The following is a 143482-nucleotide window of genomic DNA, read 5'->3' as shown; positions in this document are numbered from 1 at the left end:
TTCATGTGGCTCAGCTCTACTTTTATCCCTGGCCCTAGCACTTGCTTTCCTTCTGAGCCATAGATGTTTTAGCCATAGTTCTTGCCATTACCAAGGTGATAAGGGCCCAACTATTCCTGCTTGTCCCACCAATGCAAACAAAAAAGGACCTGTGCAAGGTATTGACTGACAAGAAGAGACCACTGCAATAAGCCTATTAATAGGCAAAAAGTCTACTGGTGCAATGAAGTTGAGACTGTTTTAGCTTCCCAACTGGATGCCTTGAGAGCCAAAAGGGGAAAAATAAAGCCCAAAAGTGCAGGGGTGTTGACCCTCCAGGGGGCAGAACGAAGATATACAAGATGAGATGGAGACAGGAGAAAATCTCCTTGCCCTTCTGATTCATGGTGGACTGTTGTAAGGTACCGTGATTCCCTGCTGTCAGCCCAGATTTATCCTGCATGACTCAGCAGTCAAACACATTTTTGGGTGATATGATAGCCAGCACAGAAACACATCACTCTGTATTTGGTTTCCCTCTTTCATGCCTTACTTTTCTTTTTCATCTTGTGCTTCCTTGTACTGCAGAGGAGGCAAAATTGAAGCTCTAACTCTTTTTTAGGGCTTTTGACTGGGACTCAGAATTGGACTGACATATTCACGTTAACTAGGAAAAAGCATAAAGATGTATTTAATTAAAGTTTTGTATGACAGAGAGCCCTCATAAGTAAATGAAGACCCCAAGAAGCAGTTAGATTTGAATGTATGTCTACACTGAATTGAACAGAGTAATAAGTTGTGAAAATGTGACAATGCATATGGGCTTGGGCTAGGATAGTTAATTGGGTAAAGAAGTGACTAAAGAGATAGGTTTTAGTGTAATAAGATTTATTTTTATAGATTTATTTCAGTGGTAAGAATGTCAGTTTTCTCCTGATGCCGGAAGGATACTTCCTATCTGGGGTTTAATCTCCTGCTTTCAAGTAGGAAGAGTCGCAGCACCTGCCTTGCACCTGCTGATTTTCAAGGGTCTTGAACTCTAAATAATCCTTATGTCAAAGTGGCACATTTTGAGGTGGTGTATTCTGCCATCCTGTAGTACCCTCCAGTAAAGCATCAGATATAATTTTGTCTCAGGGTTTCTTTTTTGGAAAAACTTGCGCTAAAACACACTGTATTCGAAGTATGGAGGGCAGGGGCACCTGGGTGGCTCAGTGGGTTAAAGCCTCTGCCTTAGGCTTGGGTCGTGATCCCAGGGTCTTGGGATCAAGCCCCGCATCGGGCTGTCTGCTCAGCAGGGAGCCTGCTTCCTCCTCTCTTTCTGCCTGCCTCTCTGATACTTGTGATCTGTCAAATAAATAAATAAAATCTTAAAAAAAAAAAAAGAAGTATGGAGGGCATATGGAGCCATGGTCAGCAGGGAGACTGTAGAGGGAGGTTGAGGCCAGTGCATGCAGCACCTTCAAAGTCAAACTAAGGATTCAAAAGAAGATCAGGTTTCAAGAATCTATGATTGTGTATTCACACAGAGTGGTCAGAACAGAATTCTGCATCAATAAAGTGACTTAGTGCCTCTCTAGGCATTCATTAGCTAATTAAACTGGGCAGCAGAGATTGCTGATTCTTTCTTGTCACGTAATTCCTAGGAATCTCTTTTTTGCTTAATTATGTGGGGTGTACTCTGCTTCCTGTCAGCAGCCCATCTCTCATGTGCTGAGGAGTAAAGGCCTGCCAGAAGTGAACTGGAGCTTCTTCAGGGAATTAGTTAGTAGGGAATCTGCAGCAACCGTAAGCATGAAAATGTCTCCTCCTGACCAGAAGAGACGTTTTAGTGCTCAAACACCCTAAGGACCCCCAAGCATGTCTTCCGTGTTATTATCTGTTTCTCTACGGGACTTTGGACAATTTCCGAAGCTATCGTGGAAACTTGTTGCTGTTTACGTTTCTGATGTAAGTGTCTTGGGGGTAAAGCAAGAACAGTTATAAACTAACAAAATACATGACAAACAGACTGTTTGCAGAATGTGATAAAGTTCAAACATTATTATGTTTAATTTACAGACAACGAAATCAGTGAACAGGTTGATTTTATCTCTAAAGTTAACTTGCACTCCTTATGTTTTACACAATGTAGTCTATCTTATGTGGTAATGAGGGCAAACATAAATGATATAAATATATTTTATGTTTGGTGAGTTTCCTTATCAAGGTTAAAATGAAATATGAATATTATATTCACATTGTGTTAGTGGTTTCTTGATTTGATTTCTGCAGAAGTATAACTTGAGACAAGGATTCAAATGAAAGCAGTGTATTTGGGAGGAAATGTCAGAAAAGATCTGATAGGGAGAGGAGAAGTGAGACTGGGAAAGAAAGAAAACCCAAACAGTATGTCATCAAGTAAGCTACCACAGTGTGCAACCAGAGTGTAATCCACTGGGGAACTTGGGGTGACAGTGAAGCACAACTTCACAGTTGTCCCAGGAAAGGTCAAGGAAGCTAGCATATTTATTTTCTACATCCCCGTCTTTCACTGGATGAAGTCTGTTTCAGGGAGCTCTACTAGATTTCCTTTTAAAACCATCAACCATTTCTCTCTTTTGCAATTTTCCAGTGAAGGATCTGGTACCAACTTGCATCTAAACAAGTATGCTCAGCTTAGTCTTATGTCTTGCTAGAGTGAAAACTTAACTACAAATGGCTTGGATGTGGGTCAGGGTCATGCACACAATTCTCCATTGACAACTGCTCACTGAACCATCAACTTGAAATATTAGAAAGAACACTGGATGTGGATGAAGAAAAAGAAATCAGGAATCATCAGTCGTCATGACACTCATGGGTAGTGTATCAGAGATTGAATTTTAGGTCTTATGAATCTTCTTGATGGGTCTTTTCTATTATGGAGCACAGCTTCTTGAATGATTGTGTTCCTCATATCACTTACCTCACTGATGGTCATAATATTGGGGATAAATAGGCACTTGTTAATAAACTGTGAGGGTTTTTTGGAAGGGAATGTATTCTTAGATACTCCTATCCAAATCTTGTCTTAAATTCTTCCGTCTTAGAGGGAATGGGCATCTGTTCAAGGGATGTAACTTGTACCTGATGGGGGTATCTTGTACCAAAACTATCTATGGGGCTGAATCTCAGCAGCCAACAAAACTGATTTTTTCTGTGTCCTCCAATTTTCAAGGATTCTTCTTCCTCTCAACTCACAACTCTTTGCAAAGCTCCAGGGACAATAAATCTGAGTTCATCCTGTTATAGCAGTTAATGGACTTAAGAACAACTGAGCTGAAAAGTCATACCCAGGCAGGAGTTACAAATTACCCAAGTCAGGATAAAAGCTTCATCAATATTGACTCCACCTAATGGTTTGTGTCAGTGGAAGAAATCTCATTATGATAATGGCATCTTCTCCCTAAAGCACTGCTCTTTGGACTGAAGTTCTATAAATGTATCAATATCAACAAGAATTTAGTTAATAAAACTGAATTGTTGAATATCTATCTTTATTCATTATCTAATGTATTGATAATATAAAAGGTTTCTCAGAGTGAAATCTTGAAAAATATTGTGGTGAGAAATGAAAGAAAATTTGTGGAGGGCGAGGTAGCATTGTGAATCATATAGGACCAAGCAAAATGGATTATGCAAAGCCAAGGATATGTGAATTTATGGTTTTTCATTCAAATCTTTAGGCCATCAGCTAGAATGAGACAAGTTCTCCTGCTGGTTTGACTAAGACTTATGTAAATTCATAAATATGTCTGGTCACCCAAAATGACTTGATGGAATTCACCTAAAAAAGAGGAGGTGGCTCAGTCAAGGAGAGGAAGCTGACGTATTATGGGTAACCAGGAAATCACTCTTATAAATGAAAGGAAAGGAAGTGATAAACTCAAGTACATACAAAAAATAGATTTACTGAGCAAAAAGAGCACTCATTCGGAGTTAAAGCAGTGACTTTTTCATGATTCATCAATGAATTTTTTGTGAGTTCCCTTATTGGGCAAGATATTATGTTGGTGTGCTAATGTATAGAAACAATCCTGAATTATATTTTTCTTTTTTTTAAAATATAGGTGATTATACACACTACAAATAGAGGAGCATAGGTTAAGAAAGTATTCAGCAGAATATTGCCATGGAATGTTCAAGGGGAAGAGATGTTGGATATAATTAACCTCAACATTTTACATGAGAGATTGAAGCCCAGAGCTTGGAAGTATCAATGTTACGTGGCAGAGGCAGAAGGTGTTAACTTTTTTTCTTAACTAGGTGACCAAAGAACATTTAGCCTGGCTAGATGACAATGTAAATTTTAAATGCATTATTATGATGAATAATGTTTTCTTAAAATTAATTTTCTTAGTAAATAGAGATTATTTAAATGAGAATAATCCATGGTGCAATTAATATTCACTTTAACTAGCATTTGTGATCACAACCTATGTCCCAGGAGCCATGCTAAATATTTTACATCTATTTTTTCATTTAATTCCTACCACAGGATGGAAGATGTATGTTATGATGAACAATAAGGAATTATTATCCTTATGCTTAAGCAATTCAGATTTAGAGAGAGACCCACACAGAGACCTAATTAGTAATAAACATAAAGCAACAAGTATAGTAACACAAGTATATTAAGTATATGGAAGAAGAAGCAATCAATTCTGCCCAAAAAAAAGATCAAGGAATTCTTAATTAGAAAATATAATCTTGGACCTCTGACTTTTTCCTTTTTAATGAGTTTCCTGGGTAGAATAATGAAGGATAAGGATCTTTCAAGCCAGGGGAACTATGTGAACAATAGAATGGTCTCTTGAAAATAATTTCATGTCTCCACTGCATAGTGAGGCAAGTTCTAAATCAGCTTTCAGAGTAAGAGAAAGGAAAAAACCTGAAATTAGGGTCAGGGAAGAGCTAACAGGACTCCTGGGATTAGTTCCTAAAATGACTCAAGTCAGGAAAGTGGTCAAACACAGATGTATTCTTCTATGAGTTAGACACTTCTAAGGGACAAACCCTTTAATCTGTAGTTCAAGTCCAAGAGTCACGTTCAAGGAGAAAAGGCACACAAGTTACAGGGAACCTCTTCATTTGAAGAGATTCTCATTAAAAAAAAAAATTCTGTTTGCTCCCAACCTCCTCTGGAAGAAGCCTTAATTCAGTCCTTCAGTGAATCTGCAGGATGCCTGCCAGTTTCCTTTTCTGACATCTCTTGCCTTCAACATTGTTCTTCCTCACAGATATCACACTCTCTCTCAAGCATAATGAGCATCATTACAGTATATTGTATGGCTTATGCACATTTTAGTTTACATAATTTAATTTAATTTTCCTATTACATCAGAGTCATGTTTGCTTCCCCTTTCCCTCACTTGCTCAACATCTCCTATTTCCTCTATTTGGGAGAAAAACAACAACAGAAATATGCCAGGCTTTGCCTTTTCTTGCCCTCTTCTCCTCTGAACATGAGACTCTGACTTTGTAAATCTCAGCTCTTCCTATCTCAGAAACATTTGTCTTGTCATCTTCCTTCAGAGGGCCTTATTCTGCATCTAGAAGAGTCAATAGCCTTCTTTCTTTTAGCAGGTGGATTTGAAATAGTCAAACTAATGGGAGGTACCCAAGCAAAAACAGCACCACAAATGGACTCTTACTCTACTTCTTTATTCATTTTGTTAATCATTAGATATTTTGCTAGGGTTTATTATGTACCAGGTCCTCTTGTGGTTGCTGACAATGTGGTTATAAACAGGGCTAACAGAAACCATAACATATTGAATCTGATAGTGAAATAAAGACAGATAATGCACAAAAAAACCAACATAGTAATTTTTCAGAGTTGAGACATGGGCCAATCAGGAAATGTATAGCACAGTGAGAGCTATGACAGGCAGACTAACCTAGTCTGGAAAAACCAGAGATTTTGCTAAAGAATTTTAATTGAGACTTAAAATGGAATGTGTGTGTGTGTGTGTGTGTGTGTGTGAAAGTAGGGAGAGGGAATTCCAGTCCTTGTGGGAGAAAGTAGCTTGACATTTTTGAAGAATTAAAGAATATTGTGGCTGAACTGTGGTAAGGGAAAGATGGATCTGGACAAACTGAAGATGTAGGTAGGGGCAGATAATGCAGGACCTTATAGACCGTGTTATTACATTTGATCTTTATCCCAAGTGTAACAAAAAGAAGTTGAAGGATTTTAAGTATGAATATTACAGATTGATATTTGCATTTCCAGAAGAGTACTCTATGAGCTTTGTGGGAATAGATTAAAGAGGAGCAATGGTGGGTATAAGGAAATTTGGTAATAATGGTAAGTCAGTAGTGTAGGTGTGAGACATTAGCTTCCTAGTCTAGGAAGGTGCCAAAAAGATAGACGTGGAAAGACTGAAAAATACCTAAGAGGTTTAATGTCAGAACTTTGCAGTTGGGTAGAAAAGTCTGGGGAGTAAGGGAGAGGAAGAGTAAGTGGCCATGCTGCTCACTCAGGTAGTAAACTTTGAAGAGAAGTGAAACATTAGAGTGAAAATGAAGGGTTCATTTTTCACTTTTGGATGTGGTTGAGAACCCCATAAAAAATCCAGGTATGGTATTCAAAAAAGGGGTACGAAGAGAGGAAAACATTTTGGAGTCACTGGCATGTAGGTAGTGATTAAAGTTATGCATTTCCTGGAAGAGATTGAAGCATGATAAGAAAAGAGAATCTAGAACAAAACTCTGACAAATCTCATTTTTCAAAGGTCAGAGGAGGAGGAAATGTTAAAAGAAACTGAAAAGAAATAGCTAGCAAACTAGGAGAAAACCGGAAGTTTTTCAATGAGAAGGCTATGGTGAACCAAGAAGACTCTGAAAAAGATAGCCAGGGAGAGGAGAACCAGAAAGGGTTCATTGAGTTTGGCAGCAATGAGATTTTTGGAGGGCTGTTTTGTTTTGTAGAGCTGGGAACAGAATGGTAAAACCAAAATTGTAATGGGTTGAAGAAAATATGTGGGAAAGAACTAGAGGAAGGAAATTATTTCTGGAAGTTTGGCCCTGAGGGAGAGAGAAAGCAGTGACAGTGGTTAGAAGACACTGTAAGAAACTCTTCAAAGTGTAGGGATAGAGGGCACATACCTCAATATCATCAAAGCCATCTATGAAAAACCCACCACAAATATCATTCTCAATGGACAAAAACTAAAAGCTTTTCCACTAAGGTCAGGAACACGGCAGGGATGTCCATTATCACCACTGCTATTCAACATAGTACCAAAAGTCCTAGCCTCAGCAATCAGACAGCAAAAGGAAATTAAAGGCATCCAAATTGGCAAAGAAGAAGTCAAACTATCACCTTCGCAGATGATATGATACTATATGTGGAAAACCCAAAAGACTCCACTCCAAAACTGCTAGAACTTGTACAGGAATTCAGTAAAGTGTCAGGATATAAAATCAATGCACAGAAATCATTTGCATTTCTCTACACCAACAACAAGACAGAAGAAAGAGAAATTAAAGAGTCTATCCCATTTACAATTGCACCCCAAACCATAAGATACCTAGGAATAAACCTAACCAAAGAGGCTAAGAATCTATACTCAGAAAACTATAAAGTACTCATGAAAGAAATTGAGGAAGACACAAAGAAATGGAAAAATGTTCCATGCTCCTGGATTGGAAGAATAAATATTGTGAAAATGTCTATGCTACCTAAAGCAATCTACACATTTAATGCAATTCCTATCAAAGTACCATCCATCTTTTTCAAAGAAATGGAACAAATAATTTTAAAATTTATATGGAATCAGAAAAGACCTCGAATAGCCAAAGGGATATTGACAAAGAAAGCCAAAGTTGGTGGCATCACAATTCCGGACTTCAAGCTCTATTACAAAGCTATCATCATCAAGACAGCATGGTACTGGCACAAAAACAGACACATAGATCAATGGAACAGAATAGAAAGCCCAGAAATAGACCCTCAACTCTATGGTCAACTAATCTTCGACAAAGCAGGAAAGAATGTCCAATGGAAAAAAGACAGCCTCTTCAATAAATGGTGTTGGGAAAATTGGACAGCCACATGCAGAAAAATGAAATTGGACCATTTCCTTACACCACACACAAAAATAGACTCAAAATGGATGAAGGACCTCAATGTGAGAAAGGAATCCATCAAAATCCTTGAGGAGAACACAAGCAGCAACCTCTTCGACCTCAGCCGTAGCAACATCTTCCTAGGAACATCGCCAAAAGCAAGGGAAGCAAGGGCAAAAATGAACTATTGGGATTTCATCAAGATCAAAAGCTTTTGCACAGCAAAGGAAACAGTTAACAAAATCAAAAGACAACTGACAGAATGGGAGAAGATATTTGCAAATGACATATCAGATAAAGGACTAGTGTCCAAAATCTATAAAGAACTTAGCAAAACTCAACACCCAAAGAACAAATAATCCAATCAAGAAATGGGCAGAGGACATGAACAGACATTTCTGCAAAGAAGACATCCAGATGGCCAACAGACACATGAAAAAGTGCTCCATATCACTCGGCATCAGGGAAATACAAATCAAAACCACAATGAGATATCACCTCACACCAGTCAGAATGGCTAAAATCAACAAGTCAGGAAATGACAGATGCCGGCGAGGATGCGGAGAAAGGGGAACCCTCCTACACTGTTGGTGGGAATGCAAGCTGGTGCAACCACTCTGGAAAACAGCATGGAGGTTCCTCAAAATGTTGAAAATAGAACTGCCCTATGACCCAGCAATTGCACTACTAGGTATTTACCCTAAAGATACAAACGTAGTGATCCGAAGGGGCACGTGCACCCGAATGTTTATAGCAGCAATGTCCACAATAGCCAAACTATGGAAAGAACCTAGATGTCCATCAACAGATGAATGGATCAAGAAGATGTGGTATATACACACAATGGAATACTATGCAGCCATCAAAAGAAACGAAATCTTGCCATTTGCGACAACATGGATGGAACTAGAGCGTATCATGCTTAGCGAAATAAGTCAAGCGGAGAAAGACAACTATCATATGATCTCCCTGATATGAGGAAGTGGTGATGCAACATGAGGGCTTAAGTGGGTAGGAGAAGAATCTGTGAAACAAGATGGGATCGGAAGGGAGACAAACCATAAGTGACTCTTAATCTCACAAAACAAACTGAGGGTTGCTGGGGGGAGGGGGGTCGGGAGAAGGGGGGTGGGGTTATGGACATTGGGGAGGGTATGTGCTTGGGTGAGTGCTGTGAAGTGTGTAAACCTGGCGATTCACAGACCTGTACCCCTGGGGATAAAAATATATGTTTATAAAAAATTAAAAATTAAGGTGGACAAGATGGCGGGGTACTAGGAAGAGGCGTCTTTTCAGCTGGTACCCCAAAGTGAGCTGATTACCTACCAAAGAACTCTGATCACCCATGAAATCAGCCTGAGATCAGAATTATACACGTCTGGATCTCTACAGGGGCAGAAGACGCCAGTGAGCAGGTAAAGCGGAATGGGAACAGCGGACTGATATCGGAAGATAAACAAAAGGGGGAGGGAGCCACCAGAGGCGACCGGTGCAAAAGTAATACCCCGATACGAGCGAGAGTGCCCTGCGTCTGGGGACCAGCATTAACTCGGAGACTGGTTGAAAGCACTCCAAAAGAGCAAAGGATCGCGGGGGCAAATTGTGGGAATCGGGGCGGCTAGGGACAGGGGCTTGAGTCCCCGGTCCCAGACGGCCTCCCCGGCGCGGAGGCAGAGAGAGTGTGGCGGGGAAACCGGATCCTGGTCCCTAAGCCGCCAGCGTGCCCCAGAGCGCGGGGTTCCGGCTCCTGTGAGGGGATGGGAGCCGGTCTGCAGAACGCGCGCTAGCCCTACCACAAAGCTTGAGATGCGCGTGCACGTCGCTCCAGCTCTCCTGGGTTTCTAAGGCCCGGGGGCGCTTCTTGACCCGCACCATTGTTTCAAAGTCTAAGCCGAGAGCACGCGAAACTCTTCCCCGGACAGAGGCGCGCAAAAGCCCAGCCTGCGGCTTACGGACCAGCGCCCCGTTCTCAGTGCCCCAGACGCGCGCCGGACCCACAGCCGCCTCTGAAAAGAGGTGCGCGCAAGCCGGGCACTCCCAGCCCCGGCCAGCGGCAAAATCTCAGTGTGCGATCGCTGCTTGGAACCTCTCTGGCGGTCAGGAGCTCCCAGACAGCCGCCACTGCCTTGGCTTTGGGGACGAGCAAAAGATCCTGCGCCCCCAGGGTCTTTAACTTGGAACCTGCACTGCCAGCGTCCAAGGGGGAATTTATTCAGCTTCTGCACCCAGACTGAGGCTTCTGAGACGGAGATCAGGAAGTGTTCCAGGGTGCACCTTGACTGCACCAGAGTTGATACATCCAGCTACATCTGTTCAGTCTTCTCCCACCAAAATGACTAGGAGGAGGAATGCCCAACAGAAGAAAAATACAGAGGATGGACCTTCCGCAACAGAGCTAACGGCTATCAACATAGACAATATGTCGGAAAGAGAATTCAGGCTAACAATTATCCAGGCAATAGCTAGGTTGGAGAAAGCCATGGATGACCAAACAGAATTGATTAGAGCCGAACTGAAAGCGACCAGACAGGATGTTCACAATGTTAGGGCGGAGCTTAAAGCTACCAGGGAGGAGGTCCACAATGCTCTCAATGAGTTCCAATCCAATCTAAACTCTCTCAAAGCTAGGGTAACTGAGACAGAAGATAGAATTAGTGATCTGGAAGACAAACAGATAGAGAGAAAGGATCAGGAGGAAGCCTGGAACAAACAGCTTAGATCCCACGAAAGCAGAATTAGGGAAATAAGTGATGCCATGAAGCGTTCCAACGTCAGAATTATTGGAATTCCTGAAGGGGAGGAGAAAGAAAGAAGTCTAGAAGATGTCGTGGAACAAGTCCTTCATGAAAACTTTCCGAATCTCGCGAATGAAACCAGCGTTCATGTACTAGAGGCTGAACGGTCTCCACCCAAGATTATACACTCCAAAAAAACATCACGACACCTGATAGTCAAATTGAGAAATTATAATTGTAGGTATAATCTCTTGAAAGCTGCCAGGGCAAAGAGGCTCCTTACTTACAGAGGGAAGCCCATCAGAATAACGTCAGACCTGTCCACAGAGACCTGGCAAGCCAGAAGAGGCTGGCAAGATATATTCAGGGCACTAAATGAGAAGAATATGCAGCCAAGAATACTTTATCCAGCAAGACTGACATTCAAAATGGATGGAGAGATAAAGAGTTTCCAAGACCGGCAAGACTTAAAAGACTATGCAACCACCAAGCCGATACTGCAGGAAATATTAAGGGGGGTTCTATAAAAGAGGAAAAATCCCAAGAATAGCATTGAACAGAAATATAGAGACAGTCTACAGAAAGAAAGACTTCAAAGGTAACTCGATGTCAATAAAAACGTATCTATCAATAATCACTCTCAATGTGAATGGCCTCAATGCACCCATAAAACGGCACAGGGTTGCAGATTGGATAAAACGACAGGACCCATCCATATGCTGTCTACAAGAGACCCATTTTGAACCTAAAGATACACGCAGACTGAAAGTGAAGGGGTGGAGAAGCATCTTTCATGCCAATGGGACTCAAAAGAAGGCTGGGGTAGCGATTCTCATATCAGATAAATTAGACTTCAAACTAAAGACTGTAGTCAGAGATACAGAAGGACACTACATAATCCTTAAAGGGACTATCCACCAAGATGATCTAACAATGGTAAATATCTATGCTCCCAATATGGGAGCAGCCAATTACTTAAGAAAACTGTTAATCAAGATAAAGAGTCATATTGATATGAATACACTAATCGTAGGTGATCTTAACACGCCTCTTTCAGAATTAGACAGATCATCGAAGCAGAAAATCAATAAAGAAACAAGAGCATTGAACGACACATTGGACCAGATGGACCTCATAGATATATACAGAACATTCCACCCTAAAACAGCAGAATACTCATTCTTCTCAAGTGCACACGGAACCTTCTCCAGAATAGACCACATACTGGGTCACAAATCAGGACTCAGCCGATACCAAAACACTGAGATTATTCCCTGCATATTCTCAGATCACAATGCTTTGAAACTGGAGCTCAATCACAAGGAAAAGTTCCGAAGGAACTCAAACACCTGGAAGCTAAAGACCACCTTGCTTAAGAATGCTTGGATCAACCAGGAGATCAAAGAAGAACTGAAACAATTCATGGAAACCAATGAGAATGAAGACACTTCGGTCCAAAACCTATGGGATACAGCAAAGGCGGTCCTAAGGGGAAAATATATAGCCATCCAAGCCTTGCTCAAAAAAATTGAAAAATCCAGAACACACCAGCTGTCTCTACACCTTAAAGAACTGGAGGATCAACAACAAATCAAACCAACTCCACACATAAGAAGGGAAATCATCAAGATTAGAGCTGAGATCAATGAGGGAGAAACCAGAGATACAGTAGAACGTATCAATGAAACTAGAAGCTGGTTTTTTGAAAGAATCAATAAGATCGATAAGCCACTGGCTACACTAATCCAAAAGAAAAGAGAGAAATCCCAAATTCATAAAATTATGAATGAAAGGGGAGAGATCACAACTAACACCAAGGAGGTAGAAACAATCATCAGAAGTTACTACGAACAGTTATATGCCAATAAGCTTAGCAACCTAGATGAAATGGATGCATTCCTGGAAAAATATAAACTACCAAAATTGAACCAGGAAGAAATCGACAACCTGAATAGACTGATATCTAATAACGAGATTGAAGCAGTGATCAAAAATCTCCCAAAAAACAAGAGCCCAGGACCTGACGGATTCCCTGGGGAATTCTACCAAACCTTCCAAGAAGAAATAACACCTATTCTCCTGAAGCTGTTTCAAAAAATTGAAGCAGAAGGAAAACTTCCAGACTCTTTCTATGAAGCCAGCATTACCCTGATCCCCAAACCAGGCAAGGACCATACCAAAAAGGAGAATTTCAGACCAATATCACTGATGAATATGGATGCTAAGATTCTCAACAAGATCCTAGCCAACAGGATCCAACAACACATTAAAAAGATTATCCACCATGATCAGGTGGGATTCATCCCTGGGCTACAAGGATGGTTCAACATTCGTAAATCAATCAATGTGATACAACAAATTAATAGGAGAAGAGAGAAGAACCACATGGTCCTCTCAATTGATGCAGAAAAAGCATTTGACAAAATCCAACATCCGTTCCTGATTAAAACGCTTCAAAGTATAGGGATAGAGGGAAGATTCCTGAACCTCATCAAATCTATCTATGAAAGACCCACAGCAAATATCATCCTCAATGGGAAAAAGCTTGCAGCCTTCCCGTTGAGATCAGGAACAAGACAAGGATGCCCACTTTCACCACTCTTGTTCAACATAGTATTAGAAGTCCTAGCAACAGCAATCAGACAACAGAGAGAAATAAAAGGTATCCAAATTGGTAATGAAGAAGTCAAACTCTCTCTCTTCGCAGATGACATGATTCTTTATATGGAAAACCCAAAAGACTCCACCCCCAAACTACTAGAACTCATACAGCAATTCAGCAGCGTGGCAGGATACAAAGTCAATGTGCAGAAATCAGTGGCTTTCTTATACACTAACAAGGAAAATACAGAAAGGGAAATTAGAGAATCGATTCCATTTACTATAGCACCAAGAACCATAAGATACCTGGGAATAAACCTAACTAAAGAGGTAAAGGATCTATACTTGAGGAACTATAGAACACTCATGAAAGAAATTGAAGAAGACACAAAAAGATGGAAGACCATTCCATGCTCTTGGATCGGAAGAATAAACATCGTTAAAATGTCTATACTGCCTAGAGCAATCTATACTTTTAATGCCATTCCGATCAAAATTCCACCGGCATTCTTCAAAGAGCTGGAGCAAATAATCCAAAAATTTGTATGGAATCAGAAGAGACCCCGAATCGCTAAGGAAACGTTGAAAAATAAAAATAAAGCTGGCGGCATCACCTTACCTGATTTCAAGCTTTATTACAAAGCTGTGATCACCAAGACAGCATGGTACTGGCATAAAAACAGACACATAGACCAGTGGAACAGAGTAGAGAGCCCTGATATGGACCCTCAACTCTATGGTCAATTAATCTTCGACAAAACAGGAAAAAATATACAGTGGAAAAAAGACAGTCTCTTCAATAAATGGTGCTGGGAAAGCTGGACAGCTATATGTAGAAGAATGAAACTCGACCATTCTCTTACACCGTACACAAAGATCAACTCAAAATGGATAAAAGACCTCAACGTGAGACAGGAATCTATCAGAATCTTAGAGGAGAACATAGGCAGTAATCTCTTCGATATCAGCCACAGCAACTTCTTTCAAGATACGTCTCCAAAGGCAAAGGAAACAAAAGCGAAAATAGACTTCTGGGACTTCATCAAAATCAAAAGCTTCTGCACAGCAAAGGAAACAGTCAAAAAAACAAAGAGGCAACCCACGGAATGGGAGAAGATATTTGCAAATGACAGTACAGACAAAAGGTTGATATCCAGGATCTATAATGAACTCCTGAAACTCAACCCACACGAAACAGACAAACACATCAAAAAATGGGCAGAAGATATGAACAGACACTTCTCCAATCAAGAAATACAAATGGCTATCAAACACATGAAAAAATGCTCATCATCATTAGCCCTCAGGGAGATTCAAATTAAAACCACATTGAGATATCACCTTACACCAGTTAGAATGGCCAAAATTAACAAAACAGGAAACAACATGTGTTGGAGAGGATGTGGAGAAAGGGGAACCCTCTTACACTGTTGGTGGGAATGCAAGTTGGTGCAGCCTCTTTGGAGAACAGTGTGGAGATTCCTCAAGAAATTAAAAATAGAGCTTCCCTATGACCCTGCAATTGCACTCCTGGGTATTTACCCCAAAGATACAGATGTCGTGAAAAGAAGGGCCATCTGTACCCCAATGTTTATAGCAGCAATGGCCACAGTCGCCAAACTATGGAAAGAACCAAGATGCCCTTCAACGGATGAATGGATAAGGAAGATGTGGTCCATATACACTATGGAGTATTATGCCTCCATCAGAAAGGACGAATATCCAACTTTTGTAGCAACATGGACGGGACTGGAAGAGATTATGCTGAGTGAAATCAGTCAAGCAGAGAGAGTCAATTATCATATGGTTTCACTCATTTGTGGAGCATAACCAATAGCATGGAGGACAAGGGGTGTTAGAGAGTAGTAGGGAATTTGGGTAAATTGGAAGGGGAGGTGAACCATGAGAGACTATGGACTCTGAAAAACAATCTGAGGTGTTTGAAGTGGCGGGGGGGTGGGAGGTTGGGGTACCAGGTGGTGGGTATTATAGAGGGCACAGCTTGCATGGAGCACTGGGTGTGGTGAAAAAATAATGAATACTGTTTTTCTGAAAATAAATAAATTGGGAAAAAAAAATAAAAAAAAATAAAAAAAAAAATAAAAAAAAAGTGCATAACAAATGACAAATAACAAATAACAAATGAAAAAAAAAATTAAAAATTAAAAAATAATAATAAAAAAAAGAAGACACTGTAAGTAGTGTAGTGAAGTTTACTTAAGATTAGAGAAATACCTTTGTTTAAATGATAGTGGCAAACAGAAGTTCTGATTCCTGATGTGAGGATAGATCATCTTTACAGCTACTATCACCATGGTAGCTGAACGAAGAGGGTGAGTTTAGAGCCATTTGCTGATGGCCAGCGAATCTATCCATTAAACTGAGACCTAAGTCCTTTTCTTGACAGTTTCTTCCTTTGAATGCAATTCTGAGAGTCTGGTTTCTTGCTGCTTAACATCTGTAGGCTTAGAGAATCTTTTTTTTTTTTTACACAGAATCTGCTAATAGATCCTGGATTTTTAATCTAGTTTTTCCTCTCTCTCTCTCTCTCTCTTTTACTTTTTCTTTTCTTTTCTTTTCTTTTATTTCTTTTCAGTGTTCCAAAATTCATTGTTTATGCACCACACCCAGTGTCCATGCAATATGTGTCCTCCATAATACTCACCACCATCCTCACTCTACTCTACCTCCTCCTACCTTCCAAAACCTTCAGTTTGTTTCTCAGAGTCCACACTCTCTTGTTTGCCTCCCCCTCCAATTTTCCCCAACTCACTTCTCCTCTTCATCTCCCAATGTCCTCTGTGTTATTCCTTATGCTCCACAAATAAGAGACCATATGATAATTGACTCTCTCTGTTTGACTTATTTCATCACCATAATCTCCTCCAGTCCCGTCCATGTTGATACAATAGTTAGGTATTCATCCTTTCTGATGGAGGCATAATACTCCATTGCATAAATGGACCATATCTTCTTTATCCATTCGTCCACTGAAGGGCATCTTGGCTCTTTCCAGAGTTTGGCGAGTGTGGCCATTGCTACTATGAACATTGGGGTACAGGTGGCCCTTCTTTTCACTACATCTGTATCTTTGGGGTAAATACCCAGTAGTACAATTGCAGGGTCATAGGGTAGCTCTATTTTTAATTTCTTAAGGAATCTCTACACTGTTTTCCAAAGTTGCTGCACCGAGTTGCATTCCCATCAATAGTGTAAGAGGGTTTCCTTTTCTCCACAACCTCTCCAACACTTGTCGTTTACTGTCTTGTTAATTTGGGTCATTCAAACTGGTGTAAGGTGGTATCTCTTGATTTGAATTCCCTCGTGGCTAATGATGATGAACATTTTTGCATGTGTCTGTTAGCCATTTGTATGTCTTCTTTGGAGAAGTGTCTGTTCATGACTTCTGCCCATTTTTTTGACATGATTTTCTGTTTCCTGTGTGTTGAGTTTGAGGAGTTCTTTATAGATCTTAGGTATCAGCCCTTCATCTGTAGTGTCATTTGCGAATATCTTCTCCCATTCCGTGGGTTGCCTCTTTGTTTTGTTGACTATTTCCTTTGCTGAACAGAAGCTTTTGATCTTGATGAAGTCCCAAAAGTTCATTTTTGCTTTTGTTTCCTTTGCCTTTGGAGACGTAACTTGAAAGAAATTGCTATGACTGATGTCAAAGAGGTTATTGCTTATGTTCTCCTCGAGGATTTTGATAGATGCCTGCCTCACATTGAGGTCTTTTATTCATTTCAAGTTTCTCTTTGTGTATGGTATAAGAGAATGGTCAAGTCTCATTCTTCTACACGTAGCTGCCTAATTTTCCCAGCACCATTTATTGGAGAGACTGTCTTTTTTCCACTGTATATTTTTTCCTGCTTTGGCGAAGATTATTTGGCCACAGAGTTGAGGGTCTGTATCTGGGCTTTCTACTCTGTTCCACTGGTGTCTGTATCTGTTTTTGTGCCAGTACCATGCAGTCTTGGTGATCACAGCTTTGTAGTAAAGCTTGAAATCAGGCAACATGATGCCCCCAGTTTTGTTTTGCTTTTTCATCATTTTCTTAGAAATTCTGCATCTCTTCTGGTTCCATACAAGTTTTAGGATTGTTTATTCTAGCTCTTTGAAAAATGCTGGTGAAATTTTGAGCAGGATGGCATTGAAAGCATAGAAAGCATCCATTCCTGGTTAAAACTATTCAAAGTATAGGGGTAGAGGGAACATTCCTCAACTTCATAAAATCTGTTTATGAAAAACCCACAGTAAATATCACCCTCAATGTGGAAAAGTTGACAGCCTTCCCTTTGAGATCAGGAACATGACAAGGATGCCCATGCTCACCACTGTTGTTCAACATAGTACTAGAAGTCCTAGTAACAGCAATCAGACAACAAAAAGAAGCAAAAAGTATTCCAATTGGCAAAGAAGAAATCAAACCCTCTCTCTTCACAGAAGACATGCTACTTAAAATGGAAAACCCAAAAGATTCCACATCAAACTACTAGAGCTCATACAGTAATTTAGTAATGTGGCAGGATACAAAACCAGTGCACAGAAATCAGTTGCTTTCTTATACACTAATGATGAAAATATAGAAAGAGAAATTAGAGAATCAATTCTGTTTACTATAGCACCAAGAACCATAAGATACCTGGGAATAAACCTAACCAAAGAGGTAAAGGATCTGTACTCGAGGAACTACAGAACACTCATGAAAGAAATTGAAGAAGACCCATAAAGATGGAAGACCATTCCATGCTCATGGATCAGAAAAATAAACATTGTTAAAATCTCTGTACAGTCTAGAGCAATCTATATTTTCCTTTCTTTCTGTTCCCATGGACTGTGGTTTCTTTCACTTCAGTTATATTTTTTAAAGATGTTCTGTTTTGCATCATGTGTTGCAAGGGAAGAACCTTATATTTAAACCTTGATTTTTAAGCCTCCATTCTGACCAGAATCTAAGCCTCTATTCACTTTTACTAAGAAATCTTCTATGCTTTCAACTATTATCAAAAGTGCTACTTGAAAACAGACTAAACTCCTATATTATAGTATTTCTATGCCTGGAAATTTCTGTTGCCTTGCCCATCTACTGGTGTAAAGCCCTTTCTGAATGTTAACTCTTACTGGTGTTCAATATTAGGCGTATATGTTATTAGGATTATTACTCTTCCCTGGATTCTGCCAGAGATGTCTCTATTTCTCATGGTCCTTAGTAAAGAAGTGACAAAATATCTCAATGTTTTACTTCTATATCAAATAATAAATAAACAAATTCCTTGGTTTGGCAATATTACTTGTTTACTAAAAATTATAAAACAGTTTTGTAAGAAATTAAACACCTAAACAGAAGGACTGTGTTCATGGATTGGAAGAGTTAATATTTTTAAGGTTGTAGTATTTCCCAAATTGATCTACAATTTAATGTAATCCCTGTCAAAATCCCAGTTGCCCTTTGTATAGAAATTGATAAGCTCATTCTAAAATTAATATGAAAATGAAAGAGATCCAGAAAAAGGACAAAGTTGGAAATCTCACATGTCCTGATTTCAAGGCTTACTACAGAGCTACATTAATCAAGATAATATGATTATTATCATATTAGGCACCTAGCTAGCTTAGTTAGTAGAACATACAACTCTTGATCTCAGGGTTGTAAGTTCAAGTCCCAAGTTGGGTATAGAGATTACTTAAAAATAAAATATTTTTTTTTCAATTTATTTATTTTCAGAAAAACAGTATTCATTATTTTTTCACCACACCCAGTGCTCCATGCAAGCCGTGCCCTCTATAATACCCACCACCAGGTACCCCAACCTCCCACCCCTCTGCCACTTCAAACCCCTCAGATTGTTTTTCAGAGTCCATAGTCTCTCATGGTTCACCTCCCCTTCCAATTTACCCAAATTCCCTACTCCTCTCTAACGCCCCTTGTCCTCCATGCTATTTGTTATGCTCCACAAATAAGTGAAACCATATGATAATTGACTCTCTCTGCTTGACTTATTTCACTCAGCATAATCTCTTCCAGTCCCGTCCATGTTGCTACAAAAGTTAGGTATTCATCCTTTCTGATGGAGGCATAATACTCCATAGTGTATATGGACCACATCTTCCTTATCCATTCATCCGTTGAAGGGCATCTTGGTTCTTTTCATAGTTTGGTGACTGTGGCCATTGCTGCTATAAACATTGGGGTACAGATGGCCCTTCTTTTCACGACATCTGTATCTTTGGGGTAAATACCCAGGAGTGCAATTGCAGGGTCATAGGGAAGCTCTATTTTTAATTTCTTGAGGAATCTCCACACTGTTCTCCAAAGAGGCTGCACCAACTTGCATTCCCACCAACAGTGTAAGAGGGTTCCCCTTTCTCCACATCCTCTCCAACACATGTTGTTTCCTGTTTTGTTAATTTTGGTCATTCTAACTGTGTAAGGTGATTTTTTTAAAAAAGGTAGCATGGTGGTGACATAAGGATAGACAGACTGATGAATGGAAAGGAATTGAGAGTCCAGAAATAAAACCACATATCAACGAAATGTGAGGGGACAATTAGATACCCACATTTAAAAGAATAAAGTAGGACCCATGTGGCACACCATATATAAAATTTAGTGCAAAATGTGTCAAAGTCCTATATTTTAAAGCTAAAAGCATAAAACTCTAAAAGAAAATGCAGTCGTGAGTCTTCATGACTTTGAATTAGGTAATGATTTTTAGATATACTAAAAATACACACACACAAAGAAAAAAAATAAACAAATTGCAGTTTATCCAAATAAAAACCGTGCTTCAAAGGCCATATCAAGAAAGGGAGAAGACAGCCTATAGAATGTGGAAATATATTTGTAAATTTTATACTTAATAAGGGACTGGTATCCAGAATATAAGGAACTCTTACAAGTAATAATAAAAAGAAAAATAATCCAATTTAAAAAGTTATAAAGCTATTGGAATAGACATCTCTACTTTATTTTGACAAATAAAGTCTTTCTGAACTCTTTAAAATGAAAAAATAATCCATGCACACACTTATCACAGCCTCTACTTTTGCCTTCTTCCTTCTGTCTGCTGTTTTCTTTCACTCATTTAACTGTATGTTAGGAATTCTACCAAGAAATAATGGGGTCAGAGGAGGGTCAAAATGAAATTGTTTATTTTTTTTTACTCACTGGAAAAAAAGCCCCCCAACTGTTTAATAGAGTCAGAAAGTAATTATTCAAATGTATTTGAGTCACCATATGGACTCTGATTATCTGTGCTTTTCCTGTCACTCATTATGAGAATAGTTAAGATGTAAATGGATCTTAGAGTTATCTATACATTGTAATATAATGACAGTGTCTTCATTGACAAAATAGGAATGTTATTTAGAAGTAATAACTGAGATACAGACTAAGTGATCAAGAGGATTGCTTTTGAAAATTTGAAGCAAATTATTTGTGGAGCATAACAAATAGCATGGAGGACATGGGGAGTTAGGAGAAGGGAGTTGAGGGAAATTGGAAGGGGAGGTGAACCATGAGAGACTGAAAAACAATCTGAGAGGTTTGAAATGGCCGGGGGGTGGGAGGTTGGGGTACCAGGTGGTGGGTATTATAGAGGGCACGGATTGCATGGAGCACTGTGTGTGGTGCAAAAATAATGAATATTGTTATGCTGAAAATAAATAAATTAAAAAAAAAGAAAAAGAAAATTTGAAGCAAAATGTTGTAAATTTCCTTTAAAATTTGGGATCTCTCTGATTGGAATGACCAATCACTTTCCATTTCTATGTTTTCTCAGTTGTGGACAACTGAGACATACTTTAAAAATAGTAGAGTTTAAAAACCTAATACAAATAACTTATTAAATAAGTAATGATGGTTTTGAGGTATGTTTGAATGATGGAAGGTTTTGAAACACTGTGGTATGATGAACTTTAAGGATCAACTTGCAAAGACACTGTTCTTGACTTTTTAGTCTCAGGAGAAAACAGACACTTAAGGAGGTGCAATTATTCTTTCCATTCACTTAGCTTGATATCCAAATATAAAGTCTAAAAGCATTACTGGGGAATGTGTCAGGGACACTCTGAAGTGAGGAAGTGCAAGGCATGTCGAGGAATTGAAAACCTACTGTAATTGGTGCAGAAGAACATGCGGTGGCAATGAGCCTGTGGAGGAAAAACAAGCCTGAATATCAAACTAAGTAGCTGAGACTTTATTCAGGGAATTTATTAAAGCAATGGGTTCGTGAAAAGTTGGATAATCGCATTTCTTTCACATTATCACATGCTGCCCTTTATGCATGGGGAACTGAGTCAGTTTTAGAGCTAATGCATGGAAAGTTCTCCTGATAGAGAAGTAAATGCCAAGGCCAGAGGTCATTAGCACATCTTCAGAGCCATAAAATTGGAATTGTGGATCTACTGAAAGTCTTTGACTTAAGAAGAAAGCAGTTACAATTAAAGCAAGTATTAAAGAGTGTAATTGACGGGACATTTGCCAACTTTGAATTAATTAGATTTAGCTTTAATCTCTAGAAGTGCTGGTTGCAGCAAAATGAAACCATCCTTCTTCAATGTTGTAAGACATTAATGTTCCCATTATGATTCATTTACAGATTGAGCTCTTCCCAACTCTAATCTGTCTGGTTGGTTAAAAATGAAGCGGTGGTTGCAAATAACCTGGGCTATTAGGAAGACCTCCATGGGATTCTAAATTAGTCAAGTGAAAGGCATTGCTCCCATTTCACTGTTATGAAAATGTAACCAACAAGTTCTGCATTGCCAGTTTTTGCTCTGTGCTTGCGCATGTGTCTGAGTGCGTGAACATGCATAGGAATGCGTGCTTTTAGTGAAATGGGCAGGTATGAGATGTATCGATTGGGTTCTTCCTGTAATTGACTGAGTAGCAAACCTGTCACTTCTCCAAGTAGTGAATCATGTTGACAGAATGCATTACATTTTATAAGTTTTTGTCTTTGTCCACATCATTTGTAGTTGAAGCACATTTGCCATCTTTTAAAAGTGATCTCTGTAGCATTCCAGAGCCACTGAAGTATTTATCTTGACCTGGATAGTCCAGTTTCTCTGCTAGCACGGAAGAACGTTTTTAACATGAACAAGGTCCTTTCAACCACTCTTTGCTTTGGACTCCTAACTTTGTTAACTGTAATGATTTTTTTGGAATTGGTGCATGGACAGCCATATCTTACCCAAGGTATGTACAGGTGAATCTAAAATCCTATAGATAGGTAAATAATCCCTATCTTCCTGTTTGCTTTGTCTTAATTTTTCTGACATTATTAAAATAATGCTGTAAGGCATTACTATGATGTAATCATTAAACATCCCTTCAAAAGCTGCTGTTTTAAATTAAATATAATCTGTGGTGTTGTTCTGCTCAAGTAAATTAATTTTAACCACCACTGTACTAAATTTATTTTGACCACATTGTATTATGTTTTTTTCTAATCATGGGGCACCTTTTTCTAACATCTACTCTATGACCAAAGGTAGTGAATGTATAAATAGTAACACAGTCAATTAACTAACATTTGCATATTTTTAAAGTACATTTGGGGAAAGAAAAATAATAGTTTTACCCAATAAGACTATAAATCAGTTACTTGTGAAAGAAGAACGGCTCACAGAAGAACTCATTAAGGTGGAAATTTGTGTTTGCAGAGATTTGGAAGTAATAATGCACGGGGAAATCTACACAGTATTTTCAGGAGGATGATGCTAACACCTACATTATGCATTGACTGTATTTATCATATTTCTAACATATTTATGGTACTTATGTTAAATGAAATAATGTAATCTATGACATCTACAAATATTTACCATGTAAAGTTGGAGAAAATAAGTTTCTACTTTTGTAGTATTGTAACTTGTACTGATCTTTCTTTAAAATTTTCAATGCATTTTGTAGTGGAAATAACTTCATCTGAGAATCAGTAGAGCTAAATTTAATGTTGATTCATTAGGCAAACAACCTCATTGAAACTTTTGCATAATTCTTTATGTTTGAAAAATAGTAACTTAAAATAGTGCTCTCTATTTTCCCTTCCAGCTTGAGATTTTGAGGTTACTGTCATCTAACTGACCTTCTTGATAGGCTGGAAAGAGCCTTTTGTCCTACTGGGTGGGGAACCAAATCAGAACATTATACATTTGGTTTATATAATATTGGACTGAGAAGAGGGCTCAAGTTTCTCTCCCTTTCAGAAGGAATTCAATTGTACTAGACCATGTTGCTTCAAATGCAGTTTTAAAAGCCAATGAAAAAGCAGTTCTTTTGGCAAAGAAACTAAAATTGCATAAATCCTTGTTATTTATTTACAGGGATTTTTCCATTGGAAAAAAAATTGTCCCAGAGACATAAATAGAAACTTGGGAATCAAAAAGACTAGATTTTATCCATGGCTCACATTTTGTCTTTGGCGGGTCAAAATCATTGCACTTGGTAGGCCTCTCTTGCTCTTCCTGTGAAATAATGAAAATTTCAATGTTCCTATCATAGCACAAACATGTGTGGAAAAATGAGACCGTTCGTTGAGGACTTTGCAAAATTAGAATGTTAGTGGTAAATGTACCTTCTGCACATGGGATACAGCAGAATCCAGCTCTAAAGCATTTTTTTAGATTAAAATTGCATAACACCTCTGACCCCAGAATACCACACATTGATGTCCTTCTATCACTGGCAGCGTATTGGAAAGGTTTCTCTCTGGAACTCCCTTGGATCTGTTGCCTTGTATGTAAATGGAAAAGATGAAATTACTAGTAAGGTTATTTTCTGAACTAAATTGTCTGTGATTAGAGTATGCCTCTCTCCACGCACACATTTGTCAAAGCAGCCAAACATTTGACTTATTGTGGTTTTTTGACACATTCTTCAAATAAACATTTGTCCACTGACAGAGAGTAAAGTTGGGATTACCATCTCTTACTCTGTGTTAGACAATATTCAAGACAAATGGCACGGTCTTCCAGCTTTAATTTGGTGGGGGTTACCGAAAAGCGTGGCTCCATGGGTAAACCTGACAATGAGCAAACTACCTACCACAAAAGATGGAAGAGTGACTACCATGACCCGGAAGACTATGGAAAATTTATGAATTTTTGATATCATCATTTTGGGGGGGGTTCCAGGTTTCTTTCTGGTAAAAATTTCTCATCTGTCTCCACTAAAATGCTTCAAATTTGAGCAAAAAGCAAGGAGACAACAAAATCTTTTAAGTCTATCTTAAGTAGTAATGAACCAATATTATCTGTGTATTTGCAAAAGCATTTACTCAGTCACGTCTGGGTAACTTTGCCATCCTTTGTGCTAAGGGTGCATCTACACTCAGGGAGTTTTTATTCAAACATTTCCTTTATCAAAATTAACCTTTATAATTCATTTTTTTTTAAATAACTGTAGTTTAAAGACAGAAACATAGTCAAAATATGTGTATTTTTTTCTTTTAAAACTGTAGCTGTTTTAAAACTAAAAATGAAAACTGCCGATTTCCTAACAGTGAACGGGAGAATAATGAGGCACAAAAAAGTCAGCAGTAAGAGAGAGGGGAGCAGAGGACCACAGCTTAAAGGACTGTCACGGGAACAACTTCTCAGTCCAGTATTTATTAGATACAAGATAGCAACAGAGGAGAAGAAAATAAGCAACAGAGGAGAAGAAAATAAGGCTATACAATAGCCATACGTCTAGTAGGTAAACAAGAAGGAATGTTGAGTCACAAGTTGGTCCCAAGTCTTTGAGGTAAATGAGGTAGACAAGAAGAGGAGTAAGGTATGTGGGGTCCAGGAGCACAGATTTGTAGTTGAGCAAGTGCACTTAAAGGGATTGCCTTAACAGCGGGCTTTCTCTGAGGCAGGCGAGACAAAGAAACAGGGAAGCAGGCAGTCGTTGCACCCTGAGTGGGTCTGGCATTCCCAGCTGCCCGGCTTCCATGAAGCAGGCGATGTCCCACCCTGGGTGAGCCAGGCATCCCCAGCTGCTCGGCTTCAAGGACATTTATCATCCCCTCCACCAGAGGCCTGCTGCTAGTACATGTTTTTCTCAAGGTCATCTTAGGCATGCTTGTGTGACCAGTATAACTCCTCATTAGTTGTTATATTTTAAGCAGTATATTATTCTGAGGGATGGTTACAGAAAACAAGAATAAAAAAGGTTTATTTCCTATTATATATCTTAGACAATACTTTCTTAACTTTAAGAATAAAAAATAATAATTTTTTTTTTAAGATTTTATTTATTTACTTGAGAGAGATCACAAGTAGGCAGAGAGGCCGGCAGAGAGAGAGAGGAGGAAGCAGGCTCCCCACAGAGCAGAGAGCCCGATGTGGGGCTCGATCCCAGGACCCTGGGATCATGACCTGAGCCTAAGGCAGAAGCTTTTAACCCACTGAGTCACCCAGGCGCCCCTATTTTAAAAAATTTTGAGAAAACTTTTTTCTTCAGAGAGTCCTGTAAACAGTGGTTGCCTTAAAAGGTAGTGACAAGACTTTTTGAGGACACTTATGCAAGTGTAGTTACCGCAAGCAAAAGTGGTAAAGAAAGACAAATAGGTTAATTTTCTTTTGTGAAAAATGTTCCACTTAAATATGCAGAAGTGGATTGTGAATTAAGCATATAAAATCTTCAGCTCTACTTTTCCTCCTTACTTCCTTCTTGTCTTATACTTTCTCTAGTTAAGGCAATGAAACAGTTGCTCTTATCACAGTTCTCTGACACAAGTAACCATTATCATCTGGCTATAAAATGTACCTTATGTCTTTTTCAAACAGAAACATTTTAAAGTTTATTATTTAACATTTTCATAAACAATGTAGTAACAATTATTATATTGCATGGCCACGTCTTAAACTAAACTCTCTCTGAGGGTCTTCATTTAATTAATAGTAAGCAAAATTTCCATTGGTATTTTATTAGTGTTTTAATTAATCAATAGAAAAAACCCACAATGTCACAGATAATTTCTATGTTTATGATGTAAAGAAAATTGAAGAGCTGAGCACCAATGAACTATGTTTGGTCAGTGTGGAAACAATGCTGTCACTTGCCCCAAGTCATCCATTTGCTTCCTCACCAATGCTTTTTGATTTCCTTCATTAGCCTCTCAGTTCTTTGAGTTCATCAATAAACATTTTCTAGACACAGAAAAGGCAGATGGTTTTATGGAATAATATAGTCAAGTCATGAGCCATTTCTGTAGCTAAAACCACAATACTCTCACTTCTAAACTTCAAACTTACAAATCTAGCTTCTGCTCACACTGTCAGCTTATCTGAGGAAATAGGAAGTAGAGAAAAATTATCCAAAGAAGTTCTATGATAAAGGTTTGATTTTTTAGGCCACCTCACAAAAGTTTATTTTATTTGTAATACACTAGTTATTATTTCAATTGTGCTATTTGTTCATAGCTATCTTATTGGGTCTACATGTTTTATAACTTGAGTAAAGGTAATGTCCTGATTAAAAATATTTAATAAAATAAAAATATTTACAAAAAAATGGGTGATATTTCTGTTTTTAAGGTGCTGAAAGAGTTGGGCATCTAGTCAGTGAATGGAATGGGAGGGAAACTGACAAAGATGGAAGGATGTCAATAGTAAGAAAATAGACATCATGCAACCTCTTCCACAGGGTTCCTTAGATAATTTAAATGCAATCTCCAGAGCACAAAATGGCTCATATTTTAATGTGTGTAGCTCATAAAAATCTTAAAATTAAAAAAAATATATAAAAAATATATAGATTTTTTTCTTTAAAAACATAACTTTTATGTTTTTCATATTAAATACAAGAGTAGAAAATTTCAATAATGCAGGTAAAAAATAAGAAATTTACCTGTAATTCTACTACCTAGGAATGAAGGCAGGTAAATTTTAGGATTTCACCTTTCAGACATACTCTCTGTCTCTCCTTCTCCCTCTCTCACAGTCTGTCTTTGAGTGCTCCAATTCATTCAGTGATTTTTTTTAACAGCCTGTTTTTTTTTATTACACACCTTTCTCCACATGCCTTTTAGTGATGACTATATGCATTGATAGTTACCAGTAAAATGTATTTAATTAGAAATACTTCCAGTGACACAGATAGAAAATGGGAGTTTTATTACATTGAGGTGATTATTACAGGAAATGAACTATTTCCAGATAAGGAAGACACAAATCATGAGGAACTACTGCTGGCTCTACTGAATAAACATTTTGATTTCCAAAGATCTTCCAACATTGGTGAGTCAAGAATTTATTCTGTCTACTAGAACTAGAGGGTATCATGCTTAGTGAAATAAGTCAGTTGGAGAAAGGCAACTATCATAGGATCTCCCTGATATGAGGAAGTGGAGAAGCAACATGGGGGGTTAAGGGGGTAGGAGAAGAATAAATGAAACAAGATGGGATTGGGAGGGAGACAAACCATAAGTGACTCTTAATCTCACAAAACAAATTGAGGGTTGCTGGGGGGAGGGGTGTTGGGAGAACCTGGGTGGGGTTATGGACACTGGGGAGGGTATGTGCTATGGTGAGTTCTGTGAAATGCGTAAACCTTGCAATTCACAGACCTGTAGCCCTGGGGATAAAAATATATTATATATTTATAAAAAATAAAAAAATCAAAAAATCATAAAAAAAAGAATTTATTCTGTCTTCTGATCTGTTCTTTCTAAATATTTATTTATATTAAATAAAATAATAACTACTCCCTTTTATGTTGCACTAATGGCTTAAGTGTTTTTATTATTTCATATTCATGTAAAAGCAATGGCATTATTAACAAATATTAAAATCCTATTTTCTTCAATTAGAAGGTCCTAGTGGGATCGGTAACCATGTAGTTACACCATAGTGATCTTTACTCATATTTTCATATCTATGCAACTTCTCATTGGTATAGTTTATACACACACACACACACACACACACATATATATATTCACACACACATACACAGATATATATATATATATATATATTTTTTTTTTTTACTAAATGCTTCACATCCATTCATAGGTTTCCATTAGAGATTTCACAAATTAACTGAAGTCTCATACCAGTTAAGTTAGCATATTTTGCAATCAAATTCTCCCAGTGTGAGAAATGGTTAGAGTAGAAACCATTGGGAAATTTAGTCTACACCAACTGAGATTTTTTTTTTCTTTAAAGAACAGAAGAATCTAATTTATGTATCAGAATGCTCTCCATGAAATGACAAATACTGTCAGAAACTTGGTAAGTCTAGCCTGAGAGAAAATGTGATAATATGTCAATGTGGTATACTCTCAGAAAACATCTGGTCTTCTAAAGAAAATGTCTATTCATGGGACAATGTGCTGACTACAACAATATCTTAATAAATATTTTTAAAATACAAGGTTTTAAAATTAGAAGTAAGATATTCTCTTTGAAAAAATGAAGGAAATTATACAAACGAAAAACTTATACTCAAATTGTAATGGGGGGAGTTATTATTCATATTTTAGGTGTTTATCAGTTGAATTACATAGATGCTTGTGTCCTGCTCTTTTTGCTTAAAATTGCTTTGTAGGATTTCCTCATATCAGTAAAATAGTTTATTTCTAAATAATAGCACGTGTTAGAACTATGGTCTATTTTAGAAAGCTTTGTGTTTATTACTAGAAATCAGATATTTTCTCATTACATAACTGGTTACAAGTCAATGTTATAGACATTGAGAAAGTATTTGGGTTTTATATTAGGAATGATGGGTGGTCTTAAATCATATGAAAAAAGGCTTCGCCTTCCAGATAAGATCCTAATGAGTGTCCTGAAGTGAATCAAATATTACTTGCAATGAAATTTTTCATATGAAAAATGTATCTTGCAGATAGACAACTGGCTAGCAAATTGGAAGAACTTAAGCAGGTGAGAATGTGCAATACTTACATTTCAATTTTAGTAATAATTATAAGGCATTTTCTTTGGGTACAGTTTTGAAAAATTATTAGTGCTATGCTGTTAAATTTTTTTATTCCTGCTAGAGAAAAAGTAAAGTAATTCACTAGGGGAAAAAAATAGTCAAATTACACTTAAATTAAAAAAAAAAAAGAAAAGAAAAGAAAACCAAAATGAAACTATAGCTGAAGAGATCTTGAGACGAAATGTATAGAAAATCTGGATTCTCATCCCAGCTCTTCAATTACCTAACTATAAGACATGGATAAATTAAAATTCTCTGGATTTAAATCTCATCTGTAAAATGGGAGGCTATACTTAGATTGGTGATTTTTAATAACATAGTTATTATTTTAAAAAGTGGAAATACTTTTTCCCAAATAAACTGGATGTGGTCCTAGTAAGTGAAGCACATGAAGGTGGAGCTCTTCTGCTTAAATCACCTGGTTGCAGGCCTGAAGTGTCACCTTCCTGACCTGCTCTCAGCCCTCCTGATTGGGAGCCCCTTAGCAGCCTTATTTCTCCACTGCTTGACAGGTTGGGAAGAAAATTTGAAAATCACCAGATTAAATGATTTCAAAACTTGTCTGCATACATGCATGCAAATTCATTATTATAAAAACCGTGTGGCTGTTTGGGAGAGAGAATCGTACCCCATCATTTTGAGCAGGCCGGACATGGACACCTTCAGTAGCCAGGCTGAACTCTATTTTGGTAGAGTTAGGTCTTCAGGGCATGGGCAATCAGAGAGCTTGCTAAAAATTAACATGGGTTGAATACCAGGTAAAAATCCTAAGGCCTCAAAATACCTTTCCTTTCCTTCTGGAAAGGAGAAATATTTCAGGAAATTCAAACATTTACATAACTCTTTGAAATTCCTTGAAAAGGAATGCTCATTATGGGTGACATAAAATTCAGTCCAGCAACACAGACTGTGTTTATAAGCTCCCCATTAATTAACACCTGGAGTTGACTTCCTTCACCATAAACCTGTTTTTTCCTATCTCCTGTTAAGTCATGTACCTTTCCAAGCCAGGCTCTAACTACAAGTTTCCTTGGATTTTTCTATTTAATTCTTTTTGTTTATTTTCTTAATTATTTTTCTCCTTTTCCATTCCTTTTTTCCCTCCTTTCTTACTCTCTTCTTCCATTTTTTCCATGCTTTTTCCTTTCTTTTTCTAATTATTCCTCTTTTTCAATAGAAAGCAGCATCGTTCTTATTAAATATTTATATTTTTTATATTTGATTTTTAACAGTTGGAAAAGCTAAAAGAGCAGTTCATGGAGGCAAAAGATGTTGAGATATCCTATGCTATAAATGGTCCATCTTCTTCCCATCCAAGCAAGCGAGGTAAATTTTAATTTCAAAGTTCTAAAATTGGCATCTGAAAGATTACTTTCACAATTATTACTAAGAGGGAAAAGATTAACTTGACATTTCTTAATCCTATGGTGATTATTAAGATCGAGGTTCATATTTTCTAAAAAGATGCCAATGAATATGTTCCTTTGTGAATATATCTGAGCTCTGTCATGTTTACAGAAGTGGATAGTAAGGTCACATGTAAAATAGGCCCTTATTGCTAAAAATTGTGACCTACCCTTGTTATTTTGGTTAAAGACTGGATTTGGGAGAATCATAAATAGAAGCAATCAAGTTTTAAGTCAATTCAAATTTTACAAGATCTTTATTGAAGTAAGGTGAACCTTCATTGCTCTAACACTTGGTTCAAGATTTGAATCATAACATTTAATTTTAGAAAGATTTGTCTTTTATATCCTTCTTGTTTTTTCATAACATTTCTTGGGAAATTCTTGTTTCTTGCTGAATTAGTTATATTTGAAAAAACTTTGTACATATTTCTCCATTCATATAGTGATGTGAGCCTTCCTAAGACTCCTTTTATTTATCTACATTTCTCCCCTCCTTCCAGATTTGTCTTTAACTTGTGCAGAAACCTATTTCACAATGCTAGTAAGTGGGAAGAGGATGCACTGGTATTATTTAAACACTTAGCATATACAAGACATTTTGTACTTTAATATGTCAAAATATTGTGGTTAAATACACAGGCTCTAGAGATAAACTGCCTGGGTTCAAATCAACATTGACATTTCCTACCTGTTTGAACTTGAGCAATTATAAAACATCTTGTGCCTCATTTTCTTTCCCCCCAATTGCAAATTACAATAATAATTATCTTTATGAGATTGTCGGAAAGCTTTGATAGGTAAATATAGGAAAGACATTTAGAATAACGCCTGGTATATAGTAAGTACTAAGTAAGCCTAACTTGTTTTTCATGGTTTTGATCAATACTATAATTATTATTTTATTTTCATCATAAATACCATAGGATAGCTATTACTATGCTTATTTTATAGATGAGGAAATTATATCTCAGAGAGGTGAAATTACATGCCACTACAAAGTGACTTAACCACTGCTAAGTGACTCAAAGTAAAGTGTAGTAGAAGATGAATTGAAGATGTAAAGGAGAGAAACTTCAGGATTTTTAAGGACTTTAGCTTTTATTGGGTATCATATGGAATATCATTGGAAACTTGTAGCAAAATAGAAATATGAGCTAAGTTTTAACGGAGCCACTCTGATGCTTCGTGGAGAATACACTGCAAAAGATGGGCAAAGGTAGAAGCAGAGAAACCATTAATGAGGAAAATTTAGTCATTCAGATGGTAAGTGGTAGTAGCTTGGATTAGGGTGGCAGTAGTGAATTGGTAAGAAGGGGTCTGATTCTGAATATAAGTTGAACAAAAAAATCAACAAAATTTGTTGTAGAATTGCATGTTTGTTTGTTTTTTTTTTTAAAGGAAGACATCAAAAGTGATTTCAAAGTTTTTTTTTTAACCAACTAGGAAAAGAGGGTAATTTCTATTTATTGAGTCAGAGATCGCTGGAAGAGGAGAGCGTTTGGTGTTATAGAAGCACTGGGATAGACATTTATTAGGCCTTCCCACAATTAGCATAGTTTAGGTTATCTTGTGGTATCAGTTTTAATCCAAATCTCAGAGGCTTATTTTATAATAAAGTCCAATGCATGTTGCACAGCTCACTTCTATTTTCTGGCTATATCATCTAGAAGGTTGTTATATCTTGACTGCCCCTAATATTTCCAAGACACAGGAAAGGGATAGAGGATACATCCCAGCTCTAAATTCCCTGAGTTCAGAACTCAGTTCAGTGACAGGTATCAGTTCTCCTGAAGTCTGTTGGCTAGAATTAGTCATGTGGACTGCCACCAAAATATTGGCAAGATAGGCTGAGACATTTTGGGAAGTATGTATAATACTTGGAAAGCTCTACCTGTACCACACACGGTCAATCCTTTGATCTCTCCTTAACCACATAGACTATACTCAATGCCTTCCCTTTAGAGACAATCCCAGATCTCTTTCAGTGACTGAACCCAGAAGTCAGTGAACAGGCTCTCCAGGAGGAGATACGTACCTGTCTTCATCAGCTACAGTGTGGCTTTTTCTTCTTCATTCACAGACCTATTGGCTGAAAAGACAAATCCAAAAACTGGCAGAACCAGGACAGGATAATGAGAACTGATAATCCCTTTCATAAAGGAAACCAAGAGACACACAGAATGCTATCCTCCAGCAATTCTGAAATCCCACTGGGCAAATATTATAAAGGTCTCCTACCCTGGGTTTGGAAAAAGGTGTCTTGACTGGAACCTGTATTATCTAAGAGGAGTCATTTGCTCATTGTGATGTTTCCACTGGCTGCACTGTTTGAAATTTTTGCTTTTTCATTTTTATCTCTGGACCCATCTTATGTGCTACTCGGGGATTATTCCTTTCTCCAGATGGCACAGTTTTCTCAGATCTCGTCCTACTTTTGCAAAGTTGGAGGCACAAGGTTTATTTTGTCTTTACGTGTTGAAGATATTTTTATTTTAGGATCTATGGTTTCTTTGACATTGATGTTCCTTCAAAAATTAGAAAGCTTCTCATGTACTTGCTCCATGCACACACTTTTTAAAAAAGCAATTTTAATTATTCTGCGTTCTTACCCCCAATTTAGTTGCCTTCAAAGTATCTGGAACATACCTTAAAGACTACATTATCAGTCTGATTTTTGTCCTGAGTTCTTTATTCCAACTGCTATTTATAGAGGCTCTATCACTTAGAGTGTTTTTAAATCTCATAGTGTTTGGGATCTAGAAGAAGTTAGTTCTTTCAACATTTTGAGATCTTATTTTCTGGACTCTCTTTATTCCCATTGTATTTGTTGTCAAATTGTATTTGGGGATAAATTAGGCAAACTCCATTAGCAAACTAACCTTACAATTTCAGTAATGAAGCTACTTTAAGATTTATGTTTTGATTACATGAAGCCTCGCATATGTTGGTCATTTTCCTTTACTCTGTATCTACTCTATGTGTTCCCGAGGTAGAACGGGAGAGAGATGGAGGTAAACACACTCTTAACTGGTAAAATTAGGCACATGATCTTAATTTAACTGAACAGGGTCAGGGAAGCACCTGGAAAATGTAAAAAAAAAAAAAAAAAGAAGCACAAGGATTATTTGGAGAATCATATTTCTACCACAGACATCTTGAGCTTGTCATTACCATGCATAACAGTATCTCGACAGTATAGTGGCCTCCTCACGCTTGTTTTGTAGTTTCAGTTACCTGTGCTCAGCCATGGTTCAGAAGCAAACAATCCTCTGATATGTCAGCAGCATTTTGGTCAGTAGTAGCCTGATATTATGTCATAGAGCCCGTGTTATTCACCTCACTTCATGTCATCATGTAGGCATTGTATTATCTACATCATCACCAGAAGAAGGACGATTAGAGTATAATAAGATATTTTGAGAGAAAGAGGCCACATTCACATAACTTTTATTGCAGTGTATTGTTATAATTGTTCTAGTTGATTATTAGTTATTAGTTATTGTTATTAATCTCATTGTGCCCAGTTTATAAACTGAACTTTATTGTAGTATATATGCTTAGCAAAAAACATAGTATTTATAGCATTCTGCAGTATAGAAACTGCAATACTATCTGCAGTTTCAGACATCCACTGGGGGTCTTGAAACATGTCTCCCACAGATAAGGGGGGACTTCTTTAGTGATCTGAGTAGACCATTGAATATATAAATTTGAAGTTTAAGGAAGCAGCTCATATTGGAGATAAAAATTTGACAGTTATAAGCATATCAATATTGCTTGTGATTGTGATCAAACCATCTAAGAAATAACTCTAGGTATAAAAGAGAAGACAGCCAAGGTTGAAGCCCAGGTGATTCCAAGGTTAGAGGTTGGGCAGAAGAGAGAATCAGCAAAGGAGGCTTAATAGAGTGGCTACCAAGGAAGGAAGTGACCAATAAAGAAGACTTCACAGTTTCTAGGAAGTAGTGTAAGTGTATTTAAAGCTATAATAGGCCCATTAGTTGATGACTTCAACTTTCCTTCTGAACAGCAATAAAAGATAATTAATGGCTTTGACAAGAATTGTTTGGTGGACTTTGGCTAAAGAGAACATGATAAAGCAATATTTTTATCATTTCTCTGGTACCACTGACAGTAGACACCACTTTTGAGAAATTTTGTTCTAAAGGGTATAAAAAATTAGAATATTAGCTAGAGCACTTTGAAGTCTGATCAAAGAATCTTCTTTGTTTTTAAGCAAGGAGATATTAAAATATATTTGTATGTAGTAGGAATAAAATAAATATTTGTGGTGATAAACATGAAGTAGATGCCCAGGTTAAGTCACAGAAACAACCCACCTTATATTTAAAGTGTTGTTCTATTGTGTAACTAGAAGTTGTTCTACTATGAATTCCGTTGTGTGAAGGTAAAATGGACACAGAGATCCAGCTAATGCAAAAGTAAATTATATTTACTGGGAATATTATAATTTGCTTTAATCATTTAATATATAATTGATAGACACCTGCCAAATTCACTAAGAATGGTGCTGTCTAATGTGATAAAATACAACATCTTTTCATGATAAAAACCCTTAACAATATTGGGTATTGAAGGAACATGCCTGAACTTAGTAAAAGCCATATATAACCAACCCACAGCTAATATCATATTCAATGAAGAAAAATAGAAAGGGATTTCTCTGAGTTCGGGAACATGACAAGGTTACCCACTCTCACTACTTTTATTAAGTATAGTACTGGAAGTCCCAGCTAGAGCAATTAGAAAAGACAAAGAAATAAAAGGCATCCAAATCAGGAAGGAAGAAGTAAAACTATCACTAATTGCTGATGGTATATAAAATCTGAAAAAGTCAATCAAAAACTTGTTGAAATTAATTAATGATTTCAGTGAAGTGGCAGATTAAAGAATCAGCTTACAGAAATCAGTGGCATCCCCTTATGCTAATGATGAAGCATTGGGAAAAAAAAATCCCAGTCACAATAGCATCAAAAATAATAAAATACTTAGGTAATAAAATGTTATTGAATTAGAGTTGATATACAATATTATTTTAATTTCATGTATGCAGCATTATAATACAACATTAGGAAGTGGTCACCAAAATAAATCTACCTACCATCTGTTAACATATAAAGTGTTTAAATATTTTTAACTACATTCCCTATTTTGTACATTGTATCCCCATGTCTTATTTATTTTATAACTGGAAGTTTGTACATTTTAACTCCCTTCCTCTATTTCACTCCCTCCCCTCTAACTACGCCAGATTATTCTCTGCATCTAAGGGTCTGTTTTTGTTTTCTTTTATTTATTCATTTGTTTTATTTTTTAGAGTCTACATATAAGTAAAATCATATGGTCTTTGTCTAACATTTTATTTGGCATAATCCATGTTGTCATGAATGGCAAAATTTAACTTTTAATAGATATTCCATTGTGTGTGTGTATAATAAATCTTCTTTATTTATTCATCTATTGATGGACACAGGTTGCTTCTATATCTTTGCTATTGTAAATAAGGCTACAGTCAACATAGGAATGCATGTACCTTTTCAAATTACTGCTTCCATTTTCTTCAGTTAAATACTCAGAAGTAGAATTGTTGTACCATATAGTAGTTCTATTTTTAATTTTTGAGGAACATCCATACTTTTTCAGTAGTGGCTACACCATTTTGCATTCCCACCAATAGTGTACAAAGATTCCTTTTTCTCCACACCTTTGCCAACAGTTGTTATTTATTTATTTATTTTGATAACAGCCATTCTGACAGGTATGAGGTGATATCTCATTGTGGTTTTGATTTGCATTTTTTGGATTATTAGTGATGTTGAACATCTCTTCATATGTCTGTTGGCCATTTGTATTACTTCTTTGGAGAAATGTTTACTCAGGTCCTCTGCCCATTTACTTGGGAAAAAATTTAATCAAGGAAGTGAAAGATCTGCACAAAGACAACTATAAAACTGTGCTGAAAGAAATTGAAGAAGACACAAACAAATGGGAAGAAATCTGTGCTCATGGACTGGAATAATAAATATTGTTAAAATGGCCATATTCCCCTTAGCCATCTACAGGCTCAATGCAATCCTCACCAAAATATCAAAGGCATTCTTCGCAGAAATAGAAGAAAGAATCTAAAGTTTATGTGGAATTATAAAAGATACCAAATAGCCAAAAAATATTCTGAGGATAAAAGAACAAAACCTGATTTCAAACTACACTGTAAAGTCATAGTAATAAAAACTATATGGTACTGACACAAAAATATACATATAGACCAATGAAACAGAACAGAAAGTCCAGAATTAAATCTTGGCATGTACAGTCAACTAATATTCAACAAGGGAGCCATGAACACCTCTGGGGGGAAGGATAGTTCTTTAACAAATAATGCCGGGAAAAACATGCAGTACAATGAAATTGGACCCTTATCACATCACTCACAAAAATTCACTTGAAATGGATAAAAGACTTCAACATAGACCGGATAACATAAAACTCCTAGAAGAAAATATAGATTAGTGGCTTATAAATATTGGTCTCAGTAATGATTTTTTGCACATGACACCAAAAACACAAGCAACAAAAGGAAAAATTAACAAATGGGACCACATCAAACTCAAAAGTCTCTGCACAACAAAAGAAACAATGCAATGAAATGGCAAGTTATAGAATGGAAGAAAATTTTATTTTCTTGCAAATATGGAAGAAATGGAAGAAAATTTTGTCAAATTGTATATTGGATAAGAGGTTAATATCCAAAAAATATAAAGAATACAGCTTAATAAAGAATACACCTTAATAACAACAGAAAACCCCTAAAAGCATCTAATTGAAAAATGGGCAGAACTAGATTGTTTTTTCTAAAAAGGATATCAAAATATCCAAAAAAAGAACATGAAAGATGTTCAACATCACTAATCAGCAGGGAAATGCAAATCAGTACCACAATGAAATGTCATCTCACACCTGTTAGTATGGCTATCGTCAAGAAGACAAGAGACACTGAGTGAAGTTGAGAACATGGTAAAAGGGAGCTCTTATACACTGTTGATAAGAATGTAAATTTATCCAGCTGCTATGGAAAACAATATGAGAGTTCCTCAAAAAAGTAAAAATATATGTACCATATGATCCAGCAATTTCACTTCCAGGTGGAGGTATCAATGGAAGAATGGATAAAATTTATATATATCTATTTTTTTTTCAGCCATGAGAAAGGAGGATATCCTGTCTTCTGCAACAACACGGATGACATCTGAGCCCATTATGGTAAGCAAGATAAGTCAGACTGAGAAAGACAAGAACCGTATGATATCATGTATACGTGGAATCTAAAAAGGTGAAACCCATGAAAAAATGGAGTAAAATGGTGGTAATCAGTAGATCATGGAGGCAAGGGGCTTGGATAAGATTGATGGAGTTGAAGTATACAAACTTGTAATATACAGTAAATAAGTTACAGAAATCTAATGCACAATGTAATGAAAGGGGACAATAATATTGTACTCTAATGATGTAATCTGACAGACTACTTCAATGGCAATCATATTACAGAACATAAATTTATCAAAGTAACACACTGTATACCTTAAATTTATGAAATATAATGTCAAATTTATTAAATTTTTTAAAAAGGAAGAAAAAAAGGTCTCCTTAGCTCTCACTCTGGTCTACTTACTTAGTTGTACTCCTAAGGACTTTAGTTTTTTGGATTCATAAGCTGATGTGGGATAGAAGCAGCACATTTGAAGAAACCTGGGGATGGGAGGTGAAAAATAAATGTATAGCTGTCTAACACATAGCATCCTGCTGAAAACAGGGTTACAAGAGTGAACCGGAGAGACGTCAAATGACACCAGAATGCTAGCAAGAAGTTTCCTTCACACAGACTAAATATAGAATAGATAAGCATTGAAGAATTAAGCTCTACTGGGGATATCATTCATGACACCTCCTTTCATCCAGTTCCAGAAAGTTTCCCAAACTAGATTCCATTGCATACTTAATCGAGCCGCTCATGAGTAATTTTTGGATACGTGTGCATTTCTATTTTCCTGACAGATACTCAATGATATCTGAAGGGCCAGAAAAGGTAGTGATGGTAACTTTCCAAAGCACACTATAAAAAGAAGATTGGATTAATGGGCCAGGCTCCTCAGTTTAATGTCTGAAAATAAACTCCTTTCATAGGATTTGAATATGGTGTCATTTAAAGGAAGCTGTGGCTCTTGTAGAAATGAAAAGTAGACTCTGAGTGCTGTCACAACACTGGATGTGTAGGTGGTGATGAGCTTGAGTTACAGTTTACAAAGTGAATAGAGAGGGAGGGAAACCTGGCCAGCAGACAGACTTTTACCATTTATTTCAAAGAGGATTTCAATGAGTATCTTTTTTTTTTTAAGTCTTTTTCATCAATAGTAAATCAAAAACCTGTCTCCCTGAGGTCTTAATTTTATAAACCACTTAGACTGAAGGAAATTAAAGAAATTTATAATGAGTCTATGAAGTTACTTTAAGTCAGGCAATTGGGAATAACCTACAGAAGATTTAAAATGACTCAGTCCTGCATTTGAAGATTAAAATAATGTTAGAATTGGTTCGATTTTTCTGAAGCATCATTTTTATGATCAGAATGTGAAGACTGAATGTGACAATTAAATTGCTTAAATAACAAATGACCTGCAAAGTGAACTTTAAACTCTCTCCTTATTCCTCCTCCAGTAAGTTGAAACATATTTATCACAGTTTTTACTCATGTGACTTCCTTTTTGGGATTTCAGTTACCCCAGATATAAAACAGAGGGTTGTATCTAAAAGGACAACTGTATTACGTGCATTATCTGAACTGTATTACATGCATTATCATGTAGAACAGTACTATCCAATAGAACTTTCTGTGATGAAGTGACTACTCTGTAATGCAGGGCTCATTATGGTAGTCACTGGCTACAAATTACTAATGAGTAATCTAAATGTGGCTAGTGTGATGGAGAAGGTGAATTTTCAGGTTTTATTTATAGATTCCCATGAGGCTGATAACAACTGTATTGAATGTTCCTTTTACAAAACTCTCTCATGCTGAGGCACACATAACCTATTTTATTCAAATGTAATGTTTCATCAAATATCCTCCTAATAAAGAATGTATTTTGCTTTCTTTTTTAGTGTGCTTTTGGAAATACTGTGTCTGAAGTTTTTTCCTCTGAATACAAAAAAAGAACACTAGGAAAAAAAGAGATACAACCATTCCCTACTGCTTAAGGATTATAGTTATTTTAAGCATAAAGAAACAGTGGCATTTATTCTGCCTGTTGTATACTTGAGGTTTAAGGTGTGAATAATGACAAATCAGTTCCACTTTTGCCTGGCATGGGCTATCAAATGGCCTTGTAGCGCTCAAGTTGACAGTGTTATATCTATTATTGTATGCTGTCTATAGATTCATCGTCTACATCTGATTTTGTCTGGTGATAACTATGCTATTTAATGAACAAAGTATTTTAAAAAGCATCTTGGAAAATTAAAATAAATTATATTGTCTCAATTTATGGAAAAATATGCATCATTGTCCTTTCTCTTTCTTATGATTTTGCTAGCTATTATCTCTTTTCTGTTCATTTGGACAACTGTCACTGAAACTACTACAACCAAATGAATATATTACTAGCAGGCAGTAATATATGGTTTATTGGACTCTGAGAGAAAGTAATATTAGATGTCTCAGAGATAGATATTAAGAAAACTTTCTTACAAAGCAATTTGCCTTTTCATTTCTTAATTCTCATCTTTGCCTCCACAGCATCATGAACTATTTGAGACACAGCATGTCTGGAAGAGATGACACTCATTGTGGTAAAAAATAAAACAAAGCAAAAACTCATTGGCTTTCTCTTGATTCTTTTTTTTTTTCTTCTTCTTTTTCACATCTGTGCATCAAACTGCTCGTGCTTTCATCTGCACCAGCTTATTTAATCAACTCAAGGCTGGGAGTTCAACTTCAATCTTGTCTGTTAACTGTGATAGCACAGAAACATTGCCAAAGTAACTTGAAAGAATATTAAGGGCTAGAATAGATGGTCAGATGAGCCTATACACAGTTCCTTAATACACAGTATGGGGGAAATGCAGCTTGTCTACATAATACTAATTTTGTGGTGCTTAAAGAGAAAACTATCTCATAAGAGAGGATGACCGATATTAAGTTAAAAAAACATAAAACAAACCAAGTTGAGTCATATCTCTATAGTGCTATTTATATACTTGTTAAGAGCCACTCAAATGTGCATAAATACCAGTTGCTCAGTAATATCTAATTATTCCCATATATTTACATTTGTTATAAACACAAATATAATATTGTTATAAAGAAAGACAAAAACTCCTGCGTTCACCATCTCACGTTTATTAACTTTGGAACAGTTAAACGATATGCAGGCATTTTGAACCTTCAAGGGTAAGGTCACTCAAAAAAGCTTTTGCTACTTCTTCCTTTTAGAAGAATCCATTAAATCGTCTTTTAATAGTTTGCTTTGAGAAATTTAATTCCCTAAAACTATCTGTAGATTAAAGGAAGAATTTGCTAGAATTTTTGTAGTGGAGAAGATTTTAAGACGATGTAACCAGGAAAGAAATCCCTCATGAAAAATTAGTTATGTGATTGATGCCAGAACACGGAAATTCACAAATGAATGAGATGACTCATCATATCCTTAATCGAAATTATGTTTTAATTTCTTGCAGTGTTAAAAGAATGCCTTATTTCAAACAAGGGTACTGTTGACTTATTTTCTTGAGTGTGTCAGTACCATCAAGATGACGGCTTATTGTACTATGCCAAAAAGTACTATGCTAAAATTATATGTATTTAATTGCGTTCCAGACTATTCTAGTGGTGATTCTTTGCTTTTCCCCAATAATTTCATCTGTTACTCCTGTGTTCTTTACAATCTGCTGTTCTCATAATTAGCCGCTGCTGCTCTTAATTAACTACCAGTTGTAATTCAGAGAAAAGAAAAGTTGTTAGAGGACATGAGATCTCCAAACTTGACAAATGAATGATATCCTTCGCTTCCTAATTTGGTCAATATGCTCTGACCTTCAAGTATTTTCTCAATTGTTTGGAAGAATAACATTGATGGGTTTAATTACTAGCTGCTTTTTTTTCCCCCTGCTTATAAATCATTCTTCTTTTATTTCTAGAACTGGAGCTATGTTTTATGTGCCCGAACCTCACTGAAATGTGAATATGCTAAGACAAGCCTAATTTCATAATCATTACCCAAGAGGCTCACTGACAAAGTATACAAAAGAAATCAAATATTTAAGAGAACATATACAACATTGTCTTTCCTCATCTCTCAGTAATGAGCAAACAGACTGTACCTAAGTTGTACAGAAAAAAAATCAGTCTTCAGTTATTATTCTTCAACTGCATAAATGTAAATGGTAAATGCATATAGAAAGCATTTCATGTATAGTGTGTTTTGGCTGTTTCTTAGAAAAGCAAGGTTTGGAGCTAGGGAGCCATTCCTGCTTATTAAAATATATATTTAAAAAATATCCATGCATTGAAGTGGTCTGCATCATTTAATTGAAGTTATAACAGTACTGTGATGTGACTGACTGAAGTTCTGACTGTGGAAAGGATTTGCAGAAGGTCAGTTCCTTGAATGCTGAATCATTATTGAGTGTAAAGAACTTCACTGAAGCATCTTCCATGTTTCTATGACACTTCACCAGAGAAGCTGTGTCTGTAAAAAGGAAAGTTGAAATTGTTACAGCTACGGGAAACTCCATAGGTAAGGGGAATACCATCAACTTCAGTTGAGAAGAGCTGAAACTCTAAATGATGTTTCATTATAGATTTTTTTCCTGGGACATATTTTAATTGCAAAGACAATAATGCAAAGTGATCATTTCAGATCAAAGCACATTAAAAACACTATCTTCAATGTATAAGCCATTTCCTATTCTCAAGCCATGGTTCCTTTCTTTGGGTAACTGCTATATTCTATTTCTTTTCAGTTTTAAATCTTGGTTCAAGGATATTGCCATGACATAAAAAGGAAATAAAGAAAATCTAACTATTACTTTGTTTATTGCTATAACACATTGATAATTTTATATATTTTGCTCTCCTTAAAGGGACCAAGCATAATGCTGGCATTTAAACATAATTTTTTCTGCTCTTCAAGAGTTCTGTTAATATGTTTGAATAATAGTGCATCAATATTGGTCTAAAATATAAAAAATTATCAGTATAATACATCAACATGTGCCTTGTATTATTAAAAATCTTAGCGCATATGGTAGCAAGAGGTAGCATAATTAGTAGTCCTATTTCTACCCAATTTCATCAGGAGGGTATCCTGTTTTTAGTTGTAGAGACTTAGAACTTGTTAACTGCGTTTAGACAAGCTGCAAAATCTTAGACAAAATCCCTCTCTGAATTTGAGTTGCTTAGAGCTGACACCTATAAAAAAAACTCAAAATTGTGGTCAAATACATTAATTATTTGAGGAAGACATTGTTGTAAATACCAGGTTATCTTCTTTTCCAAAACACATATTGAGAAGAGGTTAACATTTGTTCTGAAAACTAGGTAACATACAGCAGCTGTATCTAGATCTAAACTCAAACCACACAAAACTTCCACGATTAGAACCAGTTTCACTTTTAGTGTGAAGACTTGTGAAACCCAGAAGGTGAAAACCCACAAATAAACCTTCTTTAAAAGAGTATACATTAACTCCCACAGAAGTGGAACAAAGATTTTCACGAAGTCTGACACACTGCTTCTGTTTGTTTTAGAAATGCATAAGCAGAGAAGTTGGCATCCAGCAATGACAACTTAACCTCCCGAAGACCTTCTAGGTCAGGACGAGAACGCTGGCTTAGAAGTCCAGAGACCTGGGCTCTGGATCTTGCCTGTCTGAGAGTGTAAAATTTTGAGCAAATCGTTTTCCTCTCACAGACCCAGTGTCCTCATTTATTTAAAAAAAAAAAAAAAAAAAGGGTAAGATTAGATGAGACTATGTTCTTGAATCTCTTAGTGATTTTATCAGTCATTAAGAATAAGAAAGTGTATCAGAAAATGATTTTGAAAAGTTAAATGGAAATTAGACATATTTATTTTTATTTTTTTATTATTCATAAACTGAAAACCTAAAACTTCATATGAGAAAGTAAGAAAGCATCTGAAAAACCTTGGTGACCGTGGCAGGAAATAATGTCTAGAAACCTAATGGTTGATGGGTACCCCTGCAATGATCGACAAAGGGAAAGAAAAAAACACATGGTGTTGGGTTTTATTCTAAATCTATTATGTTGTGGTATGACTATCTTGAAACTTCAGTAATAAGGACAGTGGTTGTCATCATACTTACCAAAGCCTATTAGATGAAGGATATAATATATGAATTTGGATTTCACCCATAGTGATTCAGGAGACATTATATTAATTCAAATACCTTGCCATAGTTCAGTGGCTATCAGGAGTTTACATGGTCTGAAACTTCATATGAAAATGTAAATGAAAAGGAGTTTCCTGCATGTATTTTTTTTTTTAATCATAACCTGTTTTGGCTTAATTCAGAAATACTAGAATGGTGATAATCCAGGGTATCCAAGGTGGTAGAGTTCCTATGGAAACTAATCAAACCTAATTGTTTTAATCTCAGTGTCAGAATGTTCTCAATACATCAAGAAACTGGAGGATTGTGATCCTGATTTCAAGGAATTACTCAGTTTTTAACAGCAATTAATTAGATCCTACTCAAATATAATGTGGTGATTTTTAACAATACTGAAGAGTAACCATACTTGATATATCTCTAGACAAAAAGAAAGTTCAATCCACATTTTGAAGATGGCACTACTCAAAATACATCTTTCTTCACATACTAAGTCAGTCCTCTTATCTGTGGACATTCAGTAACTTCATAATTTCATTGATCAAGAGATCCATGGTGAAAAAAAATTCTTTTAACTAAGTCTTTCTGAGAATAAGAAAGTTGAAGTAAAATATTCACTTCTCACTGTGGTTTAGGGCATTTGATGAAGAGAACAAACCAGCATGACTTAAACTGAGAGGTTCAGGGTTAATGTGATGTTTTGGGGGACTCTGCATCCTTGGTCAAAGGATCATCCTGAGAGAAATAAAAAGCATGAAAGTCATGCTTGAAACTGTCAAAACAGTTCCTGTTTGTCTCATCTGCCTGAGATGGAGGATACATCCTCTTATAAGCTTTACTGAGAAAAAATACATTGCCTAGATTTTATGTTTAACATTTCATGTTTAAAATATAAAATATGGAGGCACCTGGGTGGCTCAGTGTGTTAAGCCTCTGTCTTTGGCTCAGGTCATGATCCCAGGGTCCTGGGATGAAGCCTCGCATCCGGCTCTCTGCTCAGCGGGGAGCCTGCTTCCTCCCCCTCTCTCTCTACCTGACTCTCTGCCTACTTGTGATCTCTCTCTGTGACAAATAAAAAAAAAATCTAAAATATATAATATGTATGGCTAAATATACTTTTGAAAATATAAACTCAGAATTTGACCTTTCTGGATTTAAATTCTACTTATGTCACTAGCTATATGGCATTGTGAGTTAATATATCTATGCTTTCTATTATTGTATAATACTAATATTATATAATATAGTATAATAATGATGATTATTGAATATTTACATGTCAGACACTATTCTAAATGTTTAATATGTATCAATGCATTTAGTTCTCTGGACAATGTAGTGTGATGGAACTTCATTATTATCATCCGTTTATGGAGGGGAATTTTAGAATTTAACCGAGGTCCCATAGCTAACAGGTAGAACATCCGGGATTTGACCCACAACACTGGCCTCTCCTGCTGTCACTTTTACCCCTTACACTGTACTACTTCTCAAGATACTGGAGACAGCAACAGGACCTACTTTCAGGAAAAGGATGATTAAATGAAGCAGTATGTACACAGCACAAAGTATAGGGCCCAGCACAGAGTAAATTTTCAGAACTTACTGGCATGTCCTGTGTGCCCAATACACAACTAATTTAATTCTCACGATACTAGTATGTTACTATTTAAATAAACAAGATGTAGAGAAATAAGATATGGAAACAAGATAATGAACAAACGAGTGACAGAGCCAGGATTTGGAGTAGGTGTTATGATTCCATGACCAATACTCTTCTTGCTACACCATTCTCTCTCCTGTGTTCTGTGTTATCATAAATCTGGGAATGTAGTTATTGGCAACAAAATGGTGTGTGACACTGAAATGTGTCTTCCTTATAATAGAGGGGTTACTACACAGTTATGTGCATGTATGAAGGTGATTAATATGTCAGTTAGAATTTTAACCATTGTTCATATATTAGTATCCCCTAATTGTATAAGAATTTGTGGGGATAATTGAATCTTCTTTTTAATGGTGAAGTAGATCTAGGAAATTCCTTTGCTTTTTAAATTTCATTTACGTTACTTGCATCAATATACTAATTGAGTACAGAAAAGCTGAAACAGTGAATTTATAAGCTAGGAAATTAAAAGGGCAATTTATAAATCAAGATGGATCAATGAACTCATTGTGAAATGTTATTCAGAAGCTTGCATATACTGTTACATACCCAAATTTTACTCATGGTTAGAATCAATTAGCCTCTGGAATTTGAGAGACGGCTTCCACCAATCCGATCCACAGGAATACCGAATCGTCTTTTTGGATGATCTACTACTTTCCTGAAACAAACCAAGGAGATTATTTTTAAGCTAAACTCCAAGTTATCAGTTAATGAGTTTTGTTATTTTATTTCTTGCAGATCTAGATGTTTTCTTTTTGGGAGTTGGACTACACATTATAGTTATCATTCACTACCACCCACTATGTGCCAGACAGTATCTCTTATTCTTTGGATATCAGTCAAAGTGGGTCTAACTGCCTCCATTTTATATCTGAGGAATCTGAAGCTTTGAGAAATTAAGTTACTTATCCAAAATCAAACAGTGCAGATGAAAAGCGGGGTCTTATTAGCATACCAATCTGTTAAGTGTTTAGCTTGGGTAAGTCCCTTTCTCTCTTCAAATGTTAGAGTATTCCTCTGGTAATGGATGACAACTACACTAGCTCAGTGGTTTTCCCCAATCTCTGACTCAAAATGGTTCTTCTTGGCAAGAATGGTGAATGGTGGTGGGGGAGGAGAAAGTGCTGATGCCAAGACTGACTGTGGACTAAGTGTGCTTCTCATGTCTTCACTTGGATTTTACCCAGGGAAGCTTTGTACACAATGGTCTATGTCTGTCACACATTCTCTGTGTCAAATATTATTTGGAAAAAATAGTTTCATTATTAAGATGGGAGGATTTCTAGCTTTTATGTTTTGTAAAATCTCCCTTTAGAAAGAAGAAACATATTCTTTTGATTTGCTATTGTCATCCCTTTGTTCTACCAAGTCAAAATCCTAGTACTCTCAGATGAGTAATGATTTAATGTAAATAGGTAGAGGGGGAAAAAAATCTCTCATTTTTACTGACACCAAGTTTTTACCTTAACTACCAGGTCTAATCAGTGTTCCTCATGTCACTATTAGGTAAATAATTGATTTAAAAGCTTTGAGAAATATAGAGAATAACGGAAACATGGAATATTTTTATTACTGTATCTTACACATAGAACATTCCATAAACACAGTTTGACTGTAATCAAACTAATAAATTTGATGGTTATTAATATTTACTTAATGCTTTATATATGCCAGGCACTGTGCTTAGTACTGTGTATACAATGATGATAAAAATAGGCAAGAACCTGATTTGGAACTTATCCCTCAATGATACTGCAGGAACCAGGCACAGGGTCATGTTATGTTTTTTATTTGTTTGATTGTTTGTTTGTTTTTACCTAATTCAGCATTCTTTTCTGTCGATTCACATCCATCTGCCTTTACAGGCTGGCTCTTGGTTTTGCAAGTCAATGCAGATAGCATCATATATATGATTTTATAAGGCTGTCTGTTAAACAACAGTTTGATCAATAGAGGAAAATCCAGGAAAAAAATATTTAGTGTTTATCCTTAACTTAGTCATACCTCTGCTACTCTTCACATTTCTTTTTTTTTAATTTTTTTTAAATTTATTTATTTGACAGAGAGAGATCACAAGTAGGCAGAGAGAGAAGAGGAGGAAGCAGGCTCCCCGATGATCAGAGAGCTGGATGTGGGCCTCGATCCCAGGACCCCGAGATCATGACCTGAGCGGAAGGCAGAGGCTTAACCCAGTGAGCCACCCAGGTGCCCCTACTCTTCACATTTCTGAAAAACATACCTTCTTCAGTGAGGTCCATCATTCGTACTTCTGGATTTTTGGATACGATATGGACTACAAATTTTTCAACTTGATAATCAAAGGGGATTAGTAAAATTAGTATAAAATAAATGTTGAAGAGACATAGGAAATATGTATATCACCAGTGCTTAAGTATGCTGATGTAATTATAAATAATTATTACTGGAAGAAGAAAAAAACTCATATTTTTAATTTTTATTCATATAATTTATAGACTTTTATTTTAAACAGTTATTTTCTTTGTGGTAGTAAGAATAAGATCTCCTCAAGGATGTCCACACCATAATCCACAGAATCCATGAGTATGTCACCTTACACAGCAAAAGAGACTTTACTGATAGAATTAAAAAGGACTTTGAGATGAAAAGATTATGCTGGGTTGTCTAGGTAGGTCCAATCTAGTCTAGTCTCTGTAACAGTGGAAGATGACTGAAGAAGAGTGGGTTGGTCGGAGAGCTGCACTCTGAGAAGGACTTAACCCACCATCCCTGGCCTTGAGGATGAAGGAAAGAATCAAGAACCAAGGAGTGTAGGTAGGGGCACCAGGGTGGCTCAGTCAGTTGGGCCTCTGACTCTTGATTTCTGCTCAGGTCATGATCTCAGGGTCCCTGTGTCTGTTCTGCCCTCAGTGGGAAGTTGCTTGAGAATTCTCTCTCTCCCTTTCCTTCAGCCCCTTCCCCTCTTCTTGTATATGCTCTCTCTCTCAAATAAATAAATCTTAAAAAAAAAAAAAAAAAAAAAAGAATGCTGTGACTGCTAGAAGTTCTCAAAAGAGAACCAAAACAGATGGAATTCTGTCCTATAACCAGAACAGACTGAAGTCTTCCAACAACCTAAATGAGTAGGAAATGAATTCTCCTCTAGAACCTCCAAGGAGAGCAGCCCAGTGACCTCTTGACTTCTTCCATAGCTAGCTGGCAGATCAGGCAAAAGAAAGCACAGAGCAGCTAGCAGGGACAATTTTAGAGGCTACACAGTGCCTAACAATCAATCACATGGCGACTGCCATACACCATATTGGTATATGGACGTCCGGCCTATAGAATTGTGAGACAGTAAATTTGTGTTGTTCTAAGTCCAGAAGCTTAAGGTAATTTATTACCATAGCAAAAACTTACGAATATATCTGTGTAATTTAGAGCTTACATATGAGGGTAACATTGCTGATATATATTTTTAAAAAATCAGACTTGATAGGATTTTTTATTCCTTGAACCTTTCAATTCCTATACTGACTACCTCCATCGTAAGTCCAGGAAAAGGGTAAGATAGAAGCCGCCTCAGGGTGGAGGAGAGTGCTCAGGAGAAGTTCCAGACAAGTAAGAAGAGGAAGTGAGAAACCAACCCCTTTGGGTGTGTAAAGGACTGGTGAGAAGGGGAAGGAAATGGCAGCTGGGAAAAAGAGTAGTGCCACACATGTGAACCAACCTCCCAAAGCACCTGCGGGTTGGATGGTGGCAGGAAAAGTCACACTTCTGCTTCTTTAGGGGAAAGTATGATGGTCTCATGCATCATTATAAATTAGAACAGAACATTTACTGGTTAAGAGTACTAATGCAAACTAATGAGGTACTACATCTTGGCTAATTGAATGTAAATTAAAAAAAGAGTACCAATGCATTTTTTCAAAAATAAAGGTAAATAAAATAAATGAAAACAGCATTTTTTCTTTCTTTTCTACTATGGATCTTTTTTGCTCAAGCAACTAAGAGGCAGCTGTAGTGGTGGAAAGCAAAATAAATTCTTTTTTCCTTCCTTTTTCCCTCGTTCTATGTTCCTTCCTTCCATTCTTCCCACCAAATTTGATTAAGAAGCAGGATATGAAAGATAGATTCTACCTGATTCTTCTACTGTAAGCATTTGTAGGACCGTTGTCATTCTGATCTTCTCTTTCTTTTTTGATGAGATTTAGATAATACCTGCTCTGCCTATCTTTCAGGCCAGTTTGTTTATTTAACACTTATTCCCTAAGTAAATTTGATTGCTTATGCACAATCATTGATATTTTTTCTCTGTACTGGGGATACAGTGGTGAATAAGACATACATTACCTGATAAAAGCTAATGAGGTAACACACCTGAAATCATTCTACACATTTTAACGGATTCTACTATTATTTCCTATCAATCCTGTCCACTGGTGTTAAAACTATTTGTAGTTTACTATGTCTACAAATAAAAGCTTTGTAAAAGAGTTCAGTACCTAAAATGTTCAGTGAAGAGCCGTCCCTATAAAGAAGTGCCCCACCTTCTCCTATATTGTAGACTCTGTAAGAGCTTCCAGAAACACTTAAGAGTTCTTAGAGCAGAATTTGAAAACCACTGGTCACGTGGATATGAACGTTTTTGTCCTAACCATAGATCCATAATTACTTTGATTCATTTTCTAAAATTTGGGACTGGTTTCAAATGCTCACATGTATCTTGATATCAAATAAGAAAAGTAAATAAACAAATAAATGTGAAAAGCCATTCAGTATTTAAAATTTTTAGCACTAATACAAAATGAAAGCAATTATTCCTGTAAAGCAGTTAAAAAAAAAAAAAAAGACCATAGCTCTGTAAGTTAAATAATTTCTATGCAGTCACCATCCATTTAGAAGTAAAATGGCATACTAGTACTTATCTTAAGGTTTTTGCTGATATGAAATATATATCACAGTCCTATACTCTGTAACACATACCCTTATAGGAATAAACAGTGTGTAAAACATAAATTTTAAGATAGTGAAATATTCTTAAGACCAAAGGGGAAAACTACTTTCTGACTATCTAGTCCCTCTTGTGACAAAATAATGGTATGACATGGCTTATATTACATATCCATGTTACCTTTTACATTTTAAAAGATTCTGAAATAGGTTAAGGATACAAAATACCTGCCAAACTAATAAAGAGAATGGATCGGTTATTTCAAATACTACCTTAAACTTTCCACTTAAATATACTTCTTGAGTTAAATAGTATTTTTTAAGCATTTATATCCTTTGATAACCCAGATTCTGAAAAACTTCTTACATTCTAAAATAAGAGTTAGAAAATGTGTATTTAAATGTTTTTATTGAGAATCACATCACACATACAAAATAGCCTATAGATTTATCTATGATCAGTTAAAAGAAAAATGAAATGAACATTCCTTTGGCACCAGATGAAGAAATAGAATATTAGCGACACTATATAACTCCCCAGTGTTCTTGCTCCCAAATTGCATCCCTTTTATGCCTCAGTTCGAGGAGTAATCTGTAGACTGAATTCTGGTCTAATTATCCCCTTGCTTTTCCTTATAATCTCTATGTATTATTCAAAACTCTCTTGTTTTAGTGTAGATGGTTTTGTAATTATATTTTTTAAAAAACTATGTATGAATTCTTCTTGACTTCTTTCAGCAAATATTTTGTTTTGATATTTGTCCATGTTGACATATACAGTTGCATTTCTTTATTTTCTCCACTATATGATATTTTATTGTATTTATATACAACACCTTATTTAGACATTTTGCCATAGAGGGAAATTTGAGTTATTTTCTTTTATGGTGTTAAGTATTCTTCAGATGGAAATTTTCTTAGGGTTGCCTTTAGTGCACATTTAAGGATTTCTCTCAAGTGTGTTTTTAGAATTACAATCGTCAGCTATGCCTACACTTAATTATATTACATTGTGCCAGACTGTTCCAAAGTTGTACCAATTTACATATCCAAGAGCAGAGTATGGCAGTTCCTATTGTTTCAAATCTAGGCCAGCCCTTGCAATGTGCCGTTTTTGTTTTTCCTTCTCTTCCCCTATGTTCATCTGTTTTGTTTCTTAAATTCCACAATTGTGTGAGATCATATGAAATTTGCCTTCCTCTAATTTACTTCGATTAGTGTAATACCCTCTAGGGCCAACCACGTTGCTGCAAATGGCAAAATCTCAAGCATTTGTAATTTTGTCTCACTGTGGTTTTAATTTGCTGTTTCTGAATAAGTTTCTCCCCTTCTCCTTTGTTTACTGATTACTTGGATTTCTTCTTTTGGAAGTGTCTGTTCAAGTCTGTTGCCTGTTTCCTATTGCTTAGTTTTTGTTTTGTTTTGTTCTGTGCTTTGTTTTTTAGAAGTGAGAGAGGGAGAGACATGGTGGGGGAGGGGCAGCAGGCAAGGAAGAGTCTCTTAAACTGCTTCCAAGCCCAGGGCTCAATCTCAGGACCCTAAAATCATGACTTGAGGCAGAATCAAAATTGGGATACTTCACCAAATGAGCCACCCAGTTACCCTCGTTAGTTTATCTTTTAAATATTGATTTGTAGGAGAGTTACAAATACTCAGAATGTTAGATTTTGTCAGTTACATGCAAATATCCTTGTCCGTTTGTGGTTACTCTTTATTGTGTCTTTTATGAAAATCTTCACTATTTTTAAATTTATCAGTATTTTTACTTTTTGTTTATTAATGACTTCTCTAATGTTATGAAGATATTCTCCTATTTCATACTAAATTCTTTTTGTAGTTTTGCTTTTCACATTTATGTTCTTAATTCTTTTGAAATTACATTTTTATGTAATTATGGAATGAAACAAAGGTCTTTTTTATATTCATATTCAATTATTTATAAATGTTAGATTCAGCTTATTAAGTCTCATGGAATATCCTTTTGCAATTTTACTTTGAATTGTTTTGAATCTAAGGTATAAACAGGTCTGGAGAGATTTGAAATCTTAATGCTATCGAATCTTTCTATCTAAGATCTTTTCTTTAGGTTATCTGTCATGCCTTCTCAAGAATAATTGCAATTTTCTCCATAAAGACCTTCCATAGTTTATTGGATTTGTTGTTGTTGTGACACCATTTAAAAACATGTGCTGTCGATTTTTTAATAGGTGTCCTTTACTTGGTTAAAAAAAAAAAGTTTCCTTATATTTCTATTATTAGTTTATCAGTGATTTTGATTATGAATAGATGCTTAATTTTATTGAGTGCTTTTTCTGCATCTGTTGAGTGATGTGGCTTTAATTCTTCAATCTATTAACTTTGTTAATTGACTTTCCAAAGCAAATCAACCTTATATTGTATTTTTGTGATGAACTGGACAGGATAATGCTGTATTCTTCTTTTATTACATTACTTGAATTGTTTTGTTAATTTTTTTGTAGGAATTTGTATCTGCTCTCATTAATGCAATTGTCCTATAATTTTTTTTCTTGTTCTCTCCATATATGGTTTTGGTGATCAGATAATGCATTCTCATGAAGTGAGTTGAGGATTGCACCTTCTTTTTTTGGTTATCTTATTGTTATTTAATTAGATCATGATGTGAAAATATGTTCCATATGGTAACCAGAACTTTAAAAATTTTAAGGCTTATTTTGTGGATTGGAACTTCATTGATTTTAATAGTTATTTCATGTGAATGTAATTTTTTTTCCCCAATTGTTGGTTACAATAACAACTTTTACTGATCCTGCTTATGATTTTGAGTTCCAAGGAAACAAACCTAAGAATCAGAGTGTGAAGAATGTTCCTTAAAAACAACAGTCTGATTTGCCAGTACATCTTAAACGGGCAATAAAATGCTAGGCCCTGTCAACAAGGGCCTGCCCCTCCAGCAGCTTTGAGTAATATGCAGAAAGGGAAGATACAGTAATTGTTAATAGAGGATATTCTTTTAAGTAGTTCAGTAATTTATTTTATTTTATTTTTTTAAAGATTTCATTTATTTATCTGAGAGAGAGATAGAGGGAGGGCAAACTCAGGAGAAGGGCAGAGGGAGAGGGATTAGCAAGCTCCCTGCTGAGCAGGGAGCCCAACACAGGGCTTGATCCCAAGACCATGGGATCATGAGCTGAGCTGAATGCAGATGTTTAACTGACTGAGCCACCCAGGCGCCCCTTAAATAGTTCCATAATCGAGATTAGTAAAACATATTATTAAATTACTATACCATACAGCTTAGATGAGTAGAGTAGCCAGGCTCCAATATGAACCCCAATAATACCACTATAATACAGTTTCCCTCTGTACCGAGCAGGGCTGACCTCTGTAACCAGCAGTATATTGTGACTGATGTGTGACTCCAAAGCTAAGTCATGAAGATATTGTAGCTTGCCCTGCTATTTTGGATCACTTACATTAGCCAAGTCATCTGCCTTTTCCAGAAGACACTCTAAGAGCCCTATAGAGAGGTTTATGTAGCAATTAACTAAAAGCCTCCTGCCAACTGCCAGTGAAGAACTAAGACTTCCTGCCATCAGCCATGTTGAGTGGGTCATTTTGGAAATGATTAATCCAGCCCTGGTATAGCCTCCAGATGACTGCAGCCCTGGCCAGCTTCTTCACTGAAACCCTTAGAGAGACCTTTAGCCAAATGCATTCAGATAAAAGTTTTCTGGATTCTGATGCACAGAAATTATGTGAGAACATCAATGTTGATTAGTGTTTTAAGATATCTAATACTGTGAAATTCGAAATGCTCTGGAATTCCACAAGAGAAGAGATCACATCTAGTTTGGGGGTTCCTGGAAGAATTTACGGAAAATGTGGAAACAGTAAAACAAATGATGGTCCCAATCTTGGTTATTGCAATTTATAATTAAGGCATAGAATTAAGCAATGACTGAACGAGGGGGCACCTGGCTGGCTCAGTTAGAAGAACATATGACTCTAGATCTCAGCGTCTTGAGTTCAAGCCACACACTGGAGATAGAGATTACTTAAATAAATACATAAACTTAAAAAAAAAAAAAGAAGAAATCACTATAGGAGGACAGCTATAACTATATGAACTTGGAAAGAAGGACTGATTTATGAGGACAGGCTAAAATGAAGGACTCAGCAAAGCCCTGTAAAGAATGAAAAAGCATTATCCTCAGAGTCCAAAGAGTTGTGTTTAAAACAGAAAATTAGCCTTTTAAATTCAAATTCCAGAATATCAGGATGAAGGACCACAATAAGTCTGAATGATGATGTAGTTTTTAGGGGCCAATATACAATGTCCCCTCCACCACAGAGTCCACATTCAGAAAAAATAAAGAAATAAGCTATGATCAATGCATGAGAATCAAGATGTCATTTTTATTAGTGATCAGACTGAACACAGGATGTGGCTTCACACTTGCATTTGAAAGGGCTTCTTTCTATTTCCTGCGTGGATTAGACCAATTTATATCACTAGTCATAGTTATCATGTAGCAACAGGAAGAAAGGCAATCAATGAAATATGCTTGACTCTTCCACAATAACTTGCCGGTTAGATAAATGACTGCTTTCTCTTTCAGAAGGGAGTGAATCAAGGGTAGGACAAGAAGTTAGTCTTTCCCTACCTGGAGTTCCTGTACATGTAAATTGGAGGCTTAATAAATGGGATCTGTTTAGGAAGATGGAAGAACGTGCTACTCTTTGCTTAGCAGAAAGTTGATGTATGACTTGAAATTCTATTTCAAAGTAGTAATTCAATTTTAAATGGATTCTGTTAAATTTATGATGATGGTGCTGACTAAGCATAATGTCACCTTCTAAAGTATTATCCCAAGGAATGGGAGGAAACAAACCACGAGCACTGGAATAAATAACGGGATTGAGGTTTTTATAAGATAACATAGGCATGCTTAATTTGGAAATTGCTGTAAAGCACTAGGATAAGGCATAGGGGATCTTCATTTGCTTGGCTCATGAACCTCTGTGAAGGTCTAATGAAACTTTCAGAACTTCTACCCAGCAAATAGATTTACACAAAAATATCTTCTAGAATCTTCTTTTGGGGATGGGAGTAGATAATGTACACATCAAAGCCTATCCATGGAATCAATATTGCTGCTCTGGGGAGAAGGTTTTAAACTCATTCATATACTAGTTAGGGTAGGGAGCAAAGGTAAAGGGACAATCTCAGTCTGTGGTATTGAGCTGCAGTGATTAGAGACCAGCAACAGAGAACAGTTATGAAGAACAATGGATCATTATGCTTGAGAGCATCTCCTATTACATAGCCAGGCTTTTCAACTAGGAGGAAGGAAGTAGGGAAATGACACACCATACTTTGAATCATTTTCTTGAATTTCTTCTCTGAAATGGAGCCCATTTTGAACTATATCTTTTGGGAATCACCAAATAAGAGCTGGAAAGGAATAGCGAAAATCACGAGATTTCTAGGTTGGCTTAGGTCTGTAGCATTGCTTCTCAATTAATTAGGAAGGAATATGAAATGTTAGGATTTTTATCTTTAATCTTTGGGACTGTCATCAAGAAGGGCAATCATATCTGACATGAAACTGCAATTGCTATTCTCAACTGTACTCTGAATTTAATGTCTGGCTTAGGATAGAAACCCATTTATCATTGGTATAAATTTTCTAAAACTATTTATTTAATGCATACATTCTAAGTGAACCTTGCTGTTCCAGTTCTTGGATAGGTGCCTTTTTGATGCAGAACTTTAATTTCTTCATCAGAAGAACTATTTATCTGGAAAGTCAATGGACTTGGACTTAAACATCTAACATTCTAGCTGATAATCTCAGGAAAATCATTTTTTCTGCCTGAAAATATGCAAATAAAATGAGGATAATAATATCTTTTTAGGGAGTTATAGGGATTAGAAAAAAAATATATACCAGGATGTTAAAATGGGATTTTTTTTTCTATCTTAGTTTTGGCTGTGACCTCAAAAAGCTGAGGAAAAACAGAAGTAGGTGGCAAGCATTTCTTCTCGCATTCCAAAGAGAAACACTAGACTCTTGCAGTTGTTGAAAAGGGGTTTCCTAAATACTGATTTTCCCAACTTGAATCCAATAAGAGGATAGATGTAGATAGAGTAGGTGAAGAAGGAAAATTTCTGTGGAATGAATTATTGGAGAACAGTGGTAATTTTCCTTCTCTTTCCTATTCTAGGGCGTGGGGGAGACTTCAAAAAAACAGTTTAGATGGCTTGACATATGCCCATGGAAGAGGACAGGCCTGAGAGAACAGCGTCAGTGAAATCTCAAGAGCAAGAAGCTGTGAGAGTTCGCTCCAGACAAGAATGAAGAGGTGGTAACATGAGGAACCGTTTCAGTTTGTGACTGGAACCAAAGCAGTGGGTTTTCTGTGGAGCAGAGGCAGAGCAAGCTTGTGGATAGAGTTGGCCTTACATTCACTATAAAAAGCACCTTCCCCGAGGGCCTTGCTGCCAGGGGTGATGGTGAGGTGACCTCATCAGGGGGCTGCTGGTGATGTCAATTGAAGAAGTTGGGAAGGGAAGATGAGGATGAGGGGCAAACTGACCTACCAGGGGAGAGCATTGCAAGAAGGAAGGGTATTTATATCAATGCTCCTGTTGGGAGTTATGTGATGACTGCTCCTCCCCCCCAAAACAGCCCATGATAAGGAATCAGCTTTGAACATTTACTGAGGCCAGAGAGCAGTAAAACCAGGGAATAAGTCTCATTCAAGTCAGAGTTTTCTTTACCTCTCTGCACTGCCGTCCTCAAGACCAGGGAAGCAGGAGGCAGCCCACTGTCCTAGGGGAAGGGGCAACAAGAAATTGACTACAAGCAACCCCCTTCCCATTGCAACCTCACCACTTGAATGGGGCCGAAGCAGGGAAGAAGAGAAACTAATTATATTTATGGTTTGGGCTAAGACATAAGAATAGTTATTTGAATGATTGATATATGGTTGTTTTGTAATAAAAATGGCAAGAGGGGTCTTTCTTATTTCAATGGGACCAGTGGAGCCATAGTACCTGCCCTTACTTTTATCTAAGAGGTAGGAAGCAGCTCCTACTGAATGGGTTAGAATGCATGTAGGTGGGGATTAAAACTGTTTTTCTGAGTATGTCTCATGGAGTCCTTCTCTTTGAAGTAAGTGGTTATAATAACAGTGTGCTGGAGCAAAGTTTATTGACCTGAATCTCTACAATGTGCATAATTACAATGAATGTAATTATACTTCCGTCTCGCTTGCCAGAGTCAATCTCTGCCTTTTCTCATTTGACTTTCAGTCCAGGAGGCTAACCTGTTTGGAAAAGATAAAAATTCCTCTGGTCTCTGGCTTCAGTTTGGGTTAGGCAATGGGCAACCTTGGAAAGAGACTAGAAGAACAGAGGAAGTGAGATCAGGATAATTCCCCCTGCCGCCCGCCTTGCCAGGTCACATCCCCCAGTGAAGGTCACTCCTTCTCTCAACCCATTTAACTGTTCAGGACTGTCTCTTGGACTTCGGGAAACCTCTCCCTTCCTTATCTCTTTAGACCCGGGTCTCAGGCTGTTGCACCTTCTATTACAATTCCCCTCTACTCAGTCTTTGGTAAAAAATCCTGTTGTGAACAAACTCTTCTCAAATTTTCCTTTTTTAAATGTGCTGCCTGTTTCCCGCAGAAATCCTGACACAATAATGCTGACCTCAAGATATTAATGAGAGAATTCAAGCAGTAAGAGTTATGAAGATGCTTATAGTAAGTAAATACAAATAACGAGTATTGTTTTCTCTTCCACAAGGTATTCTCAGCATTGCATGAAGGAGTGAGGGAAAAAGTTTTTAGAGAAATTCCAGGCCAGTTATTAGCATCTTCCAATATTAAAAGGCCATTCATACAGTAGATGCTATTTTGCCCAGGATATAATCAGAGCTGCTTCATTTTATTTGCATAAATGAGAAAACCATTCATTAACTGCAGGCTTTAAACAAATGAATTGAATGAGGACAATACTTTGGACTTCAAAGCATGGTTAACTTTGCCCTGAGAATTAATTTGCACATCCATTTGGTAATGAAGCTGGTGTCAAATTGAGATAGAAAAAAAGTTAAGCACCATACAAAATAGGAACCAATAGGTGGTTCCTTGCATCATTTTAATATGATCTGAAATAGACTTTGTTCTGTTTTATCTTTTTCATGATTGTTTTTGTTTTTATTTTTCCCCAACAATTCATCTTTCCATTTCCATCTCTTAGGAAGTTTTTCAAAAACAAAGTGTAAAATTTTCTTTTCTGAATACTTTACAATAATTGAAAAATAAAATAATGTGTGTCATTTGCTTGAACGTTAGAGTTTTTAAATATGGAATCGTATGCCAATATAATTCAGGGATCCATACATGTGATGTGAAAATGTTACATCTTTGGTTTCATTACCCTTTAACTGAAATATAGCAATTCCTTCACTTATGAATGCAGGGAACAAATCACAATAATATCAGGAGTACCTAGACCTTTGTTACAAATAGAAATTACAGATATATTCAGATTTCAGTTGTTGTAGATACTTTGAAATTGCTTTTATGTTCAGCACTACTTGAAATGATTGTTTTTTGGACTTGTCTCTTAGAAATTATTTTATGTATTAACAAGTAAGCTCTTTTATTATATTATATTATATATTATATATTATATATATTATACATTATATACTAATTAACTTTACATTTTTTGATAATTCTATTTCTATATATTGGTAATCTTTGAATTCTTATGAATATTATCCACTTAAGAACAATAATATGAGAAGTAGTCCATAGGTTTCACCAAACTACCAAAGTGGTCCATGACCCAAAGAAGTTTATGAGTCCCTGGATTAGGGGGTGGATGAAATCTTGGGGCTTCAGTATGAAAATGGATCTTGGACCTATGCTCTTCTATGGGTGATTATGAGAAAGTAGAGAATGCTTGCCTGAGAAGGATAAAATTTGAAGGGATACACATGAAAACCATGGATGTTTAAAAGCCACAAAGAAAGTGTGAACACTCATGCAAACTCATGTTAAAGTAATATGATAATTCTTAATTTTGTGAAAATTCCAAAAATAAATAGGGAGGAGGTTAAAGCTCCCTGTATTAGTGGACCAAGGCAATTGTCTCAAATATGATAACAGAGCAGCAAATAACCTTACATATGACTCTCCCAAGCAAAATTACTATAATTTTTATGCACTTTTTATAAATTGGTGCAAAACTCTAACCTATGTCTTTTTATACAAAATACGGAAAAATACATATTTTTGTCCTGTCACTTTATTATACACATATCAATGATACAAAGATGTTTTTGTAACAGATGATTGAAATTTTAATCTTTTAATCTTGAGTTATCATTATGTCTTGAAAAACCTAAAATTGTTTTCCAATTAAAACTCAAGAAGGTGTAGAGAAATGTTTTATGCAAGAATATATTTATTTTCCATTGTTTCCCACCTTCCTAATATACAAACCAAATTTAATATTTACTTTGAGACCAAGAATGGAACCCTTATTAAAAAAAATAAATCTTGGAAAAAACTTCCCACAAGATGTGCCCTTTGAATTTAATTTGAAAGATTAAAACATGAACTATTGAAAATAAAAATATAAAATGCAAAAGCAACTTATATCTATATAAGAAAATTATTAATATGTATACATCATTCTAAGTAAATTCTAAATAGAACAATCCTGACATTGGAGCTCACCTTTGTTGCTATGCCAGTGAGTACAGAAAAGCCCAGTCTCTGTATTCTAATTTCAGAGGTGAAGCAAGATTAAACAGTCTAGATTAAGGGAAATCCTCAATTTTTCAAGCTCATGGGGAAACTACTGTGCAAATGTATTAGTTCTACTTAACTCATTTCTAACTTCTGGAAGTAGTCAGAAGTAAAGGTAAAGGTAGAACAAAAAGGTAGAACAAATTGAAAACTACGATATTTGACCTTCTAAGATCATCAGTTACTCAACTAAAATCCTTTCTTGCTTTATACACGTTGGCTGGAGCAATCATTGTCTAGCTTCAGAGATACTGATCGAGTTTATATGGGTTTTCCACAGTTTTGAAAGGGCAGTTTTTGAACATAGTTTTTGAACACAGTTTTCCTGTGGGACCCCAAATCTCCTTCCCAAGTTCACTTCTTATCCTGCTTCTTATCTGTATCTGATATTAAGCCCACACCATGCTATTAAGCCCTTGCGAGAATATGCCTCACAAGAACATTCAAGCCTGTGAACCATCTCTTAGATGAGTTCCTCTCCACAGAATAGTTGTTCTTAATCCACTTAACCTTTCAAAAGCAGTACTAGTTATTTCAGTCAAAATTTGTTATTATTGCTGAATATGAAAAATTATCTTTCTTTTTTACCTCTTCCAGAAAATTATTGAAAAACACACATCATCTACTCAAATAGTGCTTCCCTCTGTTCTATTTGTTCCCACTGAACTTTCATTAGATTAATTTGTACGTTATAATCTCTCATTCTGTTCTCCAACTCTTTTGATATATTCTTCTTATACGATGAATTCATTTACTGTTTGGCCAGATCTAATCTGCTATTTCCTCTCATTGCATAGTGTTTTGTTTTGTTTTGTTTTTTCTCCTTCATTTAATCATGGGATATTTCAGACATCTGCCAAATAGAATTGTATAAAAAGCTCCCAAGTATCCCTCATTCTATGTCAACAATCATCGGTTAGGCAAATCTTGCTTCCTCCATTCCATTTTCATTCCTGTACTATTTTGAAGCAAGTCCAAGGTAAATACTTTCAATTAAACTTTTAAATGAGAATCTCTCTCATTTTTAATGTGACCACAGTACCATTTTCATATTTAAAAGTACACTATAATTACTTCAAGTCGTCAAATAGCCCTTCTTCACATTCACAATTGTGTCTTACAAAGTTATTATTTTTTTTAATGTGACTGGTTAATAAATGCTTTATTCTGCTTTTATCTTTAGGATATCCTTTCCCCTCCATCCCTTTCTTTTTCTTCAAAACCTTGTGATTCATTTATTGAAGAAACTGGATTATTCATCTTGCAATTTCCTATAGTCTGACTCTTGCTGACTCCTTACAGTGTCTCTGAAGAGAAAACGAGTGAGGGGAGGGGCGGAAGCACAAGCAGACTCCCCACTGAGTGAGGAGCCATGGTGCCTCCCTCAATCTCAGGGCCCTGAGATCCTGAGTTAAGCAAAATCAGACACTTAACCAACTGAGCCACCCATGTGCTCCCAACTTGTCATTTGTAAATAAACATAGTTTTTAAACTTCTTTCTTTGCAATTCTTATGTCTCCAAATGTTTTCTCCTGTCTCAATGCATTTTTGAATTGTAGCAAAAATAATAGGTATGATTTTCCTATTCCTCACTTTAAACTTCCAGTATATGTCACCATTAGGTTAGATACTGGCTTTGGGTTGAGGTATACACATACACACATACACACACCATATTAAGGAACTATCTGTCAGTTCTCATTTTGTTGTACTTTAAAAAATAAAATAAATGTTAGATTTTGTCAAATGCCTTTTCTGCGGATTCCTTTTAGTGGATTCTGTTTATTAACTTCATATCTATAGTTTTTGCATTGATATTCATATATGAGATGAGCCTAAAATTTCATTTTTAAAATGTAATGTTGTGATTTAGGGATTAATATTATATTTATATCAGGAAATGAACTTGGAAAGTTTACTTGGTTTACTAAGATCTGAAAAGTTAAAATAACCTTAGGAGTATTTGATAACTTAAGATTTGGAAAAATTCTTCCATGGAAATATTTAGGTCTGCTTTCTCTAAGCAAGCTCTTTTAAAATTAAACAAAAACAAAAACAAAAACAAAAAAACCCCAAAAAACAAAAACAAAAAAAACTCCATGATAATTGGGCTATTTATCTTTTTGGGGGTCAATGTTTATAAATGATATTTCCAAAATTTTATCCTTTTTGTCCAGGTCTTCAATTTATTTATATACAGTTGAGCAAAGTTGTTCTCTTTTTTAAAGATTCTCTATTTTGGTTTTTCCATCTTGTCATTTCTAATTTTGCGAATTTGCTTTCTACTTTTTTCTTAATTAGATTAGGTTAACTAGTGGCTTATATTTCTCTTGATTTAAGACACATGGCTTTACACTGATTTCTTTTATCCTGTGTTTCGCTTCACAAACATTGATTTCAACTTTTGTCATTGTTCCTAGTTTCTGCTCTTTTTTTTTCTCCCCTGGCTTTTCTTGGCTTATTTTGTTGTTCTTTCTAGATTTTTTTTGTGTGTCATTTGCTTTATCTTAACTTTTTATTTTTATTGGTATAATAATGGTTTTTATCTGGTATTTTCTTTATCAGCCCCTAATGTTACATTTTCATTATTATTATTTTCAATAAAGTATGTAATTTTATTTTGTATTCTTCTTTGACTCAACCGCTATTTAACGATACAGTTTATACTTCCTAGGTAAAAGCGCTTCTTGTTTTCTGGTTTTGTTACTAAGTTCTAGTTTATTATATTTCAGTTAGTGAATGATTTTTTAGTGTATCTGTTCTTTAGAATTTCTAGAAGGTTTATCATCTCAGATACAGTAAATTTTGTAAATACATCATATGTACTTAAGAAGAATCTATACTTTCTATTATTGAAATTCAGGTTTCAAAGTATATTTACAAATTCTATTTTAAGGATTACATTATATATGTCTTCTATAAATTTTAAATATATAATCTGCCTTGGATTTTAAGAAATGAATTAAAGTATATTTTTAATATGTTTCTATTTTTTCTAGCATTCCCTGCAGTTTCTCTTTGATAAATATTGTTGCAGTCTTTTAAATTTTTAAATTTAATTTATTATTTATTTATAATCTATTTTAATTTAATTTTCCTGATACAATTTGTCCATTCTTTTATTGCCAGCTTTTCTAAATATCTTTATTTGTAGTTCTATATTTTAAACACAGAAAAGTGTTGGGTTTACTTTATCAGACAATCTGAAAATACTTGCATTTTAATAGGCAAGTTAGATCTATTTACATTTATTAATATAATCAGTATTTTTTGGAATCTATCATATTTTAAGTGTTATATTTATATATGTTATATATATAATATGTTATATGTTATTTATATATGTTATATATATAATATGTTATATTTATATATGCTGATATTTTATATGAAGTTTTTCATATGTCATTTTTATGCTTTTATAGGAAAGTTTTGTTTTTTGTTCTTATGCTTTTTATACTGATATTTTATATGAAAACCTTGGTCTTTGTTCTTTTCAATTGTTTTATTTTATTCTTTAGTAAAATATTCAGTAAGTTTAGTTTGTAATCTTTTTCTTTCCTTTTTCTCCATGTCTCCAAGCAACTATTTGTAGTGATAACTATGATTCCCAGTTAGTAGCCATGAAACAATCAAAACTCATTCTAAATTGTAAATGTTCTCACTATTGTTCCTTAACTGTTAGAAATTTGATGGAACTGTGTTGTCAGATGGATCTGTGTCATCATAGCACGCTGCACTCTTTTCTTTGCAATTATCATTTCACTTTAATTCCTCAGTTACACTCACCCCAATTCTTATAATGGTATCTCTCCAGTCATTTCGTTCAAGAAACTCATCTAGCAGCTTTCTCAAGAAGTGCTCATGGGAACAATATTCCCTAATTTTTAAATGCTTATAACAGCTTATTCATAGCCTTTATTTGTGAAAATCTGTTTACACAGTTATTAAATGCTTGCCAATCTCCCTTTTTTTCTTACAAACCGAGCTATGTCAGACAGATTATATTTCCTAATATGGTCTCCCTTATGATTGTAAGGAGTTGTAAGGATGAAACCTCAGTGTAGATGATACGTATTTATGATATTAATGCTTGTGTACTTGGTAAATATGTTATGTATTTATGCTATTATAAATTTATATTTAAATATTTACATATAAGATCTATATGTTGATTTTTCAATTATTTAATAGACTATGTTGGAAGACCCAGGAATCAAAGAAATCACATTTATTAGAAGACACCATATTTTTTCCTCTAAAATTCCGCTGATTTTTTTGAATTCCATGGCCTTCTTTAGATACTGTACCTATAAGCATATCTCTTCTTGCTTTGCATTATAATTCATTAAAATATTTTGATATTTCTTATTGGAGTGTGATTTCTTTGAGAGAAAGAGATTACACTTTCCTCCTGTTTTTCCACCAGAGCCCAACACAATGCCTAGATTAATAAGTGGATCTGATTTGTATGTGTTTAATTGAAACAGGGCCTGAATTTCAAAATACAAGCAAAGGATTATTTTTCAAGTACAGGTGTGATAAATTATAGTCTCCAAGTGGTGATTTTATTTCCTCAGGTAGCTTGGAGACTCTCTAAAGAGAAGTCTAGCAAATCGCATCCTGTATGCGGAGTCTTAGAGCCCAGCGAAGTCAAGGGACTATGAACACACCATGACAAGTCCCAGAGCTCCAAGGAAGAGGTGAGACTGGGGCGAAGACATGGACGCGAGTGCATGACAAAATGGGGTGCCAGATGTTGAAATTCTTTGTAGGGTTTGCTGAGGAGTTTTCTTTCATCTTGTAAGCAATAGGAACATTTCACCAAAAGATTATAGTGTTAAATGATCCCCCTGGTAGCAGAGCAGAGGATACATTGGTGCTAAAGAGGTAATCATGGTGGTAGAGGTGGAGATGAAGAAAGACTGGATGACAAAACAAATGTGAAGAAGAAAATGTAGGCCAGAATTAGGAAAGCCTTAAAGGGAAAATATATTTTGGAGATATTTGAAATACAAAGCAAATAGGATAAGAAGAATTTCATGAAAAATGGGATGTTTAAAGTAAGCAAAAGGATTCCTAGTAAATTCCTCAGATTCCTGGCCTTGGTCATTGGGTGGTCTCTTGTGCCGTCGCTAATAACAAACGTATGGCATCAGGAACAAAGACTAAGGAGGTAGAAGATGAATCAAGAACAAAACAACTGCTTTAAGTTGCTGATAGTTACACAATGATTAAAGGGAGATTTAATTACTCTAATTCTATTATAATAACAGCTTACAAAGTACTCATTTGAGTTTTTATAGAGGTTAAATAACTATCCCCGTTTTACAGATGAATAGGCTGAGGATCACAGAGAGTAAGATTTTTATAAAAGTCATATGGCTAGAAATGATCAGAAATTTGATTTAAATGCACGTTTTCTGACTCCAAGTCCTGAGAGACCTTCACTACCTCTCAGTATATGAGAGTGGGCTCATTCACATATTTGACAGCTTTGTATCATAGGTGAAAATAGAAATGGAATTTTGGTTACCTCTGTTAAATTGAGGACTCGAGTGGCTATAACATTTATCCCATAATACAGACATTCCCCCCTCATCTCCCAATGCAGTAACGTCTTATAACTATTTCACATTTCCATGCAATGGAAGCTTCCTTAAGAAGGTATGACAAAATATTAATGCATACTGTAGCAGTCATTTTCCTTCCTAAACCATTATTTTCAAAATCATACTATAAATTCACAAGTTAGCTAAAATCCTGTCAAATATGTTTACCTACAAAGTTTTCATTATATTTTTAATGTGGAATTCTGTTTCTGAAGTTATAGCAGAAGAATTAAAAAATAAAAATATTCCTCATCCAAGAGTTCACTTACCTCTGTTTACCTTTATGATCGACAGAGCCAGCAGAGAGTCTGTCCAAGGGAGACCCAAAACCCGAGAAGCTCCTTTTCTTCTTTGTTTCAATTACATCATTCTCCAAAGACACAAGTTCATCAAGAAGCAAGAGTTTTGCTGACAAATTAGTAGCTGATTTCTCTTTCCTGACTGTGGATGGTGACTGCACATTTATGACTCCAGAATCAAAAGCCTATAGGGCAAGAAAGGTGATTCCATTTGTTCAGGAAAAATCCTCAAAATGTATATGATCTGTATTTGGGTTTTGCTATGTTTAGCTGACATGCCTGTCATGAAACTTGATTTTTTGTAGATTTATGTCCCAAGAAAAAGACTTCTGAGGACAAAAATGTGTAGAGATGAGGTATATCTAAACACAATTAAAACAACACACATAGACACAGATGCACACACCCATGCAAACACCCAAGAGAAAAGGAAAAACCACAGACCTGCCTCTAAAATTTAGTACATTAACTAATCATTCTTTTAGATTCTTTCCCAGTAACAGCTGCATTTTTCCTTAACATTCCCATAGCACTTTACCTCTCTTTCATCATTGTATGCATTACATTTTCCCTTATATTAGATTAGTTACAATATATTTGTATTACTTATTAGATTGTGAATCACCTGAGGGCAATACCTATGTCTAATTAATCTTTTATTTATTCACTCTAGTCAATGCTTAAGCCAGTATTTTGCTCACAGTTAGTACTCAGTAAATTTCTGAGTATTTACTGAATGAATTTTGAAAATGCAAATGTCTGTTATCTTTCACCATCATTCACACCTTATTGACTCAAGCCATTAAGTACGCACTGTGTACCAGGCTCTGCATTAGACCTGAGGGATACAAAAATGAACAAAATCCAGGCTCTGCCCTTAGGAAGCTTACCATCTCTCCGTGTGATGTATTACCAAACGTTAATGAGTGTCTACAGTGAGTCAGAACTATCCCAACGACTGTCCTCCCACGTAAAATTTCTTGTTTGTTCCACATATTGCCACTTCACACTTCATTCAGGGCATAAAAGTGCAGGTGTCACTTATGAAGTCTGTTTTTTCCTTTTCTAAGCCTGATCACAGCATTAAAAAAAAAGTTCCTATTAACGGTCTCTCGTCATTGTGGAGTCTGGGGGCTATTGCTTCTTTCCTAAGAAAGTGAGAATATGGCCCTGTGGGAAGAAACTTGCTCCAGGGACCTCCTCCCTGCTTTCCCGTTAGTCACATTCCTCCTCGAGCCAGACTCTTGGTCTTGGCAAGACTCTTTTTCTTCACTTCCTGTCTTTCTTCTTGGATTATTTCTTCCATTTTCTTTCTATGTTCTTCATTTTCCCCAGTAAAATGAAAGAGTGGCATTTCCAAACCTTTTCATCATGGGCTTCAGCAACTCTCTTGTGAAATACATACAGTCTGACACTGAGAACCAAAGCGATGGAATCTGCTGTTCCCTAAACCAATCAAACTTGTGCTCAGTCTGGTCAGTTCTTCCCAGTAAACCTCTCTTGCTCTTTCTGATTCCCTTCAGTAGTGAGTCATATCAGCTTCCCTTTGCTGCTTAGTGCATGTACACTCTTAATGACCTCATAACCTGCTTTTCTACCCCATTGCCCCTTTTCTCTTTTGCTGGAAGCTTATTATCCCCAACACACTCTCATCCAGTAGAACAAAAATCAGAAATCTCTCATAGCTCTCGTTATTTAAAATGTGGACTCCACAGGGTCCACAAACTCCTCTTAAAACCTCAACATCTACCACTCTCCTACCTATGCTTGACAACAATGAAATTGGGGAAGGGAAAGACAGTGTAATCATGAGAAAGAAACTTTAAAGAGCAGCAGACAACTTTCAAAGGGCAAAGATGGGAGATCTTTTATTATCTCTCAGCACATCCTCCAAAAAGTATGCTTTCATTCTTCCAACTCCTGCACATAGAAAATAATTTGATCCCTTTTAAAGATAATCTTAATCCCCTGGGGGTAAAATCATGGAACTCAAGTAAAACACACTTCAGATTCTTACTTGTTTTTTGTGAAATACAGAGAACACTTTCTAACAAGATCAAATGAGCCAAATTAACATTTCTCTGTCTAGAGAAGTCCAGGTATTTAGTTTTCTTTGTACTTTAGTCATGGCAGCAAGAAAACATTTGTATAGTCATACAAAATTTGACCAAAGCAATTGATTTAATTAAATATATGGTTGAAATGATAATGAATTTTCTTGTAATGCTTTTTCATTCACGGAATACACATCTTTATTGCTTCCAGCTTATTTTTTGATATTCAGATAACTGGCCTTCACTGAATCTATAGGGAGGTCAAAACAATAGGATAAAAATGTATCTATTTCCTTGATTTTGTGTTATCAAGGCATCTCTCTATTTGTCAGCAACACCTACTTCTGACACTAGTAGAAATGGCTTATGTTCATAAAAAATACATGGTCCCTTAAGCTAATTTTCATTACCTCTGTTGCTACATCCACTGAGTGTACTTTTCCTGAACTCCACAGCATCAACGTCACAGCCAGAATAAAATGTGCGTTTGCCAATCTCCAGTCCGGCATCTGAGGGTCACATACATCAAGTCAACATTTATTACTTGGGCATATAAAGATAGAAAACAAAAGCTCCAGTAAAGCTTGTTAGTTGCAGGTGATAAACCAAATTATTCAGCTTCTAGGTGCTGGAGTACATCTCTGCAAAACTTAAATAATACTTAATAGAAGCTGTCAGTCTCCTGGAATGAATTCTATTAAGGCTTCATTTCCATGGAAACCTAGGCTGGGGTTGTATAACTATAATCATAATTTGAACTAGCCAAAGTCTGAGAAATCTGGTTTGTATCATCTTATTCTTTGACTAATCCAAGGATTATAAGCTCATATATCCAGGGGAAATGTATGAAATTGACCAGGTATTAGAAAATAAGGTCCAGTGAGGTCTGTGTGAATCTGAGAAAATACACTGTGTCTCAAAGCATTTACATTCACAAATTCAAAAACACCACATATCCAATAGGCAAATATATTTATGTCCTTGTGTTATATAAGGGCTTTTTAGATTCAAATGGTTCAAAATGGAATATATTTTCAACATAATATATAAATGAGAGATTACCATTTGAAATACTTAAAAACTGATATATACAATTTAAAAAAAAAGAGTGAATTAACAATTAACTAAAAAATAGGACAAAGTTATGAATAGGTTTTTCATGGAAAAGGAAATAACCTCATGGAAAATAAGCATCCAAAAAGACATCATCCAAAAACACATACAATTACTTAATGCAAAAAAAGAGAGACATACATCAGATTGGCAAAAATTCAAAGTGAACGTTGTGAATGTTAAAATGGTGTTTGGAAACAGAAAAACACAAGTGATGCTGGTGGGGTTGGAAATGAATGCAATCATTTGGAAAAAATTAGACAATATCCAGAAAAGTTGAAAATAATCATGTTCTACTTATAACCTATTTATTTCATTATATACTCCAAAGGAACTCTTACATGTTTTTATGGAGAGATATATCTGAAAGTTCACAGACTCATTGTTTATAGTGGTAAAAACTGGAATTTACCTAAGTACTCTACTCAGGAGGAAATAGGTTTATCAGTTAAGGTACATCCATAGTATGGACTTAGAACAAATGGCTTAAATGTTATGTGTATTTATATGCATGGATTTCAAAGAAAGTCACTTTGGGGGGAAGTGGGAAGTTGTAGAACAATATATAGGACATGCTACTATTTACCTAAATTGCAGATACACAAAATAATTTTATGTATTTTGAAATCTATACACATATTTAAAGTATAAACAAATGGAACTTGATTCATGACTATGATTCCCTCTTTGGAGGGAAGATAGTAAGTAAGATTATGGGGGAAACATAAGGACTTAGTTGTTTTTTTTTTTTTTTCCCCAAAGATTTTATTTACTTATTTGACAGAGAGAGAGACAACAAGAGGAGATGCAGACAGAGGGAGAGGGAGAAGTAGGCTCCCTGCTGAGGCCAGAACTTGATCCCAAGATCCTGTAATCATGACCTGAGCCAAAGGTAGACATTCAACTGACTGGGCCACCCAGGTGCCCCAGGACTCAGTTTTTATCTATCTGTCTATCTATCTATCTATCTATCTATCATCTATCTATCTATCTATCGATCGATAGAGATATAGATATATCTATAGATATAGATATAGATCGATAGATGATAGATATATAGATATAGATATATAGATATATTTTAAAGCGGTTATGTCTAAATAACACATTTGTTACTTCTGTGTACTAATCACAAAGATATGTCATTCATACATTTATGATTTTTTATATTAAAAATGACTATATAGATAATTAAAGTGAATCTATGGTCTATATTGGGTCTGCTAGATGCCAGTTTGACTGCTGGAAAGGGAAGGCGTTGCCCTGTTTAGGGAAGATCACAGGCTGTGGGTTACAATACAATAGGCTTGACGTCACCACTTGGTACATGGTATCGAAAAAGTCTCCCCCCACAACCTGCCAACCAGGTCATACATTATGAATTAGAAGTTTCAGGAAACTTTTATTTCCAAAAAAAAGTCATTTGGAAAGCTGCTGGGATCAAAAAGGATGGGCTGCTTAGATGGATCTGAAGAACTGGATTTGAGTCTCCTTGTGGCTTTAGTATTAGTGGTATTGGATGTGCGATACTTCATTTAACTGAGCTTTGTTTTTAGTATTCATGAAGCAAGGAGTAATTCTCACCTCAAAAGAACTTTGATTCGTGTAAACTTCTTTATCCCGTAATATATTTATCACTTTCAGTGAAAGAACACTGATGAGGTATTACTAAGTATTTCTTTAGTAACTACATTTGTTTTGGTGTGACCCAAGATTTTTTTATGACTTCCTTATAATTCTGATACTGTGAAATCTCATTGTACATTTTGGCAATAAAATGTTGTAACATTGTAAATTTGTTGTAAACAAAAATTGTTGTAAAATTGTAAAATGTTGTAACATTGTAGCAATAAAGACTATCTGCTAGAATATAGACAAATAAGTGTTTTCTTATAGACAGGGTTGCATCTGTGTGAAACATCTCTATTAAAATTTAAATTTTTTATTTTTTTTATAAACATATATTTTTATCCCCAGGGGTACAGGTCTGTGAATCGCCAGGTTTACACACTTCACAGCACTCACCAAAGCACATACCCTCCCCAATGTCCATAACTCCACCCCGCTTCTCCCAACCCCCCTCCCCCCAGCAACCCTGTTTGTTTTGTGAGATTAATTTAAAATAAAAATGTATTTTAGCGATGTTGATAACATTTATCAAATATAATTTCAGTTTTCATGTTATGTTGTCTAAACTAGTTCTTCAGTATGCCACCAATAAATATTTTGGGCTCTTGTAATGTCAATCACTAGTTACTTCTCTATATGCCACCCTTTCTAGAAGGGTGCAGTAAATTCTCTGTTCTCTTTCAGACAAATTGATATATGAGCTGAGTATTCTTATAAGTATCAAAAAGTAATAAATCATGTAGATGACTCTAAATTGAGAGAGTAGAAAAATAACAAGAAAGAATACAACAGTTATCTGGTAAAAAGATGAACAAAAAGCGCATTACCTATTCTTTAGAACATGTGTCACAGAATTATATTTTTTCCCTTCTGATTATGCTGTTGTCTCTTTAACTTTCCTCAATGTAAAGGAAGATCTATCAAAACTTTAACTATTTTAAAAATGATTTCATATTTCTGGCATATCTTTATTTCTTAAAAATAGCTCTTTCATTCAATCAAAGATAAAATACAATTGTGATGTTTTCCTCCCTCATTTTTTTATCATGTTGAAAACAGTTTACAAAGTGTAAAACTGCCCAGTTTTATAAGCCTTGCCATGCGGATTTCCTTTAACTATTTTTATGTATGTTTCACAAACCAGGTTTCTCTTCATTTCTTCAATATTATAAATGGCACAGGATGATGGACATTTATAATATTGATGATTATGTTTGAGGCATATATTTTTGTGCTTGGGTGTATACAGGAAAAAAGTTGTAATGTATCATCTTACAGATAACCACATCCTGATTATTTGGATAGGGGGATGTAAAAATAAGTGCCGAGTTTAAATACACACATTTAATGGTTTAAACCCATGCCTGTAGCCAGTTAACCAAAAGGCCAGGTTCCTAAATATGGCAGTTGGTTCACTAATGAAAACAAACACCCTGGCACCTGCCACACAAAAGACATTTGATTAACTCGTTGAAACTTGATTGCCACAAAATTAGAAACAGAGGAAATTATAGGGAGGGAAGGGAAAGAGTAGGTTCAGCTCCATTTCCCTATTTTGTTGATACTGGATAAATATAGCCTATGATTTAAAATCTAGTTGGCCCCATGTACACTCCAAATCATAGAAAGAACACTGAAGGATGTTCATTATAGGAATACACCAGAGTGGAGATGTTTGCAAAATTTTCAGGACATCAGTAATTTGGATTGAGAGATTTTTGAATAATATTCCTCTGGCTAGTGAGGAGCTTCAACAGAGACAGTGAGCATGGGATCTGCCTTACAGAATTAGGCACTTCCTCTACTTGTTGTTACCAACTGGTTTACTATGTTCTTGCATTTTCACTTTTTAAATAATATTGCTGAATAATTCAAATATTCACGTTGTGTAACTTCTTAACCTTTGTTTTAAAGACCTTTCCACATGTCAGAATTATAACCCAAAGGGATCCTCCAAACTCTAGCTGGAATGGCAGTGAGGAGAGCAAGGTTGTTGGGGTGTGTGTGTGTGTGTGTGTGTGTGTGTGAGAAGTTTTGTCATTTAAGTTTTGGAAGCAACGCATATTGTATACTCCTTAGAGGAACATTGAACATGCATACTGGCGTATTAAAGGCTCTGAAAGTACAGTAGCAAAGAAATTATTTAATTATATTTAGTCTAGAATTAAATGAGAATTCTGTTAAAATGAGGAAAGATGTTTACATTGTTAAGAATCAGTGAGGTAAAGGTGCCTGGGTGGCTCAGTGGGTTAAAGCCTCTGCCTTCAGCTCAGGTCATGATCTCAGGGTCCTGGGATCGAGCCCCACATCAGGCTCTCTGCTCAGCAGGGAGCGTGCTTCCTCCTCTCTCTCTGCCTGCCTCTCTGCCTATTTGTGATCTCTGTCTGTCAAATAAATAAATAAATATTTTTTAAAAAGAGAATCAATGAGGTAATGAGTCATTGTTCTTACTAAAAAAATCTCTCACTTGGGCTGAGGCAGAAAAGAAAGAAAAGATCAAGAACTACAGATCTAAAAGAGAGAGCAAACAGGAATGAGAGGAGGTGATAGAGTAAGAAGTTAAACTGAAAAGAGAAAGAGTGTGAGCCAATATCTGATTGCATGCACTTTTTAATCACACTTTTAAACTATCTGTCTTGAGGGTTGGTATTGAAAAAAACCAAACTCCTCTGGTGATTTAGAAGATTTCCCTTCAACCTGAGACCTTGTCATTAATGTCTGACTAATGGATGGTAGATCTATTAGAAAGTCTCAAGAGTACTGAGTTTGGGAATTTTTAGTTTACTCCAGTAACTTTTGGGATTTTTAAATTTACCCTAGTTACTTGATTGGAAATATTCAAAATAGACTTTACTGCACCCTTATTTTCAACAAAAAACTAAAAATAAAGGGCTTAAAGATAAAGGATAAAAGACTTACAAAGTAATTAAAACTTTATATTTTTTAAGTGTGATTTAATAGGACATGTAAAGTGTCCCTGGTTCCGACACTATGAAATGACCCTATGTGCCTTGCCCCCACCCCCTCCACACACACACTACTCACTGTCTTTTTAGAAAGTGATGGTGGGTATCTAAGCAATTGGTGTCAGCTTGGCCCTGAGTAAATCTATAAAACAGTAAGTTCAGTGTGCCGGGCACCATGCTCCATAAGTCACCCAGGTCTTCTTGTTAACAAAGGAAAGCTTCAGGAAGAGTAGATAACAGAGTGACTTTTTTTTTTTTTTTTTTTTTTTTTTTAAATCTCAAAGAGGACCTAATAGGGACAATGCTTAACACAAAGTTCTTGTGGCTTACTGTCATAGAAAGACCTGCTCCAGGTCTGGAGAGACTCAGGCTCTGCCTTGACTTGACCATATCGCTTAGGCAAACCCTTTCCTTTCTAGGCTGAGTGAAATGTGCTTGGTCTAAATGACTTCTAATGTTGCTTCTAACTTTTTAAAAGTTTGTTGGTGTATCTGGCTCTTTTCTGGTGTAAATGAAGACATTGTACATAGTGATAACAGTTGGTGCAGCTTTATCCAGAAAGGCCTTTCTTCTGTCCCTCAAATCAGCCAGTCTATGCATAAGATTGTCTCTAGGTTTTGACATGAACATGTTCCTCTTGCATTTAAAGTATTTCCAGCTGGAAAGGGGGAGGGCCTCCAAATTTTTCATTTTAAGATGTCATTTATAGTAAAAAAAAAAAAAATCCCATTTTATGCGTGTATTTTAGGAGGAAAAAAATGCTGTGAATTAAATTATGACATGCTATCAAGTGTAAGACTCATTCCAATTTCTGAGATGTTAAAATGTGCATCAGAATGGATGAAATATGATACATCTAATGTACTTTCAAACGTTTACTTGTTTTTTTTATTATGCTTAAGTCATTATGCTGCATATTTTTAAAAATATAACTCTTTCAGTCAATAAATAAGTATTCAATAACATCAGAAAAATATTTCTGTGATGATGGGGAAAAAGCTCAGAATTAGATTTGAAGGATAGAGAGAAGTGTCCTTGCTGTGTTATATATTGGTTTGGTGACCCTGAACAAGATGCTTAAATTGTCAAAATTATCTAATAAAACTCACTTTATGAATTCACATTTCAATTTCAGTTAATTGAAAATTATTTAATTAAATTACAAATAGCATAAATATTACAGAGGTGGTTTTTAGGATTGTCACATAACAGCAGTAAGTGCCTTTAATCGTATATTTAATATTATTTACTGAAAATGTATAAAGATATAATTATTTATAAAAAAACCTCATCACTTTTATTCTTATTTTATGATAGGTAAAAAATTTTCAATGGGAACTTTAAATTGTCCATGAATAGCTTTGCAAACTATAAGATAATGTGAAAAAATTAATTATAGGGTATCAAGAGGGTTATAATTAGGCTGAAGGCAGATCTTTGAAGCCAAATCCTTCCAGGAAACATAAAGCTTGTACTCAACAACCCAATAGAGAACTGAAAAATTGGGAGCATTCATAAAGACAACCTGCAACACTTATTTTAAACAATCAAGAGGTGCAACATTTATGTTAAATAACCAAGAGCCATTTTACAGTTTGGCATAATACAGATAATTCTGGTATTTCAATGAGTGGCAATATTTGAACAGAGTGTTAAGAAGGCTTCTACTAGTTTTCTTTGAAGAGTGGAATAGCCAGGTGTTTGAGACACTTGTTAGCTGGAAGGCAGAGACTCAGACCAGGTGAGCTGGAGGTCTCTTCCTTCCTGTAGCTTCAATTCCTCTGCCTCTGGCCAATTTAGCCCCACAAACAAGAGAACCCAGTGTAGCTGTGGCACTTAGAACTTTAGGAGTGGGGAATTGCTTTTGAATCCTCATAAATAAAAGACTTAAAATCACTAAGGATTTTTGCCCCAAAACAATTTGAATTAGTATGAATGAATGAAATAATATATACATATATAATCTATATCATCCTCACAAATATATATCAGAGAAAAATGCTCATGTTGCTGAGAAGTTTATTTAAAATTCTTTCTGTAAAATTTGTTATTTTCAGTAAATTGTGTGGTGGGTATTTTGCTTTCTGTTTCCAGTATGATCCTGAAAGAAAGGTGCAAATTGAGACAGCAGTTTAACATTTCCTTTTTTGTTTGTTTGTTTGTTTTTAATTAAAATATCAGGAACATGTTCTTTCTCATTTTTCTTTGTTTTTCAGTCACCAATAGTAAGTTTTCCAAAATCACAGAGCCGGTTAGAAGAGCCAGAAAAGCAACTTACATTTTCAGACTCTCAGTTTCATGCTCCTTCAAGTATAAACGATTTGTAAAAGTCTAAAACATTTTTCCATCTCCAAAACAAACTGCTTATAAAGTACATTTTACTTATAAAGTAAAATGTTTATGAATGACATGTTCTTCATGTGACAGGCACCTGCATTTTAAAGGACTTTCTCTGAATGTTATGAATCAGGAAGAATGACAATTTACTTACTACTATACATGTGTTAATTGATTTTACTCTATTTGGCACCCTTTTCATCCTTTTTTTTTTTTGACACTATAACCTTCAAAAATTTCAGAATTCTGTTGTTAAATCTCTTTTTTGCTTAGTTGGAATTTTTAATCATACTACTAATCTCTTTCTTGCAAAAATTTAAGAAGGAAATCTATAATGACACTTTAAAGGAAGGAAGATTGCATCACTAAAAAGCTCAGGTAAATATATTTAACAAGGTATTTAGAGTCAACATGATGTGCTGAATGAATAAACGAATGAATGAATGAAGTAGCTTCACGTGGGAGGTAAATAGGAATGCAGAGCAGATATTAACATTCCAGCTTTATTGATATGGAAACTAAGGCTTGGATAAGGGAAGAGATTTGCCCAAATCGCACAATCAGAGTAATATGTGGTGAAGTTCATGCCAGAATTCCAGTAAGTCCAGTAAGTCCATTAATGTTTCACATCTCAGATTCTCATTCTAACAAAAGGGACATGAATCAATATTCTCCAATAATTTTCCCAGCTGTGTTTAAGATTTCTCCTTATCAAAACTTAATTTGTGCTTAGATCCCTGAATTAATGCAAGTTTCTTGAAATAAAATGATTTCACCTGGAAATAGAAAAAAATTTTAGTGTGTGATTATAGACAATTCTGCTAAGGGGATTTGTGGTTTAATTCTAATGCTTTATAATGAGAAAAACAAGAGTCGTTAAAATTATGGATAGGGAAGAGCTGGTAGAGTTGTACATAAATGTGCTGCTTGGCCATTTGATACATGTTGAATTTTTTATCTGTCATAAAAAGACTTTCAAAGGATAAATGTGATTAAAGATGGCACACATGAGCCTCAGGATATTGTGGAACATTACCACCTCTTTTACCTTTTACCCCATTTTGTACCTATGCATAATATTTAATTAAAATATTAACTTACAGTTTAATTACATTAAACTAGCCAATATAATCAATTAAAAAATACTGTCTAAAATGTATATGAAGGGCAAAAATATAAATTTTACCATATTCCAAAGGATGCACTTATTAGATATATACTATATATCAAGCTCCAGAAATATAAAAGTGAGTAAGACACCCTCCCTGCCTTCCAGCTGCTCCCAGCCTTGTCAAAGTAGAGACCCCTGGACTGCGAGCTCTGCCCTGGAATTTCTTCCTGCAACACCGGACTCTTCCTCGGATGTTTCCATTTCTTTCAAGTACAGTTGTTGTAAGTAACCATTTGCATAGCACTTTATTATTTTGAAATTAATTTATCTCCTTTCATCACCACATCAATCATGCTTGATCTATATGAAAAATACTATAATTGTACTTTTTAAAATAGATGTAATGAGATAAGCTGAGTTACTTTAGAATACTGGTATCCTAATTCCTTGTACAGCGTGTACACTTTCTTTTTTTTAAATATTTTATTTATTTATTTGCGAAAGGAGAGAGTGCACAAGCGGGGCAGGGGGTAGGCAGAAGGAGAAGCGGACTCCCCACTGAGCAGGAAGCCTGATGCTAGACTGGATCCCAGGGCAGGGATCATGACCTGAGCTGAGAGTACACTTCAACTGACAGCTACTCAGGCGTCCTGTGTATATACTTTCTAACACAATGAAGTCAATTAGTAGAAAGAGGTCGGTCCTTAAGTTACATAGATATGGATATGATTCTTGACTGGGCATGCTACTTAGCTTCTCTATCTTAATATTTTCATCAGGAAAATAGGGTACAGATTTACTCTGTGGTTTTATTATAAGGATTACAAATAGTATAAGTGACTAGCACAGATTAATTATGCAAATAATAGCTATCATTATCTTGATATTGCCTTCTAAATCTGGCCACTTAACAAAATATGCCATGCTTTTTTGCTATGAAAAATATTTTCCTTATCCTTGTTCATTTTAAGAAACAAAGTTACATGAAATCTAGAATTATGACAAGGTGGTAGAAAGTAAATTTTAACAAAGTAATACTGAATGAGGGAAGAAATTTCACCAGCGTTATAACTGACAACCACTCCAGCATTTGGTGTTACAGAATATTATGCATTATCATTAATTTCAGCAATAATATTTTAATGAAATATATCTGTGAAAATATTAGCATACAACAGAATATCATAATGGGAAGAAAACAAAGGGAATTAACTCAGTTATACTCAAAACAATTATTCAATTTCTAATTACAGAAACAAAAGTGAATTTTTAATTGAATTTTAATATAATTTTATATGATACATATTTTTGTTTTATAGTTCATAAGAAATCTTTATTGACTTTTTAAAAAAATGCTATGTTGTTAAGATGATGATTTTTGCAGTTTTTGTGATATTGATAGTATAGCATAGTTATCTGTGTCATGAAAGCAAACCCATCATGAATATTATGGGAATGAAGGATCTTATCATTGAAACTAGACTTAGCAGGGAAGAGATGGGAAGGAATGGACCACAGAGAAGACAGAAGAAGAGAGCATGCCTCTTAGAGCTCTGGTGTGGATAGACAAGTCAGCGTTCACAGGGAAATGCAACCACCAAAGTGGTTCCATGGGAACCACAGTTCTGACTTGGTAGGTCAACAGCCAGGTTGCCATTAGTGGCATGGATGATATTTTAAAAGTTCATTTTTTTAGGGACAACTGGGTGCTCCATTGGTTAAATGTCTGCCTTCTGTTTAGTTCATGATCCCAAGGTCCTGGAATCAAGCCCCACATTGAGCGCCTTGCTCAGCAGGGAGCCTGCTTCTCCCTCTCCCATCTGTCTGCCACTTCCCTGCTTGTGCGCTCTCTCTGTAAATAATAAAATAAATGTAAAAAAATAAATAAATAAATAAATGTAAAAAAATGTAAATAAATGTAAAAAAATAAATAAATGTAAAAAAAATTAAAAAAATAAAAAGAAATAAAAGTGGCTTTTCTACATGGTTACAGCCTTATGTGTCATGGGAACATAGAATTTCAGAAGGGAGGGGATGCTCTTTGGAAACTGTTGAATTTAACACTCTCAACAATGAAAGAGCAAGGCTCAGAGGCAGTTAAGTTGGCCAAGAGAGAAGAGATGAAGGTAAGATTTAAGATGGACAAAAAAGAGGAGGGAGCTTGGTGAAGCTTAGTGGAGGAACTCTTCCTGTGGGAGCAGCATCCTGTGGAGAACTGAGTTGATGGGACACTGATAAGGGTAAGGCTGGGCGGTAGCCAGTTCAAGCCAACCAAGGCACTGGGCAATTACTGGCAGGTGATGCTAACTACTGCTTCAGAGAGGTACCCTGACAACTATCTGGCAAAAGAAGAGGGAAGGCTCAGTTAAAAGAGACCTCCAAAGGAGAGAGAACTCAGCTACAGAGAAGTTGGCCTGTGTAGAGAGATATCCAGGGCTAAGAAAGAACTTAGGGCTCACCTTTATTACCTCCCAGTATCCAGGGGGAAATGAAGCCCTGGGAATGCTGAATGAAAGGTGCTAAAGTCAGGACTGGGATTAGAAGTCTGTTTCCTGACCCCAAAACTCTGAGGCCAGTAGAGTCTCTAAGCACAAGTTGTCCAGTAGGTAGAGATGCCAGTATATGAAATATAGGCAAGAAGATTAAATTAAGTGGTATGTAAAGATGAAACCCAAGATACTGTGAAACTGAGACTTCATTCTCTATTATAGGAAAACAGGATGATGTGGGAGCTTCCCTTGGTCATTCTCTCACTCAATAGCCCTGGTACTTGCAGCTCTTTTGTCTCTTTCCTTAGTTAACAGGATATTATTGAGCTTAGCTCTGGGCTTAAGTCTTGCCTGAAGTTATAAACTACATAGTGACAAAGTGGGGACAGTGTTTTGGTACTCTACTTCGAGTTCTATTAATCTAATTTTATTAATCAAAAGTTCAAGTCATTGAAAGTATTTGAATAAGAAATTAAAATTATATTTCTGAGGACCCTAAATCTAGTCTGCTAAATATATCTGCTTCTCTACTACCCATGATTTGTTATATAGGAATCACTTCAAAACTCTAAGAAAAAAAGGGGAGAAACAAATGTCAACTTCAATTGCCTTATTAATGATACCACAGTGCGATTCACTTACAAAGAGGAGACTTGAATTCATAACCTTGCGAGAGTTTCTTTAGAAAAATTCCATAAGACTGATAAAGTGTAGTATTACAGTAAAATGACACACACTGTGCCTGAAGTTTTTGGGGAGACCTCTCAATTTATAGCTTATACAGGCATTAAAATCATCATAAATTATCATTAAAATTATTTAACTTCTAGAAAGGTAACTTAGAAACAAATAATTATCACATTCCTAAACCTATAGAGTCTATCATTGTAATTTGAAGGAACAATATTTTGCATCGGCAAAACTGAATTAATTGAGTATACACTAATCCCACAGATCAAAACTTGAAATAAAGTTTTAATTTGTTGTTAAACACAGCTCAAATATATGTGTCAGATTAACTCTCAATTCAATCACTCAATAGCAAAAGCACTTCAAATACAAAAGGGTACACATGATTTCAGTCCACTCTAAACTGTTATTACTATCATGCTTGTGTATTTGAGCTTCACAAGAAGAAAAACAGAGGATACTTTAGGTTTGAAGAATATAGAATATTGACTTTATAATTTGATTAATTTAGGGCTATATCTTAAGCTCCAACTTTGATAGAAATAAAGATGAGAGAAACCTTTCTTTTCTACCTAGGCTTTTAAAATTAGACCACTTTTATACATTTAAACATTTACTAAATTGGACATCTTCAATGAAAGCAAACTTAAGACTACTAGCATATATAGAGAATCATTATCTTGAGTTGTCCTTCTTTTTGTTTTGAAATGGTAAAGAAAAGCAATGAATAATCTAATAAATATCAAATGTCTGAACAATTAGCTCCTCCTTAATTTTGTATTAAAAATTATCTTCTTAGATTTTCTACTCATTTTAGAGAGGGAAATATTACCCAAAACATTCAAAATCAAGATATAATCAAAACATTTAAGAAGTATATGAAAATTAAAAAAAACTAGCTCAAAGAAAATAAAAAACCCTAAATTTTTCTCATAGCTTTTAAATTTAACTTACCTTGTGAAAAATCAGGAGATTCTAACTTTAAAGTCCTCTCTGTGCAGTTTCTCCCAAACTCAGCCCTGATGGTGAGTTTTCTCTCTGAGTTTTTATAGTTTCAGTTATACACCCCTTACTCCAATCCCTGCCTTTGCTTTCTCTTACATCATTTCTAGATTTTCCACTGAACATTTTCCCAAGCCTCTCTTCAATCTCTCCCCCCACTCTCTCATTTTATTTTTCTCAGTCTTTCTCTTTCCCTCTCCTACTCTTCTCCATATTTATTTTATCTATTGCTTTGATCACGGTATTTAAGTAGCACAGGATCTTGGGTTCTGGAAAATTTAAGTATCCATTTATTATCGTGTTCAGCCCTAGACACATCACTTCTCCCTGAGGTTTTAGTCTAGCTTGGATAATTACAAATCATATTTGGGAAACAAAAATGCACTCGGATGTGTCAGAAAGAAACTCACCAGGGTATTTCAAAGTAAGATTTAGGGAGATTATAATCAGAAACCCTAACTGATTTACTGGTGTATTTTTTGGACTTTTAAATGCAGTGATCATCTATGGAAATGGTGAGTGGTTTCAGCCTCGGTCAGGTGCACAGTGCTGTGTCAGTGAAACTGACAGCGACTTCAGAATTAACATTGCTATACTGGGAAGGTTGTCACTAACAAACCTATAAATACTGAACTGTGACATGTGGGCTATAAATGCAGATGTTGTAATCATTCTTATCTTTCCCAGCTCTCCAGTATTTTAATTTCCTTTTCACCAAAACATTCCTGCCTCTGTCTGAAAGTTTTCTTCTTTCCCATTTCCTACTAAGCACATTTGCAACCTTACACACAGATTGTAAAAAGATAAGTTACTAAGTCCTAGAGGTATTATGCTGTTAGATCATTATTAGCGCATTTGATTCAACACTAGGTCTCCATCTGACAGATAAGGAAACTGAGGCTAGATACATTAAGTGACTTTATAAGGCCACAGCTAGGAACTAGTAGTAGAACCAGATTTCAAATACATATCTTAATTCCATATCCAGTGCTTGTTCCGCAGCTTCATCCTGTCTCACTTTTTAAAAAGCTAGAAAAGGAATCCAAGCCAGATTATGTTTTGTGCAAATAGAAATAAAATTGTTCTTTTTGGTTTTGCTTTAAAAGCCATTTAAAATACTAGTCACCAGTGTAGAAACTATTACATAGTTAATTTGGATCTAGATGGAGAACTGACCAGAGCACACTGAATTGGTGGGACAGTAAAATACTTTTTTTTTTTTGAAGGGTTTCCAGGGATAACATATGTCTCAACAAGCTTGAAATTTGAGTAGTTGGCAGTGATAGTTCACAAGTCAAGATAAAAATACAGCCTAATTGTGGACCCTTGTTTAAACATTACTGCCATAAAACGATTACGTGAGCTTGAATCCACATGATGGAAAACTCTCAGTATAGATTTAACGGATGCATCATAATGCTACAAGAAGCCAATATTCTTGACATACCTTCTACCCTTATTTGAAATGCCTCTCTCCGCATGCTGACAAGTGATATCTGCAGCTGATTTATTCCAGATCTGTCCCTGCTTAGACAGTCCAAAGATTCCACCCTATTTGTGGATTTTGTTGACCTAATTCAAAAGTTTGACTTAACTGTTCTGCAGCAGTAGAAATAGCAAGTTTATTCCAGGAACATAACTATGGTACATTTAAGCCATTTATACAGGGTTCTGCACATTATATATCCCTATGTAAATTGCTTATGAATTTATACATGATAGGGAAATTCTGTTACCTTGAAAGACAGAGTAGAAACAGGAGCATATGAAGAAACTGAAAGAGAATATGCATCCAGTGATAGAAGGGAAAGACTAAGATGAGAAAGGGAGAAAATATTAATGAAAAAATTTCAGCTAGTGTATCATTATTTAATTTGTATAAAAACCTTGCCAAAGAGGTATTACTATTTATATTTAACAGACAAAAAAAAAAAAAAAAAAAACTAACGCTCAAATATGTGAAATGCATAGCCCAAGGGCTCACAGCTACAAAATGATGGAATCAGGAGTTGAACCTCACCTCTGTATCTGTCAGGATTGTGACAGTAAAGGGATGGCAAGTTGAAATGGAATAATTTGAGGAGAATTTAATGTGGGCAAGGTGTAGAGGAATCAAAGAGGATAGCAGAGTACACAGAACAAATAATAGCAAGTATCCCTAGTCTTGAAGGCTTAAAGGTAAGTAGACGGATATGGGTAGACAAAGTTGTTTGGCAGAAATGTGACCTTTCCTCAAGGGACACAGCCAGTCAAGAGCAAACTACAGGGGAGGGAACTTAGGAAATAAACACCAGAATTTCACTCTGCTTTCTCAGTATAATCTCCTGTTTTGTTTACCTTCAGTCAAACCCAAATGGAAAAGGGATTGAATGGGGGTAGATGAAAGAACCAGCACATTATTTAACCTCAAAACTGTCTTAAAAGACATTCAAAATGAGTTCCTTTGTGAAGACCAGCGTGACTGCAAAAGCCACGATTTACCTGAATTAAAACCTGATACTTAACATTTTTTGCAAGTCAAGTTTATTGAGATGCGATTTATACACACAAAATCTGGCCTTTTAAAATGTACAGTTTTAGGAGTTTTGACAAATGTAAACATTATGTAACTTCCACTAAAATCAAGATATAGACTTTGTCTATATGACCCCCACCAAATCTCCTTTCTGTCTCTTTACAGCCATACTGATACCCAACCACCAGGTCCTGGTCACCACCGATTTGATTCTGTCCCTGTAATTTTGCCTTTTCCAGAAGGCTGTAGGATATTATACAGTGTGTAGTCATTGGTGTCTGGCTTATTTCAGTTAGAATAAAGCTTCTGTGATTTATCCATGCTGCTAAATGTATCAACACTTTTTTCTTCTTAACAAGAGTGTGTGCTATTGGATTGGGTGTACCACAATTTACTTATTCATTCATGAGCTGGTGAAAATTTGGGTAGTTTCCACTTTGGGGTGATTATGAATAAAGTTGCCATAAACATTAATGTAGAAGTCCTTGAGTTGATATTTATGTTTTCATTTCACCTGGACAAATACAGATACTGGATTCCTAAATCATGTTGGGAGTGTATGTTTAACTTCATAGGAAATAGTGAACCTGATTTCCAAAGTGGTTCTATCATTTTCATTCTTACGAGATATGTGTGAGAGTTCCATTTGCTCAGCACCCTTGCTACCATCTGGTATGCATTGCCATTTTCAAAAATTAAGCCATTCTAATAAATGCATCCTGGTATCTCACTGTGTTTTCATTTGTATTTTCTTAATGACTAATGCTGCTGAGAATCTTTTCCTATTTGTATATTTCTGGTGAATGTTCAAATCTTTTGCTTAATATTCAGTTGTAAGAGTTCTTGAGCTATCTGGACACAAGAATTTTATAAGATTTGTTTTGCAATTTTTTTCACTCTGTGACTTTTCTTTTCATTGTCATAACATTTTCTCCCACAGAGTAGGTATTTTTAATTTGATAAAGTCCAATTAAGCATTTTTAATTGATCATGATTTTTGTGTTCTAAGAAATCATTCTGATCCCTTTTATGTAGAGCTTTGATTTCCCCTGACAATTTTTTAATTTTTAAAAGCATATAAATCTTGCACATATTTTGTTATATTTATTCCTGTTTAATTTTTTTGAGGTATAATTGACATATAATATATTAGTTTCAAGTGTGCAATGTAATGATTTGATATTTGTGTACACTATGAAATGATCATAATAGTTATCACTGATCTCCACACAAAATCACAATTTTTTTGTTTTGATGAGATTTTCAAGAGTTACTTTCTTGGCAACTTCCAAATATGCAGTACAGTACTATTAACTATAGTCTCCTGCTGTACATTACATCCCCATAACTTATTTATTTTATAACTAGAAGTTTGTACCTCTTGACCCTTTGACCTGCTTTACCAGTTTTATCCACCTTCAACCCCTTACTCCCTAGTGAATTATAACCTTGATTCCACTTGGTCATGACATATTATCCTTTTCTGGATTTGATGTGATACTACTTTTTAAGGATCTTTATTAATGAGGGGTATATGTCCTTTATCTTTTTAAAATATATTTTTCAAGTTTTGGTAACAGGTCTCATAAAATGAATGGGAAGAACTACATGCTGCCTTAGTCCATTCAGACCGCTGTAACACAAATAATCATAGACTAGGTGGCTTAACCAGGAAACATTACTTTCCATGTTCTGGGAAATCCAAGATTAAGGGGTCTGCAGATTTGGTGTCTGGTGGGTACCTAATTTCTGGTTCCTAAATTGTGGTTGTCTTCTTTTTTTTTTTTTTTTTAAGATTTATTTATTTATTTATTTGACAGACAGAGATCACAAGTAGGCAGAGAAGCAGGCAGAGAGAGGAAGAAGGGAAGCAGGCTCCCCACTAAGCAGAGAGCCTGATGCAGGGCTTGATCCCAGGACCCTGAGATCATGGCCTGAGCTGAAGGCAGCGGCTTTAACCCACTGAGCCACCCAGGTGCCCCTAAATAGTGGTCTTCTTAACGTGTCCTCCCATGACAGGGAGAGTGAGAAAGCTCTCTGGAAGCTCCCTGATAAAGACGATGTTTCATTCATGAGGGCTCTACTTTCATGACCTAATCACCTCCCAAAGGCTCCACCTTCAAATAACATCACATTGGGGGTTAGAGTTTCAATACACGAATTTTTCAAGGACATAGACAATCAGTCAATAACAACCTTCTTCTATTTGCTGAAAGAGTTTGTGGGAGATTTATATTATTTCCTCCTGAAATGTTTGGTAGAATTCGCCAAGTGAGGATATCTGTGCCAATAGATGCCTTCGTGGGAAGGTTTTTAACTAAAATTTCAAATTCTTTAATAAGTATAGGACTAATCATTGTAACTAATTTTCCTGAGTGCACTCTCTTGGCTTTCATCTTCCAAATAATATATTCATTTCATGAAATTATTAAAGTTATTTATACTTCTTTTTTCCTTTTGTTATTTGTGCAATCTGTGGTGATGTCCCCCTATTTGATTCTTAACTCAGGTATTCTTTTTATTTTTATTTTGTCAGTCTTTTTTTTTAATTAGTCATTCTAAAATTCTATAAATTTTATTTATCTATTAAAAGAATCATAATTTGGTCATTTAATTTTAATGATTGCTACTTTGTATTGTTTTCTTCCTTTTTCCTAATTTGTGTTTAATTTGCTCATCATTTTCAATTTTCTTAATATGGATGATGAGGTTATTGAATATAGATACTTATTTTCTTCTACATAGGCATGTAGTACAATATATTTTCCTCTAGGCACTGCTCTAGTTATAGCCTATACATTTTGATATGCTTTATTTTCATGTTTTATGTAATTCAGAATATTTTCTAATTTTCTTTAAAATTTTGACTACTGACTTTTTAGAATGTATGTCAGTTAATTTCCAAATATTTGCTTATTTTCATATTTTTTTGGTTATTGACTGCTAGTTTGTTTTCTATTAAGGAAACATATTTTGCATTATTTTAAGTCCTCTGAATTTGTCAAGATTTGTCTAATCGCCAGTAATATAATTGTTGGCCTTGGTGAGGGTTCGTGTGTACTTTAAAAGAATGTATATTCTATTATTATTGGCTGGAATATTCTAAATCTCAGCTAATTTGGCTGATAATGTTCAAATCTATACTTTTAATGATTTTTGTCTGCTTGTTCTTCCAATTACTGAGGAAGGATTGCCAATGTCTCCAAGTCTAAAATTTCTCTGTTTTTTTTAGTTCTATCAGCTTTTGCCTTTCATGTTTATGCCTTTTATATCCCTTTATCATTATGTAACTTACCTCTGTATCCTTGGCAAAAATCTTTGTTTGGAAGTTTACTTTTTCTGACATTATTTAGACAGATATAAATTCACTATAGCTTTCTTTTGATTATTGATGGCATGGGGTATCTCTTCCCTACCTCCTTCCACCTTCAGTAATCTATCCCACTGACACTCTGACAATCTCTAAATTTCAACTGGTGTGTTTTGACCTTTGCGTTTAGTGTAGTTATTGATATATTTAAAACCCCAGTCTTTAAAATTATTTTGTTTTAGGGGTGCCTGGGTGGCTCAGTGGGTTAAAGTCTCTGCCTTTAGCTCAGGTCATGATCCCAGGGTCCTGGGATTGAGCCCCACATCGGGTTTTCTGCTCCGCAGGCAGCCTGCTTCCTCCTCTCTCTCTCTGCCTGCCTCTGCCTACTTGTGGTCTCTGTCTGTCGAATAAATGAATAAAATCTTTAAAAAAATTATTTTGTCTTGTTTCATCTGTTCGCTGTTGCCTCTCATTCTGCCTTATTTTGGATTATAATTTACACCTCTTGTTAATTATTTACATTGTTGCTACAGGCTTACAATTTGCATCATTATGTTGCTACAGTCTTCCTCAAATGTTTTTCCACTTCATACATAATGTAATAATCTTTCAGCAGTAGCCTTCCTCTTTATCCTCTCATCCTTTAGGGTATTACTGTCATGCATCTTAATTTTACCTGTTATGAGCCCCACAATTTTTTTTCTTTTTTTGTTTTGTACAGTTAATTATTTTTAATGATTTTTACAATGTTTAAAAATTCCTATTAACTATATTTACTGTTGTTGATGCTGCTCTGTGTGTGTTTAGATTTACAGTTCCATGCAGTTCCATTTTCTTTTTGCTTGAAGAACTTCCTTTAACATTTCTTACAGCATTTTGTCCAAGGAAGTGCTTAATTCATTTTTATTTTAAATGTTACTATTGCTCAGGATAGAATTCTGAGGTGATTGCTTTTCTTCTTTCAGTAATTTAATGTTCATGTTCTATTTTCTTTTGGATTGTATCATGTCTGATGGAAAGTCTACTATCATCTGTTTGTCTATGATGTGTTTGATTATAGTTTTATTTATATTTATCTTGAAGGTCTCTGAGTTTCTGGTTGGTTTCTTTCATTAAATTAGGGAGAAAGTTGGCCATTATCTCTTCAAATATTTCTTTTGTCCCATTCTCTTTTCTTCTTCTGTTATTCTAGTTACACATATATTAGATCCTTTGACATCTTCTATCTCCTGGAAGGTCTGATTTTTTTTTTAAATTCTTTTTCTTCTCTGTATTTCAGTAAAAATATTTTCTATAGATCTAACTTCAAATTTGTTTACTATTTCCTATGCTGAATCCAGTCCCTGATACTTTTTGTTTTTGATTTTAGCATGTCATAGGCCTAGCAAATAAATGAGGATTTCACTATGGCTTGAGCTTCTAAGAAATAAATTCTCATATAGCCTACATATTTACTTAAAAATATTAAAATATCAATTTTTTAACCACTTTTATGGTGACCTCTTCCTTAGGTGTTCTACCAAAGGTTAAGTAATTTGTGCACCCTCTTTTCTCTCAGAGGGGCTGTAACTGTTTGGAATATCTACCCCTGGTTGTCTATTGACCTCAGGCTCCTGATGCACTGAAAAAAACTGTGGCTTTATTTGATGTTGGGAAAGTGACATTGTCATGTGGCTTCCTATATGCTAAGTGGAAACACAAGTCTTCTTCCTTACATTCTTTGTGTGTTTTGCAGTATAGGAATATTTTGATAATCTCTTTCTGTTTATTTTTTCCAATGATATTGTTTTTATTATCATCCCAATTTTGTAGACATGCAGACAAGATGCATGCAAGATTGCATGAGAGATGCAAAGCCTGTCTCCCAGCTACGTTCTTCCTTTTCTACTGCATTTATCATCTGTATAAAGCGTGCCTGTAACAAAATTCCTAAGTGGGAGAACTGCTTTCACAAGCTTCTCGTATTTCCATTGATATTTATCTTGAAGTGAACTCCAGCAAGTCACATTTTCATTTCATATAATCTTCAGAGTCAGAAGACTGAACACTGCCTCTGGCCCCTGTAGAACTCTCCGTGTCACTCTGGTTTGCCTAAATTTTTGATTTATTCCACACCTAGGGCACACTGCACCTATGTACTTTCGTACAACAGCCGAGAGCTTTATTGACCCCCTTTGAGGAAAGCACATTAACTTTATTTTATAGGGCTAAAACTTCAATTGGTCTGATTGGCTGTATTTCAAAATAGTTTTTTTTTTTTAAATAAATTAATTTATTTATTTTCAGAAAAACAGTATTCATTATTTTTCCACCACACCCAGTGCTCCATGCAATCCGTGCCCTCCATAATACCCACCACCCGGTACCCCAACCTCCTACCCCCCCGCCACTTCAAAATAGTTTTTACAGCCACACCATTTGCTGAGGCTGATGGAGTACCTTTGCTGTTTGATACTCTGCTCATTACACTCTTCCCCATTAAGATCCCTCCGACCTGTTACGTTAATTACAGGATTCTGTCTGCTAGCAGTTCTGTCTTCTAGCAGTTCAGACCACTAACTTAGTCAATTTAAGGACATGGAAATGCTGGGACACCAGAAACCCACTAGAAGACCAAATAATATATATATATACTAGTTCTCCCTCTCTCTCTCTCTCATGCACACACAGTACCTAAACATAGAATGATATAATGACCTGTCAGCATATTGCACTTCAGTATTTACAAGTTGTTATGTAATTTATATTACTGCTATTATAACTGTTCTCTTATGGATATGACAATACTCCTAGATAATAGGCAATTATTGTTATTAACACCGTTATACAATAGAAAAAAACTTGAAGTTTAAAGAATCATATTTACCTGTTGCATTAATATTCAGGTAGTTTTGCTGGGTTTGTGGAAGTCCTGACCCTGTTCTCAAGGCACCTATATTTGAATGGAGAAGACAAAATTGAAATTCAGATAACTCCAGGATGGTCTCCATATTACTTTGCGAATAATTCAGCTCTCCTATTTTTTTTTTTTTTTAGCTTATTTACACTATTTTTATAAGGTAATTCCCTAAAGGGTCACCTGATACTCTGGAACATTTTCCAACATTATATGAAATATTTTTCTCATGTTTTCTCATGTAGAGTTGCATTCTTTTTCTAAAAGTTATAGACAATTATAGGGGTAGACACTGATTAATAAAAATAATTTATTGATTATCTTTTTGATACAGACATTATGTCTGTATCAATTGGATACAGACATTATGTTTTTGAGGTCATTATAAAATCAACATTTATTGAAAACTTACTGTGTGACAGCATTGTTTTTAAATCTCCACTTCCATACGGTGAAGGAGACATTATGATTATCTTCATTTTACAGAAGAAACCAAAACTTAGCTGAGTCAAGAAACTAGTTAATAGTAAAGACAAGATTTCAGTCAAACTTTTCTGATTGTAAAGTTTTTGTTTCTAACAACTACTCTGTAGTGTCTCTCCATGTCATCCTAAAGAATACCTTAACAAGGTAGGTATTATCTAAAATTAAATCATGGGGATACTTGGTTGGAATATGTTCAAAGTCCTACAGGTATAAATGTGAGACCTGGGATTTGTATGTCTGGAAGACTACTCCAAAACCTTTCCTCTAAACCCTACTCAATACTGTTTTCCACCGCACTACACCAATGACACTGTACAACACCAATGATAGCTCTGGGCATCCCAGCCTTTCCTGTTATGCATCTATTTAGGCCATCAACTTCCAGCACTGTGAAGAGGTAATGTCTCTGTGAATTATGCATCCCTCAAACTTGTTTCTATGAATGCACACTGGGAAGGATCCCCAGACACATCAAAATAAGTAAATTTTGTTCAGTATTTACACTGGGACCTCTCAATTAAGTAGGAAGTGTCACTCACAAAGTGATCCAATTCTTGAAGTAACTAGTAAAACAAGGCTTTACCCCAAGTAAACATACCCAGTATAAATAAGCACTATGATATAGATGCCTAAAAGTGTTAAGAAAATTTTTAAACGTGGATACGATATCTAAAGGATGGAGGTAATAGTCTTATTCTATGTTGGTAAGATTGTACCATACTTTAACACAGATACAAAGAAAGTAGAATGTTCCAATGGGGACACAGCATATGGTTGGGTCTGTACAGCAGTTAATCTAAGGATCATTAGAAGTATGGATTTTTTTAGGACAAATAAATCTATAAAAAATCATTATAATTATCTTGAGTAGTAAAATACAGGAAGATAGATTTGAATTCAATAGGAAACAATGGATTATTTATCAGTAACATTTTTATTAATACTTTTTGACAATAAAACTATTCCTTTCAAAAAACAGGCCCCCACATCAAAAGCTACTTGGGAAGAAATGGAAATATCAGATGTGCTGAAGAAATGATTATCACATCAAAAGGGAGGTGAGATTAGGAAGTTTCTTCTAAGCTTTGTGATTCAATAAACAAAAATGAAAAATGAATATATACTTATGTTTAAATAGATAAGAGAAAAGCTTGTTTAGATAATCTTCTATATAGTGATCAAAATTCATACATATGAGAGGTACCTGAGTGACTCACTTGGTTCAACTCTTGATTTTGGCTCAGGTCATGATCTCAGAATCATGAGATTGAGCCTCACGTCAGGCTCTGCATTCAATGGGGAATCTGTTTGAGATTCTCTCTCCCCTCCTCCCCCTACCCCCTGCTCACACATGCTCTCTTTCTCTAATAAATAAATACAATATTTATATATATAATATATATATATGAGATATATATATCTGATATATAAGATATATATATCTGATATATATATATATATATGAAAGTTTTAAAATATAAAACACATACCCTAGGGGTACCTGGGTGGCTCAGTGGGTCAAAGCCTCTGCCTTCAGCTTGGGTCATGATCCCAGGGTCCTGGGATCGAGCCCCGCATTGGGCTCTCTGCTCAGTGGGGAGTGTGCTTCCCCCTCTCTCTGCCTGCCTCTCTGTCTACTTGTGATCTCTGTCTGTCAAATAAATACATAAAAATTTTTAAAAAAGTTAGTAAAGATAATGTTTTCCTTTCAACTTTTTTTTAGCAAGTCAAAATTTATATCTGAATGCTATATGTATTTTTATATTTTCATATAATTAATACTTCTTTGGCAATACTTTCTTATTCAAAGCTTGCTCTCTTTTGCTATCCATTCTTCCTCTTAAATGCATAAGTACACACACTAGCATTTACAATGTCTTTAAGACTTTGTGTACTATAGGTGAACAGATATTCATCAGAGGCAAGCAAACTACCTTTTTCTTCATGCAGAATCTTCATGTCCCACAGCCTTCTGCAAAACTGGACTTCTGATGGCCAGGCATGATTTAATTTAGAAGTATCCCACAGTTTTTCCCTTTGTGGATTAAAAGTAAGATGCTCATTGGAACAATGACCCCCTTGGCACCATTTTTGCCTCCATGACCTGATGTAATTGGGATTTGGAAGTGCCAACTGGATCTTTACTATCCTAAACTGGTTTTGAACAAGTATCACATTTTTGGGTTCCTGGGTTCTTTATCAGTGAAATAAGGAGCTTATTCAAATGATCTCTAAGTCCTTTTCCAGTCTTCCAGACTCCCATTTACTAAATGAGGCAATTGCCTATTTGACACTGTGTCTACATCATCTACACTGTTGTCAGCTTTCATTTCCATAAATATTTCGGGAGAATCTTCTGTGTATCAGGCCCCAAGAAAGTCATCGTGCAGGAAAAAGAGTTTGTAAAACATAGTCCTTTTCTTCCAGGAACTTAGGTCTTACAGAGAAGAGGTTAATTTTAAAAATAGTGACATTTCAATGCAATTGATACTATACAAATGGTATGAAAAAAAGACTTTATGGAAGCCTACTTTAAACATGATTTGAGAGATTTACCTTCTGTCATATTATTTTAGTTGCCAGGGTGCCTGAAGAGTGGCTGACGGATCTCACCCTAACATTAAATATGTGAACACGTGTTTTTTGAATAAGGAGGTATCTTACCATTCACAGGCCAACATTAGAGAAGTGACCTTTAAGGTCCACACCTAAAATCAGAAATGCACAAAAGTAACTTTTTTTTTTTTTTTACATCCAACATTCACATCTTCTTTCAGTTTCCATGAATGTATATAAGAAAAAAGCAGTTACCAAAGTGCAGGCTTAAAATTATCTTACCTACAGCGATCACCATGAAGTATTTCCTCTAGTAGGTATCATACATGCTTGTTTCTCTATATTTCTTAGAATATAAAAGAATGCTTTTTTTCTCACTTCACATTGAGTCTCTGTTTCAGCATTTACACTGACTGCTCATTACCTGAAATAAACTCTCACTCATTTGTCTGCCAAGTTACTAGAATTCACTGACCTGCCAAACGGAAGCAAAACCAGATACCTCTCATTAAAATGTATATTTTAGCCATGAATCTAATTATAAATGTGGGTATGGTAATATGAAGTTGAATGTGAAGTTGGGGTTTAATTTTGTGCGGAGTTAACAAATGAAAGCTTTGTGGGTGTGGGCAAAGCCATCCTCTTCACAGTCTGCCCCATGATACTCTCTAGTTTCATCCAGGCCATCTCAGAGCAGCAGTGGGGTGTTGCTATTGTGTTAATTTTTCCCTCATGTTTAAAGCCTAGCATGCAACAGCAACAAAAACGCATTAAATTATTGGAAAAGATTTCATTATTTTATAAAAGAAACAATGAACTAAAAAATCACAGAAAACGAGAAACATTGAAGTTCAAATATTGAAGTATTTAATTGCTTAATTAAAGATTATAAAGGATAAGGTGTTTTAAAACTTAATAAGTCACTGTTCAAAGACTCCAAGTTCATTAAGCAACAAAACTCCCAATAAATTGTTTCCCATAATTATTTTATTTGCAGCTTCTTTGGCATAATGATATAAGGTAATTAGGACTTATTGAAACTTTTCTCATTGAGGAAAAAGCACCTATTTCATTTTTTATTATTTGTGATTAACTGATCTAAACAACTAGATGGGCCCGCATTCCTATGAAGATAGGAATGAGGAAGGGTGATATTTATGTGAAGGTAAAGGAAATTGGAACAAAGAATGGCCCATTTACTTCCACATTACTAAAATGTGAGGTCTAATAATAACAATACCTGCTAACATTCACTCAGTGCTTCCTCAGTGCCAGTCCTCTTGTCTAATCTTCACGGTAATTCTAAGAAGTAGGCATTATTATTAACCATAAGTTTAAAAAGAAGTGACTTAGGCAAGAAGTGCTTCCATGACTTAAGATAGGTCACCCAAGTAGAAGTGATAGCAGTGGGTTTTCAACCTGATGTGTTCAGAGCCCACCATTCCAACTATATACCATGTGCCTTCTGAATATAAGTAATTTCTGTTCACCCTTTAATTAGAGCTAGTGACCTTGACTTGCACACCTCTCTTTTCATTCTTTCTTTTCTTTTGTTTTTTCCCCTGGAACCTTGCTAGGTAAAGAAAGCATTTGGGAAAATTCAGAGAAAGCATATGGAACAAGTTATACTAACCACGTCTATTAAAAAAAGAAGAAACTTCTCTCTTTAGAAGTAGGGCTAGGTAGATTAAGAAAGGAAAAATCAGATGCAGGGCTATAGAATCTGGCCCAGCCTTTGTTCCCTTAGTCCAGAGAATTCCAGATCCCAGGGAGAAGGCTCCCTGTGAACTAGGGATTTAGAATGCAATGCTATTGATGTATCAAACTATTCTGAAATGTCTGTTGGAAATGTTTTTCTAGATCGAATGTCTTAAAATTAAAGTACTATCCATTTATAAATGCAAGCAAAACTGATTTATTTAACTCTTTTTTTTAGTTGATTTTAAAATATTGATTCTGGATACCTAGTACACAATTTTGTACTTAAATTCAAGAGCATTGTAAATGAATTAAAGATGAAAAGCAGTACAATTCTATTATCATCTCATCTGATTTAGACTATCTTTAGAAATTAGCTTTCATTTTCTCAAAGGCCTCATTTTCTCTTCCTTATCAACTCATTATTATTGGGGCAGAGAGAAAATTTTGATTTTCCAAATGTTTCTTTTCAGAGAGGTTTATCTCTGCTATTAGGAGATTTGCATCTAGGGACCTTGTGGACAGACCAGATAGACTTCAGCTACTATGTGAAAACTAGAGTTTTAAAAGTATGCATCATTCATATCCTCTGGTGTAAAGGGATGGCTACTCTTTCTTTCATTTCAGGCTCTATCAGATACTCCTGATATACAAACCTGACCAACCTGTGTTTGACTTACTGGAGTTATTTTTTATCCATTTCAGGAACATTTGTAGACCACTTCCTTTCTACAAATTCCTTTCTATAATTCCTTTCCTGTTCACTCCATGACTTTTATGCTTCGTTTTTCTGGTTTCTCAAACCAGTTAGTTTTATTTACTGACTCCTACTGATCACCTCATCATTTAATTTGACTATTTGATTTTTTAAATTTCCATTTGATTTAATATTTGATGCATAGCTTCTGACATCTGTTCTCTATTTCCAAGTTATGTCCCCACTTCTGAGCTCTATTTCAGAACACATCCTAATAGGAATTGCTTTTCATTCAGAATACTCCTCCTGACTAGGGGTAGAAATTATTATTTTCCTTTATGAAGATGAAGTGAGATATGGAGAGAAAGTAGGGAAATTGTGATTAGAAAAAGAAATATTCATAGAAATGGTATGAAAATATAATTTACTAAGTATTAAATTAGAATTATAGACTTTAATTAGAATAATGAAATTTCATTCAATTCCATAATTAGTTTATGTTCAAAGACACTCTTCTCATTTCCTATTGCATAGATCTTTTCAAAGAGAAATGAAGTATGATTGGTTTGCATTCAAATTTGGCTAAATTTCAGGAAGAAATGCAAAACATGAGCTAATTTCTATCTTTACAGGTTTTGCTGCTGTCTGTGGACATTCTATCTGGGGACATAAATTATAAACCAGTGTTTTATCTTATTGTTTGAATTCTGATGATTAATGTGTATTGGTCATATGACAATACTTGCTCAGAATTTAGCTTCCATTTTTGAGACACATGTCTTTTGGATACTTGTTAACTAGAATAGAACATCTCAATATTTTCCAAATAAACTAGACCCTCAAGGTAATCTTTCTAAATAGTACATGATACCCTTATGTTAAATATCCTTCCTTCTCCATCTTTCAACTGTTACTTAGCTTCCAAAGACCACAAAAATGATATCTCTTCTGCAAATCCTTTCCTAATCTCTCCAGTTGGGTTAATTTTTCTCTTTCTGTGACATTCCATAATACAAGTGTCCTTTCCTTCACTATTAATTTAAAATTCGATTGCACCTCTGATTCTCCCACTGGACTGTAAGGTCTTTGACAGTAACAATAGCACATAATCACCTTTGCCTCTAGCACAGAGGTCTAGCTTGATATCTGACTTGTTGTTGGGTAGTGGTAAGTTTTCCTTTAACTGAGCTGACAATTTGTTTTAGTTTTATCAGGATCATATGGCCTCTACAGAAATTTCATCTCATGAGCCCTTTTTGGTTATTTGCAAAAATATTCTTAGATTTTAAATTTTTTGTTAAAAATACCAGTTCCTTTTTGAAAGCTCATTGCTGGTTTATGTCTTAATAATCTCATTAAACTTGATGAGCATCCATATTAACTGAATAGTCTTATTTCCTTGTTCTAGCTGTTCACTTTTTACATTTCAAATAACTCTGACCAGATTACCGCACTAGATATGTTCTCTGCAACACACACACACACACACACACACACACACAGAGACGTTTGGGCAAATTTTCTGTAGAAAGGGACACTAATGCCTATTGTGTAATGCTGTAGGGATGATTAAATTTAATAATGTATGTAAAGCAAGTGTAAATGCTTAATATGTATTCAATAAATGTTGACCATCATTATAGTTTCACATTTGATAGAATTTTATAAAATAGTGATATTTCAGAGTGTTTATGATCATTATTACAATTTTTCAGTTGAGAACTTATGACAAACAGATGTTAAGTGACAGCCTCCAAATCCATATCCAGTACACTCTAGGCGTTGTGCTGAACCTCTAATTCTCAGATAATTGGCACATTGGAGAATATCAGCACACTAACAAGAAGAGAGATTAATAGTAGATCTTTTTCAGAAGTATTTGGAGGTTCAGATAGGACTGAGCAGTGATAGAAGTGAAGATACTCTGACGCTAGAGGTTTTGACAGTTGAGGAAGTTCTCAGGAGCCCCTTAAGACATGACAGAGAACACAGTGACAGTTTGCTGTGTTGGGTATCTGTGAAAGTCTTCTGTTTCAACCAAGAGATGGCCCATGTAGATTGATACAAATCTTTGAACAAGCCCATTGTAACAGAAATTATGAAAGATTTTAAAATGGTAAACAGTCCTCTGTGCCTGAAACATAACAAAACGCCTATATATTAGTGGGATGAGGTATTAGAGCAGAGAAGATCCAGAAGGCAGATGAACTCATTTAACAAGTTACCATTTTTCTCAATTATGTTCCAGAACTGGACTAAATAATAGAGGCCTAAAGAGACAAGACATGCTACTCCTGTGCTTTTGAGAAACTCATTCTGAGACAGGAGATTGAAAAACAAGTTAAGTGGGCTACAGTAACTTCAGTAGGAACATACAGGAAGGAAGTAACCTAGTTGCCTCTGCCTGGGGGAGATATTTGAATTAAGATTTGAAGAATGTGCGAAAATACTAAGTGATGAGGAAACACTATATGTAAAGTCATTCATGGATTAAAATGCGTGCTCTGGGAAAAGTGAATATTAAATTGGGGCCAGAATACATAGTAATTTAGGGATGTCCTTTTAATCTTAGAAACGGAAAATTTTAAAAATCTGAATAACAAGGTGATTGTTTCATATTTAAAATACATTAAGTACAGCTCTTCTATCAAGTCCAGATTTAACACATATTCACCTTATGCCTGTTATCAGAGCATATTGGCATAAACCTGGGTTTTCAAATGAACATATGAACTATTTAATAATCACAGCTTTCTTGTTTTCATTGAGCTATTATATTTATTCTGTTCTGAAGTACGGAGATTAGAGAAGTATGAGCTATATATAGTCAGAAGAACTAAAAACTTCTGTAACTAGAACAGGCATTTGCTTATTGGCATAGGTACACTGAAGGATGTCCTCTCCTCACATTTCCAACATGTCAGGATTTTTAACAGATGTTATTAGGACGCCACAGTAATGCAGGGATGTATGTAAGCTGAGAGCATAATCACTATGAGGACTGAAGGCTGATGATTTGACTGTGTTGAAATTACTCGGGTGTCCCTCTAATTTGTCACATGACTTAATGTTTAACTCCATTATATGGTTTTCAAATCTGGGTTCTTGATGATTTCTTTTCTTTTTCTTTTCATGAAGTGGATGATGATTTGTAAACTGACTCTTCATGTTCCTAAACCACTGAGCATTTTAAAAATTAGTTTCCATGAAATAGAAGTGGTTTCAAAGGAAGTCTTGGCTCAAGTAGCTTCTGTTTGGGGATTTTGACTGCCAGGATATCCATTCAAAGAAAGATGGTGATTTCTAAATTATTCTATTTTTACTTTGATATCCTCCCTGTAACTCTACAGTTTTCTCCATGTTGCTTCCCAGGATTTCCCTCCTGTTTATCCTCAGGATATGTTGCCATTAGCAACAGCTATTACTGGGCCCTTCTTTTCCATTGGTTTCCAAATCTTGGTGTAAAAGTGGAAAAAACATCCAAATATAATTGTTTAAGGAAATAGTTCCACACATATTACTAAGGGTAATCTTTTCTAATCTTTTTTTTTAACATGTTGATATATGAAAAGCAGGTAAGAATCAGTAAATATAAACTAAGCCAAAACAATGAACCTTAAAATATGGAGACAACATTGGATTTTTACTTAATTTGTTAATTCAGTCCATTGCTATGCAAACTTGAACAACAAACTTTAGTTGAATGCCTATTTGTGCTAGGCACTGTGTTAAGTGCTTACAAAATGACTAGAAAATCAGAATAACAATTCTGCCTTTGAGAAATTCACCAGCTAGAGGGAGAAACACTTAAGAAGATTATTTTTTGGTAATAGCAAAATTCACATGACAAATGTTAAATCTCCATTTTGGGGAGTGGAAAAACAAACTTAATTTTTATGTCTTAGGGACTCACTGTAACTATAGATTTTAGATATGTTTAAAACATGTCTGGAAGTTCAACAGTAGGGACTCACCTGGAATTTCTTTGCATGAGAAACCAAAAAACTTTATGGGAAAGAACTTTGAGTAGCAGAGTAGGTTAAGGTACATAAAAAATGTATTCTCATTAAAAAAAAAAAAAGTTCATAGATCATTGGAAGAGGGGTTTTTTCTTTAGCCCTTCTCTTGTGGACATGAGAACATGGTAAAAAACCATAGTGGTTGTGGACACAGTAGTCTAAGTGGGCAACACCCTCCAGTAATGGACCAGAGTAAAAGTGAGGGAAGATGCTATGCTTTGGCATATATTGGCAACTCTGACAACAGCATAGACATCATGCCATCTTCTGTGTAGGCATCAGCAATTTTGGCGTGGGCACTAGTGCACTAGCTGCCTTCGTAGCTTCTCTGGCTTCTGGTGATTTCAACATTCTCAGTAGCCCTTTCCTTTATATTGGTCTGGAGAAGTACAGGAGAAAAATGGCAGATAACACTGAGAGGAATTATTTGTGAGCCAATGTCTGACACGTTTTGGGAACAGAAAAATAAGTTGGTAGAATTTGAAGGGATCTAGAAGTACTTACAATACTGGCTAAAAACAGAATAGAGAGCATCATTTGGTATTGTTATTTTAATACCAACTGGAGCCCATTTTAAATTTCTTATTTTAGGTAACTTTTCTCTAGAGAAAAAATGGTCTACAATTAAAGCAATATTTATTCTAAACATGCTTCCAACTCACCCTTCTATATCCTCTAGACAGTGTCCTATTATCAACTTTGATCAGTAAGAAGCAGCTAGCTATCTCAAAAATTTAGCTCTCTGATAGAAAAATGCCTTCACTGAATCTGATATAATCTTATGACAAATGTTAATTGAGTCTATTTTTAAAAGACCCATACAAGACACTTATGTACATTCTGTAAACTTGTACTTCCATACAGGTGCCAGTGACCCACTTCCTGTTTCTCAGTTTCACACCAACCCTTCTTTGCCCTGCTGGATTGTGGGGATCTTGGGAGATAGAGAATTTAACCCTTCATCAACAAAGGGCACAGGAGTGAAATGCAAGGTGATGGAGGCAGGAAGACTCTCTCTATTGGATCCCTACATGTTCTCCATTATGATTACTATTCAGTGAGAGAGAATTAGTTCCATCCTCAGCCCTACTTCCTTAGAATCAACCACTTGCAAGCAGCTCGGGCCTGCCATACCCATTGTCTGCAATATGATTCTTTTTTTAGTTAATTACCTTCTACAGATGGAAAATCCTTCATATTAATTTTTCTCTGTTTAAATGACTGATGTGATATTTACCTTGATTGGCCCTTGATTGATAATATGCCTTTTTCTATCTTATTATTGAAAGTAACAAAAATGGGCTCCTGGTGGCTCAGTCAGTTAAGCATCTGCCTTGGGCTCAGGTCATGATCCTAGGGTCTTGAGATTGAGTCCCACATAAGGCTCTTTGCTCAATGAGGAGCCTGCTTCTCCCTCTGTACCTCCCCCTGCTTGTGAATGCTTGCTTTCTCTCTTTCTCTGACAAATAAGTAAATAAAATCTTTAAAAAAAATTTTTTTAAAGTAAAACTACTAGAACTCACAGCAATTCAGTAATGTGGCAAGATACAAACTCAATGCACAGAAGTCAGTTGCTTTCTTATACACTTACAATGAAAATATAGAAAGGGAAATTAGAAAATCGATTCCATTTACTATAGCACCAAGAACCATAAGATATCTGGAATAAACCTGACCAAAGAGATAAAGGATCTGTACTCAAGGAACTACAGAACACTCATGAAAGAAATTGAAGAAGACACAAAAAGATCAAAAAGCATTCCATGCTCATGGATTGGAAGAATAAACATTGTTAAAATGTCTGTACTGCCCAGAGCAATCGATACTTCCAATGCCATCCCAATCAAAATTCCACCGACATTTTTCAAAGTGTTGGAGTAAGCAATCCTAAAATTTGTTTGGAACCATAAAAGACCCTGAATTGCTAAGGAAATGTTGAAAAAGAAAAAGAAAGCTGGGGGCACCATGTTGCTTGACTTCAAGCTTTACTACAAAGGTGTGATCACCAAGACAGCATGGTACTTACACAAAAACAGACACATAGACCAATGGAACACAGTAAAGAGGCCAAATATGGATCCTCAACTCTATGGTCAAATAATCTTCGACAAAGCAGAAAAAATATCCAGTGGAGAAAAGATGGTCTCTTCAATAAATGGTGCTGGGAAAATTGAACTGCTATATATAGAAGAATGAAACTCGACCATTCTCTCACACTGCACACAAAGATTAAACTCAAAATAGATGAAAGACCTCAATGTGAGGCAGGCATCTATCAAAATCCTTGAGGAGAGCATAGGCAGTAACCTCTTCAGCATTGGCCACAATAACTTCTTTCAAGTTATGTCTCCAAAGGCAAAGGAAACAAAAGCTAAAGTGAACTTTTGGGACTTCAACAAGATCAAAAGCTTCTGCACAACAAAGGAAACAGTCAATAAAACAAAGAGGCAACCCACAGAATGGGAGAAGATATTTGCAAAAACACTACAGACAAAGGGCTGATATCCAAGATCTATAAAGAACTCCTCAAACTCAACACCCAAAAACAGAAAATGGGCAGAAGACCTGAACAGACACTTCTCCAAAGAAGACATGCAAATGGCTAACAGACACAGGAAAAAATGTTCATCATCATTAGCCATCAGGGAAATCAAATCAAAACCACAGTGAGATGCCAGCTTACACCAGTTAGAATGACCAAAATTAACAGGACAGGAAACAACAAGTGTTGAAGAGGATGTAGAGAAAGGGGACCTCTCATACACTGTTAGTGGGAATGCAAGTTGGTGCAGACACTTTGGAAAACAGTGTGGAGATTCCTTAAGAAATTAAAAATAGAGCTACCCTATGACCCTGAGATTGCACTACTGGGTATTTACCCCAAAGATACAGATGTAGTGAAAAGAAGGGCCCTCTGTACCCCAATGTGCATAGCAGCAATGGCCACAATCACCAAACTGGAAAGAGCAAAGATGCCCTTCAATAGACCAATGGATAAAGAAGATGTGGTCCATATATACAATGGAATATTACACAGCCATCAGAAAGGATGGATACCCAACTTTTGTATCAACATGGACAGGACTGGAGGAGATCATGCTGAGTGAAATAAGTCAAGCAGATTATCATATAGTTTATGATAATTATCTAAATTATCTTAATTATCATATAGTTTCACTTACTTGTGGAGCATAAGGAATAACACAGAGGACGTTAGGAGAAGGAAAGGAAAAGTGAGTTGGTATAAATCGGAGAGGGAGATGAATCTTGAGAGACTGTGGACTCTGAGAAACAAACTCAGGGTTTTGGAAGGGAGGAGAGTGGGAGTATTGGTGAGCCTGATGATGGGTATTAAAAAGGGCATGTATTGCATGGAACACTGGGTGTGGTGCATAAACAATGAATCTTGGGACACTGAAAAAAATAAAATTAAATTAAGATGTTAAAAAATGGGAATATACTTGTAAAGAAAAAAAGAAAGCAACAGAAATATAAAAATGGCAAACATCAGTTCTAAAAATAATTGTTACTTTTCCCTTTATTATACAATAAAAAATCCCTGTTTTACTTTTTATTTTGGTGTACAGGAAACTCAGAGAATACAATATACATTATTAGAAAATAATGGAATCCTTATACTAGAGTTAGCATTTTTTTTTTTCTAAAAAGAGCCAGAGAGTAAAAGAATTTGGCTTTGTGGGTCATATGGTGTCTGTTGCTGTTGTAGTGCTAAACTGCTGTTGTGCTGCTTAACCAACCAAAATAAAACAAAAATTAAGGGGAGTGATTATGTTCCAGTAAAACTTCATTTACAAAAACAGGCATCTGGTCAGATTTGGCCTTCAGACCGTCGTTTGCCAACTACTTCTTTAGACAATAATGTCAGAACACAGATACACAGTAAAAATATCACATACTAAAAATATGATCTGTGAAATGTATTATTCTTATTTTAAAGCCATAGCATTACATAAAAAAATGTAAAGAGTTGAATTGACCTTCAGGTTTATCTAAAATGATTTTTTATTTAGAAAAGGTACAAACTTGGTAGACAGGGTCTTTAGCTATGAAATCAGACTTTGAATATGACCTCTGTCATTTTCTACTTGTGAACCCATGAGTAAATTTCTCTCTGTAAACTTTATTTTCCTCTAATACAACATGGAGATATTAATATTTTACCTTAAAAGTATATGATAATGGTGAATGTGACACAATAATTTAATGAATTCCTGGTTTTGGAGTACATTATTTTGGGCAGAGGAAGCAAAAAGAGAAACAAAATGAAACTTAGAAGGCTGCTTTTGATGGAAATAATAGTGATTTGGGGAATAAAACTGAAGCATGAGGATAGTTTATATAAAGACCCAACTAAGTCATGTAGTATATTATAAAGTCTACTGTTTTAGCAGTTGTTAAATATTATATCCTTTAAATAATTGCTTACTATTAATTTAGAGGAGATGCTGACCACTGTGTCAGGGGAGGGATCTGGGCCAAAGAAGAGAGGACAGCTGCTGTTATATCCAGTCTAACTACCCAAAATAGATTACTTTAAAAAAGAAGAGGCTGAGTTACCTTTATTTGTCAAGGCCAAGTGCTGCCATTATGAATGATTATAGGAGTTATAAAGTTAACTTCAATTAGAGAATGTAATGTTTACTCATACTCCAATTTTAATTATATATGCACATATATTTATGTGTGCTTGTATATGCATATACAATTATGCTTTCTTATATATAATTATGCAAATATTATAATATAAAAAGTAAATATGTAATGTGTAACACATATATGGAGAAAAATATAAAGAAAACACATCTGCAGATTTTTCTTTATTACCACAAAGAGAACACCTCTGTAATCATCACACAGTTCCAGAAGTGGGATATGGCTTGCACTCATTCTCCTCCTGCTCACTTTTTCTTCCTTCCTAACAAACATAATGATAATACCAATTTCTATTATTACCCTTTAGTTTTGTTTTTATTATCCTTTACTCCTTAAATTTCATATAAATGGAAACATACAGCATCTGTTATCCTTGACTCAGTTCTTTTGATCAATGTTAGGTTAGTGATAATCAAATATTTTTTTCTTTTTTTAATTGTGTTAAGTTAGTCACCATACAGTACATTATTAATTTTTGGTGTAGCATTCCATGATTCATTGCTTTCATATAACACCCAGTGCTCATGCAATCCATGGCCTTCTTAATACCTGTCACTGGGCTCACTCATCCCCCAATCCCTTCTAAAACTCTCCATTTGTTTCCTGGAGTTCATAGTCTCTCATGGTTTGTCTTCCACTCCCATTTCTCCCTCTTCATTTTTTCCCTCTCCTAATATCCTCCATGCTATTCTTTATGTTTCACAAATAAGTGAAACCAGATGATAATTGACTTTCTCTGTTTGACTTATTTGACTTAGCATAATCAAATATTTCATTCACTTCAGCTGTAGTTTTTTTCATTTTCAGACCACACAATATTCCGGTGTATAAATAATAAATATATTGTCATTTAAACATCCGTTCTTCTGCTATTGGGTTTTTCTGAGTTTGGGGTTATTATAAAACACTGCTGTGAATAATTATATGTGTCTTCAGGTTCATTTATCTATGACTTTTTTGCATATGTAATACTAAGCAAAATTCTTGTCATAAGGTATGTTTCTTTGACCAGCTGATGGGTTTGTCCTTATTCCCAATGATGAATTTTTGTACCAAGGTTTTCTTTGTGTGATACTGATAGAACCTAAAAGCTTTCTGTTAATGTTAACATTTACATTCCCAAATTTTTAACTTCAACCACGTTGTACTCATATTTTAGAATGTTTTTTGTAGGCAGTGTGCTACCTTTTTGTCCTTTATATTTCCTTTAATTAGAGCTCTTAGTTCAGTCATACGTACTATAACTATTGGTTTAGTTTTATTAAACTCTCACCTCTCTATTTGCTATTTATCTCTCATCTCTCTTGTTTAATTCTCACCATTTGCTTTTTTTGGGGGGTACATTACATATTATTTCATTACATTTTTTCCTTTATTGGATGAAATTCATTTACTTTTTTTATACATGCTCTTTTTCATGAATACAATTTTCTTGACTTAGTCTAATATTAATTAGTGCTTTACCTTAAAGAAGTTTAAGTATTTAAAATTCTACAATTTTACCACTACATTTCCAGATATCTGCAATTTTGTATATTTTAATTCTTTCTTTTGATATGTGAATGCATACATACACACATATCCTAAGACATTATGATTTGACATAGTAATTATTATTATTTGATAAAATTAATGTTTATTTAGATTCACCTTGATATTGACTATCTTTCTTGTTTTTCTAATCTTGCATCTGATCTAATCTTACATCTGAGATCCTTTCCTTTTTCTTGAAAAATGCTCCTTATAATTCATCTAGTCTGTTGGGAAAAAATATGTTAATCTTTATTTATATGAATGTAATTTTATATCACATGAATTCTTGAAGATGTTTACCATTTTGTTTTTCTGGGTATAGCATTCTAGGTTTGTATGTACTTTGTTTAAGCACTATAAAGATAATATTGCAGGTTTTATTTTTCTTTAATTTCTGTTAAGGATCCAGCTCTCAGTCCAAATGTTGCTTCTTTAAAAATATTCTATGTGATTTTAGCTTATTTTACATGTTACTATTGTTCCAAGTTTTTAGGGTTATCAGTAAAATAATTTGGTAATAATTTGCTTGGATCTCATATACTTCCTTAAATTTAATGTATTTTATCATTGGATACATTTCATCCAATATCTATTCACATATTGCTACTACTTCTTTCCCTCTCTTCTGAGACTCCAATTATAAATATATTCGTCTAAAATAAATAAATAAATAAATTTGTCTGTCTTACTGTATTTTTCATGTATCTTATCCAACTGTTCTGTTTTTTTCATTCATTTTCTTCCATGATTCATTAAGAGTTTTCTTCTGACCCATTTTCAATGTCACTGATTCTCTCTTCTACTACATCTAAGCTGTTAAATCCCATCATTAAATTATCAATTTCAGTTTTAAAATCTTTCAGTTGTAGAATTTCTACCCTATAGGTTTTCAGTCTTTTATTTACTTAAATATAGTAAACATAATTACTTTGAAGCTTAGTCTGGCAACTTCAGTATCTAGCATTCCATTGAATTGGCTTCTGTTGTATTTTGTTTCTGCTGGATTTAATTCATGTATTATTGTCACCATGTGTTTCTGATTGTTTTTGATTAAGTATATTTGTAAATTTTTGATATGATTTGAAGAGTGGGGCTGTAGTCTCTGAAAGTGCCAGTTTATATTCAGTACACATTTTCTCCTAGTATATATGTCTTTTAAATTTCAACTAAAAATATACAAAAGTTTATCAGAGAACTGCTACCTTAGCTGGTCCTTAAGTCCAATTTTTATCCACCCAATTCTGTAAGGTTGTCAAAAATATGACTCAAATTGTATTCTTCTTAGAAGTCTTTAACAGTACTGGTAGATACCTCCAGGGTCAAAGTGTCTAAAATTCTAAGCTCACCTTCCAGAGCCACATTTCCTTCTCTTTTTCATAGTCACAGTGAATAGGAAATTCTTCACTGCCTTAGTAGCTCTTCAAAGACTCTCCAATAAATTATCTATCCATATCTATCTATCTATCTATCATCATCTATCTATATAGTCTTTCTCACCTATTTATCCCAGTGACTCTAGTTATCTTTAGTAGAAGGGTTGGTCTAAATTAACCAGGTATACTTAATAAAAAATGGGCCCTTAATTGCCAAAATGCCTTTCTTTACTATTTTTCTTTGAAAGGTCAATTTTAAAATGTTCTGTTATGCTATCACACTATTTTGTTAAAAAATTATTTTTAAGAAGAATTATTCTTGTTTAATTTTTTAATTCTAAAAATAACCATGTAATTGTTAATACAGCTTAAACTATTAACTTTGAAATAAGGTAAACTTAAATTATTTTTTGTTAAAAATTGATTTTTTGTTATTTACTAAGATATGGTTCCCCTTTTAAGAAGATTTACAGTGTCTTAGGATAATGAGAAACTTCTATGATTTGAAGCCAACACTATATTTTTAGGCATAACATTTACAAAGGACTTGTTTAAATATTACTTTGAAGATTTGTTTAAATAGCACTAAATTAAAAGTTATAAAATTACTAAATACTACTAAAATATCTTCCTAAAACCTCCCTGTATTAGGCAGTGTTAAGCAGAATAATAATCAAAGGTGCCCATGCCATAATTCTTTGAAACCCGTAAATATGCTACCTTACATGGGAAAAGGGACCTTGTGAATATAAATAAAAGTACAGACCTTGAAGAGATTGATCTGCATTATCTGGGAGAGTCCAAACTAATTATGAGTCCTTGAACGTAGAGCATCTTTCCCAGCTATAGTTAGAGAGATATAATGTGAGAAGGCATGAACTTTCCTTGCTGCCTTTGAAGGCTGAAGGGGGCCATGAGCCACAGAATGCAGGAATGCAAGTGGCATCTAGAAATAGGAAATGGCAAGGGAGTGAATTTTCTCCTAGATCTTCTAGAAGGGAAAGCAGCCCTGCCAAACACCTTGATTTTTAGCCCAGTGAAACCTATGTTTGACTTCTGATCTACAGAATAAAAATATGATAATTGTGTTGTTTCAAATCACTATGTTTGTGGTAGCTTATTATGCTACCAATAGACACTAATGCAACCTCCAGAGGAGTTCAACATTTCTTTTTATTTTTTTTTAAAGATTTTATTTATTTATTTGACAGGGATCACAAGTAGGCAGAGAGGCAGGCAGAGAGAGAGAGAGAGAGAGGAGGAAGCAAGCTCCCCACCCAGCAGAGAGCCCGATGAGGGGCTTGATCCCAGTACCCTGGGATCATGACCTGAGCTGAAGGCAGAGATTTAATCTACTGAGCCACCCAGGTGCCCCAACATTTCTACTTTCTTTCATGCAATTATTTCTTTATATTGCTCCCATGTGATTTTTTTTTTTTTTTTTAGATTTTTAATTATTTACTAGAGGGAGTCAAGCCCTGGGAATGGTAGGCAGAGACAGAGAGGGAGGGGGAAGCAGGCTCCCCACTGAGCAGGGAACCAGATGCAGGGCTCCATCCCAAGACCCTGGAATCATGACCCGAGCTGAAGGCAGAGGCTTAACCCACTGAGCCATCCAGGTGCCCTGCGTGTGATCTTTTTAAAAAGAAATAGGGTAATTGACTCTCTCTGCTTGACTTATTTCACTCAGCATAATCTCAATTATATGGTTTCACTTATTTGTGGAGCATAACAAATAGCATGGAGGACAAGGAGCATTAGAGAGGAGAAGGGAATTTGGGTAAATTGGAAGGGGAGGTGAACCATGAGAGACTATGGACTCTGAAAAACAATCTGAGGGGTTTGAAGTGGCGGGTGGGTGGGAGGTTGGGGTACCAGGTGGTGGGTATTATAGAGGGCACGGCTTGCATGGAGCACTGGGTGTGGTGAAAAAATAATGAATAGTGTTTTTCTGAAAATAAATAAATTGGAAAAAAAAAGAAATAAGGTAGCTACCAATACTCTGCACTCATATAAAGTAAATCGATCATGTTATACTTAACTCTATTTGATGGAAAGTGAGGCTAGAAATTTAGTGAGTTGTCTAAGATAACACAGCTAACAGTTTTTGGTGCTTATGTCTCCAAAAAGTCAGGCTCTTAACACCTAGCTCATATTACCTTCCTTCATTTTAAATTCTTGATCAAAATCCTTTAGAGACTTCACAACTCACATAGAACTGAATTTGAACTGCTGACCATGGATACATTATCTGTTATCTGCCTATCTCATACTTCTCTTGATTACTTTGTTTCAACTATAATGGCCTAACCCATCTCCCACCTTAGAGCTTTTGCATTCACTATTTCAGAGGCATGGAAGACTATTTCTTCAGATCTTTGCAAGTTGAATCCTTCTTACCCTTTAGCTTTCTGGCTCAAATGGACCATATTCAAGGAGGCTTCCCATGGCCAGTCAATCTAATCGTTACTTGGCCATACTTATGTGGTTTAATTTTCTTCTTGGATTTTTTCTGTATTAGCACTGACTTTTAAATTTATTTTTCAGTTTATGTATTTTCTCTCTTCTCACTAGAAAGAAGTCTCCACAAAACGTGAGATCACGCATCTCTTGCTTACTTCTGTATTCACCAAACTGGAATAGTGCCTGGCACACAAAGGGCACATTTTTTTTTTTGAATGAATAAATGATCTCATGCACACTCATAAGCATTTCAGTGCACTTTCTTCAGTACTTGAGAAAGAGATGGGGCTCTAGGAATTACACAAACAGCTTTTTCATTTGCTTTAATTTCAATCAATAATTGCAGAAATTGCATATTATTATAAGGCTTTTCAAATATATTTACAGTATTTTGAATACCTGCACTTTCTATTTAAGGTGGATAGATTAGAAGGCAGATATAATTTTCTTTCTTAAGAAAGGCCATGAACAGGACTAAATTATCCTACTAAAAACCAGGGCTCAAGTTACCTGAAAGGAAGAGAGAGAGAGAGGGAGAGAGATGTTGATTTAACAGTAGCTGCCAGGCCACAGGGGAGAAATGTCAAGAAAGTTTCATTGAGGTATGTGCAATTTCATTCCTTTTCTTTGTCTCCCCACCCCTCAAAAATACTCAATAAAAACCTGTTTATTTCAAAATATTTTAAGAGTTATGTTTTGGTTTTGATTTGTTTTCTAATTTTTTTTCTATTTTATTTTTTTAAATGTAATTGACCTTTTTTTTTTTTTTAAGATTTTATTTATTTATTTGACAGACAGAGATCACAAGTAGGCAGAGAGGCAGGCAGAGAGAGAGAGAGAGGAGGAAGCAGGCTCCCTGCTAAGCAGAGAGCCTGATGTGGGGCTCGATCCCAGGACCTTGGAATCATGACCTGAGCTGAAGGCAGAGACTTTAACCCACTGAGCCATCCAGGCACCCCTTTTTTTCTGTTTTAATTATTATTCTTCTAACATTTGAGACTGGACTGCATAAGAGTCAAATGCTATATGAGTAAGGCTGTGCATCTAGGCTCCATTAAGCTTATATTTGCTTCTGCACCATTTATCACATATGTTATTAATAAAAAACAAAAAACAAAAACAGAACCAAAATTCTTTAGAGAGTCTATTTCAGTAACTAAAGAATGTTAGAACATAAGTGTAAATCTTCCAAACACAGTATAGTCTCCAGTGCTTTGGTTAATCAAATGTTCCAGTTATTTTATCAATCATACACATAATATACAGACACCTCATTTCATTTCCAAGAAAAAAAAATCCACAAATCAGAATAAATTAGAAATTCTAAAACCATATTGCTGAGTCTGTGGGAGATGGAGAAAAGACCTCAGGAATAAGCTACAAAGGTCTAACTATAGCTGTCATTTATAGGCCAGAAGTATAGATGAAAGGATTGGTATAGGCATTTCCAGTAATTAAACAAATTATATTATGTAGGATAGAAATATATATACAATTTACCTTATTTATACATATATGTAAGTTAACATTATATATACATAAAAAGACTTGTTTTAAGTTTTAATTACCATTCTCCGACCTACTATCTGTCTGCCCAGGCCAATCATTTATTTGAATGAGTTAAGAACTGAGACACAGCCAAGTCAACAGTCCATATTCTCATGACTTACAGGGTTGTTGTGAAAATTACAAAGATCGTAGATATGACAGTGCTTGGTAAATTGTAAGGGATTATGTGATTCTAAGGTTTTTGTGACATACCAGTTAAAAAACAGGCAACTCTACATAATAGAATACTAGGTAAAACAGTTTATTACATTCATTAAGTATAAAATAATTCATTAAGTATAAAATAATACTGTGTCCAGTACTGTACTAAATGCTTTATAGATGAGTTCATTTGATTCTCTCCAAACCCTAAATAGTAGGTAACACACCGATGTGCAAACAGATGGAGACTACATGAGGACACATTTTATCATAAGTCATCAATATAGATTGGTTTAATTTTTATGAAAAAAAAGAAAGAAAGAAAGAACGAAAGAAAGAAAGAAAGAAAGAAAAAGTTAAAAAATCCCATCCAGAGGCGCCTGGGTGGCTCAGTGGGTTAAACCCTCTGCCTTCTACTGAGATCATGATCCCAGGGTCCTAGAATCCAGCCCCGTGTCAGGCTCTCTGCTCAGCAGGGAGCCTGCTGCCTCCTCTTTCTGCCTGCCTCTCTGCCTGCTTGTGATCTCTGTCTGTCAAATAAATAAATAAATCTTGAAAAAAAAAAACTCATCCAATTCTATCAAATTAAGATAGCATTGGTATTAAATTACTTCTCAAAGTTTCAGGAATTTTGAAGTATTTGCCTGGATCAACTGAGACAGTCACTTTAGATGAGCCACATGTATTCAAACAAATATTTTTTTAAGACTTGCTATATGTCAGATACTGGGCCATGTTGGCTATTAAGATAAGCACAAGTTCTGTCTTCATGAGACTATTTAGCAGGTGATGAGTAAAAGTAAAATAATAATGATAGAAAACTGTAAAATATTTTTATAATAAGGAAGTTTTATGATTGGAGAGATGAAAAGTGCTAAGGAAGCAGAAGAGAAGGATCTAACCTATTCTTGAAATGTCTCTCTAAAAAAGTCCAGGCTAAGTCAGCTATAAAGGGAGAGGTGGGTGATATGCATTCCTAGCAGCAGAAGTAATGTATAGAAAATTGGACTGATGAGAGTATAGGAAATTTGAGAAGCTTGGTATATACTCAGACATTGCCAGAGAACGGGGAGCGAGGAGGGATGAGTGACTTTAAGATGTTAAAGAGACATGCAGAGGAAAGATCATTGGAGCCTTATTGGTCTAAGAAATTGGTATTTACAGGCACCTGGGTGGCTCAGTCACTTAAGCATCTGCCTCTGGCTCAGGTCATGATCCCAGGATTTTGGGATCGAGCCCCGTATCCCCATATCCCTGTATCCAGCTCCCTGCTCAGCGAGAAGCCTGCTTCTCCCTCTCCCTCTGCTGCTCTCTCTGCTCCTGCTTTCTCTGTCTCTCAAATAAATAAATAAAATCTTAAAAAAAAAGAAATTGGTATTTATTATTAAGGCAATAGGAATCTATTGGAAGTTTTTAAGCAGAGGAAAGAGATGGTACCATACGTGATTTATAAAGACTGCACAGCTGGTTGAAAAATAAATGAGAAGAAATGTACTGGATAGAGTGAAACCCTTATAAAGCTGGTATACAGGGGATACATGTTAGTGATAGGTGAGGGTATTGGAATGGAACACAAAAGAGTGGATTGACCTGAGAGCTATTTAAGAAATGGAATGGCAGGATGAGGTGTTTTATTGGTGCAACAGAGACTCCTGAATTCACTTTTTAGGGAGTATTGCCACTAAAAATACCCCTGCTCTAGCTGGGAAGAGCTCCCTTGACCAAGGCTGTACCCCTTCCTAGGGTGGCCCTCATCTAATGATCAATCAATCTGAATATGCAAATGTTCATTCAAGAATAACCATAGTATATTGGCTGAGGGGTCCTACATCTCAACCCAGCTTTTCCCTCTACACAATCCTGTTTCCATCTCTTCCCTTCCATAGCTGTTGATCCCAAGAGCACTTCCTACTAAACTTGTGAGCACTGATTACTGCCTCAGAGTTTCATTCCCAGGGAACCCAATCTGTAGTGGTTGGCTAAGTACTTGGTGTGTGTAATGAAGAATGATAATTCATAGACTACTAGATTTATGTCTTGAAAACTGGGTAATAAAGATAGGGAATTTCAGAGGAATAACATATTTTAAGCAGTAAGAAGTTGTATGTGTCAATGTGACACGTAAGTGAAGTTATTCAGGTATCTCTGAATTTCTCAGATTTGCATCCTGGAAGATGAACCATAGAGGTTGAGGAAAAAAGGGGGTAGGTAAGGGAATTAAAGAATTGACTAGAGTGTTTGAAATCATGACTGAGTAGGTGGGAAAATAAATAGACTAGACTATGGAAATATAAGCTCTAAACTCTTCTGTGAGGAACCATAATTCAGCACATGTTTTGCATGAATTCTTATAAAAAAGAAAGGAGTTAAGAAACGGTATCACGGTATGCTACTTTTTAACATGAAACATAAAGTTCAATTTGTTGGTGAGGATATTTTCTATGCTACACTCTCTGCCTGTCTTGGGATCAGCTGAAAATGTTTCTGCAGAGCTCAAATTTAACCAGTTAAGAAGGATTATGAAAGTATTTCAGCACATTTGACAGAAATCTAACAAAAAGAATGATTCTTAAAATAAATGTCTCTGGATGAAAAAAGCATTATAGTAGAGTGGAAGTTTAATCCTGTCTTTTAAGGTCAAGAGCATAGTTTGGCTTTTGTGTGATCCTCAATTCAAAACATCTGTCCTTATTAATGATGTGGTAAAAAGGATCATGTAGGATTTGGCATCAAATGATTGGCTATCGTAAAAGCCAACAAAGAAGACACTCTTTAGGTGCTTCTTTGGATCTGCTTTGCAGAGAAATAAATCCATCTTTGCTGTGCTGAAAATTGCCTGGTCAGAAAAATTGTTGCTGAATAGAAAACTATCTGTCACTCATGACTTATTTTTTATTGACCAGAAGCAAAATTATAGATCCAATTCTCTAATGCAGGGAAAACCAAGTAAGACTTGTGGCTGAGAATACTTGAGTGAACAGAATGTAGATTTTCCAGTTTATTTGAAAAGATATTAGATCCACCGAAGATAGAGATTATAATTATGGGTCGAACAGAAGCTCAGAATCAACCACATGGCATTTATTAATACAAAAAATATTTATCTGCCTACCACAGGAAAGAATTGATATAGGCTATATTCATACAGTTTGGGAAATAGAGAGTTTCTGTGCCAGATTATCTCTTGTTTGCCCCTCTAGAGCTTCTGCTGCCCTTTCACAACCTGCGCTCTTTCCAGGAGAATGACCTTGAGTGTTCCATCAGCTGGCTCCTTGTCTTCTAGCATTCACTTGGTTTTGACCAAGAGAAGGCACTTCCAGGAGATTCTGTGAGAGGGAAGTCAAGTCAGGGTTTTATTTTCCCAATCGCTCTTCCTCAGATGTTGTTAGGGCTCTCCATATGTCAGGTCTTAGCTTCTGTCAGGTGGCCTTTCTCCCTCTACCCAAAACTGCTCTTTACTTTACTCCTTCAGGACTTGGGATGGTGGCAGTACTCTGCTGTTACTACACCTAGGGTACTGAGCTAGCTTTTATGGTTTCCCTATACCAGACTCAGAGCTTTGCCAGGAATCTACTTTTGAAACCCCCTTCTGGTTACTCAATTTGAGTGTGCCATTTTTTCCCTGCAGAGACTCTAAACTGAACCCCTCAAACAAAGGTTAATACATGATTAATTGTTCTTCAATCTTTCTCAAAATATTGGCATCAGAAGTAGGATTTAATCAACCTTAAATGATTCTATTAAAGTCTTCTATAACCTTGTAGCTAGGCTTCTAAATGTATACATTCATTATAATTGAGAATTTATTTTTTAGTGCCTAATGTGTGCATGGAACTGGGCACAGAGATGAATCAAACACTAAGTCAACTCTCAAGGTGCTGGCCATGAAAAGGAAACACAGAGCATATTAGAAACGCGAATAACAGACTTTGGAAAATTAACATATGCTCCATTTTTATGATTTCTAATTTTATATCTGATTTTATTTTCAACATTTCTATTGAATTCTTCATGTAGTCTACATTTGGTTTGTTTTATGCACTTTTGTTTTCATAGTCTGGTAATTTAGAGAGCTATGTTTGTTATGATTGCAAATGACCACAATCATTTCTTTACCTAATAATGTTTCTCAATTTATAAACTTTGCACATTATCTATTGTCTCCTTGCTTTAAAGAACAAGAAATTTGTGTACATATGTCTTCCTACTTCCTCTGCTGGTTTCCATCATTTCAAATTTTATTGTGTGGTATTTATACAGTGGAAAGATGTACAACTTTACATTCTCCTCAGTAACCATAATTTTCAAAATTGTTTAATATTATTTATATTTAAAATGATTTAGTGTTCACAGAATTTTCTTTTCTAGCATAACTTCTGCCATTTAGAGTTATTTTGGGTCATTGTTTATTTTGGTGGGTTTTGATATTAATAACTTTTACATGTTCTTTTTATAGTCTAAAGATATCTTTTAGTATTGGATATTGCAAATATCTCCTTGCTTTTAACTTTTTGTTAAAGATTTGTGTATCATAAACACAAATTTCAAATTTTAATGTAATCAACTTTATCAACTGCTTATCCTATGGTTTATACTTTAAAAATTAGAAAGGATCCTTTTTATCAGTTTTATAATTTTATTTTTCATGTTTAATACTTAAAAACACACCTGGAGTTCTGAGAGTATTTTTTACCAGATGGTGAACCAGTATCCACAACCCTACTAAGGAGAGCATGTTTTCCTTTCTGCTTTGTGTTAATAACTAATCTTTATTGAGTACTTACCCAATGCCCATGGTGTTCTGAGTGCTTTACTCATCTACTCTTTACAACAAACCTATTAAGGAGATACTTTTTTGGGTTTAAAATATCTATTTTTAAAATTTTACTGGGGTATAATTAACATGTACAGTTTATAAGGTTTTTAAAAATGTTCACTGTGGTGATCTGATATACACATACACCGTGGAAGGATTCCTTCCATCTTTACCACACACATCCACCGCCTTGCATTAAGTTACCGTAGGAACATTAGGCTAAGTGAAATAAGTCAGACAAAGAAAGACAAATACTGGAGCACCTGGGTGGCTCAGTGGGTTGAGCATCTGCCTTTGGCTCAGGTCATGGTCTCAGGGTCCTGGCATGGAGCTTCCATCGAGCTCTCTGCTCAGCAGGGAGCCTGCTTCCCACCACCCTCTCTGCCTGCCTCTCTGCCTACTTGTGATCTCTCTCTCTGTCAAATAAATAAATAAAATCTTAAAAAAAAAAAGACAAATACTGAATGCTATCTCTTATCTGTGGAGTCTAAAATTAAAATAAAAAAATCAGAATAGAAAAGTAGTTGTCAGGGGCTTGGGGGATGGGGGAATTAAGGGACCATTTGGTAAAAGGGTATAAACTTTCAGCTATAAGATGAATAATGTCTGGGGATCTAATGTGTAACACAGTGTCTATGGTTGATAACACTGTATTACATAATTGGAATTTGTTAAGAGAGAACTTAAATGTTCTCACTAAAATAAATGAATAGATAAATAAATAAATAAATAAATGCACTATTTTAATTTCCTATTTTACAGAAGAAGAAACTCAGGCATAGAGAGGTAAACAACTAGGCCAAGGTCACATACCTATTAAGTACCAGAACCATGTTTTGGGTGCAGGCAATGGGTTTTCATTTTCCATACTTTTAGCCCCTTCATTACACTCATCTTTACTCCATATGTGCATGAGTATTACTCTAAGCTCTCCGGGTGTTTTGTTTGGGTTTTTTGTTTTTGTTTGATGGGGGTAGTTATTTGTATTTGTCGTGGTCCCACAATATTTTTTTGTTACTGTGTCTTGCAGTGTATCTTATAATCTAGCAGGTTGAGTCTTTGTTCACTTTCCAAACTGAAATAACCATCCATGGACTTTATTCTTCAAGATAAAATTTTCAGTAGTTTTCCTTAGTTTCTCATAACAAAAACAAAACAAAACAACAACAAAAAACATTTTTGGAGTTTGATCCAAATTTGTGTTGGATTTATAGATTAATCAGAGGAGGCATTAAGATCTTCGTAATGTTAAAATTTCCATCCACGAACATGAAATTAATCTCTGAAGTTAGCTCATGTTTTATGTCCTTTATATCCTTTAATATAACTAAATTTTTTTCTCCATAAATTTCTTGTGCAAGGTAAATTCTTTGTTAGATGAATTCCTATCTCCCCCTTCCCCACTACTGTGAATTGCTTCTAATGTATACTCCAGTTAGATATTACCATATAAATAAATGCTTAAATTTTGTATGTTGATCCTGTATTTAGAATCCCAAGTGAACTCTCATTTTTTTTTCATTATACTGAGTTTTTTATGTACTTAATTCTATCTTCTATACATAAAGACAGCTTTGTCTCTCTTCTTTTCCTTAAATCACCTATTAGTTTTTTTCAATCATAGGCCTGTGTAACCAGACCTTTTCATTTTATTTCTGATCTTTAAGATAATATGTCTAACTAAAGATATTTCATGAATCATGAAACTTCCAATAAGTTTTTTATCAAATTAAGGAAGTTCCAGTCTAGTTCTAGCTTTTTGTTCTATTTCCAAATATAAATGCTTGTCAATATTTATCAAATGCCTTGTTTGTATCTATCAACTGTTTGATTTTTTCCTTCACTAATGTGATAGATCATCTGAATTTCTGAATTAAATCTACTAGACAAAATATCTTATTTGTAAGACACTTTTGCTTTGATTACCAGACATTTTATTTAAGACTTTGACAACTATATTCATATATGAAAGATACCTATGATTTTTGTGCTATTCTTATTCTAGTTTGGGGCTTAGTTTTATATGGCCTCATTAGCTTTCCATTTTTATTTTTTTTATACAGTGTGCTAAAGCAAGATTATGAGAATTAATTATACTATTTTCATTTGGAGAGGTTTTTTGGAGGATGGGGAAGAGTTGTCCTATGATTCCCATTTTAGTTTTTTAAAATGATTATTGGTTGTGGCAGGTTTTTAGATTTTGTGTCAATTTTTCCATTGTATAGCTTTCTATTATGTCCGTCTAGGTTTTTAAATTTTGCAAACTTTCATTGAAACCTATTATCATATTATTGATGATATTCCTTTACTAACACATAAAATAATAAAATTATCAGGAATATTTTGCTTTTATGTTTCCATTATTACATTTTTATGTTAAAATGTATATTTATCTTTGAGATTTATATTTATTTATAAAACCTTTAATGTCCTGTATATATCTGCTATGACAACATTCATTATCTTTTTTCCTTCTTTTATCATTTGGGATTTGTAAATTTTCTTACCCCTTTCCCTGTTTAACCTGTAACTTTAATGTGTTAAAGGGAGCCAGGGGTCCTTGTCAATTTGCCACATTGAGCAACATCTCTCTTAATGTAGATATTTTTCTTTCCTTGGGTGTATTTTTCTCTTCTTCAGGAATACCAGTTATATCTAGATTGGATTTCCTTCATTTGCTTTTCATTGCTGTTGTCTTTCAGCATTTTGTTTACTGTCTTGCCCATTTGGTATTGCATGTCTACATCTGCCCCCTACCTCCTTACTTCAGTTTTCATGATATCAATCATATGGCTTGCAAATATTAATGTATTTTCAAATTTTAGTAATGCTTTTCATTGGGATTTTGAATGGTCTTCCTTATCTCTTCTGACTTGCCTTTCATCTTCCACTGTCTTATCTGTTTTTCTTTCTCTTGTATTATTCTTTAAAGTCTCTTTGCAAATTATTTATGTTCTCTTTTATTATAATGAACTCAGAAATTTATTTTAGAAAAGTTCATTTTCCAGCAGCATTCTTTATTTCATGTTATTTACTTGTTTTATTACCTTTTTTTAAAAATGTAAATCCCATGTTGCATACTTCTTACTTATTGTGATGTCTCAATGTTGGCAATACCTTCCAGATTTATTATTCACTCAGTGGCATAGCAAAGGACTGGAAGTGGGCTTGATAGTCAGTGAGAGCTAGTGCACATTTTTAGAATATGTTTTCATGTTATTTGTGATGTATTCTACTCTGAATATGTTTCATCTGAGTCCTCTCTAGGTATGCAGATTGTTAGTAAGGACATTATTTTTCAACGAAGCATCCTAGTTCAGAGTTCTCTCATTTATTTAATGAATATTTGCATCTTCCTGGTTATCTTAGCTCAGAGTGACGTAGCTGAGTTAAGCTGAAGATGTTTATCTTTTCTCTCCTTTGGCTTCACCTTCCCTAATTCTCTACTGAGTAGGGAGTGAGTAGTGACCCATAGGAAATCTATTTTCTTCTTTTGAGGCTCACTGATATATATGTTATATATATATATAACATATATAGATATAGATATAAATATATAGATATATAGACATCTATCTATGTTTTCATTACTCAAACAAAAGAATCTTGGTTATGTTATTTAGGAAGTTCTCACAAACTTTTAGTGAAATCTGTACATTGCCTAATTCTAAATGTGAGTATCTCTTTTGTTGTTTTCTTCTGATTTGGTTCAAATACTGAAACATTTTGCAAGGGTTCTTCCTAGAATGTGGTTTGGCAAAATCATCACTTCCTGGTTTTATTAAAGAAGAGACATATGCATTTCTTTTTGTGGTAAGGGTTGAATTCCTTTGTGCATTTTCTTATAACATATTCCTAATATGAGAAAAACAGCACTAGTATATCTGCATAAATACTTTTGTCTGAACTGAGAGGATTCAGAATTTATATTAATTAAATCAGGTCTTCTTTCAAATTTGCCTTTTTAATTATCCCCCATGTCCCCTCTTTCATTCCAAAAATGAGTGTAGAAGTTTATTAATAGTTTTAAGAAGATTCGGTACCATAATTCACTTTAACTTTTTCTTAAAACTTTAAGTTCATTAACTGTGTTTGTGTTTACTAGCTGACAATTATTTAGCACTTATAATATGCTGCATACTACATTAATGGTGCATCACACATCAGCTTATTTAATTTTAACAAGTACCTCATAAGGTGTATACTGTAGTTAATTCCAATTTACAAGTGAAGAAATTAAGGCATAGAAAGATGAAGCTATTCCCTTAATGTCACACAGTTAATAAGCAAAGTATCTGGGTGATAATATTTGCTAATCAAGAAGGATTCTTGCTGGTTATTGGCATTTATAGCTATAATTTACAAACTTAAATTAGTATAATTGTATTCTTATTTTCAATATTTCAGAGTTCCAATGATGTTTTTTTAATTACAATCACCAATTTGTAGACAATCAACAAGAATGCATCTTAGAAACCATCAGACCCAGTTCCTTGAATTTGCAAATGAGGGAAACAAGCCAGAGATCCCTGTCTTGGGTGCTGAACCATCTATCCTTGCTACTCCATCTATGGTTCTTTGAGATAATCAAAGGTTCTGCAGTTTGTGAATCACTTTGAGATACATAAGTGTTGAGAAGTAAAATCCATCCATCTGTCCATCCATCCATCTTTCCTCCTCCTTTAAACACTGTAATAAAAACATCGGCTAGATGGTATATGTAAAAATCAGGAGATAATTTTTACCTAATGTATAGTCTAAATGTACTTTCATAAAATAATTTGCTATCTCCTAAATATCTGTATACTCCAAAATTTTTAAATGTGATTTAAAGTGAGCAACTGTGCCTGCCTAGACCAAGAAATAAAATTTTTAAAATAATTCAGGATCATAATTTTTTTCTCTTCTGTATATAGTTATGCATGCTAAGTTCCAGGCATTGTCAAGAGACTAACTCACAGCAGTGAACAGTGCTACTTTTAAGGCTCAGCCCTCATGGAATTTGCAGATATAAAAGGAAATAAACTAAGATTTAATAAAAAGCATGCAGGGAGAGCCAGGAAGGGGATGGAGTGATGAGGCTAGTCGTGGTTTTTAAGTGAGTTAGTGAGGAGAGGCCTCTCTAAGGAAGTCTATATGGAGACTTCAGTGAAATGATGAATTGAAACATTGAACAATCCAAGGGAAGAGCTTTTCAGGCAGAGCATCAGCTGGGTAAATTTGAGGGGGAGCAGTGATTGAAGTGGTGGAAACTGAAGTCATCATGAGGGCAATGGGGGGAGATGCTGTCATATCTCTAGCTAGCTCAGGTAGAGCTTAGCAGAACCTCACAAAAAGGGGGATACATTCTAAATGTGACTGAAGCCCTAGAGCATTATAAGCCTGGAAATGGTATGATTCATGTGTTTAAAAGATCACTCTATTGCTGTTTGGAGAAGAGGATATGAGAATAAGAAGGGAAATTAAATTGTTTGACAGAACAGCATTCAAGACTATAAAGTCACAAATTGTAAATGGACAATCAAGTCAAGTTGAACAAAATAACTGTTTTAACTAGACACTGCTTATTGCCTTCTAATTCTCATTAAATCTCACTGGAATATAGTTCGGTATATTCTGCACATTCCAAACCTATGTAAGAGAAGGGAACTCGGAATTTTGTGTAAAGGACATTTACTTTGAGCTGCTCTGTCCTGTGCCACCACTTCTAAATAGATTGGTTCCTCTGCCCTAAAATATAGTCTGATACAGTCTGGCCTAGGGTACCAAAATCATACCATTTAAGTTTAAATCCTAGATATATTATTTGCCAGCTTTGCCTCTGGCCAGTTCCATAACATTTTTCAAGTTACTTAAGTTTTTTCAGGTTCCTTATGGATATATTTAATAGTACCCACTTACTAAGGTTGCTTTGATGATTAAAGACTCTATGGAAGGATTTTTAACAAAGAATTTAATGCAGAAAAATACGCGATAAAGGGCGCTGGTCAGTTGCTGTATTGTTTTTCACTCTGATCCTACCAAACATTTTTTACATTATTAGTCTTTTCCTAGCTCTATCTGTTTCCATGACTTTATATTTGCTTGTAGGAATATGGGTTGAGAGTTAATTTTATGGGATAAATTGAAAAATAACTTAGTAATGAAGATTTCAACAAAAATTTTCGCCAAGATTAAGCTTGAGTATATGTGAGTTTATTAATTCATTTCTTTAAAAAAATAACAGAAAACACTTATGTCAACAACAGTAAGTTATTGCATGGGCAGGAAGAAAGATTCAAAGAACAAAGAAAAAAGGAATATGTTTAAAAATTGCTTTCTGATCTGCATAAATTAATATGCAAATAATGCACAAATCTTAAAATTTAGGTATGATTCTTTAAGAGTTAATTTGATGTCAGATGAAACTATAGAATTCTGAATATGAATGGCTTTCAATTAGAAAAATTCAAAATGAATAAAAGAATTTGAAAAACTCTGAATTTATTTTCTTTATTTTACTCCTTAGTATCCTCTATTGTGGAAAATGGAACTACAGAACTTACCTCTTACTCTAATTTAGCACAGCCAAGATAAGAAACTTACTGTCTTTGTGTGTTTGTACTTTAGAAAAGCATATTATCCTCTTTATTTTTTAATTTTTTTACAGATTTTATTTATTAGAGAGAGAGAGAGCAAAGGAGAGCACGAGTGGGAAGGAGCAGGAGAAGCAAGCTCCCTACAGTCAAGAACCTGACACCGGGTTCCATCTCAGGATCCCAGGATCATGACCTGAGTCAAAGGCAGATGCTTAAACGACAGAGGCATCCAGCCATCCCAAGATATCCTTTTTAATTACCTTTTATTTTTAATTCAAGTGCAATTGACTTACAATATTATGTTAGTTTCAGGTGCGCAATATAGTGATTTAACAAATATATACATTACAAAATACCACAATAAGAGTAGCTACCTCTCTATCAACTGCCCTTGCTATGAGGAAAAGTCCCTTCTCTGTGGAGTCATCACTCTGAAGCAACATTTTCTTAAACAGTCACAGTTTTTTCTGAAAATTCTCATGGGAATTTATGTTTCAAGTTTAAAAAAACAGAACAAAACTTTTCAGGCTCATTATTTTGAAAAATGTAGCCATACAGATGGCTTGAACATAAGTCCAAAAAAAAAAGGGAAGAGAAAGGAAGAGAAAAGATTAAATTTGCAATAAGTATTTACCATTTCAAGTGGGCAATTTATAACTTTAGCAGATTATAAAAGAGAGCAAATAAAAATAGGATTATACTCTAGTTGGTTAAAAAAAAAAAAATCATCCTCTGTGGTATTTATCGTTGTGACTTGCTCCTCATCTCAATCCTTCCAAGATAAGAAATTGATTTGACTTTGGGTAAGTTCGAATACAAATCAAGCTGGATGATACATGATCAAATAATTGAGTGAATCTAAAATTTGACTTATTTAGCTATAAATTTTCAAAAAATTCTTTGCCTCATTTATTGTTCAGCATGGCATTTTAAATCCGTGAAGCGAAATAGTAGAAACTAGTAAGCTGGGAAACTCAGTAAGAAGCCATTTTCTTCCAAGTTTTTCTATCATCTCTAGATACATACATAGACAGGGCTTGTAAAAGGTGCCTGTTTACATTTGAATAAATATCCCTAGAAGGCTACTTGATTCATTTTATTCCTTCCATATTTTCCTCTCATACTTGAAATACATTAAGTGTGTTATATACAACTGATGAACTACTGAACTCTACATCTGAAACTAATGATGTACTCTATGTTGGCTAATTGAATTTAAATAAAAAATTTAAAAAAAGAAATCCATAATTGTAAAATGATTTTATTAGAATTCAAATAATTTGGTTTCTTTTTTCTTAATCAGTGAGAATATTAATGATTAAATATGTGTTAGAAATTATTCACAGTTTTCTTTCAAAAGTTTATTTACCTTACACTTGACCAAAAAAAAAAAAAAAAAAAGAATTTGTCTCATTTTAGTAGTTGCTATACCAGAACTAGAGGTTGAGATGCTATATTCTTATAGATCCACACATTTATATAGGGACTCGTATGTGTCATTAGGCTTGGTATGATCTGGGATGCAGTAGAAAGAACACCGGGTATAGGAAAGTTGTGTTCTATTCTTAGCTCTGTGGTCAATTTCTTTATAACCATATTATCCACTTCCTCCTTAGGTCTCAAGTTTTCTCACATGAAAAATAGAGAGTGGGTCAGGTGGTATCTGAATCCATTCCTGCTCTTAACTCTATATAATTATACTGCGGAATTGCAAGAAAAATGATCAAATAGGATTTGATTTTGTTTCCTTGAAAATTCAGTAGGCATAATTTTATATTGAATATACAAGATTTAAAGTTAGCAGGCAATTGCCTGGAACATTTAGCACACTGTTTTAGCTATCAAATATACATGGTGAGATTTTCCTGGAATAAAATCTGCTTAAATAAATTTCCAAATCACTCTATGGGATTCTAATCTGATGTCCATAAATTATTATACAGACCTAAGTGTTTAAGAGTCCAAGTTATTTTTGCAAGTTGAGTTGACATTCAAAAGTATGCGATGCTCACAAGCCAGTCAGCTCAATGGACAACAGCATGCACAGAACTGTTATTAACCCTTTTTATTCACTGTTCAGACCACCAAAACACTTGCATCCTAAATGTTGCGCTTGACATTATAAGCCAATTTAGAAATCTTTTACTAGCAGAAATAATGACTGCCCTAGTGAAGACATAAAAGTTAAATGGGTTTCCTCATAAAATCACTTTCTAGGGTTGACATGTTCTTCTGGCACCCAGAGACCTACCATATAAACTGACAAGCAAGACTAACTAGGTGTTAGGGATTGTTCCAAAAAGATTTCCAGCCCAAAACATTCCAACTAATTGAAGAACAAGAACCGGGTAACTTCTCTGCTATTCCTGAAATTACATCTTTATTGTTTGAAAGCTTATGCATGATCTGTAATCTGTGTATGGTACAGTCATTTCAGAGTCCTGAGGGGAATCAGAAAGAATGAGTACTATACCAGGTACTTTCTCGTTTCCCAAATATGGGACAGAATTATAAGGTAAAACAAACCTAGACAATAACGTGAAAAAAACTGGCCCCCTTTCCAAGGGGATTTCCAGTTCATGTTGCCCTAACTGACCAACAGCGTCTTCTTAAAAAAAAAAAAAAAAAAAAAAAAAAGTTTTTTTTTGTTTTTTGTTTTTTGGGTTTTTAGTATTTTAGTTTTTTTTTTTTTTAATTTGGGCTTTGTAGAGGTTCTAGACAATTATTAAATCTTTGAGATTATCACTTTAATTGATGATGTATATAAGGATAAAGTGACATGCTTAAAGTTAAACACTAAGTTTAATAATCAGAGTTGTAATTGTAATTTTATCTTGCTTTGATGAGGCATTGCAGGGCCCCTATAATGGGAATCATTGCCTAAGACTTGCATAGACCTGGACAAATGCATGTGGTCTTGTTATTCCTTCCAGCCCATTGTCCTGGTGTTTTCAGGTCACTAGCTAATCTCTGAATTTCTCTTTGGATGAAATTCCAAAGAGAATTTAGTATTATTTACCCATGTCCTTTTCCAAATCTCCTCTAGGTTGAACCTTCTCACTTACGTCCTAACAGACTAAAGAGAGCTTTCAGCTTATTGTCCATCATCAGGAAAGGGCTCAGCTCTTAACACCTCAAAAAAATAATTTGTCTTCGTGCTGAAGTAAAGGAGCACCAGTCCTTAGAAACACTACAACATATCTTTTCTCTGTGGAGAAGAGAAAGATAATTTCTTTCCTGATCTCCTCCTCTGCAAATACAAAACTAGGCTGAGATACAATGATAAGGAATTAGCAAATTGTAGAGAACAAGGAAGGCTTTCCAAGCACAGGGAATGGTATATGTGAAGACTCTAAGACTAGTATGTGAGAAGCAAAAAGGAATCTACAAATGGTTAAATCAGGGAAAGTGAGGGCAAGTTGGAAGGAAGTAAGATTAGAGGAATAGTATACAAGGTCAATAGTAAACAGCATCATTCAGAGCCTTGTAGAAAGAGTAACGATTTGTATTTTAGCTTAAATGAGATGGAAAAATATCAAGGGCTTTATGAATATAGAGTAGTGTTAGGAGATCACTTGTAATTTTAAAAGATAAGCCCAATGTTGCAGAAAATTGATAAAAAGGATGGAAAATAGAAGAGGGATCAACCCTTAGGAGGTCATTGTGTAAGTCCTGGTGAAAGGGCTTACAGTAGGTTCAAAAGACAGAAGTGAATGTGTTGAAAATAATATATGATGATATACACAAAAAATACACAGTAAGTTTCTATATGAGTAAAGCAACCCATTAGAACATCAGAAATAGGGAACATAATATTCAACATAATAGTTGAAGAATTATGAAAAGGAGGAAAAGAAATGTCATTGAAATGAGACTAGAGAAAATCATAACCCCAAAACATGTAAGAGGATACTTTCGAGGCAGTCGGAAGTTGGGTATATTCTGGTAAATTAGACACTGAATAGTTTTATGGAGTGTTCACTTTAATGTACACTTACTAACATGGAGGCAATACAAAACAATATCCTTACTCTGTGTAAGAATACTTTAAATATTTTTTATAGTAGCAAAATCTGTTGGAAAAGCCTAGTTGTCCACTCAAAAGAAAATATATTTGGACAATAATGTATATTTATATCATGGAATAGCATATAATATTTAAAATGACTGAAGTATATAAAATAGCTAGATATTGAAATGCAATATTGAATAAAAAAAGATGCAAACAATATATATTGTAAAATGATAGTTGTATAATTTAAATACACACTATATATTTTTAATTTATATAATTTATATATATTTATAATTTAAAAGACACACTATATATTATTTATGGATATACACCTAGGTAAAAGTAACTAAAAGTGGCTTGAAGAAAGGGCATTTGGGTGACCCAGTCAATCAAGCTTTGGAATCTTGGTTTTGGTTCAGGTCATGATCTCAGGGTTGGGAGAATGAGTCCTGTGTCAGGTGCTGTGCTCAGCATGGAGTCTGCTTGAGATTCTCCATCTCTCTCTCTCTGCCACTCCTACTCATGCTCTCCCACACACACACACTCTCTCTCTCTCTCAAATAAATAAACAAATCTTTAAAAAAAAAATGGCTTGAGGGCCATACCATCTCATGATAGTATGATAATAGTTGCCTCAGTAAATGAAGGAAGAGAATGAAGATGGTGAGTAGAAACGCCTTCAAGTCTATCCGTGAAAGAGAACTGCAGGAAAATGTGAGAAAATATTTTGTGTTTGGTGAGAATATTAGTGCTAATTTTCATTTTTCTTTTAACTTTTCTATAGTTACATAAAAAAATCAAGATCTTAAAACTAAGCTGATTTTCAGAATGGACACAATTAAAAAAAAAAAAAAAAAGCAATAACCACAACATTGGGCCTCCACACTAAACGCCAAAGACCCTGAGAGCTAAAGAGAAAAATTAGGAATTAGGATACATGGAGCATCCATCCTGATATTTCAACATCAGCCACATGGAGTTTTGAAAGGAGAGAGTAGAGATAATGTAGAAGAGAAAATCAATAGTGAGAAAAAGAGAAAAACAACAACACGGTTGATGACACAGATGGTAAATGCCAAGCACTTCCCCAGTTTTACTCTTGAGTTCATTTATTAAGCTTGGCAGGGAGCCCCAGAGTGTGTGGAAAAACACAATAGCAATCACGGCGATGGCAGTAACAGTACGCTGCCTACAGAAGAAGCAGATTGGCATTGGTTTTTAATGTTTGACATTTAACACATATCTTTAACATTATGAAAAGCTATACTTTTGAAATGGAAATCATTCACATCAACTAGCAACCTAGAGGAGAGGCAAAACAAACAAACAAAAAAACACTTTCAGATAATATTTTTGGGTTCAGGATTCAGACAATTTTAAAAGATTTGATTGAAATTATATTTTAATGATATAAAATACGAATGCAAAAAAGGGAAGATGTAGGATACAACACACTAGTGAAGAAAGCACTAAAACCATGGTTTATATAATTGCTGATGAACATTGTAAAAATTGAGATAAATAAAAATCTGCAATTAAATTTCCAGATTCTCTAGAATGAGAGATAACTGAGTTGAGGTGAAGGGGGAAGGAAAGTAAAATAGGGCTCAGGTTTCTTTTGTTCACCAAGTGGATATAGATATTAAGCAAATCTAGATGGTTATAAGACATGTTTAAATTTAATTTGAAAGATTAAAACAGGAAAAACAAATTTTAAATAATGAGAGGTACAAATATTAAAAATAAAATTCTAACTTCAACAAAACATAGGGGGGGAAAACACATAATGTCCTACCCAATTTACCGTACAATTAGGGGGAAAAAGGTGGGAGCAATAGTACCAACAGATAAGGATCACAATAAATATAAAGGAAGAATTCTTCCCTCTAAAAGATATATATTTTCAAATTGGGTAAAATAAAACTAACAAATTATTTTTAAAAAGCTAACAAAACTATTCAGTTTAATACTATACTGAAGAGACATTTAAAACTTTTAAGAGCCTAGGGGTGCCTGGGTAGCTCAGTGGGTTAAGGCCTCTGCCTTTGGCTCAGGTCATGATCCCAGGTCCGGGATGAGCCCCGCATTGAGCTCTCTGCTCAGCAGGGAGCCTGCTTCTTCCTCCTCTCTCTCTCTCTCTGCCTGCCTCTCTGCCTACTTGTGATCTCTGTCTGTCCAATAAATAAATAAATAAATAAAATCTTTACAAAAAAGAAAAAAGCTTTGAAGCTCATCCTCTAATAACTCAGCTAGCTGGGCTCTGATCATTTAAAACTTTAAGAGTTGAAAATGAAGTTGAAATATATCAAGCAAATCATAACAAATTCTAAACAAATTCTAGCAAAATAAATAAACAACAAATGAGGCAAAGATTTTTATTGTATTCTTGGGAAGTTTTTCATTTTTTCAGAATATATTACTCTTTCAGTTTATTGTCAGATTTTTAAATATATTATTTAGGAGATTTTGAATCAGTATATAAACTTTTTTTAGAGTGTGTGTGTTCTAGAGGGCAGTTTTGTTGTCTAGTTTCTTACAGCAAAGTGAGACGTTTTCCGTCTACATCTTATACTTTTGAAGATTTTGCATGACATAGGAAATATTTGTTCTTCTGTGTCAGAATATATCTTTGAATATACTTTCCCATTTCTTCTATAGTGTTAGTTTTGTTTATAACCTTTTCTTGTATATACACTGATTTATATCTATATATGCTTAAATATATATAGAAAAGATCACTGTTTATATAGTTTCAAAATCCATTTTTCTAGATTTTAAGATGCATTAGAATCAAGTTTAAAGGACCAATGCCTCATTTGTCCATTTGTAATTTCATATAGAACCAGTATTCTAAAGAACAAATTATACCTCTCCTTAGAGAAATGGAAGAATGATAATTTATGTATTTTCATTTCATTTCATTTGCTATCCTTGATATTTGGAATTTTATATAAATCAACTAATTTATGAAATCTTTATTCAGGGAGCATTTGATCATAGCAACTGAATTTTTGCCTTATGGAAATAAGGTGTTATTTATTTATTTTCTGCTTTGCTTATAGATTAATGAGTGCAAGTTAAAATTCTATTCTTTGGTTCACTGAGTATTCTGGAATTGCTGTTATGCCAACCCCTAAAAGAAAATATATTTTTTTCATTTTTATATTCTTAGAACCTAGCTCGGTTACTGGCATATATGAGGTGATCAATACATGTTTACTATTTGAGTCAAAGTTGTTGATTCAGGTCTGATTCCATATTTGTTGAGAGTACTAGCAAATACAAGTGGTAATACTGGTACCTATTAAAATTAAAAATTCAGAGAATGGAAAAATCATCATGGAAGAAATGAGAAGTCAGTTCACTGAAATAATAATCCTTGCTTCTGAAGGCCTCTTATGTGACCTTTCCTCAGCGTTGATGATCTTATTACCTTAAGTCCTGAGATCCCAACTAGTGCCAATCTTGGCGTTTATTTAAATCTGCTGATTTAATGAAGGGTTATGCATGGAAGCCAGTCATCCTTAGGGAAGTCAGGAAGCCCATCACTTGGGAGCTTTTTCGGAGTTTGGGTTAGAAAGTGCTTGAGAACTGCACATCCTGAATATACGACAACACGTCTTTTAAAGGAGGTGAGTAAGAAATCTGGCTCGTTTAGGATGCTTGGATGCTGCTTAGATGTCCTAATTCCATGCTATGTCCCATAGGCTTTTATGTCTTTCAGGAAAGGAAACCAAAACTGTGTTCTATTTCTCAGAGCTATTTACTGATTACAACCTTAAAAGGAACTTGTCACCACTGTAGAGAGGAGACAGAGGAGATGCTGGTCAGTTCTTGGCTGGGAAATGCAACAATCGGCAATGCTTGTCACACTTGGAGGAGGAGAGGGAACATCGGTGGTTTCAGACTGGAAAAGCTGGCTTTCTGACCTCAGCTTGTGTGCAAGATGGTCTTCTAGGATTTTTTACTCTACCTTTTTGAGTTTTAGTTGTTAGTTTATATGATATGTGATATATATATCACATATCATATAAACTTTGTGTGTGTATATATATATATATATACAAACACACACAAACACACACACGTGGAAATTGTAGACCATTGGGTTATTTTCTATCCTAGATCACTACTCCATTCCAAGTGACCTGACATTACCCATGTTGAAATCTTCATTCCTATCAAGGAAACAGTAAATTTTATCTTGCTATCCTTGCTATCTTGCTATCATTGATAAGGAGTTGGAAAATCCGAGGTGTTTGCATAACACAAGAATAAAGGTAATGTATGGTGCTATAGTAGAGAATCTATCAAATCAAAGTGCTAGTTTCAGATCTTGGAAGATTTAAAAACCCTGACAGTGGTGCTGCTCTCTCCCGCCTTTCTGAATCTATGAAGAAAGCCTAGGGAGCTTCCCCAAGACTCAACATGGGATTCTGTTGTTTACAAATGGAACGTTTGTAAACTGGCAGTTGTCTTTCTCTAGTTAAGTGTTATTTGTGCTGTAATTAAACTGTAGGAACTTAGAGGAGTTAGAAACCGCCAGTAAATGGTATGCCTGCCAAATCTTTATATAGTCACATTTTTATATAGAATAATATATGGGACATATTTCCACATTTATAAAATAAGGGGGTTAGATGAGCATTACATGCTCTCTAAAGATCATGGCAAGTGTGATTTCATAAATGAATATGAGCTGAATCAGGAGTGATAGGCAGAAATGAAACTAAAGAGGAGAAAGAGAAGATAGACTTATGGGGGATATAAAAGGGGCAGAATATTAAAATGCTTATGGGTATAGTGTTTGTAGAAGATGAAGAGATCTCAACATGGTTAATCACCAGGCTCTGTGTGTTTTGGTCAATACCTAACAGTTTCCTCTCGAACCTAAAGTGCTAATGCTTCATGCTAATCCCTCAATGACTGAATTCTTGGCTGGTCCAGGATTCAATTCCAATGCACAATGAAGACAAGTTTCAATCGGACCTTTGCTGATCCTTGAAACACATTATTTTGGTGTTCTGCAGAGACGAAGACAGTGAACAGTGGTTTTGGTTTGGTTTTGTAATACAGCATTTGGTCACCTCACCCGTCCTCACAGCTGCTTCCAGTTTGAGATGAAACCACTTAAACCTCATGCACCCACTGTGAGCCATGGGTTTGTCACAACATTTTGTCACAAGAATTACATAAACATATAAACAGAGGGAAGACTTTCTGGCTTTGTCTTAACGTTTTGGTTTATTCCCCTGAATTCAAATGAAATACATTCAGTAAGAATTGAGTATTTAAAAACAACAACAACAATGCTAACCAGACCAGATGGCAATGTTCCATGTTATCCTTGAAAATCAGTCTAGATGTACCAGCAGTCAACACCATTGTTCCCTTACTAGGTGTTGAGCTACTAGTATGTCGACCAACTTTAGTTTTGGGCAACCAGACTTTAGATTTTATTCCTGAGCTGATAAAAGAGGAGAGCCACTTTTATTTATTTATTTATTTATTTATTTATTTATTTATTTATTTAATTTATTTATTTTAAAGATTTCATTTATCCACTTGACAGAGAGAGACCACAAGTAGGCAGAGAGGCAGACAGAGAGAGAGGGGGAAGCAGGCTCTCCGCTGAGCAGAGAGTCCGATGCGGGGCTCGATCCCAGGACCCCAGGATCACGACCTGAGCCGAAAGCAGAGACTTTAACCCACTGAGCTACCCAGGCTCCCCACTTTTATTTTTTGATATACAAATGTTCACAGTGACATTTTTGTTACAGTTTGCTTTTTTATTTCTTAACACAGTCACAGACATGGAATGAGATTTGGAGTTATCAAATATGCCATCCTGCAAGCGTGGCCCTTACACAGACCTGCTTTCATCCTGGAGAAAAACACACACTTTACTCAATGATACCACTTTTTTTTTTTTTTAAGATTTTATTCATTTGTTAGAGAGAGAGAGAGAGAGGGTAAGCACAGGCAGACAGAGTGGCAGGCTAGAGGCAGAGGGAGAAGCAGGCTCCCTGCCGAGCAAGAAGCCTGATGTGGGACTCGATCCCAGGATGCTGGGATCATGACCTGAGCTGAAGGCAGCTGCTTAACTAACTGAGCCACCCAGGCGTCCCAATGATACCACTTTTAAATGCATACCTGCTGATCCCAAGCAGACATTTTATCCTGACTCCTAATCCATTTAGCGATTATTTTCTCTCCTAATCCCTTATGCTTTTAAATCTCTCTTCTTCAACCACTACAATAACCTTCTTTCCTGTACTTTCAGCCAATTAAATTGATTTCTATTTCACTGAGAAGAACAAAGCAATTAAAAAAGACTTTCTATCCATTTTGAGTTGATCTTTGTGTACGGTGTAAGAGAAAGACCTCAACGTGAGACAGGAATCCATCAGAATCTTAGAGGAGAACATAGGCAGAAACCTCTTTGATATCAGCCACAGCAACTTCTTTCAAGATACGTCTCCAAAGGCAAAGGAAACAAAAGCGAAAATAAACTTCTGGGACTTCATCAAAATCAAAAGCTTCTGCACAGCAAAGGAAACAGTCAAAAAAACAAAGAGGCAACCCACGGAATGGGAGAAGATATTTGCAAATGACAGTACAGACAAAAGGTTGATATCCAGGATCTATAATGAACTCCTCAAACTCAACCCACATGAAACAGACAAACACATCAAAAAATGGGCAGAAGATATGAACAGACACTTCTCCAATCAAGACATACAAATGGCTATCAGACACATGAAAAAATGCTCATCATCATTAGCCCTCAGGGAGATTCAAATTAAAACCACATTGAGATATCACCTTACACCAGTTAGAATGGCCAAAATTAACAAAACAGGAAACAACATGTGTTGGAGAGGATGTGGAGAAAGGGGAACCCTCTTACACTGTTGGTGGGAATGCAAGTTGGTGCAGCCTCTTTGGAGAACAGTGTGGAGATTCCTCAAGAAATTAAAAATAGAGCTTCCCTATGACCCTGCAATTGCACTCCTGGGTATTTACCCCAAAGACACAGATGTCGTGAGAAGAAGGGCCATCTGTACCCCAATGTTTATAGCAGCAATGGCCACAGTCGCCAAACTATGGAAAGAACCAAGATACCCTTCAACGGATGAATGGATAAGGAAGATGTGGTCCATATACACTATGGAGTATTATGCCTCCATCAGAAAGGATGAATACCCAACTTTTGTAGCAATATGGACTGGACTGGAAGAGATTATGCTGAGTGAAATAAGTCAAGCAGAGAGAGTCAATTATCATATGGTTTCACTTATTTGTGGAGCATAACAAATAGCATGGAGGACAAGGGGTGTTAGAGAGGAGTAGGGAATTTGGGTAAATTGGAAGGGGAGGTGAACCATGAGAGACTATGGACTCTGAAAAACAATCTGAGGGGTTTGAAGTGGCGGGGGGGGGTGGGAGGTTGGGGTACCAGGTGGTGGGTATTATAGAGGGCACGGCTTGCGTGGAGCACTGGGTGTGGTGAAAAAATAATGAATACTGTTTTTCTGAAAATAAATAAATTAATTAAAAAAAATAAATTAAAAAAAAAAAAAAAAGACTTTCTAGGTGTACCTGCGTGGCTCAGTGGATTGAAGGGCCAAATCCTAATTTCAGCTCAGGCCATGATCTTGTGTCATGGGATCTAGCCCTGGCTCAGTGGGGAATCTGCTCCAGGATTCTTTCCTCTTTTGCTCTTCCCCTCCCTCTGCTGACTGTCTCTCTAAAATAAGTAAATAAGCGAATCTTAAAGACTTTCTATAGGTTTCTACTACCACGTCTACTCCCTTATAAATATTAGTATCAATATACTTGGCTTTCGTTCCTACTAGTATGGATAAACCATCAAGGCCCTAGACGCCAACTCTCTGGAGAACTCAAATGCACCATTTCTACAGTTTTCTTTCTCTGTTCTATCTCATCAATTTCTTTTTCTCATCTGGATCATGGCCAGCAGCACACAGCCAGACTAAATTTTCTCCCATCTCAGGCAAACCTTTTTTTGGCCCTATGTCCTCCTCCAGCTGCTATTCTGTTTCTTTGCCACCTTTCACAACAGAACTTCTCAGAGGAGTTAACCTTTGCTAATTCTTTTCCATCTTTTCCTCTGTTGATCCTACTTTGATGAGGTTTTAATTATTTCCAATCCACTCAAACTGCTCTTGTCAAGCTTACTAATTACTCCCCATTGCTAAATTCAATTGTCACATTCTATTTTATTCTATATTTTAAAGATTTATTTATTTGACAGAGAGAGAGAGAGAGAGATCATAAGTAGGCAGAGAGGCAGGCAGAGGCAAGGGCGGGGGGTGGGGGGGAGGGTGGCGCGGAAACAGGATTCCTGCAGAGCAGAGAGCCTGATGCGGGGCTCAATCCCAGGACCCTGAGATCATGACCTGAGCCAAAGGCAGAGGCTTAACCTACTGAGCTACTCAGGCACAGCAATTGTCACTTTTTAGTTCTCAAATTATTTGAAAGTATTTGTCACAGTTGATTACTCTTTCTTTGCTTCATTTAGTTATTGGGGCACTAATTCCTTTTGACTCTCTTATTTTCTTCCTCATTAGCACTCTCTCCTTGGCTGCTTTCTACCTCCTCTCCCTGGACTCTTAATTTTGCACTGCTTCAGGTTTCAGTCTTTGACCTTTTTTTCTCATGTAGACTTACCCTGTGGTTTTCTTTCTTTCTTTCTTTCTTTCTTTCTTTCTTTCTTTCTTTCTTTCTTTCTTTTTAAAAATATTTTTATTTATTTATTTGATAGACAGAGATTGCAAGTTGGCAGAGAGGCAGGCAGAGAGAGAGAGAGGAGAAAGCATGCTCCCTGCTAAGCAGAGAGCCCGAAGTGGGGCTAGATCCCAGGACCCTGGGATCATGACCTGAGCCGAAGGCAGAGGCTTTAACCCACCGAGCCACCCAGGCACCCCAGCTCTGTGGTTATTATACTCCAGTCACAAGGCTTATTAAATATCATGTAACTCCTGATGACTCCCTAATTTTTATTTGCAGCCCATCTTCCCTGAACTCTCGATGAATAGATTCAGCTATCTTATTCCAGATAGGCATCTCAAAACTTAATATGTCTGAAATGACATCTAGACATGCTAATAAATACTTGTTCTTCCTAGAGTCTTCTTCATCTGAATGAATGTCAACCCTTTTCTTCCAGTTACTTGGGCGAAAAAATATTGGTGTCAGTTTGACTTCTCTTTTACCCAGTATTTGCATTGTCAAATCCTATCAGTTCAGTGTTTTCAGAATTTGTTCCATTCTTATCACTTCTTCCATAAAGACCTAGCCGCAGGCCACCATCATTCACCTTGATTACTGCAATAGCCTCCTATGTGCTCCATTTGATTCTGTTCTACCATTTTTGGTTCTGCTCAACACAACAGTCACAGTGTCTCTTGACAATGAAATATTCTACTATTCATTATCCTCCTGAGGCTTCTCAACTTGTTATCATCTTTGAGGTGCTATATAGCCCATGTCTGGATCCTATCCCTTCCCCCTCACCTTTCTGACCTCATCTCCTATCCCTTTCCAGCTCATTCACAGTATTTCAGTTATCCCAGTCTCTATACTTTTCTTTTTTGAACATTTCACTCCTCCTTCTGAGGTTTTCTGCCTATAGCCTCTTCTGCTGTGATGACTCTTACTGAGATGTTTGCACGAGTTACTCTCCTGTGTCCTTCAGGTCTCTGCTATAATGTCACTTTTTAGAGAGGCCTTTCTTGATCACTCTTTGTGCAAGTTTAACCATTTATTGAACTGCCTTTCCTTTGTCTCAGTTTTATTTTCCTCCAAAGCACTCATCACCGCTTTGTGGTCTGCACTTAACTTGTTTAATGTCTGTCGCCCCCTACTGGACTGCTCCATAAAAACAATGATTCTCTTCACTACTGTTCACCAGCACCTAGTTTGGTACCTCCCACATTGTACTTGCTCAATAAATATTCTTTGAATAAATGAATGGATGAATTTCCCCTCATTGATTCATATATGGGCACTGTATTAACAACTTTATTGTAATTGCTGTTTGCTGTGTTCCAGAAAAGGTTCTGTATTTTTCTTTCTTTCTTTCTTTCTTTCTTTCTTTCTTTCTTTTAGGTTTTATTATTTATTTGACAGACAGAAATCACAAGTAGGAAGAGAGGCAGGCAGAGAGAGAGGAAGGGAAGCAGACTCCCCGCTGAGCAGAGAGCCTGATGCAGGGCTCCATCCCAGGACCCTGGGATCATGACCTGAGCCGAAGGTAGAGACTTAACCCACTGAGCCACACAGGTGCCCTGTATTTTTCTTTCTGTCTTAATCCCATTTTTAAGCATCTTCCACCTTCTATTTCTACACACTCAATTCATAACTATATTTTCAGGCTCAATTTACATGCTATGCTATATGCAAGGATATTACCAACTAGAAAATAGATCAGTCCTTAAAATATCTATAGTATTTTATAAATGTAATATACCCAGGGCTTCCAGCACTTTCTCTTCTATCACTGTATACATTCTTACACAGTAAGTATCAAGTCTGTCCTCTTGTTTACTTTCTCTCCCCGAACTCCAGACTCTAGTATGTATGTGTTCCTCAAAAATGGATGGCTTTTTGAATAAATATAAAAATGAAATAGTCATTTCACTAATACATACAAGGGTATACAGAAATCCTTACCATGGTTTCAAATAAGGGCTTTTAGAAATAAAATCCAGAATAATTATATACACTACACAAATCTAAATGATCTCCTTTAACCCTACAGATTCAATTTGTAGTATCCAAAGCCTCAGTCACCATTCCTCTCTTATCTTAGCCTTCTTCTTCTTTTTTTTTCTTTTAGAATCTTCCAAACTGTTTCTACCTCTGGATCTTTCCCCTAATTGCTTTTCTGCTTAGATTTTTACATAGCTTGTTGTTTTGTAAATTGAAAACCCACAAATCAGGTCAAATATCACCTTTTATATATGCCTCCTTTCCTTGCCCACCTAAAGTCCCTTCCAATTCTTTATCAAGTCACCTTCCATTACTGTCTTCATAGCACTTATCACTATTTGAAATTATGTTTTAAAATTTGTTTACTTGTTAATCAGATGTATTTTACCTCCTCTCCTGCCCTCTGCCCATAACCCATATCTCACATATCTAGAACATGAGATGCATGGAGAACAAAGACATTGTTTGCCTTTTTCATGGCTGTGTCCACTGAGCCTCAAACTGTGGAAACTTATAGAAACTAAATAAACATATATTCAGTTAATTTTTAAAAAAATAATTGCTTAGCTTCACTTTTAAAATAACTACTATATTTATTAATAATCATTCCAGGATTTATTAATTGAACAGGATTTCCTTGTTGCTTTGTCTTCACCACAAGAATCCATACATTCATCTAAAAAAGGAAAGTACAGCTTCTGAAGTATGTCTTTTCAGAGATACCCCAAAGGCAGGAAACATCCTGAAATAAACTGCAATTTGTTCATAAACTGACCTGTAGGCCTTCTAATTTGTGAAAGACAAAACTTAGCTCCTGAAATAAGCACCTTCCTACTCATGAAACTATTTTGTGCTGATGAAATCATACAGCATCAGTAGTTTCCAAGGAGGAATAGTCTGAAAATAATTCCCCAAATCTCTAAGAAAGAGGTAGTTCAGGGTGGAAATATACACTATGACCTTCCAAATCACTAATATCTAAGAACATGAGTGCTTTGTGGCAAACTGTGGCTTTCACTGCTTTTGTTTGCATAGATTTATTAAAATGTTTTTCATGAGACCAACAAAAAGATCTATATAAACATATAGAATTGGCACCATGGAAACAGATTCATGCTGAAGGGTTTTATACTTAGCTGTCTTAATGTGTTTCCATTGTGGTTGACATTTGCTGAAGACAAATGGAAACATCTTGTCTTAACATGAAACTTTAACATGAAGCTTTCTGAGATCCTCCGAGCTGACACAACCTCTCTTCTTCCTTTTAGCTGCACAGCCGTCTCTCTTTTTACAATGTGTCACTTTTGACCTTTTATTATGGTTATGCCTCTTTACTCCTAAAGAATGGAATTCATAACTGACCTCAGTATTTTTCCATCACTTCCATTGCCTTCTATAATTTTAGGTATATACATGGTATTCAATAAGTGTTTGTGGAATAAACAAACAACAATATTTGTATATACACAGTTTTTTTTACTCTTTCCGGATCAAAATTTCTAGAGGAACAAACTGACAATGATTGATTTTTTTTTCATTAAGCTTTTTTTTTTTACTTCTGGAAAGATTCACACACATAGAATTGTGTAGAATATAGATTTCCAGATTCCTAGGCAGCTGAAATGTCTGTCTTTCTTCCTATTTGTATGCTTTTAATAAATACCATAGAGTATGTAGTATTAAATTATAATCAAATGGTAGAAAGATGCTATAATACATAGATCCTCTTATACTCTAGTATGATACTAAGCAAGATGATTATAATGTATGGGGTGTAGAAGAGTGGAATTTAGATACATAGGGTTATATTCAGTCAGGCAGAGTGACTAGGTCTAGGTATTGGAAATTCGGGGGCTTCTTCAAGAATGACAGGTTGATAGCTCTATTTGGAGGGGACACTGAATAAAGAATTAGAGTGCAAGGCAGTTTGAGAAAAAATTTGCAGACTGGTTGTAAGTCCTGGACTGTTTGGATGAGGTCTTTTCAGAAGCTGGTGTGGTATTCTAGGTAATTTTTTTTCCTATAGGAAGATACGTAAACTGAAATTTTGTTGCTTCTTGACACCTAAGATGAAAAGGATGATCAGAGAATGAATGGGTCACATATGTGTAATTTTTCTCTATTTATGCATATATTTTTTGTGAGAAATATTGCTGTTTAGATTTATATACTAAATCAGGCAGTGTTTCAGATTTAGATCCTCAGTATAAATATCAGAATGGGTTTTTGTTTGTTTGTTTTATTAGATCCTGTGACTCAGAGCCCTGGTCACAAAATAAATTTTAAATTTCATCTGATTTTTTTTAGGAACTTCCATTATAAAGGTACTAATGGCAATTGATCTAGAATAACTTCTAATTTAACATTATGTGGCTACAGTGAATGTGATGTTTACTATCTGAGTAAGAGATTTCACATCTTTTTTTTTAAAAGAACCTACTATCAGAAGAAAGCGGATAGCGGGAAAAATTTAGTTAACAATACAAATTAACTCTACCATATCCAGGGTGATAATACTTGAATACCATCTGAAAGGATCACCATATTACAAGACAGTTGATTTTAGTTATTTTACAGCACAAAGCAGAGACCCAGGTACCTAGGAGTAACTCCTTATTAAACTCTTACTGAATCACTAGTACATTCTGAGCCCTTGTTGGGTATAAAGTACAAAAGAAATCTTGCCAATGGTGAAGACACAAGGGGAGAAGTCATAGATTTCTGGTTTAAGCTGGTAGATGTGGTTGTTTTTTTTTGTCTCCTCAGTGTATGTACCAATCAATATTAGCTTATTTCTTTGCTTTTTACTACTTTGGTGGGGGGGGGAGGCCATGTAAATTGCCCTTCATTCTTTGATCCTGACTTTTAAAACTTTTAAATACTTCTAATTTTCATTATATATATATATATATATATATATATATAGAGAGAGAGAGAGAGAGAGAGATCCGTGTGTGTATGTGTGTGTGTGTGTGTGTGTATAAGCCAGACAGATTGATGGCATTTAATGAGATGACTATGTTCCAGATGTGATGTCTACTCTGCTGGTCCAAAATTCACTCACAGGGATCAAAATCTAGAGGGCTGAATCAGACTGAATCTAGACTGAATCAGTCTAGAAGAATGTCTAGAAGAATGACTGATAAGTCAAATGCTAAGTAATTATAAACCATAAGAGGGAAAAACCCACCACCAACAAAAAATACTCCAGTACCTGGAAAAATTCTTATCTATTACCCAGGATGTTACTTTCTCGTTTTCAATCAACATGTGGAATAGAATCAATAACCAGAATTTTGCTTTGTGAGCACAAAATCAGATCAAATAGAATTGTATATGCTCATAGGCTATTTCATCCAAAATATGGAGACACTTGATGATTTACCCTTATGACAGACATTTGAGAAATTGCTTCTCTTGCTCTCATTCAGATGATTCTTTCAGATGAGAATATTGCCTGTGTAATACTTGTGACACATTGTAAGCTATACTATAATCTGGGAAGTTCAATATAATGTTTTAAAATAAGCCATTACTTTTACTTTACACATAAAGAATAAAATTCATATTCTTTTTATGGTTGATTATAAAATTATCAGTTTCTTCCAGAATAATAATAATAACAATAATAATATGTACAGAACATTTGCCATGCATCAGGTGCTTTTCTATTTATTTTATGCAATGAACTCATTTAATCTTTGTAACTCTATAAGGTTAACAATCTATCCCCACTTTCTTGTAGGAAATGATTCACAGGGAGGTGAAGTATGTTCCCCAAGATTGTGCAGTTTGATATGTAAATTCTAGCAAGTCATGCTCTAAAGACTGTGTTCTTTTTTTTTTTTCTTTTTGAGAGCAAGAGAGAGAGAGAGAGAGAGAGAGAGACCATGTGCAGGGGGTACGGAGGGGAAAAGGGAGAGGGAGAAAGACTCTCAAAAAGGCTCCACACTCAGTGTAGAGCCCATTGTAGGGCTCCATCTCATGACCATGAGATCATGACCTGAGGAGAAATCAAGTCTGTTGCTTAGCTAACTGAGCTACCCAGGAGGCCCAAGACCTCTTGAACTGTTTTTCCATACTATCTTCCAGGATATTAGCTAAGAGTTAGGATGCATATTTTCCAATGTTATTCTTTCTCCTGCCCTTTCTCTTCTCTTCTCTTTCCTTCCTTCCTTCTTTCCTCTTCCCTTTTAACCTTTCCTTTCCTCCCTCTTCTCCCTTTCCTTTTCCTTTCTTTTCCTTTTCTTTCCCTTTCCTTCCCTTCCTTTTTCCCTTTTCCTTTCTTCCTCCTCCCTCTCTCCCCCTCCTTTTCCTTCTCTCTCCTCTCCTTTCCCTTTCCTCCACCTTTTCTGTCTCTCCTCTCCTCTTCTCTTTCTCTCTTTCTCTCCCTTTCACATCCAGAGATGTGCAGTAACTTTCCTAATGTCATATAGCTAATAATATAATTTCACAATTTTTTTCTTCTTATTCATACCACATAAACCACTAGAACTGGATTTGGAAGAACTGGTTCATGCCCTGACTCAGTCACTTCTTGGTCTCACAGTTTTTAGGTAAATCACAGCCCACTGTTTCCTCATATAAACATTAAATAAATTAATTCTGTATCACAGGACTCGTATGAAGCAAAATAGACTTCATATAGGGTCATTCTGGACCTAGTGAATTCTGTGAGAGCAAAACATCCACTGGGTCTGAGTATAATTATAATTAAAGGTCATGTAAAATAATGCTCACTTTGTAGTCTTTCAACACTATCACATTTCCTGGAAAAACTTGTTAGCTTCCTTTCATGGCAAAAGTGTATTGAAAAGACCAACTTTTCCAGCTCTAGTCATTCTGCTAAGAAGTGACTTGTGTTGGCCCTGATTGTACTGACAGTGTTTCCAATTGTTCTCATGGGTTTGAGAGTTGCTCTCCTCAGCAAAGGTAGTTCCCAGGCAGGAACAACCTTTCTGTGTCCAATATTGATGTCAGCCCGAGGCAATTCCCAAATGATGTTTCACTGGTCCCATTTATTAGATAACAGGCTTTCCTTTGGATTGTCTTCCACCTAGATCTTTAAGTAGCTAGCCACATCAGTCCAGTTCTTTAAATATTTCTCTTAGGCACATCTCTTTTGGGTTTCTTAGTGAGCCTTCTACCATACTAATCATTTATTACTGGACCATCATAAGTAACAAACAGTCTCTAGATTTTGAGTTCTAAATACCTCTTACATTCCAATCCTTGAGCATTCCTGTTACTTTAGCTACCAGCCAAAGTCAGTTAGAATCTAATAGTGAGGGGGGTGCCTGGGTGGCTCAAATTGTTAAAGTGTCTGTCTGTGGCTCAGTTCATGGTCTCAGGGGCCTGGGATCTAGCCTTGTGTTGGGCTCCCTGCTCAGTGAGGAGTCTACTTATCCCTCTCCCCCTGCCTTACACCCTACCTGGGCTCATGCTCTCTCTCTATCTCTCAAATAGATAAATAAAATCTTTAAAAAAAAGAATCTAATAATGAATTTTCAGTAGGTTAAAACAGCATCTGATTTC

At 35.4% G+C, this 143482-nt stretch overlaps 2 protein-coding genes across 3 annotated transcripts; one reads left to right on the top strand and one right to left on the bottom strand.

Moving 5' to 3' along the window:
- Positions 1-22505: 22505 nt before the first annotated feature.
- UTS2B (urotensin 2B) lies at positions 22506-39955 on the top strand. Its single transcript, XM_044255142.1, has 5 exons — positions 22506-22608; positions 27540-27638; positions 29251-29288; positions 30576-30669; positions 39930-39955. Exons 1-5 carry the CDS (start codon positions 22506-22508, stop codon positions 39953-39955), a joined length of 360 nt encoding a protein of 119 aa, XP_044111077.1.
- A 1195-nt stretch (positions 39956-41150) lies between these two features.
- On the bottom strand, positions 41151-82060 carry OSTN (osteocrin). Of its 2 annotated transcripts, none has more exons than XM_044255140.1 (5): positions 81824-82060; positions 68945-69043; positions 66451-66665; positions 46392-46503; positions 41151-42514 (listed from the first exon to the last, which is right to left on the bottom strand). In XM_044255140.1, exons 2-4 carry the CDS (start codon positions 69041-69043, stop codon positions 46419-46421), a joined length of 399 nt encoding a protein of 132 aa, XP_044111075.1. In that variant the 5' UTR covers positions 81824-82060; the 3' UTR covers positions 41151-42514; positions 46392-46418. The 2 variants fall into 2 exon arrangements, with proteins under 2 accessions (XP_044111075.1, XP_044111076.1); XM_044255141.1 differs by lacking the exon at positions 41151-42514 and adding an exon at positions 42515-42544.
- Between the last annotated feature and the right edge of the window lie 61422 nt (positions 82061-143482).

Source organism: Neovison vison, chromosome 6 (genome assembly GCF_020171115.1).
Source record: "Neovison vison isolate M4711 chromosome 6, ASM_NN_V1, whole genome shotgun sequence".
Lineage (NCBI taxonomy): Eukaryota > Metazoa > Chordata > Mammalia > Carnivora > Mustelidae > Neogale > Neogale vison.
The sequence above is the reverse complement of the archived record's forward strand: the minus strand, read 5'-3'. Positions and strand labels throughout refer to the sequence as shown.

Excerpts from the sequence above, each read along its gene's own strand:
- UTS2B (XM_044255142.1), top strand. The coding sequence starts at position 22,506 with ATGAACAAGGTCCTTTCAACCACTCTTTGCTTTGGACTCCTAACTTTG. Across the intron at positions 22,609-27,539 it reads ACAGCCATATCTTACCCAAG|GAAATGAACTATTTCCAGAT; the intron begins GTATGTACAGGT and ends TGATTATTACAG. Across the intron at positions 30,670-39,929 it reads TTCCCATCCAAGCAAGCGAG|TGTGCTTTTGGAAATACTGT; the intron begins GTAAATTTTAAT and ends TTTCTTTTTTAG.
- OSTN (XM_044255140.1), bottom strand. The coding sequence starts at position 69,043 with ATGCCGGACTGGAGATTGGCAAACGCACATTTTATTCTGGCTGTGACG. Across the intron at positions 66,666-68,944 it reads CAGTGGATGTAGCAACAGAG|GCTTTTGATTCTGGAGTCAT; the intron begins GTAATGAAAATT and ends CTTGCCCTATAG. Across the intron at positions 46,504-66,450 it reads GATCATAAAGGTAAACAGAG|GAAAGTAGTAGATCATCCAA; the intron begins GTAAGTGAACTC and ends GGTTTGTTTCAG.